Source organism: Asterias rubens, chromosome 21 (genome assembly GCF_902459465.1).
Source record: "Asterias rubens chromosome 21, eAstRub1.3, whole genome shotgun sequence".
NCBI lineage: Eukaryota > Metazoa > Echinodermata > Asteroidea > Forcipulatida > Asteriidae > Asterias > Asterias rubens.
In genome coordinates, this window is record NC_047082.1 from 3322248 (window position 1) to 3466426 (window position 144179).

General features: G+C 38.6%; 1 protein-coding gene and 1 long non-coding RNA gene across 3 annotated transcripts; both read left to right on the forward strand.

Annotated features, from left to right (window-relative positions):
• Positions 1–2266: 2266 nt before the first annotated feature.
• Positions 2267–92514, forward strand: LOC117304400. 2 transcript variants are annotated; one of them, XR_004520593.1, is made up of 11 exons: positions 2267–2316; positions 5037–5113; positions 34260–34379; positions 35839–35980; positions 41788–41956; positions 55266–55344; positions 59788–59869; positions 62580–62725; positions 63648–63684; positions 64162–64264; positions 92436–92514. It is a non-coding gene; the product is annotated as an uncharacterized LOC117304400 (long non-coding RNA). The 2 variants fall into 2 exon arrangements; XR_004520594.1 differs by having other exon boundaries at positions 35842–35980.
• A 2638-nt stretch (positions 92515–95152) lies between these two features.
• LOC117304399 (transcription factor SOX-4-like) lies at positions 95153–98191 on the forward strand. The gene has a single exon (XM_033788830.1). The coding sequence runs from the start codon at positions 95411–95413 to the stop codon at positions 96554–96556; it is 1146 nt and encodes a 381-aa protein (XP_033644721.1). The 5' UTR covers positions 95153–95410; the 3' UTR covers positions 96557–98191.
• The last annotated feature ends 45988 nt before the right edge of the window (positions 98192–144179 follow it).

Below are 144179 nucleotides of genomic sequence, written 5' to 3' on the forward strand. Positions count from 1 at the left end.
TTATTATCCTGTTCATTTCCCCTTTAGCGCATTTAATTTTATTTTATTGGTTAATAACACATAATGTAACTCACAACACAAATTGATCTTAGTATGATATCATTATGGTCATTCAATTCATTTCAAATCATTTAAACACTTTTTTGTCATAGATTAAAGATTTACAAAAGATAAGACAGCTACACAATAAAAACAGTTTAAAATCCAAACATAGAGCATTATCTATCGTCACAATAAAAAAAAAATTTTTTGTGTTGAATAAAGAATTGACTAAAGTGGGATAACTTCGGATTAACGTGCCGGCGCTCTACCAACTGAACTATCTAGCCCTATTTTGTCAATATCTTTGTTAAATATACACAAATAATTGCAAACAATGAAATGAAGGAGCTTTCAAAAGTGCACCCTTAGGTCTTAATATTATATGTCTATACAGAGAAGATGAGGTCGAAATATCAGTTTGATGTTGGAGTATAGGGGGAAAACCCACAACCACAGAGACTGAAATCCAAAATCAAGTTTGGTTCAAACTGGTCAAAAGAGGGCGCACGGGAAGAAACCACTTAGGCCCTTTTCTCTACTCTGGATTCGGCTCAGGCGAGCTTGGCCGCGCGGTTGTTTTGACAATTGCGCGTGCTTTGCGTATACGCGCCCAGGGTTTCAGACGAGAGAACGGAGCCTCAAGCCGAATCCAAAGCCGAAGCCGGGGTTTCGAAAGGGCATAAGCCAAGTTGAAATGCACATAGTTATTAAGTTAAACTAAACATATATGTTTAATATGTTTATCATCTAAGACAAAGATGGAAATAATCTACGGCCTGAATTTATTTTCGTCTCCATTCTGCGAAAATAATTACGAACGGTGAGGGGCGATTTACATGACTTTAAAAACATCTCGCTGTTCAAACGCATACTATTATACAAAGTACAAGTTCGACACCATTTTGAAAAAGAACTCTACATTTTTTGCAATCGTCTGGGTTTTTACCAAGAAACACAGCAGTCGGGAATGGGCGTTATGTGGTCTAAAAGTAGGTCAGCCCGATTATTCAAATTCTGAAATAATTGCCACTATGAGATGGATGCTAGTCTATTCTGAACCATTACACCCAATCACTGTGTCTTAGGACAGGATCCCAATCTGTATTAATTTGAAAACAAATATATCAAGTAATAAACCAGAGAGGAACGTGACTGGTAGAGTGCTGGTTCAAGTCACACTCCAGTAAATTTGCTTTTGTTCAAACCCAAACAATTTTGGAAAAAATAATAATAATAATAATATAGGCCTTTACATCTTATTCTTGCATGTCGGCTTTTATAATACCCTTTGTAGAATTGCCTATCATGAAGTGTTATCCCAACTTTTGTGTGTGTGGACACCAGGCCTAATAGACCCATTGTTTCATTTCACTTTCCATGCATAGACCATCCCTTCCCACCATGACCATATTTTCAAATTATTCTTCAATGCGCCAGTGTTATTTTTACAAAATGAGAAATTTGCTGTTGCAAACTGCTTAGGCCTTGGTCCTTTCTCTATGGGCCTATCGACCAAAAGGACCTCAGGTATAAATGCAACAAATTGATAATGGCCTGACGTCTCGACCCTAGCAGAGTCTTTCTTGTGAGGCACTTATTTGTACAAGTATTCCCCATGCAGGGCCAAACGAGCGACCTACCAGACAACAAACAATTCAAACACAATTGTACCGTAAAAAACAGAACGGCAGTAGGCATTACAAATACCATCCTTTTTTAAGGTACTGGTTATAACTCGTTTTTACAGTTTTCCAACTTCAAAAATCATAGAATATTCAAGTAGTTGAGTTTGATCATCGTTAAAGCGATATACCGCCCTCAACTTTGGGAAATACACAAAATAATAACATACACGGAAAGGTAGGTCCACACGGTATGCACTGGTGGAAAGGCAAGCATTTTGGTAATGTTCTTTATGTTTTTGTATTTAATTATCAGAAAACTGCAAAAATAAAGGGTAATAGCAACGCTTGGACTTGTATATAATCCTATTGAAAAAGTATCCTAGAGTTCCATTGTTTTGTATCAATTGTCAGCAGTGTCCGTACAATAATGACCGTTAGTATGCGTTCATTCACTGTACAAGTACTATTACCAGTAGAGGGCGTCATTTTGGACACCGTTAAATTTGACATCGCTACACGAGGGCGCTATATATAGCACCGTGAATGGTCGATTTTAATTGGTCTAGAATTCTGACGTCACACCTACTGCGGAAGTACATGTTGTACAGGTGTCTATTTAGCAGACGATAAGTAAATAACGAAAAAGAAGGTAGGTACTTTTGTTTTCTTTCTTAAATAACTTCAATTGTATTGCCTGCAAGTTACAATAAAAAGACAGTTTATCCGTTCCAAAAATTGTAAAGGCTTAATGGATGGTGTTTTGAATGGAATTTGTCATGCTCAACATGTGAAGAAAATGACGAGGGGAAAGTGAAGTTGAAACACAAATTCTTTTTTACAAGTTTAGGGTCGTCGTTGACAGTTGCACATGTCATGTGTGCATTATGTAAACTGTCGCAACCAGTTCTCTTCTGAAAAATGAAAAGAAAAAAGATAACTCTTGCCATGTTGTGTTGAGGTTTATTTGAGGGATAACTTTCCGTATGGCGCCACCACTTTTTCACTCATTTTTAGAAAAAGGGATATCTCATTGAGGTAAATTAGATACTACATTATTTCATATCGAATGAAAAAGTGGTGGCGCCATACGGAAACTTTTCCAATAAAAAAACCTTACTACCATGGGTTTGGCTGATACCTGAACCCTTACACGTAGGGCTTTTTCCACACCTCAGCTTAAGGCTCTCGCTCTGGGCTCCATTGAATACGGTCATGACGGTGCACAATGCACACTACTCAGATAGATGGGGCCCAACCAAGCACCAAGCCGGAGTCTTAACCCAATGCCCTGACCTTAGTTAGCCCAAGCTCATGGAGCCTTGACCAAAGCTGTAGCCTGAAGCGTGGTTCATACTTCCTTCCGAATGAGAAAGCGAAGCAAATTTTGACGTCTCAATTTGCAATGAATAATTTACAACAGTTGAACTGTGTTCAACTCCTGCGAAAGATTGGCTTCGAAAACAGCCATGTGACATCGAAAAAACATTCGTTCACAGGAAGTAAAAACCAGGCTTTATTCCAAGCTGGAGCCTTAGCCCAGGCCCAGTTTTGGAAAGGGCTGTGACCCAGACCAGTATGTAGTATGACCAGTCACTTAAAGTAAAGGAAAACTAAAACAAACATGTACTTACCTAGGTATAATCTTGTGCCACCTTGAGCAAGTTTAATCGATTTGACACTAGGTGGTTTTAGTACCATCCTTACATTTTTGCAATTTACGCCCAAGATAAAAAACTGTTAACAACAACTCTCCGATACAGTTTCTATCGGTCTTAGTTTGAATTACAATTCTGCAACAAAGTTGTGTCTCTTGTAAACATACTCCGCGCAAAAATATATCTCGGTGTCCATTGAATTTATGTGTACAAGCAAGATGCGACCGTGAAAGGACTGGCTGATTTATTGAGAGGTCGGAAATTAGAGTATGGACAATGAACAGTTTAATAACAGAAGTACGCTTTTTCTGCTTGGTCTTGGTCTTGTATTTTATTCACTATTAATTTACCAGCAACATTGGTGGCAATGAAGTTGAGCCTCATCAAACTCAAAGATATAGAGCACTATTTATTGTTGGAATGTGAAGTACTCTGGTATATATGTAGCCATTTTGGCAAGCAAATGCATTGCTGGCAATGGTCATTGTCTGCACTGATCTATTATTGCATCAAAAGAGTTGCTTGCATATTTCACATTTCATATTTTAAGCCTATTCCCCTCTAGTGCTTTGCACTTTTTAGTAATCTTTGAGCCTGATATACACAATGCAGTGTAAAGGACACACATGGCAATGTATGGAAGGTTGGTCCAAGTCTTAACAGTAGAGGGCGGTATACCATGTCACCATTAATATTCTCTATCAATGAAATCAACTTGGTTCTGATTGCTTCTTTCAAGCATAATGCTTAACAAGTTGGGGTTTTTTGCCCAAAGCTAAATTTTTAAAATAATTGTTCCAGATCTGGCTAAAATAGTTTTAAAGTTGTTTACAATATTTACTTTCAAACTAATTACAAGCAATTCAACTTCAGAGTTATTAAACAAAAAGTAAAGAAAAATCCTGAAACTTGCAAGCAAATCCCAAGGCAACCAGACTTTGTGAAATCTAGTCTTGTTCCTTTAAGTTACTGAAGCAGTTATTGTTACTGGGTAAAGGGAATCCAACAAATATGGTCGCACCATTATAAAAAAGCAAGACGTATGTTAAAAAGATAATTATTCGACTGGGAAACATTCAATTTAACACATAACCCAGCTGTGTGTCAATCAGCATGCTGTGGTACATGATTATGTCATTGAAAGTAGATAGCGATATGGTTTTACATTATTTACCGGTGTGAAACTATAAAGTACTTTCACCCGAAAACCAAGTGAATAATCGTTTTACTCAATAAGGACAGATGTTGCTCAAAATATTATTTGAAACAACATTTTTGTTGTTAGGGCAATTGCACACATAACAACAGAGAGTCCAGAGTGTTTATTTATCCCCTTGAATGATAATGTTGTTAAACGCTGTACAGCAATGTCTGTAGCTTTGGCTTGCAATGTTTTGAACTTTTTTTACTTTATATAAAATTCACAAAAATGTTCAGGATAAAACTAAAATGTCCTAGGTTGCACAGTAGATCTTTTAAAACGAAGATTGAACACCAAGTAGACAACATCTTGAAGACCTTTTTTCAGAATGCTGGAAGTCAGAATGCTGGAATTTGGGTCCAGAATGCTCCACAGTTGTGAACAAACTTGGATAAGGAAAACAAAACTCCTACTCCGAGTATAACGAATAGTACTGATCGTTTTTATAAGGTTCATTGTAGTACATTTTTGTAAGAATGTCTCATATTTTTTTAATGTTTAATTCAAATTTAGAATTTGCTGTCCTTGCTCATCTGTGTTGCATGACTCTTGTCGGTGTAGCTTTCAGTCTCGACTCGACTGGGATAAAGGTATGTTGTTTACATCCATTTGATCTGCCTTTAAAACGTTCATATCTGTATATAATTCAAGTAATCCACAATGGAAACAGTTTCCATTGTGGTTGATTACTTGATATTTGAAATAAAAAAGTTGCATCCCCTTAAGGTGATCGATCAATACTAAATGATCAGTTACCATTACATAGGTAAAAACGAAACTTTGTTATTTTCCCTGTTTTGCTGAAAATGTGGTTTCGATAGTACTTTTAAAGAGATAGATTTGAAATGATCAGTTACCATTACATAGGTAAAAACGAAACTTTGTTATTTTCCCTGTTTTGCTGAAAATGTGGTTTCGATAGTACTTTTAAAGAGATAGATTTGAAATATTTTCAAACCGAATATTAGATTTTTTGAGAGTCACATTATTTTTCATAAGGTTGAACTTCTTACTGAAATAAGATTCCTGAAGAGAAATGCCAACATAGTTGTTTTAACAAATAAAGAAGTAATAATACAACAGAAGACAAAATAAAGAAATACTAAAATCGATAAGAGCCCATGAATTTTGATTTGAAAATGAAAGCAAAAAACCAAAACCCACCAAAATCATCTCAAGGTTAAAATACAATAATAAAGTGATATACGCAGAGATAATTTCCATCGCCGCTTATTGTCATAAAAGCACAGCATTAATTAGTGCTTTCATGGTTCTTCAAAGCAAATTCACAAGGACTTGGGGTTTGACCATCCATATCCTTGTAATTTTTCATAATCCGGGTGTAATTATTGCGGAAAGAAATTAGATTCTCATTTATAGTATGCGCTTATTACATAGATGTTGTACAAAAATAACAATTTATGTGAAACTGTTACAAGGTGAATGATGTATTTGTCATGAGTACAGAAATTCAACATATTCAATTATTCAACAATTCATTACTAGAGTGTTTACCATCAGAGTGGAGAATGTCATATACACCATTCAAGGGCGAAACTATACGCATTCTCAATTCTAAAACCTCAAAAAGCACCTAGGCATACTCCATATTTATGAAACTTTACGCCCAAGTCTATGGAATCACTAAGGTGTTCACCTCGAGGGTCTGTGAGTGTTCTTGTGAGGTTTGTCGGCATCCAGTGTTGGAAGTAGAGGGAGTGTACTGCTACGGTTCAATAGGGGGCGGTGTTGCTGCTAACTGAGTAAGCATCACGCTGCGAATGAGTGAAAACATTATCATCGTTTGTCATGGGTGAATCCATTGTGGCTAGAGGGATGATAAGAGGATTTAGTGGTTGTCGCAGAGTGACCATGTTCTTTTGGAATGATATCTGGGGAAAATATTAGGCCTACAGTTCAGTCTCTGATTGGTGTGCTCACAGGTTAGTTGAACGATACTAGGAATCGAGTAGAGGTGAAGTAGCAGAAACATATGCTCTGAGCATCTCTTATATTCAGGCGTCAATGAGACGAGTGTATGACTGAGTGTAGTTTCAATACTGTACCGAGTATCGTTGTGATTATGTGAACATGCATCATGAGTGTTTGACACTCTCGCAACCTGTCAGTCTCCTAAAGGTGTATGATCGCCAACTTTGAAAACATCAGTCATTGAGCAGCAAACAGTGTTGATGCCTTAAATTCTCAGGTTCCTCAAAACATTTTCTGTACTGTACCAATCCCCCTCCCCAACCCCGCACCATAGCCCCCCCCCCCCAGCCAACAGCTACCAACCCTACCACTTACCATACTTTATGTGATGCTTTACGACCAAGCTTTTTAACACTTGTTTTTACAAAGGGAAACATTCTGTCCCAGCCCTGCCCCCCATCCCAAGCGCCCCTAGCCCCCAGGCCCTACTATTCTAAAGAAATTGGAAAAATTGCTGTCATTTAAAATGTTGACAAAATTGTTTGTACATAATTATACACCTGTCATGATTTATTACAGTTAGAGTATACTTCAGCTTTTGTATTGATATGTGGAAAGTGTGCGGACAATGCTTGTATAGGATCAAGGGAATTTTAAACAGCATTCAAAATGGGTGTCTGGCTGTTCCAATTAGTCCCAACAAGAATACTGAAGTGACCTTGCAGAATCTGAGTCTTCATTCTAAGTCGGCCTCCTGACCTCCTCTTAAAAAACATCTTAGGCCCTTTTCGAAACCACGGCTTCGGCTTTGAATTCGGCTTCAGGCTCCGTCCTCTCGGCTGAAGCCCTGAGTGCATACGCAAAGCATGTGCAATATTGTCAAAACAACCGCTAGCCTGAGCCAAATCCTAAGCCGATCAAGCCATGGTTTCAAAAAGAGCCTTAGAAAAACAACAGGAAGGAACTACCAATATGTGACAGTTAACACCATTATTGTAACATCCTTATCCTTCGAACAGACCCCCATTCTCCCCCAATGCACTGCAAAGATTACCTACAAAGTCAACTGTCAAATTACTCTTCATTATCCGAGTGTTCCAACTTGCCCTGTTTGCTTTCCCATAATTTCTTGTCTGTTGAGACAGGAGACAGTAGTATCGACAGTAGAACCTTAGAAGAAATCAAATGCTTCCTGGGTGTGACACTGGTCGTAGATTTCACTCAAAAGACCTGCGTAAGTTTTGAGAGTGGTGATTAGAACCAATGAGTAGAGCTTTCTCAGATAAAATCGTGTGTTCTAAGTTTTGCTGAAAATTTTTGTTTAATGTCTTGTGCATGTGCAATGTATCTTTAGTGGTTCGAAAAGAAGTGACAGAAGACCAACTAGTTGCAGTGTGTTCTAATAAATATATACTGTATTTTGAAATAGAATTTCTGGGTGGATAGTCTGCAAATTTTACTGGAAGATTTGAAAACAGCCTTCAACCAATCTCAACACAGCATGTCCTTGTTTAAGTTGACCTCTTGATTGAAATACCATTCTTTTAAAGTTTTTGCACATTATGTTGTGAATTGTTTTCTTTAAAAAGTGTCATAGAAAGCCAGCCTCCCTGAAAGTATATTGCTTAAACTCCCCTCTTGTTTTTGTGTGTGTGGGGGGGGGGGGGCCTTACTTGGCACTTGAAGCTGTAAACTTTGCATAGACCTTTGGTACAGAAGGACAGTTGATCATGTAGAAGCACATTTTGTTTTAATGAATGTGTCCATCAACGGAAAAGTCATACACAAAATCTGCCACTTCCTTGTTGTGTACTTCTTGAACCCTGCCCCTAGTTATTTTCCGGAACTTCCTCTTATTAACTCTTGTCAACCTATCCAAACTTTAGGCTTGTAAAGAAACACCAGTTTGTTTTGGCTTGTTGTGTCTGAATTAACTGTGAGCTTCACAAGCAGTTGCACATTGCACTTGACATTGACATCGTATATTGCGGAGAGCAATTCTATGTCACTATTGCTTTAAAAAATATTTTTTAATAGCTCTACCTTCACCTTTGATAAAACAATTGCAGTATGCCTGGAGAAAATAAAAATAAATAACTGTTTTTACGCATTAGGAAAGTTCCATGTTTCTTTGTTTATTACGCGCAGTGAACTCCAGATTCCAGAACAAATCTGCAGTGGTGAAGAAAAAGTTTAAAGAAGTTTATTTCAAAATCCTATATTAAAAGATAAACTGTATAAAATAAGGCAACGCCTGTGAATTAATGAAAAAGCTGGGCATTTGAAAAGTGTACTATTCCCATGTTAGTAATTAACAGAAAACCTCCATAAAAATTGAAACTTCCATTGTCCCCCCAAAGCACCAGGGGAAGATGGGAGGATATTATCCTACACAACTGTTAATGATTTTCCAGTGGTGGAGCAGAATGATTAACTAGTGGTGGCAAATAGACTCACTGATACACACCGAGGATGCTTCCAGAATTCCCTTAGGGCTGGAGGAGAATTGTCCCAGCTTAAGCTGTCTGCATCTACGATAAATAAATGATGAAGCAGGCTTTTAAGTTTAGTGATTGGGTCGTGTGCTCGCATCTCTCTCGCTCTCTCTGTCGTTACTGGCGACTACACGCAGGTGCCTTTTTGCCCTGATGATCGCCAATTATTAGGAAGGGCGACTAGGGTAGCTTGTCTGGTGGATTTCCCTCGTCTTCCAATTCCTTCTTCCCCACCAGGGCTGAGCTAAATCCACCCCCTGCTGGGATTAAATATAATTTATTTATTATTTTTGATTTTCGGGTTCTGGTAGCTGTCTTCCTACTCAGTACTTTTTTGAGGTAGAATTGATGAAGTTTAATGACAGTGGCAGTAATCTTTATGGTTTGAGCACTCAAGCAGTTAATATTAACATGGGTTGGATCATTTGGATGTTGAATGAAATATTTTTTCTCTCTTCTTATCAGAGATGTTCACTTTCATATTTTTATGGTATCAGTGGTCTGAATCTTAACTGAAAGTTTCCAAGCCTTGTTTTAAAGTTTAAAAATCTTGCCTATTTCTCTCCAAAAATTATAAACACAAAAGTCATCTTTGAAGTAAAGTATAACTAATAAAAAGTTGAAGGTTTATTTGTTTTTTATTTTTCCCAGATTGCTGGTTTTTGTGGTGGAAAGTGGAAACAGAAAATTATAGTAGACAAACTACTCATCATTGGCTCATTAAGGCTCATTAATTGTTGCATTAATTGGTGCATTAATAAACAATTATTTACATTTTGGGTTTTTCAGAAATTATTCAGAAATTAAAAACGGGTACTTATTATTTGAGGGTAAAGCTAATCAAAGAAAGTAATCCGAACCATCTCCCACTCCTAAATTGCCAACTACATAGGTGCTAACATTTTCTCACTCAACGGTCTATTTGTACAATGTTCCCCGCAGAATAATAAAGTGAGAGAAAAAAATGGTTATGTAGTGATATAGAAGTTTGCACAGTATTCAAATTGGCACGACAGATGGTCGAGTGTCGGCTAGGCCTAATCTCTCTAGGTCTATTTTGTATGTAGTGTGTGTGTGTAAGAGACTTCATTTGCATGAGAATAGGTGAGCGCTTGATGCGGGCAGATGGAGCGCTTGTGAATGGCTGGCTCGCTATGGTTGGCTAACATTGACATCAATGGACTTTGGTTCTTAGTGATTGATGGGCTCACGCAACCCTCAGTTTTGGCATACTGGGTTTGTGGACTCTTTACTGCCGCTATCGTAGATTGGACGACGCTGTGTGGCTAGCCACTCAGACTTGCCTCTACTTTTTCTTTTATAGCTTTTTTTAATTTGGGCGGTGAGGCTGCTGTATTGACTTAATCTATAAAAAAAAAAAAACGAACAAAAAAACAACGTTTGGGTTAATATTTTTGTGAATGAATTTATATGAATGAATAGAATATTTTGGGAGCTTAAGTAATAATGGTATGAGGATTTAAGTTGGCGGAAAGGTTGAAGGTTGTCTGCTAGTAGGGGGGGTTAGTAAAGGGTTAGAGAATTTAAATATCTGGGCTAAAATGTCTTGAGTTTACACAAAAGGAAAGAATTGTTTGGATTTTGAGACCTAATTTTGGTGTCTGCTTTCTTTAGCCCTATTAATTTTGAGATGAAATCAAAATCTCCATAAAATCTGATACATGTCAAGTTTGAAAAACTCCTTGAACACAAATTGTGTTTATTAAAAAATACATAACCAGATGTACATATGTGTTTTTTGGTTAATTTGTTGATGTTACACTTTCTGCAAAGTAGGCATGTTCAGGCCTACCACCTGCCAAACTGTGCAACATATACCCTTGTTTTGTGCCACTCTTTAAAACTTTGTTATGAAAAAAAACAAACTTGTAATAACAATCCTATAACTTTTTAGTTGAGTGGTGGTAGCTGGCTGGTAGCTTCCATACACAGTATACACAGTGTGTGCACATGATTGCAGCGTTGAAATCTTAGGATTGACTTATTGTTGCACATGTTGTAGACATCTGTTTTGTGGAAGCACTTGCTAGTACTTGCTGTCTCCTATAACCATAAATGTTTAATGCTGCCCAAATTGCCAAATGCCTGAGCCTAATAATGATTGGCCCAATATATTAAGTGATGAAAAGTGAGCCACCACCACTGGCTTGACCACACATGGCATAATTTGTTCACCAAGAAGAAAAAACAAAAAAGAAGAAGAAGAAAAAAACCTCACCGTGGATTTGAAATCATCTTTGTCTTGGTTTGATGGATTTATTTGTTGTGGAATAGAATCTTACGCTTGACCAGTTGTGGCTGATTTTGTTTTGATGTGTACTTTCCTTGTGTGTAATTGATTGAACCCAGGAGACAGGTGTACTGATCTGAATATGTTTGCTCATTGCATTATTTATTGGTTTAAATAACAGTCAAGCTTAAGAATAGAATTTAATTAAATGTGTACTGCAATTACTGCATGTAAAACAATTTCTTTATGGAAATGAGAAAAATTGATTTTTAAAAGCCCACAATACATCATAAAATGAAAAATAAAACTTGATAAATTTCATGATGGAGTGAACTAGAGCTCTTTATCAAAGCCAATTTTCATGATAGTTACAAACTTAATATCTTTATTGAGGAATTGTTTTAAGTAGTTACTTCATTATTTTGCAATGGAGTCCAGTGTTTGAACCCGATTGCAGGCCAATAGCCAGTGATTTTAGCCCCAGGCAAATAAACTCATAACCGGACAGGACCAGCAAACGTGTTTTTTTCAGTTGAATAGTCTTGTCTCGCTTGTGTAACATGTTTTTGTTAATAATATTAATAACGTCAAAAAATTGTGTTCAAATGTTGACTTAGAAACTGGTAACAGTAAACATCTTTCAATTCTGTCTAAAACAATCAAGATAAATCTTCTCTTAGTGTTTTCCCAAATAAAAACAGTTTAAATGTTTGTAAAAAGTTCTTTCTCGTTAAAATTCTAGTCTTGTAAAGTAAACTCTGGTTTTGAGCTGCAAGCCCAGTGGAATTTTACTCCAATTTGGAGTCATGGTGTCACTGTCAGTATTGTTGATGCATACATGTATGTAAATGATTATGAGTGGATATAGGATTGAAATGGCTTGGTTAGTTTACAATTTATACATTATACATAAGGAGAAAAGTCTGAAATTTAGGGAGACCCTATGTACTTCACTTTTGTGTCAATAGAGGGCAGTATAATTTCATGTAGGTTGACCTGAGGACCATGACAAGTTGAACCAAGTTCTTGAAAAGGATTCCATAGCAAAGTTTTCGGTTTATCCAAGATAAGACTTTGTTAAGAAGATGTTTCCAAGTGTGTACATGATACTTTCCCCAATTAATCAACAAGAAAGCATTCTATTTGTGCCATGTCCAACTTATACCATATCTGTGTGTAATCTGATGTGCTGAAGTACAAGTGTTTTATTCCTATATAGCAGAGATTACCTCAGATAAAAGATATGCATTTCAAACATTCAATTTCAGTCTCAATGTCAAAAGGCCTGTGTATCAAGCTAACAATCTTCATTGAATTCGGTTACATCGCATGTACAATTATACATATTATCACAAACACACACATCCCCACACCTGACACCAACTGCCCTCCAATATTCCAGCTAGCACCCCTTATTTTTGCTTTCATATATCCTTGTCCCCACCACTGCAGTCTTGACGTGTCACTTTTCATGATAATCCCCGGCGCTTGGGCCCTGATGAAACCCAACGCCAGCCAAGCGATACCAAATTTCAGAAACTCATCTCGCTAATGGAACGGACGGAATTCCCAGGCGACCATCGACGGCAGGCGGGCCGGTTCCGCGGCACACGACCGTCCTTTCAAATGCAAATCAGGCTCAAGCGGCAAAAAAACCCAGGCCTGGCATGATGTCCAAAGAATGGGTCTGTGTTGACAGAATTAAGAGAAGCATCAGAGGGATGTTAAAATACGTGACTATGCAGAAGGGATGAAGTTTGCTAACAATAGGCCCATAGAGGCATGTATAATGCCAGCATGCGGGCTGTTTTTTTATGAATGGAAGGTTTTTTTCTGGCTATATTTTTACAGTGGTATAGAACTCCTCGCGTGTATGGAAATATTGAATCAACGGATCTTTCGCTTGGTAGGACATTTGAATATTGCTCAACGCTCACAGGCTGCTGGGCAGCATAATTGATGGTTTCCCATTATACAAATTTGTGTGTAGGGGGCTTGTAGTTTTAGTTTGAACATTGTATGTTTATTCGGTGAAAAAAATATGAAGGAATGGGTTTGTTTTTCCTTGTTTGACTAAATTGTTCCTGAGTATTTTCAGTATTGATTCAGCTACAAACTAAGTGTTCATTGTTAAAATGTTGCACTTTATAGAATATTATATATAGGTCTATTGTAATCTTTGATGACCGAGTAGTTTGGTACCATTGAAATTTTACCTAATCAAATTTAAAATCCCCATTAAAATTTGTTTGATAAAAAAAGGTACACAAGAATATTAAAAACAGTGGAAATAGAAGAAACTTGTATTTTTGCAGGCAGTAATAATTCAAACAAATGTATAAAAAGTTAATTAAAAAAGGCTTTGTAAGAATGCCAGCATATTTGCCAAAATAATGGTTGATGGATGTTGTGAAATCAATATTAGATTAGACACAGGTGTTTTGCGCTGAAAATAACCTTTTGATAGCCCAGTCACCAATTAAAAAACAGTAATAAAAGTTCTGTAAATGAAAATGTTTAATTGATGTTCCAATATGCAAGCTTCTAAATAATGGTTTTAAAAAACTTATTGAAACCAAGACAGTTAAAAGAGCAACTATAAATATATTTATAGTTGCTCTTATTCTCCACACCATGCAAAGCTTCAAACACCATTTAAGACAGTTAAAGCCTAACTTTCCTTTTGAAGTTGTCTCGCCGTCTTTTTTCAAATTTGTAAACAATTTGGTACCTTTGTGTTTTGTATTTAAATGCAAAATGATTGTAGGTGGACAGCTTGGAGGCACAAGTTTGAGCAAATTTTGAGACTTTACCACTTACATGTACACTAGCGGAATCCTTAAAGGCAGTGGACACTTATTTGGTAATTACTCAAAATAATTATTGGCATAAAACCTTACTTGGTAACGAGTAATGGGGAGAGGTTGATGGTATAAAACATTGTGAGAAACAGCTCCCTCTGAAGTGACCTATTTTTGGAGAAAGAAGTAATTTTCCACGAATTTGATTTCGAGACCTCAAGTTTAGAACTTGAGGTCTCGAAATCAAGCATATGAAAGCACACAACTTCGTTTGACAAGGGTGTTTTTTTCTTTCATAGTTATCTCGCAACTCCGGCGACCGATCGCGCTCAAATTTTCACAGGTTTGTTATTTTATGCATATGTTGAGATACACCAAGTGAGAAGACTGGTCTTTGACAAATACCAATAGTGTCCACTGGCTTTAACGTTGCTTAAAGATAGGGTCATACTTAGTAATGACACTCAAAACACTGCGTAACTACCCGAAAGCCTCCTTGTTATAAAGATGGTGATGGTTGTAAGCATCCTGCAAAACTATTGCGTTTGAAATGTTGAGACTCGTACGTGTCACAACCTGGGTTCTTGTCAGAACTTCTCTCCAAGATGAGATTTAAATAATACATAGTTATTCCAAGTAAACATATTTAGTTCTCCACTTCAAATTAAGGTATTTTTGCTTATTGTATTCCTTTCTCAGTTTTAAACTTTAAGCTTCTAAACAAAATTTACAGAAACTGAAATTTGACTTTCAATTTTAATCCTCCTTTAATTATGAAAAACGTTCACTGAGCAAAATTATCAGCAAAATCATAATCCCAAACCGGCCAATTAAAAATTCTCCAGCCATAAACGATATCACCTTAAAATGAGGCATTATGCAGACTGTATACCCCCTCCGGGGAATATACCAGGCCTGCCCCCACAAAATAAAAGAACCATATTTTCAATATGTGGTTGCTAGGTGATATAGTAAAGCCAACATGTTGGTTGCAAGCTCCTTCCATTCATGGTCAGTTTTTGCACCTGGTGTCCGTATTTGGCAGTTAGGACCTGAGGGCACGCCAACAATGTAATTCCCCATTCATATCATAAGCACTCTATGGGTCCCCCCCTGTCGCTATTTTTCTTCTTGGGGACACAGGGCTGGTTTAATGAAGGAGCAAAGTCGTCAAGTCTGTTATTTTTTGGAGTGGGGCAGACTGGTGGAGTGTGCCGCTGAGATGGTTGCAGCGCTGTGATTGGACGGTTCTAAGGATGTATTTCAACCCGGGAGTTCATTTATGCGAGAATTAACGGGCGTCGGTTCTTTTCAAAATTGTTGTACAAGTGTGTGTAGTATGCCCCATTTTTGTTTGTTAGGCCGTGGGACAATTATTATTTTGTGCTGTTTGATTTAAAAATGTTCCCGAGATAGTATGAATGTCAGTCCTGGAAAAAAAAATCAAACTAACCACAGGGATAGAAAAAAAGGACTTTATCAAAACCACTTTCCTCTTGATGTTGATGTATTTCTTCTGGATTTGTCAGCAGTCCAACGCCAGAGGCAAACAACATGTTTTGCAATTTAATTTAAAAACTCCACATAAATCATTCCCAATAGTTGAATAATTTCCAATCCAGCTGCTTGCAGGTGTTAGCATGTACCAAGGGAAAGTAAATAATAATCCTCAATTTTTAAAAATCAAATTTTGTTGGATGATAAATGTTGCTTCTTTTCCCTTCAACATTACTAACTTGCAAATGAAAACTACTTCTCTGACTTTTGAATTTTAAAACTTCAATTCAATGAGCTGGACAGTAGAAACTGTTGTTTGAAAAAATACCATGTTACTTTTATAACCTGCATTTATTGTTCTTTTGACATGTTTCTTCGTAGCTTCGAATCATACAAATCTATCGGCAACTAATGTTAATAATCTATGTGTGTAAAAATGGGAATGATGGGAAAAGTCAACTTCTTTTTTTTTGTCACTTTTTGAATGCAGTAAAGATGAGTGCAATGTGTTTATGTACAAGTTGATCACATGCAAATTGAGAAAAAAAACATTTGATCCCTCATTCTATCGGATGATTTAAATGATATTAATCTTAATTTAGTTTCGTGATTTTGACCTCTATCATTATTATTATTATATATTTTTTTTTAAAAGATTTTGTGTGGAGTTTAATTCTTCAACAAAATTTGTCTACGAAATCGGAAGCTTTCATTGTCAACATGTTTTCAGGAGCAGATAGTAGTACTTAGGAGGGATGGATCACTGAGATTATATTTGTCATTTTATCTTGTTAATTGCTCATTTAATGAGCAATTTTGTGGATTTCTTGGTTTTAACAGTCAAAAATGTGTCACAGTTATTTATACAGAAATGTACAAATGATCTTAATAGTCCCATCAGTTCTCTTAATGCTTGATTTATCTGGCGACTCTACCTGATGCATTGTCTATCACTGACACTTGTCTGCACACCTCCGCAAACCGCTCACTAGTCAATCTTTGACGTGACAGCGTGTGAAGCTGAAACAAAAACCTATCCAATCAATTGATGAGATGATTAACCCAGCCAACAATTCAATTATCTCTCAACGTAGCTGACACAGACAATGTCGGTAACCGTCAAAGGCAAAGGCGATGTTATCTTGGGCTACCATGATATGACACCTGGATCCTCAGGCATACGCCAAGCGGCTAGATCCAGCCAATTTTTGCTTCGTTTGATTGACTTCAGAATATTAGAGAATCCAACAGGACGATTCAGACGGTAAAAGCACCAGGATATGGAGTAAGAGAAGCACATTATACGCTCCACTGGACAGAGGAAAAATTAGTGTGAGTAATTAGTGCATTTTTCAGATCTACGTGAACTTTTCCTTCGCCTGTGGTGGGAATTAGTTGACTTAATCGTGCACACGTACGGCACAGTCCAGCGGGCAGTCCAATGCTGTGAAAAGTATGGAGGAAGATTGGCAGAAAATTTGCTGAATTGGATTAAAAATTTTGGAAAAGCAATTTTCACTTGGTTTACACCTCACTTGGCTTTTCACAAATTGTATTGAATTACTGAGAGGATTGTGTAGTCTTCTTGTTTCGTTCTTTCGAGGGATTACGCGTCTTGTGCTGCCGATCTTTCTGGTAGATTGTCATACATTTTAATCTTTCGTCTAGCATCTCTAATCCCATGAACTTTCCAAAGGCTTAATTTTTGTCCGGAATTATTGCTTTTCTGTCAATTAATGGTCGCCAAGTGGTTGTAGTCCTCATTTCATTCTACATGGTTGAGTTTGTTTTGAGAGGTTAAAAGTTTTTAAAGTGCATCTTTTGTTGACATTGTTTGGAAAGAGTAAACCCAAAAAGTTAGAGCTGGTATTTTATTCAATGATCTTCGAGAAAGTTATGTTTGGATTTGATCTTATACCTTTTGTGTCTTGCAAGGTTAGACAAATGAGTGTAACTGAGAAAAGGGTGTGCACTGTTACACATTTTTTCTATGGAATAAGTCTATGTGCCTTGAAATATCAATATCAAAATAAAAATCAAATTTCAGTGCATGACTGCTGTATCTCCTGAAATGGCACTTACATGATTTGCCAAAATATTAGGCCTGTCACCTTAATAACAGCCTGGATATATTCAAAAAGCAATTGCGCTCCGAGATACAACGTATTAGTAAAATCGAGTTGCATTGTTTTTGCACTGATGTGCGGATGTATAAGTTGTTATTTCTGATTTGATTCAAACTGATTTTGCAAAGGTATCAAACAAACATTTTCTGAATGACCATTTCTGTGAGTAGGACTTATTATAAATTCAAAACCCATTGCCGGCTGTGAAAGAGTAAACCCAGTAAACCCAGTCCTTCAGTTAGTCCTTCAGGAATCAGATTATAGTTCAGTCTTGTGGTTGAAATGGTGACAGTCTTAGGCAATGAGCTGGTCTTCAATATGTGGTAATGACCTTGATTTGTGGCTGGCTGCTGCTAATGAACCCAGTCTTAAATACCTTTAACGATAGAAAAAAGAAAGAAAAAAACGGCAAAAATCATCTAAATGTGTGACTTTTCATTTATCCAATATAAAAATAAAAAAAAAGTTTATACATGTTCAAGGGCAATTCTTGGCTGTTCAATTTCTGTTAAAAACCTAACTTTGTTGCACGTGACAAAAAAAATCATCTTGACATTTAACAACATAAGAATAACTATAAATAGTAGACTTGCAGGTAAAACCATGTGTAATGATATCTTTTGAGGGAGTGTTGGCTCTGAAAAGAGCCGGTGAAAAGAGCCGGTGAAAAGAGCCGGTGTGGTCTTGACGTTTCGAACAGTATACTCTGCTCGTCTTCTCACACATTGTTGTGGCGGCAAGTCTACTATTTGTTCTTATTCTTTAGACCATTTTTTTGACAACATACTCGAGTATGAGTCTTGATGACAGTAGACTAGTATCCTTCAAAACATAAATTGGTTTCATGGCATAGTAAGTTGCATTTCATTTTTAGGGAACTAAACAATTATTGACTTTGCTGATGATATTGATTGCTTAATCAGTGTTAAAACAAAGCTAACAAGTGGTGCACACACAAAGAATGCATACATACTCACCTCTGCTTAGGCAGCCTAACCAATTACATTTAGTGCCTTAGTATACATTAACGTCTCCGCAGGAACTCGGCACTTTAACTCCATGAGAAGGCCATTGATTGTTCTCATTGATTATAACATTATCTTTCAAATCACAAGAAAATACAATTAAGACATGAGCGAGGCATCTCACTGTGCCGAGGATGGTTTGATGACTTGCTTTGGGAGATGTGAAAGGTCTTGGTCCAATTTAATAGAGCTGTTAGCAGATGATAATGCAGACAGGATAAAGACTCGGTGTAGCTGTGGTGGTTATCTGCAGATTTTCATCTCATATTTCTTCTGAATTTTTTTTTAATTATATAAATATAATATAACTTTCCATCACAAAGGAGTACATTTGATCTAAATTGAGATATATTGGATCTGTTTCAAATTTTCAAAATTTCCCAAATGTTATCATCAGTTTCTTTTGTAGTATCGATTGATATTTTTAAAAGATAGAAAAGAAAAATTGAAAAGCTGATGCAAACTCAGATCCTTAAAGCAGCAATGACCTCACGTTTTGACCCTAATATTGTTTACCCTTGATTGATAAAGAAACCTTGCCCATTGGCAGTGCTACTTTTTTTTTTATCTACCAGTAAAATGCACTGGTAGTTTTTAATCTGAACTCCTAGTCCTACTCTGTGTTCAGCTGGTTTTGTTACCACTGATGTCATCTCTGTTCAGTGCCCACATTTTTCATTTTAAAAGTTGCTCTTACATAACATACCAAACAGGTTATCCAAAAAATGTTTGCATTCAAAGATAATTCTGATCAAAACATGGTTTGAGTGGAAGAAAGGGTACCCTTCCAAAACTTTAACTTTGTAAAAAACCATTGATGCAACCATTTTATGACACGCCTCTTTGTCTTTTGTTTTCTCGTAACATTTAAGCCTAAGCCCTTTGGCCTAGATTAATTTTCAAAACTTTCATCATACGTTAAGTTAGTTGTTTTTTAAGTACTGATTAAATCAATTTTGGATCCAGGTTTTACCAAATAATGAACCATCCTCACAACATTGACTTCTCAACTTTGCTCATTATAACATTGAATAAAAAAGTACATACAGCTGCATTTTTTGTTACATATACAGCTCAATCAATATTGGCACTTTCCAAGCACACAAATTTGTACCCACTACAATTTTATGTTTGTTCCAATCAGTAGGTAGTTCATTCCATTATTCACACAGTATCATACTTCAGCCTGTTCTACTTACAGAATCTAAAACCCCATTCATATACAAATATGGTGCAAATGTAAACAATACCAGCAGAAACCAGAAGTACAACTGGAACCCTCAGATAATGATCACAAATGCTTACAAATATCCTGGATAATACCCATCTGAGAACTAGGTTAAAGGGAATTCAATTCTGAAGAACAAGGGCCAAGGGACTATAAAATTTTATTGTGCCATGGATGGGGGAAAATTAGCCAGATATGCCCAGCTTGGGGCCAATGACAGAGAGTGTTGTTTCCATAAAAAATGCACTTATTTGTTGACTGCGGCAATAAATCTATGGACATTTGCCTTGTTCTGTTTTGTTGTGTGTTGGAGGTCGGCTTGGCAAGGATTGAAGATTGCTTGTGCTCTCCCACCTGTTTCTAGTGGTTCCAAGATTCAACCACAATGTGGAAGCTTGAGAAAGATGCAGAGTGAAAATAAGTCTTGGTTTTAAACTTTTTTGAAACATGTAGTTATAACTGCGCTAGTATTTATTGGGAATTCCTGCTCATGTTTATTAAAGGATTTCAAAAGTAGGATTTAATGTAGGTAGTAAGTTAGAAGGTAGTACATCTGCCTTTTACAAAACATAATAGAACATGACAACCATGGTTTTAAATGGTTCTTATTTGGTGCTTTCAATGAACATAACACAGTGAAGAGTTCGAATTTTACAAAGTACAAAAACGATGTCTTTTATTTATCAATTTGCAACCTGCAACAATGATTTTGTAACAATGATCCTTTTTTCCCCCAAAAGAATTCAGGAAAATTACACAAACCGATGTGTATTTCAGGGATGTAATCATTTCATTAAAATACCACTGACATGAAAGTTCATCAAATTCAAACTCTATAAAAAGGTGAAGAAAACTTCCTTTTTGACAATAAACTTTCCTAAAGGTCAAAAACACCACAAGCTGTCAGCTATTAACTAACAGTTTAGTTTTTTTTAAGGTCCAATGCAGATACAAATGCCAACAAAATACTCTTTTGAATAATAAAAGTTCCTCCAAAGAGATAATTTAGTACTTTTCAATGCCTTGGTTTTAATTTAGTTAAATACTTATGAGTAGGTAATCCATTTGAAACCTCAGTAAGTGTGAAAACCTGAAAAGGAGTCTTAAAGAAGAGCAGTGTTACTTCCACCTGGAAGGAGAGAAAATTGAGTGCCCAAACCCTAAAAGCTGTCTTTTGGATGGGATATCAATACCCTGTTCATTATGTACGATAATGGAACATCCACAATATTACTCCATGTTTGGCTGTGTGAGAACACATCGTCATCTCCTTGCAAAGTCAATCTGTAGCCCTCCCTGGGGCCTCCGTTTGAGATGACATTACCACATTTTAGGAGCAGAACAAGAAAATGAGAAAAAGAGATGGCGGAGAGGAGACGAGAGCGGGAGAGGAGAGGAAAAAAAATATTGCCGCTAATACCGCATCTGTGCTTCATCCGGTTGTGAGATATTTTCCCCGCTGGCAACTGACAGAGTGTGAGTGCTGTGTGACAGTTTAGATCAATATCAACAGAATTTACAGATAGCGTCTTGCTGAGCGCTGACGATCGGGGGCTCCGCACAGCCCGAACAGAGAAAAAAAAATACTGACAAAATTGAAATTTTTCGGTTGCAATGCTGCTTTTAGCCAAGGCGCTGTTCTTCTGACACCCCTAGGGGACTGTGATTGTGTGTTCAGGTTTAGACATGGTGAGAACTTAAACTGGAAAAGAGCCTCGGGTGTGATAAAATATGGATGAATCTTGGGTATTGTTGGTTGGGGGTTTTATTCATGAATAATGCATGACTCTATGGCTAGTATTATTTTGTCACCCTGCGCAAAAGGGGGTGAGGAAAATGCGGACCCCCCTCCAGGGTCGCGGTGGAGGTTTCCTCAGCCGGATATTAACAACTGATTCTGTGTGTGTTGGTTTGTGCGCTGGGGTTGGATGATATGCACTGGCACGATCTGAAGGGAAGTATGATTTCTTAGATGCAGTGTCTGGAGATGTGTTGACACCACTCAGTACACGTTTGTACCGGCATTGGAAAAGTACAGGTCTCACTTGGGACTGGTAGTGTCCAATGGAACTTCTTTGTTACTAATTGAACACTTAACTCTCATGTATAATTTAACTTTTAAGTAGGGAATATTTAAATTGTTGCATCTCAGTTCCTATTGAAGGTATGGCTACATGATAAAGCCATAAGAAGGTAAAACAAATCTTCCCTTATGTTTGTAAAGCTGTATGATAAATGGAAAGGGATGTAACTGTGGTTTTGTTCCAGGTTGTTAGCATTTAAAACAAATAAATGAAAATTAGGTCGGTGCACCTCAGAACATGTTCACAAGCAAACCTGAGCTTTATAGCACTTTCCTTTGCCTTGGAAACAAGGATTATGGACCGAAATCCAAACACACTGATATGAAAAACAGTTTGTGGTTACTTTTCAGTTAAAAGTACAGTTTTAATTTTTTTGACCAAGGTGGTTTCTTTTATTTAACCGATTTTTTTCACAAATCAATAAACTATCAATTCCCATAATGTTGGAATATGCAAGGTTCATAAGTAAACTGTTGCCCTCGAAAGTTATGCAGAAAATTAATTGGCAGTCAGGATATCAGACCAAAATGAGATAAGGGGGCATAAGAGTGGAATGTACTTCGCGGACATTAGTTCAGATGTCTCTAGTGATTGTTTAAGATTCCATCAATAACTTACCATTTCCTTTCATCTTTTCTTGGCAAAGCTGAGCTTCTTCTGCACCGGTGTACATGAAAATTACATGTATTTAAAATTAATAACACCGCTGCTCTGCTAAAAAAATAAAGTCCGTCATCCTGATGGTACATTTGCTCAAGGAGCAGTAATCAGCTATCTCCGAAGAAGATAAATAGATCCTGTGCACTTAAATCCCCGGGAGATTCACCGGCTTCTTTCTCCCTGCGGGCAAACTTTGACTCAACTCTCAGTCGGGAAATCCTGAGAGTCTAAACACCCTACCGTTTCTATCAGCTCCGTGCCTGTTCGGCTAGAAGAACCCAATCTGGTTACCAGAACTGGATTTACGATAACCCAGTTTTCGGGCTTGATTTCGGGACATTTAACTGCCTCTCCAGGGTGCTAAACTAAGCAGGGAAGGACCGCTGACTTGCGGGGGTTTGTATGGACAGAGGAGGGGGGAAATTGGCAAGGATATGAAATGAAATTTGTGGTCCCGGTGGACCGGTAGATGTGGAGGTGCAAACGAGTTTGGCTATAAAGTGCACTCAGAGTTAGTGGTTTCTTTCCGTGACTATTCGGGTGAAGGGTGGAAAGTACTTACCTTCATGGGTTGATTGAACAATTGTTTTCACTTGATAGGAAATTGTATCAATTTGTAATCAATGTAATCAATGGTAACTCAATCATTAATGCGAAATGAGGAAGCGCTATGATCTGTGTCCAGTTCCATAGAGCTGCTTAAGCAGAAAAATATTGCTTTACAGGTTTCAGTTAAGCAATACATAACAGGACACCAGCCACAAATAGTATGTGTGACATGGTATTTTGGCTTGAAACCTTATTCTGGTAAGCGTAGTGTTATTTTGCTTAGCTTCTTTTTGTATGGGTCTTACGCTTGTGAGCAAGTGTGTAATCAATGGAGTATATTATTGGATAAATTTGAAAGAAAATGGATTTATATAAAACAAAAAAAAATTTCCAGCATAAGAATAATTTATTTGTTATCAATCAAGAAGCATTCATTTGGTTTCAGTCCAGTCTAATGTCACCAGCGACTTGTCACAGTGTATCATCATTCTTAAGACTTTAAGGGTCTTCACATTATAGATGGTGGAAGCAGCTGTTTGCTCATTATGCCCTGCTCCTCTTGTCAAATAAAGTGTGGTATACTTTGAGTAACAAGAAACTTTTGTTATAGGCCTACACAACAGGCTTTTTTACAAGCTAGTCTCCTTTTGTCTTTGTAATGTCCATAAAAATCAATAAAAAAAGAAAATCCATTTTTAAAAACAGATGTTCAATGATTGTACAACTAATTAGTCAGATAATTTAAGATATAAACCTCAGTTTATCTCACAACTGAAGCAGATCATAATTTAACTAATAGTGAAGTCATCATTGTCCGTACGCTGCAGTGATTACATATTTCAGAAATCTGTGTGGGGCCTGGGCAACATTCAATCTTTCCCTGCATGTAATTTCTACCGGTTCGCTGAAGCTTAAGCTTCTCTAAGGCCCCTGATATCTCTGGCATTAAACCACTGATTAGTACCGATTGCCTTAGAGATTAATCAAAACTTAATCCACTACATAAACAAGTACCCACTACCCTGTGCAACACCACTAATGACCTTAATCCTGCCCCCATGTCTTGAAAATTGGCTTTTGTGATTTCTCACAATTTCCAGAAATGATTGTCTGAGAGGATCAGTGGCTATAATTCGTTTGAATCTTGTTACACTGGGCTTATTGCTTGAGATGGTAGTCTGGCTTAGAACCATTTTAATTACGTCTGTGCTTTGTTACTTTGTGGTGAGACAGGACAGAATGGAATGAGCAAAGTAGGCTACCCATTCTCAGATGAATACTCTCTAGTGTACATTAGTACCGTAGACTGAACATTTATTGAACCATCTTATTTCCAAGATTATTTTATCAAAATAAATTTAAAAAGAAACAAAAATTGTTGAAAAAAAATTCTTGCAGAATTGTCCTTACTTTGGTACAATAGAAGTAAGTAATGGTTATCTGTCGTGGTAATTTTGGTTTTAGCTTTACACCGATGTGTGTTAGCACTGTATACTCAGTACTTTCCCGATTGAAAAAAATCACAGGCATGTTACTCAGATGGGATTCAAACCCACAACCCTTGCAATTCTAGAGCAGTGGTCTTACCAATTAGACCACCCAGGTTGTCCGATGGCTAGAGGAAGTTTGAATCCTATATGTTTTAGCAGCACCAATTTGTTTGTATATGTTGTGTCGTTAAATTAACTTTTATCTCCAAACTTACTTAAAACCTCAATTCTGATTGGTCGATCTATAGCAACAACAGGTGTGATATAAACCTATAATTGCACGGCCCAAATCACACCCTCCGATAGTGCACTGTTCTAACTCTGAGGTTTGCGCTATTGTTAAGCTATGCGCTAAGATTTCTTGAAGATATCGCTTGAGCTCATGGAATATGGAAAAATAATATAGCAGGAAAGATTTATCTGGAGGATGGTACAACTTTGTAATCAGCAAGCTTTCATATTGAATCTAATCAATTAAACATGCAAAATACAAATACTGAACTTATCTTAAAAGTAGATTCCTCTCAAGAAATGCAACACTCAAGATGTACCTGCAAAGTGAACTCTATCTATCCTAATATCTTGAAAAGCCTTTACTTTAGTCCTTGAAATGTTCCTTTATTATAATAATAACTCTTTCCTCATGATTTTGCTCAAGGCATATTCCACCAAAATTGAGAAAATGTGCGGTCAAAGATTCTTCCTCACTATCTTCAACAAAATGCTAATTTTTCCGGAGTGCGCTTGTCAGTTCATATTTACCGCTGTGTCTAAATGCAGCTTGCGGACACAAAAGCAAATGTAATTAGTACTGGATTGCTCCCGGGGTTCTAACAGTTGATGAAATATTCTTGATTTTTTTCGCCCCTATTTATGACTTCACCTGATCGGACAGAAAAAACGCATTTTCTGTTTTTTTGTGTGATTAGAAAGGCGAGGGGGAAAAGAGGGGGGGGGGGTGGGGATGTTTGTTGATAGATCCATGAAGCTTCTTTATTACTCCAAGAGTTGTCTTCTTTGCTTTACCCCTGTGGTGAAATACAGTATCAGCCAATAGATTTTTGTTTTCATCAGTGGAAATATTATTTTGAATATTCATGGCTGGACTAGTGCGTAATTGGCAATTTGGATGTTTGGGACCTTGCCAGATGAACTGAGGGGGACACTAGTTTGGCCCGGAGCAGATTCAGTCGGCGCTTAATGATGTTCCATTACGGAAAATTAAAAAACGGGGGAAGATAATCCCTTCAAAAAGTTGTGCAGTCGTGATGTTATTAGTTTTGGACCCTTGTGGATCTAATACTCATTGATGAAAAGTGACTTACAATCGGAGTAAAAATGGATTGGGAGAACGGGTGGTGTAAGGTTGCAGTCCCAGAGAGATACATAAGATTGAACTCTGTAAGATTTGGTCCGTATCTATATCTAGCCCAGATTACTCTCTGAAAAAAGTCTCATCAGTTATTTTCTCTTGTTGAAGAATTGAGTTCAATGCTGCTAAGCAAAAGAAAACAATATAAACTTTCCAAATAAAATTTAGAAAGAGGAAAACAAATTACAGGAATAATTTTAGTCACATTGCTATCAGAAAGAAAACAATTTTTGACCTTGTGTGAGCAAAATAATTAGCCATCCAGTTTTCCAAATTAATAGGGTAACCATTTAATTTTCTGACAATAAAACAAGCTGGTAATAAAATAGGCCCTAATAAAACTTTTTTCATGGACATAGTGTTCATAAAAATTGATGGATTGAAAGAAATGCTTGAAATTAAAAAAGTTAGTGTTTTTTGAAACCCCATTACAGAATCAACAGACAACAGTTCACTTGTGACTCAAGTTGGAACCAAGCTGTAAACCTGTCATAGAGCTCTTTCAGTATAAAAGGAGCTAAGCCACAACAAAATTATGCTTACCAGAATAAGGTTCCAGCCAAAATACAATTTTTTTTTGATATACCATCTCTGACTCAAGTATCTCGCTTAGTTTTGCTGAGCAAGACATTTTAAACAATATTTTCTGCTTAAGCAGCGCTATGAAATTGGTCCCTGGTGTCAGGAAACCAACTTCAGTGTAGTAATTAATTACTTGTTTTACTCGTTTGTCTGTTTATTTGGTTTAATGCTTAGTGTATAAATATAGCAAATTATTAAAAACAAATTAGTTAATTGATGTGGAACTGTTGGCTTTTCAAACTGATTCTGCTTTGCAAAACGTATATGTGGTTAGAAAATGGATTCTGCTTAGCAAAACATAATGTGCTTAGCACGCTTGTATTTTTAGAAGTTCTAAGCAGTTGGGCTGGAGGGGAATTAGAGTAGATGTAAGAGAGTTTCACTTTCTTCACTCTCTTGGATTGGGCTCAGCAAGAGCTATTTCTGGGGTTTTCTTTATGGAGTTGAGCAAAGTCTTACCCTGCCTCTCTCTTCTGGCCTCTCATCACCAGGCTCGCTGCGGTGGTCTAGTGGTTGAGACATCTTCTTGAGAATGCAGGGGTTATTGATTCAAATCCCATATGGCTTTTGTTTTCCTCCTTCAATGTTGAGTGTTATTCATCAATCATTGGTGTAAATGTAAGGGCGTCAACCAAAAGGATACACTTGCAATGATTTTTAGGCTGTCATTAAACTTGTATTGGTCTCATTTTGGTTAAGTTCCACATCCTTTTTTTGTATACTTTAACCATGGAGGTAGAAATAGAACCTTGTTCAACTGGGTTATATTATTATACAAGAATGGACACTGAAACCATTACAGTTTCATTTCTGTTCATAAATCTTGATTGAAAATAGAAATGTATTAACTATTCTGCATGATTAAAAGAAATGTTATCTTGTGATTTGTGATTTTGCTGAATACATGTTTATCATAGATTAGCCATCTTGTGTTTTTTGTTTAACTCCATGGAATTGAAATGAGGCCATATCCGAATTGGTGGCCACAGCTACAGCTACGGCTGTTGCTATACAGGTGTTATTAAGGCTAACCAATACTTGATGACGTGGAAATCTAGCAGTTGCCAAAGTTGTAGCAGCCATTTTGGACACGGCCTAAGTCTGGGAGTAGAAGTAGTCAGACCCCTTTATTTGATTACATCTAATGATGGTGGCCACAGCGTGGTAAATGTTTCTACACTGACATTTACTGTCGCATTGTCTCAGTTTGATTACATGGGTGACCACCAAGGCCAGATGATATAACCCAATCTAGGAAGCAAATTTGTCATTTAAGTGATAACACCTTTGCTGCTGCGGTTATTTATCCCGAATACCATCCCCTTCCTCCAACTTCCCTCCTGTCTTCTGTTCAACTCAGATTTTCTGCGGAAGAGCGTGTAATTACTATCTTCCACTTGTTGTAAACCAATACCCCCCTTGTATGACAGCCACGCCGGGGTCTTTCATAACTGAATTGATTTTTTTGTTGAAGATGGTAAGCGTGTAGTGTTGCCGAGAGAGAAAATGCCCCATAGGAGCGAAGTGTACATGTCCCTGCATTAATTGTCCGAGGAGCTAAAATGCTGGCAGCATTCATAGTGTCACTGGACTACCCTTCCGTGTTTTACCCCCCTGCACTGCTGTGCTAATAGGCTTTGCACAGTGAGCAGATTGGAGGTTACCAACCTATCCCCCTCTTCTTCGCTCCAATCTGTAGATCACAAGTATAGGGTATAATGTTGAGCTGTTTTCAGCTGATTATACAACTGCTGATACAAGTAACCGACCTTTGATAGGTCGGTCTCAAGTGCGAGAGATAATTTTCCAAGCGCTGCAACTCGCTGTCAAAATATTCTACTACCAGACTTATTGTTCATAAGAACACAAATTCTGTAATGGCGATCAATAAGTGGCGAACACTGAAACCCCTCACAAATTTCTGCTCTGCTATCAACTACTGACATAACTACACAAGTAGACACAGCTAGACAAGCTTTTTAAAAATTTTGCAGGGGAGGAGGTGGGATTTTTCTATCATTTAGGGTTGCCTGGGTAACGGGGCAGATCCATTGTATGCAGAGGACTCCAGTGCTGTTCAATAATGATTAATAGCAGAGAGAGTTGAGTAATTACGTGCTTTTGTCCCCCATCTGAGAGACAGCGCTGGGGTAATAATTGTGACTGCAGGGATGAGTGCAGGACTGTAGTTCAATTTCCTAAACGGATTATCAACGCGGAGGAAAAGTCCTTGATTACAAGGCGAAGATCGTGCCGGCAATGTTTGATTGGCTGGAGGCAGCGGGCTGGAGCCGTCCAAGCGTGCACACACAGTGTCATTTTAGGTCCCGATGTGTATTTGCAGGAATCATATAATAGAGAGGTTCGCTAGAAATGATAAGCATCAATATTGCAATTACCGGGGCGAGGGACGCAGAAGATGGTGAGAGAGTATGTGGGTACAGAGCTAGCCTTGCTAGAGCAAGTGTTATGATTGAGTCAAGCAGAAATGCATACATGATTTCTCAAATGGGGAAAATTGAACAGGGTGTTTTCTTGTGCGCTGGCATTGATTGGCTTAGATTGATAACCAACAAACTTAAGATTTTCTTGTTGAAAACTTAGACACAACTAAAATACCTTTACTAATCAACTGTGAATATGGCAATGTTTAATTGGACAGAGTTGTCTATTAAAAGAACCAAGATCTTGGATGCTTTTCAGGACAGGTTTATAGCAAAAAGTCAAAGTGAAACATTGATTTTGAGGCCAATATTTGGAACTTATTTAAGTTTTTGTTAAATTGTTGGTAGATGCAGTCATGGTTATCTATGATATTGTCTTTATAGATGGTGGTTTGTACAAAACAGGAAATGAAATGTCATCGTTTTACTGATGATTTGTAAAAAAATACACGCATGCAACCTTATTTTTAAACAGTGCTTATATTTACTGACATCTTATCATGGTGAGTGATTGCCTGGTCGGTTAACATGGCTGAGTTGAATTACTCTTAAAGTCTTTGAGGTACTGAGAGGTTGAACAAGAAAAAAGAGGGAAGACCAGAGGAGGAAAGGGGCAAATTGGATAAAAAACACGTCAAGGGAAAACTTTCAATCATGTGAAGCATCAGACTACATGTACAAAACACACATTGTCTTGTTTGTAATGCGATCGCTACGACCGTAGTGAACGTCTCGGTCTCCCGAAGTATCAATATTAGCATTGACGAGAAATGGGCCAGCGATGATGATGAAGCCTCATTTGTTTTCATTTGGGAAGACCCCATTGTGACAGGTTCTACAATTTCAATAAAGTGTGATTTACATACCCTCACTACATTATTATTGCCCAGTTGTGTACTGAATTTGGGCATTACATGTATTTCCCACCTTGTGTATTTCTTTTTTATCCTCAGTTAGCACTGACCATCTTCAAAACACCTTTAGGTCTCACAGTGTCATACTTTTAAGGCAGGATGAGAAACTTTAACTTGCCAAGTAAAACTTCTGTATAGTGGTGTGAACTCAAGCTCTGGTGTTTCTAATCAATAGAGTGTGGGTTCGAGTCCTAGTCGTTACACTTGTGTCCTTAAGCAATAAGACACTTAACCATTATTGCTGCATCCTTCGGGTCCGACGAAAAGCCGTGAGTCCCGTGTGTTGTGTAATGTATGTAAAAGAACCTAGTGCACTTATTGTAAAGACAAGCAGTTTGCCCCTGTTCCTGGTCTGATTATAGACAATGTGACGCTGTTTCTTTTGAGAATTTTTCAAAGTTTGCGAATTTTCATAAACTTTTGTGCGCGTCGGTCGGTGTGTATACGTGTGTTTACACACATATTACGCGCTGTTACTAATAGCTATGAATTGCGTTCCGCGTAATTTAAATTGGCGTGCATTAGCTTGCGCGCCCAACACGCGAAACCAGCCGGTGCTGTGTCTTTATCAACCGTTTAAACACCCCCATGTGACACGCTCTCCACTAATAGGATTAGCGAAACTGTCCAGGGTATTTATGAATAGTTTTCAAAACTTCAGTGTTCTAAAGTTATGGTTCAGTTTCACCCCAGCATATTATTAAGTAAACATCTCCAGTCACTTTTTTTCTCAGGCCACTGTTGTTGCTTTTTGTATTATTCTTATTTAAGAGAAGAAAGTTACCATTATGCTTCTCTTATGCTACCCTCTTAGACGCAGTTGCAAGTAATGCTTCGAAGGACACCTTTTAGTGGAAAATTTGATTTGATCTTTTCCCTCGCAAATTTGTTTGCATAGAGGCAAACATCTTTATAGCGAGAGTGTGCTCCCCGTTATGTCCTCGCTTAGGACCATCCAATGGGTTGCTTCTGACATTTTGCTTGGATAAATTAAGTAATTAGATTTGCCTTTGGGAAATGAGTGAATTAAGAGATGGCTCGATATTGCCTGAGATGACGGAGACTACAGAATCACGAAGGAGAAAGGGGAAGGTTAAGAATTGGTATGGAATAAGAGTGGGCTGGGAGAAAAGTCTTGGGTCAATATGATGTGCTTCTTTAGTTTGGTTTCTGAGGCTCTATTTTTGTGGAAGTGTCGTGGCCGAGCGGTTAAGAGCACCGAATTCAAACTCTGGTGTTTCTGATCAGCAGAGTGTGGGTTCGAATCCCCAGCCGTGACACCTGTGTCCTTAAGCAAGACACATAACCATTGCTTCGTCCTTCGGATGGGACGTAAAGCCGTTGGTCCCATGTGTTGTTTAAACGCATGTTAAAAGAACCCAGTGCACTTGTCGAAAAGAGAAGGGGTTCGCCCCGGTGTTCCTGGCTGGATTGGCAGCATATTGCGCCACAGCACCTTGTAAACCATTACATTGTGCTTAAGGATTAGGTCTTATATTATCTCAGAAATCGCCCCCACTCCTTGCAGTAATAATACCTGGCGCTTTGTATCCTTTGGCAAAAGGCGCGTTATAAATACGGTTATTATTATTATATTATTAGTATTATTTCTTAAGGACTGTTCATATCTTCAACATGCATTGCTAATTTTGAGTCTGAGGTAGATTTTTTCAAACATGCTATAGTTTGCAGAAACTGAATTTCAAACACTTGTATTTCACTGTAAACACAAACAATTGTGGTTTTGTTGCAGACCGGTGCTCTATTACATACAGCTATTCAGCAGAATATGTCAAGAATATTTGCAGAATCTAAGCGGAATATTTGGTTTGAAACCCATCTTTGCTAACCAATATTTTTAAATGCAAACTTCTCAAGCGATGTGGATTGTGCAAGAGGGTTTGTGTTGTAGAAAATTTGCAAAAATGAAATTTACCGAACTCTTTTTATTATTTTTATATTATTATTATTTTGTATCAGTTCTTTATTTCGTTAATCAATTAAATATTTTATTTTTATTCATTTACTTTTTTTTGAGATAGCTTACTTACTTATTTACTTATTTTGATTGGAGGAGGGGGGATATATAATGAAGAGATCAGCCATGACCCTTGTGTCCTTAAGCAAGACACTTAAATCATTGCTTCGTCCTTCGTAAAAGAACCCAGTGCACTTATCGAAAAGAGAAGGGGTTAGCCCCGGTGTTCCTGGCTGTGGCTGGTGTGTGCCCCGTAGCACCCTGTAAACCCTTATAAGGTGCTACCTAACTGGGTCTCAGAATTCATCTCTGCAATAACCTATCTTTCTGAAAGTTTGTATATGATACTCAGCGTTGAGTACCTTGTTTGGTAGATACATGCGCTATATAAGACTTTGATATTTTTTATTACTATTTAAATATTTATACTAAGGCTTTACACAATTAATATGTATCTCCTCCAAATTGTTGTCAGAAATTTCTGCCATTCTCCTATGAAAGTCAAACTCGACGATTGGTGTCTTTGGATGTTACTGATTGTTTCTTTTAGTTTAAGTGCATCTTCTTACGTGTGTGTAAATAACAAGAGTCCCAATGGACACATCCCAATAACAAACTTCTGTGGGAAGTAGGTCAATTACAAGTTTGCTTTTGTAGCGAGGTGAATTTCCCTCCTTTTCAGAGACTTTCATGGAAGTAGGACAAAATATTAAAGAATTGATTTTTCATTTTGACGATCTAAGCGAGGGCTGAGAAACAAGGTGTATGTTCCTCATAGAACTCTATTGATTTTCCTGCGTCTTGTTTCGTTGAGGCTGAATTGGAAGCATAAGGCTCATACAAATTCCTGATTTGATAACCTTGGCCAGTTCCTTTCATGCTTTATTGCACATTTAGCTCGCATTTTAGGGTCGACCATCATCATTGTTTTCTGTTTCCACTAGTTTGGAGAGTGACTCCAGGCTAAATTGCTATGGCTGTCTAGTTTTTATATTGCTTTTTGACTACTTTCACACACACACACACACACACACACAGATCTATACAGATACTTGTAGTGGATGTTAACCACAGACTCCCTTTTGTTTTTGTTTATTTCTGATGACAACTCAGGACAAATTATTCTCTATTGTGGTATAAAATTAAAATGTTATTGTATTTGGTTCGTATGAGGGAACACTCGGATACACACTTGTTTTGGATGGCAACCCAGGACTGGTTTGATCTAGTGTGATGTCCGTTGTGGACATGTTGCTCTATAATTATTTTCAATTTTTTTTTCCAGAAATCAATATAAACCACAAGGGAAACTGACTGGGCAAATTTACCCAGTCAGTTTCCCTTGTGATTTATATTGATATCTGAAACAAAAAGTCGCATCCCCTTAAGGTGATCCCTTAGCTGCCGCTTCCCAGGTTGTATCGTAATTTGGGTGTGATCCCTGGCTACACGGCAGTTAACGGTTGTATGGCTTCTGACTGGCACCCCCGAACAAAGATATTGACAAAATAGGGACACCGCCAATATAGGGCTAGATAGCTCAGTTGGTAGAGCGCCGGCACGTTAATCCGGAGGTCGTTGGTTCGAATCCCACTCTAGTCAATTCTTTATTCAACCCCAAAAATAACATAAAAACTCAATACAAGACTCAACAATATTCTTGGTAAGGGGGCTTCTAGAAGAAAGTACTTAAGATAATTAAGGGGAGCTGAGGGTAGGATATTCCACTTAAAAAAGAGGATTGAGGGAAACATGCACCTGACGAGGAGTTCACAAATTAAGATATACAGTCCATATTGTTTTTTGGACCTCTGCAGGGGTACTAAAGTCTGTCTAAACTTCATAATGTAAAGGTCTTAATGTCCTTAACTCTTTATTTCTACTATTATAGCAGCACTGGTAATGCTTGCTGTAATCCTATGTATCATGGTCTTTAGTGCTTATGTCAAAAGATTTTAAGTTGTCAACTTTCCTTCTTATTTTGTAAACTATCTTTCTCTATACATAAAGTTACCATTTTGCAGTGTTTTTATTTACTGGTGAATTACTTTTGGTAGACAGTCATATTTTTTAAAGTTTATTATTCCTGGAAGAAAAAGTAACAACTAAAATTAATTGACACCAGATTTCTGTTGACGTTTGATTCTGCTTAACCACCAAATACCATTTACAGGATTTTAATGACATGTTTCTGTTTCTGTGTTTGGGAAATTTCAAGAGTACTATTTAAAAGATAGCTTTTTGTTTAATTTCATAAATGAAGACATGTAACAAGATTTATTGTGATTCCATCTTTTGTTATCAACAGGACTGCTTGGCCATGTGCCTTGAGATGAGAAACAATCAAGGAGGAAACAGAAGAAGGAGACGCTGTGAAGATCTCAACAGAAAGCGATGCTAAAATGAGAAGTTGACCAAATAAAAACAGGTATAATGTATTCTCAAGTCTTACCAGTGCCCAATTTCATGGCTCTGCTTGTAAGCAAAGAACCGGCGCTTAAGGAAGCAGGGAATTCTGTTCTTACAACAAGCGTATGTCACAGGTAAGCGGCGAATTTTGGCTTCTGCGCATGCGTACTCTATGTTACTAGGCATTCTACGCTTACAAGGCTAGCACAAAAATTTCTGCGCAAGCAAGCACATAAGCGGGGAGTTGTGATCGTAAGCGCAGAATTTGGCGGTTAGCAGAGCCATGAAATTGGGCCCTGTACTCATTAATGTAAAAGCAACAAACTGTTTTAGCAACTCAGTTTGCTTACGGGGGTAAATTGATTTCTGGTGAGCAAATTGACAGAATTTTATTCAGGATGCCCAATGTTTTACTTGCGTTAGCATTTTGTTTTTCTTGGAAAAAAACAATCATACTATGAATCTTCGCAGGATTTTTGTCTAAGATGGGCTATGTTTAACAGACCTTTACAGAATCCCAAGCCCAAAACTATCGAAAAATGCTGGATACGAAATTGCTTTACAATTTATACATCTGATGTTGATGATTTTTCAAAAACCGTATCAGTTTGTGACACCCCATCCCATCTTGCAAAGAGTGAAGTTGCATTGAAAGTAAAGTATTTTAACACATTGTGAAATAAAACAGAGACATACTGCTCTCAAAATATCAAATAAAAGAGAATTTTATTCCAAAATACACAAATTCAGTTTTCCCAGAGTGTAATGAACCTTAATACTTAATGCTATTTTTCACAATTTCACAAGAATCGCTTGCAAATAAGTTATCTTTTAATAATGAAGAGATAGTCCCCATGGACTATGGATTCTCGTTGACTCATATTCCTTGTACTCTAGGTCCATTCATCTTCACAATCCATACATTACTCTTGTCATCTCTATCGGCTTTGCTTAATAATAACTCTTTGACCAGTCCAGCTGAAATACTACGTCAAATCCATACATTAACACGTCGTTCCCCTCGCCAAGCACATCCAAGTGTTACACGCTATGAGCTTGTTAAAGCGTGGAGTCGTTTCTTTGAGTGTTGCTCCATGGTTTGCGATACAGCGTTCTCTCCGTGTTTCGCACACACTGACGAGACCCAGGCAGCTACCATGATAGAATGGATGAATATCTCACCTACCTCAGTGATTAATCTAACAGGATCGTCAGCTCTTTGGGCTGTGCCACGCTGCACACAGGGGTGGAGGGATTTGTTATATTACGCCGTCCTCTCTGCAAGCTTAATGACAGAAAAATAATTACAATTGGTTAAAACGTTACCACCGCTTTTTACAAGTAAAATATGAGGTCTTACTATTTATAAGTGTTAACTCACAGAATAATATTTGTTGTTGATGACAAGCATCCCTCGTACTCCGAATCGGTCAATAATTTATGAATTAATTTACACCCTATTGTCTCATTCCAATCAGCAGGGCAATGATTACGGATGGCAACTGACCAAAATAAGCCAGGCGAGGGCGCCATCAAGGTTCTTGAGTCATTGGATCGGAATGTAGTCGGCATTATTGGATGATGTTCGTACAGGTGAATTCTCTAATTAACTGGAGAGAGGTAAGTGTTGGATCATAACACATCATTGAGATTGCTTGGTGCAATAACGGTCATGAATACAGCATTTTATTGCAGAGGGTGTCCAGGTGTCTGCCTGTAGATTAGAACAATGCAATTGTTGCATCAGTGGGTAATAAGGAATTCAGAATGTTGGTGCTAAACCATTCTGTATGAACAAAAAAAACGTAGACATAAATTTAAAAAAATTATTACAGTAATGCAACTTAGGAAATTGTGTTTCCTTAACCTCTTGAAAAAAAATTGTTAAATTGGCAGCTACAGCTACGGCTATGACTATTGCTAAAGGTGTTGCTACAAGGACATGCTATACTTTAACGCATGATGGAAATCTAGCCAAAGCCGCTGCTGTAGCCACCAATTTGGACTCGGCCTTAAAGACTACTGTCATGGAAGTAGAGGTGTGGTAACACTAAGTATCAGATGCCAAATTGGCCCTTAAATTAAACATGGAGTAATATACAAATCACAGGTTTCAGGGGAAACTAAAAGAAAAAAAGAAATTGAACATTAGAGTAACACAACTCCCAGGTTTCACAAAAACTGAATTGAAAAGAAGAAATAATGGTTTTTATCCTCATCAAAGAGACTGCTAACTTTCATAAATTGAACAATAACATCCATATAATTTGTTTGCAGAGAATAGTAAATTATATCACTTATTAGGCGGTCAAATCCAATTTCATACCTCAGTGATTCTAGCTGGCTACCAGCTCATTTGATATGGACACAACAGACACACATCTTGTATATATTAGGTAGATTAATTGCCTGTGCATTAAAACAAAGACTGGCACACAAGGGACTGGCACGGTTCTCTACCCTCTACCGGTCATTTTAATGAAGCTGATTGTGCTGTTGGTAATATTAATTGAGAGTGCGCCACCTTGCGTTATACACATAACACTGAGGATTTCAGAATCCGCATCTGATGCATCAACCAGGCACTTCCTGCCTGAAGTCACAACTGGGTTTATTTGCTTGTCAAATAGATGAGAGTAAGAGCTTCCAATTATTAAGAGCTTCCAATAAGAGTAAGAGCTTCCAATATTACTTCAATTAGGTTTATAAAGTCTTGTTTTGAGACATATCATCATGATGGCTGATGTTTGGATTGTCTTCAGTTTTAATGCCATTTGTCCAAAATGGCAACTTCGGGTACGGCTAGATCAGCACGTCTGCCAGTGTTGAAGAATAGGCAGACGCGCGCAATCTAGCCGTAGCTGTAGCCAAGTCGCCGGTTTGGATACGTCCTTACTCCAAGCAGTGCCTGATTTTTGGGTCATCATGTATTAAAACCATTGAATAATAATAGGGATGTTTGTTACTAAAAAGTCCAATTACTTGGAAATCAAAGACAAGTCCTCAGTTTTCTTGGTCGGAAAACATGTTTGGGCGAGTGTGTCATTGAAACTGAGGACTTTAACAAAAGAGATACAGGTGTGTTGACGCTCTGAGGGCGTCCTTGCTTCACTTTCATGTGCAAAACTAATGGGGATATCATTAAATAACTAATCATAAGAAACTCAAACTTCTCTATGAACTAGTGCAGGATTTGCCCTTAACTTGTTCAGGGTTTACAGGCAGTAGGACAAATAGCTTGTAATTTCTTTAGTCCGTCAACCTTTTCACTAGTCCATTAACCCTTTCACTAGTCCGGCAACCTTTTTACTAGTCCATCAACATTTTCACTTGTCCATCAGCTTTTTCACTAGTCCGTGAAACTTTTCACTAATCCATTTTCGTATTAAATAGGGATACTTTTCAACATTCGACTTGCCAGCCGGACCACAGAGAGTTCTGACTAATCCCCAGTGGTTTTTACTTGCAGACCACTGTTTAGGGAAAATACTATGTCACTGCTGGTACAGTTATTAACTTTATAACAAGGAAGCTTTCAACAACAAAATCTTTGAGATTTGTTTCTGATAATTTGTTCTGTTGATGGTGATGATATATATAACTGATCTGCAAACCACAAGATCAATTAAACCTTAAACCAATAAAACTTCCTGTCATTTTCACCAATAATAATTAATAATAACTTATGATAACAAATATTTCCCCCTTACATATAAAAAGTGCAAAACAAGTTTTATAATGTACAGAATTGAAGTAAAAGATAAAGAAACAAGACTGGTCCCATAGAGATACGTCTGTCCCGCCAACAGAGAACTAACAGTTACATATTTCACCAATCTTAGCATATAGTATACTTGAGACGTTTCTAATTGATGCCAAAATGTGTTATTTGGTTACTACATCTTCATCTCAAGAGTCGTATATAAAAATATGCAAATGGTCCATTCGGCCACTCATGGCTTGCGAATAGATATAATTTGTTAGGGTTAGTGTGCTAAAAACAACTCCACCCTCCACACACACTCCAACCTCTAAGACCATCTTCAAAATATCTGTACTTCCAATCCTTCAGACTCGTCTGATCGTGAGAAGCAGACTAAAAAATCAATAATATTAATATTTCTCATGGCTAAAAGAACTGGCTAGAAAAACAAGTGTTCAAAGACGCTCACTTGTACAGCTGTGGGAAGTCAGGCACATAATGTCAACCATATTTTCTGTTGTAGTAGCCGCTATAAAACAACAGAGTGTCGAGCCCATTTAGAAATATCTGGGCATGCCAGGGACTTCAAATATTGATTAGAAAGCCAGGGCAAGATGAAACCTTGGGATTTTTTATTGTTCAGATGAGGAAGTTACAATGCCCATCAGAGAGAAAGAGCGGGACTCAGAGAGAGAGAGAGAGAGCCCACAGATAATTAATTTTGAATTCATTCCCCTCTGAGTCGTAATTCTTAGTCTATTGTGAACATCATAAACATGCCAGGATCAGTATGGAGTTGTTTGATAGAAACTAGGTGCTTCAGTTGGCTGTATAATTGCCTGTACTCACTGGAGCGTAAGAGGGATTTATCTCAAAATACATGCAGTACGCCAAGCGGAACTGTGCTATTATTTGTCCAATTTGGGCAGGGGTTGGCTGCCATCTGGTTATTGCCATGGTAACTGGTAGGAACTGCCATACTTCCAACCCCATCTCCCCTCTGGCCACACCCATAAAGCATCGTGAGAATCTCACTCCAAACACGACGCCCGGAAAAATAATCAGGATATTTTGTTGTGGCTGAATGGGTTCAATAAGCCCTTCAATGGTCTCCAGTTGTTGGTTTTTTGATGGTACCCATCAGAATTTGTGGCGGTGTAATTTTATTCCCAGATCAATTATTCAACAGTAAAAGTGTGGTTTCCCCCCTTCGCACATCATTTCCATAACAAAGGACCGTGAACAATAACTTTGCAGCAGAGCCCTCGATTGGGAAATTGCTTATTTATATTGTCTTATCTTCCCACATTGAAGCTACAAAGGACACACTCATTAAATTGGCGTAATGAGTTGGAGAATTTGTGAATATCATTAGCATTAGGATTCCTGGTTTTAGTAATGATATGTTTATAGCTCATTACTGTAGTGGTAGAGTTAACAAAATTTAATGCACGTCAGTTTTCTTTTAAAAGGACATGAAACAGACAATGATATTGTCCATATTCACTGTTTGAGATGATCATTGCGTGTGAGCCAAACAGGTGTAAAATGTGTATGATAATTATCATCATATTTTAAATGTTTTCTTGTTTTTAACCAAGCTTAAAACAGGACCAAATTGAAGTATTAATTTTGCATATTTTTATTGACTTGTATTCTCAGTTATATTAATTCCATCAAATACACCATTCGTAAAGCCAATTAAACAATGGTTTGATACATCAAAGTTTTTATTTTGTATTTATTAAAAAAAAGTCAGATATTTTGACCATGATTGTATGCTAATCCGGGATTTAGCAAACCATTACGGCAAAAAAAGAAAAGAAAAAAAAGAAGATCATTCAAAGTCTGGCCCGTAACAGGATGTAAAAAGATTAAGAAGATTAAGGGTCACTTTCTTAATGAAAAAGAGCACATAAGGTTGACTCCCACAATCAACTTAAATCTCATAAAAGAAGTAGAACAAGTAAAGTGGTTTGAGGTTTGCCTGCAGTGCATGGCTGCTGGTTACATTGATGTTCAGATATAACCTCCCTGAGTAATCGTATCGTAATATCATATGCGTTACAGTATGCAGGATAGTGTACAATGATAATCAGCGTGTATCACTTGGGGCGGAAGGGAAGTGCGACACCTAGCGTCCGGCGCGTAGTCTGCTAATGAGCCTGGCACGAAGTCGTTCCCAACCATCAATAAATCATTACCGCAGTTTGATTGTCAACGGCCGTGCGCTGTCGCCAGTTTGCGGGATCGTTCACGCGTGCAGATGACAAACTCGATTCGTTGTGTCCCTGATTGCCCTCTGTGCCATTAAAGTGCTAAGTGATTCGCATACAGATTGCTTTGGCAAATGCTCCATTTTGGGTAATTTGGTTTTTCCCCCCTCCGTTTTTAATCTTTTGGTCACTTAAAAACCTTTCTTGTTGATTAATAATATATTACCTAGAGGTTTAAAGTGATCACAGCATATGATTCATATAACACAATTTGATTTATACAAGGATTCGTGGCAGCTTTGGGGTAATTTTTGTTATGCCAGCAGTGTTTTATGCATTCATCAGTCAGATAAACTCAGTGGTATCGCAAGAACAGCAATTAACTTCTCGGCTCCAATATTTCATCCAAATATGTTTTTGCATGCTACTCTCGTGGGAACTCTTTGTGTTATTAATGCCAATTTTAAAATTGTTACACTATGGGTAAAGTTAACCAGAAACATCTTTGATTAAGGTCACAGATTAATTTATTTGTGTCTGTTTTTGGTTTACTGCGCCTTGAACACCTAGTCGGGTGGATATGTGCGCATTACACAAGTCTTTGTTATTATTATTTGTTAAATACGGGATCTGTAACCTATTTAAAATTGTTAAATTTGAGAGCCCAATGATAGTGATGAAACTCATCCATTGCCAATCATCCTGAAAAAAATATTTCTGTCTAAAATATCACAATCAGGATATGGATATGGTACTGCTGCCCCAAAATAACAATTGCTTATTATTAAAAGTAGCATACCAATCTTTAAATTGGATTTGAGGCATTGCATGGTGAGATGTCAGTGTATATTTGGTTTGAGGTAACACCATGTGTACAGTATAGCTACTTGATGATAAGTAAATTATGTTCTTTTGAGAACCTTTCTTGCTATATATTCTACTACCGCTGAGTAGACTTTTTGAAAATTGGGGAGACTTATTAGTTTTAAAGTCCAAACATTTAGGTCTTGAATTTCAATAGAGTGGAGTATCTGGAGGAGATGAAGGGCCTTAACCAAAGAGGAAATGGCTTAGAGAATAATTTGAATGGAAATGAAAAGTGATCAGCAATGTATATGCTTACTTCAGAAAACAGTTTTTTTGAAGTGTGCAACCTGGGGTGTCTCGGAGTCCATTTTCTTTTTTTAAACGATGACATCATTGACAAAAAACAGATGTGTATTCCCTAACATCTCATAAATGAGTAATACAAGACAGTCGCAAAAAGAAAATGCATCTAGAATTTCACCGCAACTGTTTCAATAAATTGCAGTTAGCGCCAAGTCGGTTAATTCACAGGTCATTTTCAAATCACGGCTCTGATTAATATCTTAGTCATTTTCTTACAGCTACGCATGGCTGGGAGAACTGGCTCTCATCCTACCCCTTCCTCTTGCCGCAACATTCCTTATTGATTACTAAGCTGATTAAATATTTACTCCAGGGTCTTTATCATTATAATTCATCAGAAATCGCCATGACGATCAAGGAGCACCCTGGATGAGAGATCACATGACCCTCCATTCATCCACCCTGAATCAGATACTACACTCATCGCTCTTTTTTTTGTATTACCTGCATCGGCAACGAGTCAGAGACTCAGGAGGAGGGGAGTTAAGAAGGAGAAGAGAACAAAAAGTAGGTCACCATTGTCTTATTTATCTGAGTGAAGATGTTGCCATTTGTTGCCATGACGCATCACATAAGTGAAAATTACTCGTAAAGTGTGTCATCATTGTGCTTGATAAAGATAGTGTGTGGCCAAGCTGTCAGTGAAGGAAGACGTCTTGAGATCCTGAGCAAGAGAGGGAGGTAGACTGTGATAGATGAAGAGGGGGTTACGTTTTGTGACTAATTCCATCTGGGCATCTCTTACTCTACACTTCCTGAATCCATGTGTATGAATAGGATTTCACATGGGCCAATCTTTCAGCAAATATTTGCCCGTAATAGCTCTGTACCGTGCGGAAGAGGCACGTGCAGCAAAATCGTTATTGCGGCGGGAAGAACAATGATACGGGCGGCGGGGTAAGGGGCCTATTAAATGCGACGGCCACTCAATTCGACGGAGCATTGAACTATATACAAACGAAGGACGCATAGTTGGTGATTTTTACTTTAGCAGGACATTGCATACTGTAAACTGTGTTTATGTAGATAGGAGAGATATACAGAGGCTGAGGATGGGTAGGGTGCATTAATGGGGTTGTATTGATGGATCGGGACACAGTTATGAACCCTTAGATTCTCAGATGACATGGTAAAATCGGCTCAGCTCTACTCGGTTGATATTTATGATGAATGGGTAGCTATTTATGATGAATGGGTAGCTCTGGCTGTGTATGTCTGTACCATTTTGCTCTCTTGGTGTACAGGTGCCTTTAATTGGACAATATGGGATTGATATGATTGGTTTGTGATTCTCCGTTTATCAGGGATGTGATTTGTCCATTTTTAACCAGGAATTCTTTTTTTATAAATAAAAATAATAATAATAAAACAATACAATTAAAATAAATCACTTCTCATTAATTATTGTTTATTTATTGTTTTATTGTTTTAATTATTTTTTATAACTTAGATAAAATTCATAAGAAAAATAGGATAAAACTATTTGGAACACCCCAGATTGCAGAGTAGGGCTTTCAAAACCAAAGACTAATGTATGTAACCAGGCTTTGCATTTGGAAGCTTGCAAGCTTTCACACTTTGCGCTCCGAAGCTTTCTTGCTTTGCAATCATAGTTCAGGTGATTTTTTCAACAGCCTATCACATCTTGGAATATAGATATTATCTTTATATTTCTTACATGGCAAAACAAAATTACCTCAATGGTACTAAATTGAAGCAAGATTATCTAGCATAGAGTCTAGCTTTCTGTTTGCGGCTATTTAAAATATGTTCACTAAAGGTCTGTGATTTCTTGGAAATCAGGAGTTCGTCAATGGTAGTGCAGGAAATAATCTGAATCTGGGGAATGGAGGTTATTTCATTCTCTCGCACATAGATCAGCAAGAAATCATTGATAAATATTGAGCTTACATAGTGTACCTATTGGGCAATAAATTGTTTAATTTATGGTAAATTCAAAGCTTTTGCTTGAAATGTATTCAATACCAGTGTGAGTTGCTGACCATTGGAAAAGTGTTTAACAAACAATTAACAGGACATTTATTGAGCACCTTTTACCAGAGGATGCAAAGTGCTGGGAAAAAAAAGATAGAAGAGAGAAACAAGAGGCAGACAGGAGATCACTAGATTACATGCGAACAGATGAAAGAGAGCCTTTTTTGTATGAGGAGTGCGACCAGTTGAATTTCTTACAGGAGAAGGAATTTATTCAATTCCATTAATGCCTTTTTTCATTCAATTCAAGATGGAAGCATTTTGAACAAAAGGTTATTTTTGTGTGGTGATTTTTACCAACTTAACACCAACATGGGTTTCAAGGCTAATTTAATAATTGTGAAATTATATTGGTGGCTCACCATTAAACAACCTGGTCATCTCGCAAGATATAAATAGGGGTACCACAAAAGCACAGAGTACCTTTATACCTGGCCACCAGAAGTCACCTACTTTCGCTGAACTATTGAATTATAGCTGAGATCACACAATGAAGGAGCACTAGTTTGCCTTTGTACGTGTATACATGTAGCATTGCCAATTATGATTTAGTCAAATCAATACCTGCCGAGGGCCACTTTGAGTTGATCAATAATACATGCAGTCAATTTAGTTGCCTGCGTTTCCAAAAGATAAAAATGCGTAAATCATTCGGCAGGACACCTGTTCGAGGAGGGGGAACATTCTTGGGAAGCGTCAGAAATTTGCATTGCGTATTTTTGCAAAACAATCAGATTATGTTTATTTCTAATCATCGATCTTTTCAGGCCCTTGTATAACTCTTGAATATGAATTATGGAATGCCAATCTATCTTGAAACTGTCTTAAGATCTTGAACACATCCTTGATCTTCGGTATAAATTTCTCAAGTATTTAAGTATTGACTTCTCCTTACATAATTGCCAAACCTGAATCCCGTGCGTTTGTGAGGAGGGAGGAGATGGCAAAACTACTTACCTGTTCCCTCAAGCCCCCTCCTAATATAAACAATAAATACATCGTTTAGGATACAACCATTTGGTGGGGATGGGGAGGGGGGGGGGTGACATCCTGTTACCCCTGACCTCCCCTCTCTGCCTCAGCCACACATTCCAGTCCTATAGTAAATCCTTGATGCCTCAATTGAAACATGCCACTTTCTAATCCCGTTTATCTCTAATCTCAACCTATGGTTGCTCATTCCCATCTTATCCCTAATCCCCAATCTTTCCTCCATGTTCCCTATTATAAGACAACCTGGGCCCTATTTCTGCGCTTACATCAAGTTTTCAGGTGTTAGCAGGGAATTGTTGCTTGTGTGCATTTGTATTCCCTGCTGTAAGCATTCTTTATTTACAAAGTTGTGCAGAAATTTGACGCTTGCACAGTAAGCGGAGAATCATTAGTGCAGAATTTGGGGGAAAGCAGATCCAGGAAATTGGGCCCTGTACTGCTCTCCTTCCCTCTAACTTTGCCCTTTACCATTTTCATCTACCACCATCCTTAGTTCCACATCCCCAAATAAACCCAATAGGCTTTGCAAGTCTCACACATATTCAAATATTTTTGGTCCCACTTTGGGCCCACGCACATTGCTTTCACACATAGGAAACAAAGGCCCTTTTCGAAACCATTGCTTCGGCTTTGGATTCGGTCTCAGGCGCCGTCCCCTCGTCTGAAGCCCTGAGCGTGTACGCAAAGCTTGCGCAATTGTCAAAACAACCACGGGGCCAAGCTAGCCTGAGCAGAATCCAAAGCCGAAGCCGTGGTTTCAAAAAGGGCCTATGTTGGCACTTTAACAGGTCCCAATGTTTGAAATGAATACACGCGAGACTGACACAGTCTATTCCCCCAATTCCATTTTCAACCACCTCTAGATTCTCCTGACTCCATTTCTATCTTACTCTATTCATTACCTGTTTTTTTTTTCCATTTCTATCTCCTAATCACCAATTCCACATCCTTATTCCCCTCTTGCAATATAAATCTACACACACCTGTTAACCTGTACAGGTCAATTACATAATCAATTCATTACCGCACTTGTATATGGAAAAAACAAGAGCTGCCATGTTTCCCCATTTTTAATCAATGGAACGTAGACCGCTGTGGGTCTTTGCACCCAAGCCACATTGGATTTTACCAATGAGTGCTTTTTGTGCAGATGCATTCCAGTTTCATGGTCAGATTTAATTAGTTCGGGAATCTGTGCTAGGATGGATCTGAGGAAGGTTTACTGTTTAGCAAATAACTGAACGCTGGTTGGGGAATGAGAGAGTGAGGAGCCCAGTCTATAATTAGAGGTTTACACGTCTCTTACAGCACTCGGTCAATCTTGATTAATTCCTAAAATTTAATCAGCCATTAGCCTACCCCTTAAATCAATTGCGCTATTAAGCAATTTGCATAGCATAACGAGACTAATGCCCAGTCACTTGAAACAAAAGGATGAGGTGTTTAGTGATCGATTGTGAGTCACGAGCACGCTGTGTGATTGCGGCGGCGGCAACTTTACAAGCTGCTCCTGTTCCATGTTGAATCAGACGTGCGTATACAATCAGGACACGATGCTGAGGACACTACACTGCGTAATCTTGTGGTGGTATATTGCGCTGGTTATTGTAATGACTACACTACACTCATTAAGTTCATGTGACCTCATGTCTGCAGGCACTCCAGTGTCTTGTCCTGCAATTTGGTTTTTGGGAAACCGTTCCCAAATGACGCATGGTGAATTGCATGACTCCGTGGCGTAGCTTACAGCCGGTATACAAACGGATGAGCACAGTACACTCAAGTTCAAATGATCTTGTGGCGACAACAATGTTGTGTGTACCTCATTTCTCAATTTGGTTTGGGAAACCCTTCCCACTATGACGCATAGTGAATTGTGAAGCCTTGTTCAGCTATGCTGGAACCTCAGCCGTTGGATCACATTAGCCATAGATACAATGGAAACTGTGCGAGGAAGTTTATTTGATGTATGGAATTCAGGTTTCATGATATGAGATATCATTTTCACAGACATTATATGCAGCACTTCTCTGAAAACAATTCTATAAATAGATAGCTGGATTTCATGAAATTTAATTTGAGTTTCAATGGCCACGAGCTCATTTTGTCCAGGTTGCTCTACCTATAAAATCCATTTAATGGATTCTCTAAATTTGATGGCAAATTAAATGTTTTTCACTCAATCCCCCTCTCCCATAATTTTATTCTGTTTCTATAATTATGCCTGTCATTAAATCCATGTTATGGAGATTGCTTGGAATCCTTCTGCTAGTTAGCCTCATTGTTTGTGATGCCTGCTCATGTATGCATTGTCTTTATCCTTGAACATTCAAGAGAAATTGTGACTTAAGCTCATAATTTGTTGCTATTTTATCATTACGATTTAATCTGGTTTGTAAGCCATCTTAGCTGCAGATTGTCATTTTCTTTTGAGAATTATCCACGAGATTACTTTTGCAGGCTTATTAGCTTTGAAGCCTGAGCTGATAAAAATACTTCTTGCTATTGTTAGTGTTTAGTTACTATAAATATTGTATGAAGGATATTGCACTTTTTGATACTTTTGAATTCAAGGTACTTTTGATACATTCGTGGAATTTTTGCGTATTGATTGAACATATCTCATGTCAAAGTACAGTTTGACCCATATCTACAGGCACGCAAGAATTTCATCTAATTTAAACCGTTTCTTATTACCAACGTGTGGTTCCTCCACTGCTCCATTTAACCGAGTGAAAGGGAAGCTAAGCTAAGATGCCATTTTATAATTTCCAGCAGATTTTTTTCAATTTCCCCTATTTAATGCTCCACTGTGAAGGAGTGAAACACTACACAATACGCACTCTATACTGTAAAAGCAATTTGGAGGTAGAGGGTGTAGGTGCAACTAACTGTAAACAATATAACCTTGCGTTCTCTAGAGAGCTGAGTCGATTGAGTCACTAGCAGTGGTGCGTGCTTAACCCTCATTTCAAAGAAAAAGCATTTCTCCATTGGTTCATCCCAATAGCTAATTGACCCACTAGACCCAGAGGCTAACTCTGATGCCTCAAATTTACTTCTAAGTTACTCGGCAGAAATTTGCACTACATGTTCGTCAACACGTTCATTCCGAGAAAACATTGAGAAGCATGAATGCACTTGATTCTTGTGAGGGTTTTCTTGTGGAAATTCAAAATAACAAGTTACATTGTCTCAAGTCGTGTTCATGCCTGATACTTCATTCTTGTAAGGGCAAGGTACTTGAAGTTGAGCGCACCACGAGGGAAACAAGTTATACACTTTAAAATGTCAAATAAATTTTATGTATTAGTTTACAAGTATAATATTTGCACAAATAAAACAGGTGGTCAATCTTAAATATCTAACTAAACATTCAACAACTTAATCTATAAAATGGCTCAAATTTATTTAACAGAAGACAGATTCCTAGGTCAGTTTTAGAATTCAATTGACACTGTATAATGTATATATAGATGAATCTTTACCCCTTCATCAATCATGTCAGTACATATTCTATTAATATGCAAATTAAAATGCATACTTGATTAGTTAGAATATGACGGATGTCTAATCAAGTTTCTTGATGAGTTTTGGGTCTGGGATTCTTCCATTGAAATAGTTGTACAATACAGGCTTCAACCAGATGGTAATCCTCAGGTGTTTTGTGTTATTTAATATATCTAATCATAAATGAAATTGTGGTATTCTCTAAAGTACCCTCAGCGCTGTTCTCCAAAGGTCCCAAAGGAGGACATGAATAGAAAACGGGAAGAAATTATTCAGTTATGAGTTTTACATTCAGGAGGAGGAACGGAGATGTCTTGAAACCCAGAAACAGTGACATGAATTGGTTTGAAGTATGTCTTTGAATTTGTAGTTGGGGTATTTCTTGGCTGTTTCAGGCATGGAATTGCCATTTTGTTAAGGGCATTTCCATTGGAAAATTTTAAAGTCTATGGGGGAACTTTTGAAGGGGCACCAAGGCCAAGACAAGGGCAACAGATGCCATGGCCTCTGTGGTCTCCAGGTAATTCCAGGCCTACTATTTCTTGTTTTTCTAATATTCAAATTAATGTGTTTTAATGACTAGAGCCATCCCACCCCACTATGAAAAACACAAATAAAGGACAATTTGTAGCAATAGCAATCCCTAAAACTGTAGCCAGTATGGGGAGGGCTCATGCCGTCCTTTATCTCTTTCATGCATTTCTTGTCATCTATATCCGATGTGCGTCTTGACTACAACTCATTACCATTGGCAAACTGAGATTTCTAACATACGTAAGTCTATGAGGTGTTTCTGTTTGTCTCTGTCTTGCTAACCACTTTTCTGACCAACAGGCCACTTAACTGACTAATAATTGATCAGAGTTTATTCTTATCTATTTATTTAAGTATCAAGCATTAGCCATCGTTGGTCCTTTGAGTTGGTCTTTCCCTGTATGGATGGCATGACAGAAATTGCGGGGATACAGTAAGCGCAGCAAAGGATGGCACAAGGTTTGGCCAAGTCTTTCCTCGGGCTTCCTTGGGCCTCCCCTGGAGGGGGAGAGGGTGAGCGTTATGTAGTACTTTGTGTAATATAATGAACGCGTTGTGAGTTTAGGAGTAGTAGTGAAATGGCATACTGCATTTGATCTTGACATTTAATTACTCATATGGCATCATGATGCAAATGAATCATGATGCGTAAAGGTATACACATCTTAAAGGTGTGTCATACTGTGTAATCTATCGCATTTTAAATATTAAGAAAATGATTTGATGATTCCTTGATGTAGACCACGTTGTCGTTACACGCAGAAGCTCCGATTTACTGTGAATGAGTAAGGAATGGTGTACTCATATTCTGAGTGATGTCATCATCGGGCAGAATGACAAATGAGTTGACATCATGTTTAGATTTGGACAGCACGTCACTGCGGCTAGTGCGTCATATACCTGTGGCTGTTGTCTTTAAGTGTGGCATGAAATTAGTCTGATGAGTAAACGTACCGAATAATTACTCTGGAAAATGTTTCAATGTTCTTGAGGTTTAGCTCTATGTGTCACGCTTGGCCAATGAACTCAAGGAGATGGTCAAGCTAAAACTGGTGATAGAAAAAGTAGCTAAGTGCAACAAAATTGTGCTTACCAGAATGCGGTTACCAGCCAAACTACCATGTGAATTGTACAATTTGTGACTGATACCCCACTCATTTCTGCTTAGCAGAAAATTGTTCAGCAATATTTTCTGCTTAACAGTTTTATGAAATTGGCCCCTGGACTCGAACCAACACTCTGCTGGTCAGAAACAGATAGCTTGAGTCCAGTGCGCTTGTCCACTCAGCCACACCACACCACAAATAGGAACACTTGCATGAGGAGAATATTTGTGTTTGGTTCATTCACCCAGCCCAGCACCCTCATCATTAAAATAAACCAGTAAAACTTAATTCATAAACAAAAATAAGCAAACTTCATTTATAAGTATAGGAAATAAAGAAAGAAGATTGTGCAAAAAGTGCATGAAGGGTTCAGTCTACAGTTTGCTTGGTCAACTTGTTTAAGTTGTACATTTACTTTTGAAGGATGTACCTTCCTGTGTCATAGACAGATAAATTTTTTCATATTGCATTCGTTATGCATTATTCTTCTAGTTCTGAATACTTCCTTCCTGGGAACCATGCTGGGAACCATGTCATTCGGGGAAATTTATGTAGGGCTTGGAAAGTCCCTGATGTTATATATGAACTATTGTAAAGAGTTTTTTTTTTTTTTTTTTTAATTCATTTTTTAAGTATGATTTCATGCATTTCTGGAAACTTTCCCAGAATTTTTCTGTTTTGTGAGAATCCCAGAGGACGTTGCTGTTTGGTTAGAATTTCCATCATACATGTAGATACATTGATATTCAACGAAATTGAGTATCTATTTGAAAGTCCCTGGTGTTTTAGGCCTGTCTGAACAATTCTAAAGATGGGTTTGTTCTCATTGTCTTTTTCTACATTCCATCAATACTCCCACTGTTGTGTACATTTTTTGCAGTCCCCTTTTCCTGTGAAACCTTGGAATTCAAAGAAGTAGTGCTCCATTCTGCAAAGTTTCATCTATAGCGTTTATATATTTGTTTGGTTTAAATATTATCACTCTCTTAATGAAGAAACCTGATCCTTGCTGTCAGCGTCTTTTTGTGTTTAACAGTTGTTTTGACAATTTGTTTTCTGTGAAATTCCCTTCAAAGCCTTTAAACTTATAGATCAAATTCTAAAAGGTCCATTAAGAATGATTGTTATTTAAGTGTTTGTAGGCAGATAAGTGTTTGCCAAAAATGTTTTAATAGTAGAGATGAACGATATATTTGGTTACGTCATGTAGAAAAGGGTTACATTTACATGTAGTTAGCATGCATTGTGGTAGAGAATGAACATGCTGCTGCAGGGCAAATGTACCATCCAGATCAACTGATCAAATTCCCCCATTCTAAATGTGAACTCAGCAGTACACATTATGAACTAAATGACTATATTATGGACTTCAAAGCACTCTCATTGATGGCACCGTTTATGGCTTTAATGCCTTTATAAAAGTAGAAATTATTGCTCTTGTTAGAAAAAGAAAAAAAAACTCAAAACAGATTGGTGGTCTTCAATAGTATGGTTTGGAATCATCTTTTTTAACTGTCACTGTCATTTGTGAGATCTATAAGTTTTCATCAACCTATCTGTATTGATTAAAGACCCTCTATCGTAAAGGTTTGACACATTGATGAGCTAATGCATCCTTTCAAATATTGAGAACAATTTATCATGATAAACGTACGCTCCCAACTTGCATAATTGATACATTTCCAGTAGCTACTTTTCTTGAGAGCCCTTTAGCTTATGGTGAAAACAGGTGCAAGTGATCGCCAAGATTATTCAATTTCAAAAACGGCACATCTAAAGTTGTACCCCCACAGCAAACATCAACAAGAACTGGACACAAATGAGACATTTTTTTCCAGGTATGTTTCCCGGCTCGCGGGCACTGACGACAAACCACCTAGGGTAGGAAAGCCAATGAGTTACTCACTATTCAGGGGCTGTCCTTATAATATTGATAGCAGTGAAGGTGTGCTAGTGAATTTTTTTGAAGAGGTCTATTCTCGAACCTGGGGGAAAAAGGATACAAACACTCAGTGAAGCAATTATTGAGTTTTTCAGTTTTTTTTCTTTTTTTTTGCTTGCCGGTGCTTGTTGTTAGTTGCACAAGGCCCGAATCTGAATCCTAGGCCGATAGAAACAAGAGACAGTTGTAATTATGTTATGGAATGTTTCATGGTATACGGCAGGTCGTGTATCACATGACATCTTGACCGAAGCGGCTGCGCTTGCTAATGCCCCTAAGCACCATGGCGGTAAATACTGTATGACGAGTCATTAAGCGTTGCAAAAGAGAGGTGTAATGTATTGCCGGCGACCGGCGGTATCATCCCGTCAGTGTGGAGTGGCGTATTGCATACGTAATTGCCCAGTTTTTGTTTCAGAAGAAAACAGCACCCTCTCCAGAGTGGTGAGGAAAAAACTATGAAGTGTTTTATTGGATGGGTCCGTAGCATCCACTATTCTTGACTGCTCCATCTAGATTTACACTTGTTTAAGCAGGTTCCTCAAAGCCTGACTCCGAGGGTGCCTTTTGTCTGTTATTTTACGTCAAGGGTAATCATGTCAGTGTATTTAATCAACATACAAGTCGTCATGTCAATGAACTCCATCTTTTAGTGTATTTATTTTCAGTGATTGGCTAAGTACGAGTATAGAGAGCTCCGTTACAGTATTCATTCCATTCAAGGAGGCCTCTCCATCCGGATGCAAGTTGTTGCAGCAATTCTTGGTCATTATTGTATGCATTAATAACACTACATGCGTATTGGTTTCCAGCGGTGAAAACTTATCCCGTAACAGGGGTGTGGTCAAAAAAATGAGAGACAGCGGTAACTGAGAATGCAAGCGTTCCTCTACAAGAAACTTAAGCCCTATTCACATAACAGCGAGTCAACTGGGGTCCCTTGCTTAATATTAGCATGGTTGTAAATTGAAGCAATATTTGATTTTACAAGGGACAATACACAAGTTTTTGTCCTTTCACACGAGGTACTTTTTCTCAAATTTTACAACCATGCTACAATTTAGCAAGGGAAAACTTGCTTAAATTGCTCGTGTGTGAAAGAGGCTTTGGGATGTGGCTGCTTCTTCAATTTTCGAGTCCATCATCCACTCTTCAATGTTTGGGCAGGATTGGGCACATCTCACAGCCTTCTCGTTTGCTGCCATATGGGCCCAATTTCATGGCTCTGCTTACTGTAAGCAGGGAATTCCACGCTGACCTCAAGCGTATTTCACTGGTTAGCAGGGAGTTTTTGCTTGTGCATGTCAAACTCCACGTTACTAGGCATTCTTCTCTAATACACAGCTAGTGAAGAAATTTGGCGCTTGCACAGTTAGCAGAGAATGATTATCATCAGCGCAGAATTCGGCGGTAAGCAGAGCCATAAAATTGGGCCCAAGTCTACAAGGCAGCACTCAAGGGCTGGGCATCGTTGAAGGTTTGGCATAGATTGGGCGATGTGACACAATTGTAATTGGTGTTATCATCTATTTGTCTTGCATCATCCCACCTCTGTACATAGCCTATTGAGGGATTTTCATGTTCTCCAGTCCTGCCTATGTCCAGGGTAGCTGTGCTTTAGCTGGGAGGGGCATCTTCTGAAAACTGCCCTTATGTACTTAAAAGTTAAAGTGATCCCTCTCCTGGAACTTTCGAGGTTGTATTGTAAACTTGGTTGTGATCCTGCATGTGACTTCTTACTCTGGCCTCGAACAAATATATTGAGAAAATAGGGAGACCTCTAACTTTATGCTAGATGGTAGAGCTCAGTTGGTAGAGCACCGGCATGTTAAACTGGAGGTTGCAGGTTCATGTCCTGTTAGATTTGTCTTTATTCAGCATCAATTTACTTGAATTGCGGTTAGTTTACAGAGAGTTGTGTTTGAAGTTATGTGGTCAGTCAGTCAACAGGCACACAGCAGGCATTGACCATTGCACATACCACATTGGTTGTAGAGCAGTTTGCAGCAGCTTGTATTTTTTTCCACGCAAATTATTTGAGCAAATTTGCCAGCTTGTTGAAGGAAACCTGCTCTCGGTAAAATTTCCCTAAAAGTTTGTTGATTTTGTCTTTGATGGGAAATGCGCACAAGTTTGTAATTGAAAAGTGTCACTAGCACAACTGCTCAAATGTGTGGTTTTCAAATCAATTTCTTTCAGCAGTAACGGTCTATAATGTATATTGTCATGAGAGTGTTTAAAAATACCCAATCCTGACCATCTTGTCAATTAAGGGTGGACTCCTAGACTCCTAGACTCGAGGTGCGGGATGGGGGACTGGATTATACTGTGCTAGCAAACATTCTGGTAGAGCTGAGGTTATTTACTTTAAGAGAAGAGCCAAGCTCAAGTTTCTGCTAGCTGAGCGATGAATCATACTCAGAGAGGTTTTTACTGGCAGTTGAGGGATTGTGCTGGGGTTATCAAGGGGGGTTTAGTGGTGAAACAACAACCAGAGGAAGAGAGAGAGAGAGGGGGGGACTCGGTGGTTTAAGATTAATTGTCAATCCAGGCTGGGATGCACACATCAGGGGCAGCTGAAAGCTAATAAAATATTAAATGGTTTTGTAGGCTTAGGAGTCTTTTTCCAGGAATCAGTCAAGTGAAGGAGACTATTGGCGGTTATCAAAATTTAATAAATTGAGTGTTATTAATTCTTCATGTCCGTACAACCAAAGTGGTCTCATTACAATGTGTATAATGCTACATTACTGCAAGTGAAATTGTAACAGGTTTTGCTGTATGGTTGGAGAAAATGATACCTTGTTGGCATAATGTGCAGCATACTGACACCCTATTCTTTTCACCATTTTGAGAGTGAAAATGTACCAAAAGGAATCGACTCCCAAAATGGAGGAAATGGTATGCACATTGTGCAGGGTGCTTAACGTGTTGTGCGAGGGTTTAATAGGCTATATCTGTTCAACACAACCATTGGGTTTGTACTGTGCTTTTTTCTTTAACTTATCCTTGCGGAAAAAGACAGTGGACTATGCTATCAATGGTTGGGGTGGTGGACCCTGGTTCGAATCACGCCGGGGGGCACTACGTTGATTGGGTTTCCAGTTTTACCTGACTGCATGTGTTTGGCATAGTTCCACCTCTAGGATCCCAGTTCGAATCAAGCCTGGGCACTGTCTGGGTTTTCAGTCCTTGCCTGACTGCATGGGTTTCCCTTGGAAGCATTCTCTGAGGTTTTCCTCCCACATCTTAAACTAAAACATCTTCTCCCCACTGGGTTCTTGGCTAGTAGGCCCTACAGGTATGCTTTTCTGAGAGTCCTTCACAACCAGAGTAAATGAAATGACATTCAACCAAATTGAGGCAAAATCCTTTCAGAATGAAACTCAGAACCCAGGTGTAGAAACTTTGTGCACCTGTTGATAGCTTAATTGGAATCAATAGTTAAAATAGTAATTGGCTAATTAGTGAAACTAATGGTTTAATTGACAATGTGAAGTGCACATTCGTGCTGTATGTAGTAGTGGTAATGATCAATTTTTGAGTACTAATGGTCTTAACGGAAAGTGCCAACGGCTTGATGACTGGCAGGTGGTGCTCGTTGAACACAATTCTATTAAAATTGTGATAAATAGTGCCAAGTGGATGAGCAATTTAATCATGTTAATATTGTTTAATTGAAAAATAGGAATTGATTGTTTTTGTTATTATTTTTGTTCTTCTTTCTCTTATGCAGGAACTTTGGTGGTATAAATGATGGGCCTTTGATGTGAGTGGAGGAAGGGAACTCTTCTGTGAACTTCAAATGACATTTGGTAAATTTCCACAAAATCCTCCCCCCCCCCCCCCCAGATTTTTGATTAAGAATAATTGAGTTTTATTTTCATCAACAAGAATTTGTTTTGAGAGAAGTACATTTAATTGGTTTAAAGGCAGTGGACATTATTGGTAGTAACTCAAAATAATTATCAGCATAAAACCTTTCTTGGTGACGAGTAATGGGGAGAGTTTGATGGTATAAAACATTGTGAGAAACGGCTCCCTCTGAAGTGCCATAGTTTTCGAGAAAGAAGTAATTTTCAACGAATTTGATTTCAAGACCTCAGATTTAGAACATGAGGTCTCGAAATCAACCATCTAAACGCACACAACTTTGTGTGACAAGGGTGTTTTCTTCTTTCATTATTATCTCGCAACTTTGATGACCGATTGATCTCAAATTTTCACAGGTTAGTTATTTTATGCATATGTTGAGATACACCAACTGTGAAGGCTAGTCTTTGACAATTACCAATAGTGTCCACTGCCTTTAATACATAAACCTTCATCATGTGCCTTTATCTTTGTCTGGTTCTATGTACTCAATACAGATTCTTTTAATCTTACCAAAAAGGGATCTGTTTATTCCCCAATGTTAGCTTCAGTTTGGCTTAATTTAAGTTGAAATAAAAGTCATTTGAGACGTTTACCCGAAGATAATGGTGTATGATGCATGTTGTTGTACTTTTCTTAATTCTGTTTAAAGCAAAATTTAAAGGGAAGGTACAGCAATGATGCATTTCTGAATGATTTAGTCATGTGTCAATATCAAAAATCAATAATTCATTCCTCACTTTTTATTTATTTTATATTCAATGTCTGTTTTACATTTGAGTATAAAACAACAGAACAAAAAATGTAATTCTTTAAAATAAATCTGTCTTGTGTTTGATTCAATGGCCACATTTACAAATTAACAAACCACACCTGAATTGGAAGTTCGCACAAAATATGCTCACAATGTTAAATTTATTCACTATATAAGCACATGCCCTACCTTCCCTTTAAATGTTATTAATTGTTGTTGTTCTTATTATAACACTAATTATGTTAACTCACCGTTACATTTTTCCATTTGTTAGTTTTACCTTTTTGAGTTTTACATATTCAAAGTTTCTTCTATGGATCATTTTCAAAAGTTGTTAATAATGTTTATGTAGGACATGAAAGGCTGAGAAACATTGGCTTGTGTTTGTGAATCTTTCACCCTGACATATTTAAACTAACACACATTTCATGTAGTTAACCTGGGGCTTCTTACCTAACTTCGACTAAAGGCCCGTTCACACAGGCCTTGATAGCGAGAACGTTCTGTTAAAATGCACGCCCTCGATTGGTTGAATAAGCCTGGGTGTATTCTGCGTGGAGCAATTCAACCAATATAGAATGCGTTCTCTTTGCGTCGTTATCGTTTTTGTTATCCCTGCAGTGTGACTCGGCCTTAAGGCTTTGTCTCCAACTCCAGCACTGTCCAGCTCTAGACTTTTGTCTGATGTTGGAACACAGTGTAAAATGTTCACTGCAATAAAATGTGCGACATAGCCCAAGCCTGTGCCAGAGCCCAAGCCGGTGCCAGAGCCCAAGCCGGTGCCAGAGCCCAAGCCGGTGCCAGATAGCTGGTGCTGGAGCCCAAGCCGGTGCCAGAGCCCAAGCCGGTGCCAGAGCCCAAGCCAGAGCCCAAGCCGGTGCCAGAGCCCAAGCCGGTGCCAGAGCCCAAGCCGGTGCCAGATAGCTGGTGCCAGATAGCTGGTGCTGGAGCCCAAGCCGGTGCCAGAGCCCAAGCCGGTGCCAGAGCCCAAGCCGGTGCCAGATAGCTGGTGCCAGATAGCTGGTGCTGGAGCCCAAGCCGGTGCCGGAGCTCAAGCCAAAGCCAGAGCCCAAGACAAAGCCAGAGCCCAAACCACAGCCCAAACCACAGCCCTAGCCAAAGCCAGAGCCAAAGACACAGCCGAGGTTTGGAAAATGTCCCAAATGTTTGACAGAATCATGCATTCAGGTTAAAAGTTGCAGGCCTGTACAGTGTACGCTTCATTTTTAACAGGATAAGGGCACCAGGGCACCCTATGAAGAAATTGTACATTTGTACTGGAGCACTTTTTCAAGGGCACTAAGGCAATGACCAGGGGGCATGGACACAATCGCCTTTGTTGCCTCCGTGAAGTATTATCCCTCTTCTTGGATGATGACTACTGAAACAAAATGATTCCAATAGACATGCTAGGCCTTAGCACTGTATGATAATTAAGGTATACTTATTAAGATACATTTCAATTCCAAGAAAATGAAATGGTTTCATCTTCCTGAACAGTTTCAAATTCTAAGCAGCGGCTTATTCATCCAAAAATGTTCAAAATTTCCCAGTTGAATTCCTAATTGTTACTATTTTCCCAGATGAATTGTTGAAATATTAATCTTGCTACATTCAAACCAGTGCATTTTACTGGATTTACATTACAATAAACCACTTTTGACCAGACTAGTGTTGCATTTTTGTTTTGTTTCATATGTTAATATTTATTGGTCTTGGTTTGTCATTTCACTTTCCTTCTTTGTGGGAATCATTTCCCACGTTAAAATGGTAGGTAAATTTTCAATATTATTGGTGATGGCCCATCATAAAAAATAAACCTTGAAAGTTTAATGTCAATATTTCCTCGCATTACTGGGACACTGATGGAAAGTTTTACCTGAGTTAGCTTAAATAAACTTGTGGTTACTTTTAATCAAAGGAATGAATTCATCCAAAAGCAGTGATTTTCTTCTTAAATCAAACACCTCAAATCACTTTGGGTTTACAAGTTCACAACAGACAATTAGGACACAATTCCATTCTCCGAGAACTGTCTCTGCAATGTTAACAATTCACATTTGCTTCCAGCTTTTGGGCTCTGACGTAGTGAAACAGGAACCTAAACTCAATATTTCTTTTGACAGCCTATTGTACTTTTTTTAAAAACAATAAGAGTTTGGAGTCTGGTCATATATGGAAAGTGAAAATGACAAACCTTGGCTTGCAATAGTATACCTCCTTGTTTGTTTTACACCCCTTGGTGCATTTGCTTTTTAAAACAGTGTTTATTGCAGCATTTAGTTTTGCTAAAAAAGTATATTTGGTTTGCAGTCATGATAATTCTGCCTTCAGTTTAGATCTTGTTTGGGGGAGGGGGGGGGGGGGTGTAAGACACCAAATGAAATATACATGTATAATATAGAAATGTAAAGTAGAAGGATTCGGGTTGCACCAAACTCACCCTCCCTTAAAATGCTTTAATCGCCCCCTTTTTGGAGTTGGTCTTACATACTTGCTTAGCACAGAATACAACTAAGTCCCCATACCTAACTTGTCACCAGCTAAAATGTCATGCTTTATGCTAAATCACTAACCTTTGTTTACCAACATTAATTTGTTCAGGGTGATTTTATGGTTAGTCATGTTAATATTGAACACACAAGCAATCTGGATTTTTAAATGACGCTTACGAACTAAAGAGTTGAAAAGTGTATAGCAACCCATTTCGATCTTGACAAAAAAGGCTATCAATAACAAATTTGAAAACCCCATGCCTAAATCAGGTACTTTTTGAAAACAGTGAAATGACATAACAATATAAAGTTATGTAGTCTCAACAGTTCTATATATTGAGGAATGCTAACCTTATGTTCCTAAACTAGTGTTAGTTAATATCTTTTCTTGTCCATCAACTTGATGAGCAATCCAGTTTTGTGTTTTGGCATTTAGCGCCTAAATATAACCTCTAAAGTGAGTTCTGGCAGTTCAGACAAGAGTCAATATTATAACATCTCAGAATTATTTCAAAATATCCAGTCTTTCAGAAGAAGATTTGTTATAAAAGTTTGAACTGTGACACCCCACTTTGACTACCAATTAAGATTGATTAGCAATACAGATCAATCCCCGGGGCCTAAAAATTAGCTAAGCGCAACAATATTTTGCTTATCAGATTCAGGGTACCAGTCAAAACAGCATTCGTCATATACGATTTGTGACTGGTACCCTGCTCATTTGTGCTTAGCAGAAAGTTGTTAAGCAATATTTTCTGCTGAATCAGCTCTATGTAATTAAGCCCAGATTGTTGATACCTGTGTTCAATGTAGTATGATTAACCAAAGAGCTACCCTTTATTTCTGCCTAGCAGCTTCATGAAATTGACCCCTGTTTATAAATCATTGCCAGTTTTCCACATGGCCATAAACATCATTCAAATTGTTATTTATTATACTAATATTAAACTGTGGTTTATTACTTAATATTAAACTGTGCGAGTCAATTTAATGTTAACTGCACGAATTCATAAGCTAACGCTAATAAAAGCTATAAAGTTTTAAACTGTTATGATCTCTGTCTGTGAATTATTATGTCTACTAATAGTCTAGTACTTGATGTAGAAAATGTGTTGATGTAATTTTGTCTTGTGTAGATAATGTATGTGAGGTACGAGAGAAACCATTGGAATGATTCAACCTAAGGAAATCCTTAAAGTGTTCACAAAATATAAAAAGGTAAGAGCTGAATATTAGGGAGAAACATTTTTACCATGCTCTGAAATAATTTTCCTTTTCTGGATCCATTTAAATTGAACGATACATGATAAAATTATGCTTTGGAATCAGATAGTGGTGTATGTTTAGCAAAGGGGTGGAGTCCGAATTTCAATTTAGCTTTCACTTTAAAAATGGACATTCAAAAGGAACACATCCAGCTAAAACTGTTGCACTCACTTGAACATTTGCAAGAAAATCCATGCAGGTTAAAGCCATGTCCAATTTGGTGTCTTAGGCTACGGCTGGATTATTGCATCATCATGCGATGAACGCCCTTAGCAACAGTCAGAGCTGTAGCCATAGCCACCAGTTTGAGTACGTTCTCACTCCCATAAAGCCTTGTAGAGCTGCTTACTAACTATCAAAGTTTCTAGCACAACAAAGTTGAGCAGTAAATTATCTGTTGCTATATTTCTCGTTTATTTGCATGTCTTGCACCTTGCATCTGAAAATCTTGTTGGAGAATAGCTACATTTGTCATGCCTGTTTGCCATGTGTATGCAGTAAACCCTAGCTACTTGTACATCCAAACTTAGCATTTTCCTAGCCATTCAACCATGGCAGACAAAACAAAATCATGCTCTAGTGACTCAAGCTAAATGACTGTAACAGATTTACCACAGGATGACTTTGAGAATTTCCCTACTCAATCACTGACACGGTGTAATCAAGCGATTTCTTGACTTGTGCCTCGACTCCCTCCTCGGCCAAATTGAGTCCGAGTTTAACGGACCTATGGCTGGACTGACAACATGTGCAGTTCATTACAGACGAGACGTAATTCCCACTTTGAGTAAAATCATTATAGTCTTGTTGAATAGCTGTCAGTGGTGGAAGGGGGGGGGGGGGGCATGGCAGCCCCCAATCAGAATCCTTGCCCTCCCCTAGAAATAGCCCCCCCCCTCCCCTAGACTTGTGGACAAGTCGTTAATGGTCCTACACGGTGAGATAGTCGAGTTGTCACAGCTCTCGCGCGGACTGCTGGAGTGGAAGTCGGGCAGCGCGCAGTAGTCGCACAACCAGCAGTTCGCGGGGAGAGCACCGCTGCAACTCGACTATCTCACCGCGTGGGACCATAAACGGCTTGTCCACAAGTCTACCCCTCCCCCACAATCATGTTTGGATACACTGCTGAATAGTTTTAAAATAAGAGTACAATCTGGGAAACAAAATCATGACACTCTTGTTGAATATAGGGGGCAAACGTTTAAAAAGAGCAAAATAGTGATTGTTAAATTTAGCAGTTTACTTCAAACAAACCTGAAATACATTTCCTAAATGTTTCATATTTTTGAGGCCTCTTCTACAATATGAACGTAAAAATGTTTTTTTTTGCAAATACCCTTTTCATTCTATACAACAAAATTCGGGCTAATTTTAAAGAGTTTTTTCAAAAAACAGTATCTATGAATCATTTGATGATACAGTGCCCAAATGGCCTAAGAGGACATAATCAGGAAATTGTTCGTACTTTGAAAGAGCTGCGCACCACAACAACAATATTTTGATTGCGGCTCATTTGATTTGTAATGCAAATGGCAAATTTTAATGCACCGGAATTGTGATCTATTTCAACTTCAATGTTTGTTTTGCAAAAAAAAAGGAAGAAGTAAATTCCTGGCAGGGCAAATCTATTAGATTCTATTAGAGTCGCCCCTTCTGGAATGTTTTTCAAATGTTAAACCTGGAACTGATGTTGTTTAAATTTTTAATGATTAACTGGATTTAACCTCAAATTCACCCGCTGTGGATGAGGGCTTCTTTGCCTTAGTGGAAGAAATTGATTTCAGCTCTGAAAATTATACTGGAAATATATAAACAGTTGAATTGATTAAGATATAGTGTTTCATAAATCATTATTGGGTGATCAAACATGACACAAATAGTCAGAACACTTGCATAATGGTCAAATTCCACGTGGAAAACTAAATATTTATTCTAGAGACAAGATCTATGAAAACTAGTTTAAATGGGTTGATGGATTGGCTGGGAGAACTGTTAGGGGAACAGATAGAAAGTGCATCTCTAAGGGGGAAAAACATACCATAAAACAACACAATCGCACTGATGTTGAGATACAAAATCCAGACGAGTAATTTTTTTGACGATTCAAGCTTCTGATGGTTTTGTATCTGTAATATTTAAAAGATAAGAAAATATAATTAACTATGCAAACTGCTTTTCAACCAAAAAGACCTATGGTTTAAATGCAACCATAGTTAATGGCATGCAGTTCGACCTATCAGAGTCTTTCCTCGTTGGCTAAAATTTAAAAACGTTGTTGTTTTTCTGTGAACAACCTGTTTTACTAGTGAGGGAAAAACGCCCCAAAATGATGAACTGAACGCATTTGATTTCATTCAACTCATCAGCCAGTTAACATGACAGGTCAATAGACTTACTAACATACAAATATTCATCAAAACCTACCCTCCCAAAAAACAAGTTGGAACAAAAATAAAATGCATTTCAACATGGAGCATCTTTTCACCAGCAGACCTCTGACATGAGACTGTACAATCATGAACTTGTTCAGTTGACTCTCTGCGACAGGTGTACAGTGCACAAGACACCAAACCATTTGAACTTTTCACCATGACCCCTGGCATATTATTTCCTCAGCTGTGTATAACTCCCGAAAATAACGTTTTATACTTGCACTCGACAGGTGTTTTCCTCTTGTAACTGTACAGTAGTCTGGATTTCACCTTTATGGGACAACTGGTTTTAAATCTCATCCCCCCTCTCTTCCACAAAGAGAAACTGGGTTGTGAAAGCTGACACAGTTCCAGGAACTTTTTATCAAAAGCCCAGGTATGTACCTTGATTTTTTTTTGACTGGCTGGTATCCTGACTGCTGGAGTGTGAAACTATTATTGATAACATTCAAGAACAAAAGAAATGTTCATCTCACTGAGACGAAATATGTTTTGTGGCTTGTTTTGCTCATTTCTCAGGGGCTGCAGTTCCTCGGTGTACGGTATTTCGGGGGAGGCTTTCTACTGTCATTGTCTTCAGGCCCTGTAGGTTTGTTGTGAATCTGTGGACATTTTGAAAAAGTACCTTGTGTTTATCGTTTGTGTTATTGCTTTTTACTTGCCATCTTTTGTTTAAACTTTTACTGCAATTTTAGAATGTTTAATGTATAGTATATATAACGTGTATTTTTTATGAGCTAGGTCTGGGAGAGCACATCTTTTTTGATGACAGTTTTTGGACTTTTGCCCTTCCCTGGACGGCCTGTGCTTGTTTTATTGTTTTTTTTTCTTTTTTTTCTTTTTTCGAAGAATTAAAATAAATAAAATAAATAAAAATAAACAAAAGAAACTGATAAGGAAGCAAGCCCAGTATGTTCAATGCTCAAAATTTGGAAATGATGCCCCCAATGTAAGGGCTTGTAAACGTCGTGGAATCTTCTTATTTGTTAGATTGATAGACATTGTCGGGACCAAATATATGGTGGGAGGAAGTAATGTCTCATATGTAGCATTTGTTAACGTTCCCCATAGAGCATTGATGGCCAGTGCATGCTAAGTTCACACACCACTGTAAGTGTAAGAAAATTTTCATAGGAAAAGACTTGTAAGAGGCTTGTTTATTGGGACTGAGTGGAACTGGGACTGAGTGAGGATGGTAAACATAGTAGGAGGGATGTGGTCCGATAATGAAGGATGGTTTTGTTTTTGTAAAAAGAGCAGTGTGCAGAAGACTTACTGTTATTATTTTTTGTATACAGATAAATGTGCAGCAGGCCATGCCCTTGCCCGAGGAAGGTAAGCCTTTTGTAAATAGTATGGATAATTTATAACCCTGGAAACTCAATGAGCCCCAGTTTACACTCACAAAACCTTGGTATTTAGGAAATAAGAAATCAGATGGCGCAATCATGAATATGACTAAGGATGTGTCTGCATTGGTGGCTTTGACTACGTCTGTTGCTAAGGAAATTGCTAGCTATTGGCATTCTATGCTTCAATGCATGTTCTCATGGTGATCAAGCCATAAATGCAGCAGCCGCTAATTTGGACAAGGCCTTGCTCATTGTTTGAGATGTGTACAACCAGTGGAGCCCAAGGTAATATGAGCCTTAGATCAGTAGATTGACGTCATCTACAAGGTCTTAATGCATTTAAACTCCTACTATTTAGCGATATTGACACCTAGCCATCCAATCCGCATCAATGATTGTTTCAGGCAATTTTTGTACTGAATGTCTAATTTATTACCATTTCTGCTTAATTGATTAACAGAATTTATGGAGAAAGTTGATGAGGTAATAGGTCACTGTCACAGTGCCTAATAAAGTGCATCGAGGCCAGACGGATGAATTTTCTGGGATGGACTTCAAATCAAGTAAGTCTGAAGTGTAATTTTTAGGCTAAGTGCCCAACCAGAACCCACTGTCCAATGTCCTTGGATGTATAGAAAGAAAGAAAATTATCATAGTGAGAAAAGTGGGCATTAGGAAACACCTAGTTAATTAAACCAACTGTGGCGTGTGCCAACTGGCCATGTGCACCACACACAACCTCTGGTGTTTTTCATCAGAAGAGTGTGGGTTCGAGCCCTGGTCTTGGCACCTGTGTCCTGAAGCAAGACACTGCTTCGTCAATTCGGACTGGACGTAAAGCTGTAGGTCCTGTGTGTTGTGTAATACAGGTTAAAAAAAAACACAGTTCACTTACCGTTTGCCTTGGTGTCGGCTGGTATTGTGCCACAGCACCTTGTAAACCGCTACATGGTGCTATGTAATTTTAATATAACTCCACATACCGTATAGAAAATATAATGAGTGTTTTGAGACGCCATCGAGCAGGCGCTATATATTATAAGAGCTGGGTAATTTGATTGTTATTATAAAAGCAAAAACCTTTTTAATAGCACTGATGGAACAGGTCAAAGGTCAAATTAGTAAAAAAAAATTGCAATTCAGACAAATTTATTAGTGAGACATTGTAAATGCAAATCAAAGTAGTGATTGGAAACAGTGTGCTATGAAGCTCATAAAATTTCATTCACTCTAAACAGCTGTTTAATGTACAAGATACCATTGTACCATTATTTTGTTGGTGCCTAATAATGCAAACATGGAACATTTTATGGAAAAAAGTACCCCTTTAGTAAGTGGGGAAGAAAAACATAATTGGTTCTATGCCATTATTAATCTAAGTACTTCAGCAGTGTTGGACAACTGAAATCACAACCACCATCGATTCAAAATCCTTCTACACTCGTTTACCTTTCACACCTTGGTGTATCGCCCCCAAGCCAAAACAAACAATTCCAGAACTTTTTATTGTCCAAAATGCATTTCCTTTTTTTCTTGAGGGGGAAATAGGGGGGGGGTATGGGTTGAAAAGCCACAGAATGAGGACGCTGCCTGCCTAACTGCATGGTTGGACACCCCGCACCATTCAGGTGAGGTGCACTTCCGAACAATGAGTCCAATCATAGAAGCTCAATATGAAGAAAAAAAAGGAGCGAGGGCCGAAGAGCTGCTTTCGGGCTGAGTGCAGTCCCGTAACACAATCCCAGCACGCGAGTCTTCAATACACAGCCCTCAGGATATGAAAACCGAGCCAACGATTATTGCTAGTGGAGTTTCTTCTGCTATTGACCCAATTTGGGGCTAGTGTTACCCCAAAACGGATCAGGAGGGGAACTTTCGCCAGGCAAAAATTGCAGCAGCTTAGTTGTTTTTCCCGTTAGGGGAGAAGCACCCCCTTATTACTCTGTTAAGGGGAGCCCAAGCCAGAGTGGGGAAACATTAATACAAGGTTTCATTTCTCCAACGGTTTGATTTGCGTTGGGTGTCATTATGCTGGTGCGCCTTTTAGGAATCCCCCGAGACCCTCATGAATATTCAGGAGAGTGGTTGTGGTGGGCTCGTGGGATTACTTGAGTCGTATCTTATGAGATGCTGTCAATTTTGAGATGTTATAGCGCAGGTTTTTTTTCCTGCCCTTATTTTGCCTGGGAGTAAAGCGGCAGCTGCAGTGGGGAGTTAATTTGCTGCGCCATGAAAATCGTCTTGCTTACCACACTTTAATCCAACAAAATTACACCTTTTTAACTTTGATTTTTCTTTTTAAATCAATTACATTAAGGCCTACTGATTATTTGGTAAACAAAGATACAACTAAAAAAATTCAATATGAAATTGGTTGTTGCACACTTTAAGGGAAGTGTACCCTAAATTAAACATTATTTGTTGTAAACTCCAAAACATCATAAGCCTGTTGGTTATTTTGACTTCAATGCGGTCAATTAATTAGCCCTCAGATTAAATGTACTTAAAAGCCTCTTACTTTATGTTCAGTCAGTTTTGATCGTTAATAAAATGAAAGTAATAACTAGTTTCACATTTATACCATAAGTCCTTTTAACTGGCAACTGGTAGCAGTTGGCAACTGCTAACTCTGTTATCTCAAGAGAAAAAAATCAGAGTAATTTTCTCAAGCAGTTTATGTTGTTCTTAGAAAACAAGACATACAGATTGATTTCAAAGCATCCACCTGCAGCAAGCATATGTAGCATAGACCTCTAATTAGTAACAGGGCCCAATTTAATAAAGCCTGTAAGACAGAATATTATTGCTTAGCAGAAACAGATTACCAGCCCAATTTACTTTAAGTTTGCATTGTTGTAGCTGGTGCTCGACTCAATTTTTACTTAGCAAAATACATTTTGAGAAAATAGAATTGTCTGTTTTGCAAAGGTCTTACCAACCAAAAGGACCTATCGTATAAATGCAAAAACATTAGTCAATGGCCTGCAGTTTCTACCCTATAGTATCAGAGAGTCTTTCTCGAAGGCTAAACAAATTTTGTCAAGCATTATTTTCTGCTTAACAGCGTTATAAAAATGGGCCCTGCACTACCCTGCTATTCTTAGAGCAAGACATAAACCATGGTTTCAAATCAGCCACCTACACTGTACAGCAAGCGGAGAGGGTTCAACCCCTTCCTAGGGAGCCCATACCTGTCCCCCTCAGTGCCCCAAAGACCAACCCCCCTCGAGGAACTCCTACCTGTCCCCATCAGTACCTCAGAGACCAACCCCCTCCCGAGGAACCCGTACCTGTCCCCCATAGTGCCCCAGAGACATGTCTGGGCACGTGCCTCAAACAGGTGGCTGACCCCACAAGTCGATACTGACAGTCAATGAAAATCAAGTACAAACACGCTGCCATCAAACAAGGACCCCTTTACTTCTAAACAAGGTCAAAAAGCTTGCCACAAGATTCTTGAACTTCCAAGTTTATTGAAACTTTTGTTGAAGCCTGGCCACGTTTCTGCGGGTTCAAGCCCTCCGGGTAGTTATGCCGGTGCCTTTTCAATGAACTTTTTTGAATATTATTGCAGCGTCCAAAGTTCGTTAGCAGCCGCTTTTAAAGAAACTTCCGAGCGAGCCCGACGAGGCCAAGTGAATAATGGGTCGTTTGCCGGGGGTAAAGACCCGAACCTGAGTGCCTAACCACACCGGGTACCCTACGCGATAGTCTTATCACCATTCTTCATCTCACTTCAATTTTATTTTCCCCCTTTTTAAAAAGTTCATATGAAACGTGAATTAATTCTAATTTAGATGTCCAAGCGTTTAAGCCTAACCTAAAGGGTAATTATACCTTTATAATCCCAGTGATATGCCAAGCTTTCTACTAAATTATTCAAGTAGGAAACGTTCTAGTCCGCTTAATTCATTTCGGTAAAAGTGTGTTTATTGGATCTACGTTTTTTTTCTTCATTTTGTAAGAAGTGCCCAAGGGGGCCAGGCCATTCTTGGGCAGAAATCGCACTTCGGGAGTTTGTGTTCTTTCGCCTTGATCTATTTTGTTGCTGATTTCCAAAGGTTCAATTGTATATCTTTTTTTTCTCTCCCCCTTTATTTTTTATATTCCCGCGGTGTTTGAGGTCCGCTTACAATTCCCGATCATAATAAATCTACCACCGGCTTTTTTGTATTATATATCTTCAGGACTTGGGTATTGTGACCGTCACATTAGAGTGTTGTGGCGTGGAAAATTTGGGCGGTTTTGAGCATTACTCGACATGAGCAATTATTATGCCCCGTGGTTGTGACGCGCTATTTGCTAAAAAAAGTACCGATGATTTTGTTCCCTACTTTGCACTGCAATAACATTAGAAATAATCTACACCCAGCTAAGCATTTTTGAACTTGTTTTCAAGCCACGTTCGAGCAGTGTGCAGTGGTTGTGTTTTTGAAAGATTGTGTAAATGTAAATTTGGAAGCCGATGGAAAATGAGAGTCATCTGAAACTTCGTTTAATTGCGAGTTGGTTCCCTACCACAAAGCTATGTATTTTTACGTGATGCCATGTTAGGAATGTTGCATCCAAACTTGAAATGAAAATGTTTGTTTTCTCTCTACCAATTCTCTTCCAAATGCCATCATGCAACAAGTTATCGCCACATTTCACCGTACAACCTCGGTTTGATGAACACTATAGTTTATGTTGAAAAGAAGCAAGTGGGAATACCATGTCCATTAAAGGAACACGTTGCCTTGGATCGGACGAGTTGGTCTATAAAAAGCCTTTGTAACCGTTTTTAATAAAATGCATATGGTTGGAAAGATGTTTTAAAAGTAAAATACAATGATCCACACAAACTTGCCTCGAAAATGCGTGGTTTTCCTTTTACTGTGCGAACTAACACGGTCGGCCATTTATGGGAGTCGAAAATTTGACTCCCATAAATGGCCGACCGTGTTAGTCGACGAGGTATAAGGAAAACCGTGCAATTTCGAGGCATGTTTGTGTGAATCATTGTATTCTACTTGTACAACATCTTTCTACTCATATGCAATTTATAACAAACGGTTACAAACGCTTTTCAAAGACCAACTCGACCGATCCAAGGCAACGTGTTCCTTTAATGTATAACTTTAAGTCCCTTAATTATTTGTATGCAGTTGTCTGATCGGAACAACGGCAAGGTAGCGAGATGTTTGTTGACAATGCTACTATTTTCGTCGTAGTCCATTTCCGCGTGCGCGATCATCAGATGTAATTCTCAAACGGGACCATGTTATTTTCCCGTACAGCCTCGTTTTGGTTGCATTGATTTGAAAATCTGAAATACAATATGGTGCCGTTATGATCATGTCTGTTCTAACACAGCCTCACAGATGGTCTTAGAAACACCTTGGACGTAAACCATAAAGAAGATACCCAAAGGCCGCAGTAAATACAGACCTACAGGCCAATTAAAGGAACACGTTGCCTTGGATCGGTCGAGTTGGTCTTTGAAAAGCATTTGTAACCGTTTTTTTTTTGTAAAATGCATATGATTAGAAATAAATTTTAAAAGTAGAATTTAATGGTCCACACAAGTATCACTCGAAATCGCGTGGTTTTCCTTTTACCTCGTCGACAAACACGGTCGGCTCGGCAATGGCCGACCGTGTTAGTTCGCAAAGTAAAAGGAAAACCACGCAATTCCGAGGCAAATGTGTGTGGATCATTGTACATGTATTCTACTTTTAAAACATCTTTCTAACCATATGCATTTTATCACAAACAGTTACAAACGCTTTTCAAAGAACAGCTCGACCGATCCAAGGCAAAGTGGTAAAGGTTAAACCCAAATTCAGTTTTATACCGACGTCCAGTTAAATAGTAAGCAGGTGTGATCAACTTTGATAATTTCACAATGTTTGTACCTAGCCATCTATCTTTCTCGGCCCCGTCCAAAGTTCAAAATCGACCCAACAGTAGTGCGTTTTATGACCGCTTTAAGAAAATATATGACAGGAATTGGAGAATAAAGACAGAAATAATTAAGAAACCACCAGTTCCATTCCCGAAGTGGAAGGGTTGCACGACCGCTGGCAGATTGGGTGATCATGTTTGCATTATACTTTTAACAGAAATATGCGATTATGCCGCACGCGTGCGACAGAGATGAAATTGCTGATAAGCGAAGCGAGACTGTTCCATTTTGTGGACTGTACCAACTCGAAATTTCGGAGGGGCTTAATAATATTATGTTTAGACCGCTGCAGTGTACACTCCAAACAGTATTGTACTGGGAAATACATTAACAGATAAATGCTTATTAAAGCATGTTTCTGTTGCTATGCATGTTCTTGCAATATAGTACAATCAATAATGAACCGGATGTGTGTTTCCATGGACTTTGATTGGTTGATATTATTGATACATATTCGCATGGTGTCTGAGAGGTTGACAATGCAAGGAGTAATATAGTAACATACTGATTATCTGAACATGATATAATAATGTCCATATTCACTGATAACATTTCTGAGAAGTATCAATGTTTGAAGGAAATGCCTGTTATTTATTTACAGTATTAACAGTTATTGAGCGGTTTGTCTAATACTGACATTATCGCCTCAGGTTTTCTCCTTGGCATTTTTGTACGTTTGGTGAAACATTTGTAATGGAAAATCATTAACTAGGCCTACAGTTAAAGTTTTTACTTCTTCACATTCTTAATACATAAGGTGCATTATCAAAATGCAGCCAACGTTCGCCTTGTTTTCGTATTCACTCACAGGATGTCTTACAATTTAATTTATTCGTGAACAATGTCAAACCAAAACCGTTAATTTTCAAAGCAGTTTAAACATTGTACAATTTGAAATGGTAAAGGTATCGTTGAAACATGCATGGAGGGACAAATTTGAACGCAGTTTGACCAGTTTGGATAATAGTATACCAAAAGGCAAAAATTTCTACATTTATTTGCGAATATTAACAAACCAAACCGTTTGTTTAAACAAAAATTACAATTGCATTCGTTGTCACTGAAAGGGAAAACGCAGTTTGACCACTTGGATAATTACCAAAAGTGACAAATCTGATAATATTTTATTTGAAAAATTATTAAACCAACCGTTATTTAAAGTGTTTGACCATTTAGATCATTACCTGAAGTGCAAATCTGTATTTATTTGCAAATGTTATCAAACCAAACCATTTATTTAAAACAAAATTACCACTACATGCGTGTTTGCTGAAATTGATCATTACCAAAAGTGAAAATCTCTAATTTGCAAATATCAAACCAGCCGTTTATTTCAAACAAAATGACCACTACATGCGTTGCTGCTAACAAGTGCAGTAGAGTACCCACTTTGATATCTAAAACCATGGAGGAAGGGAATTTTCCCTCCATGCTCAAATACAAAGTACTATTTTGCATGCATGTTTCCACCCGTAGTTCACATGTTGACAAGGCTGATCGTTTATTGAACAAGAAGTCATTTCGATTTGTTGGAGCTAGGTTCGCCGTCTCCAGTGCATCACGCCGTATTAACGATGCACAATTCCGAAGTTGTCGGGACCACAACATGCGACACACGAAGCGAAACCAAACGAAAATATTGTGAAGGGGTCCAACTGATCCACTGTCGGATCCTTTATGTCAATAACCACCGGGCCGTAAGATACAAACAAGCCACCGAACAAAGCCTAACTGCAGCTTCGCTAGACCCAAATGAATGACATTTTATATTATAAACGCACACACAATATACACTGAATGAATGCAGACCTGGTTTTTGTTTTGCTTTATATTAAAAAACGGATATTTCGCAATTCTACATTTTGACCTTGAGTGAATTTGAACAAAATTATTCTTAAGAGGTTGGGATATTATTTCTGATCTAGACAATGTCTGGAGGTTACACGACTAAGTGGAAAGAGAGGTCATGAGTTTTTACAGAATTTTGCAATCTGCACAGCTTTTTTTTTTTTTTTTTTGAATCTCAGAAACACCTGAAACAGTTCTACACAATAATATCAGGCAATCTAGTAAGTCAACATTTGTAATTAACCCTCTGTAATGACACACGTCTTGTGCAAATATGTCCAATTTATTGTTCACGGGTTGTACCCGTTTCACAGTTTGGAGACCACTTCAACAGGGTGGTCCCAGCGAGTCCGAAGCCCCTTTCAGTCAGTCATCGCGGGGCACCGTTTTCCAAACCGGAGTAAACATTCATTGTTAGCCGCACGCGACCCACTATTGACCCGCCCAGAGTTCTGTTGTTTCACGCTTTGTGGGAGCCTCCAGTCAGGACTGGGTTTTGTCTTCTTTCAAAAGGCCAATATTGATTGGTTGCTATGGTGATGTTATGAAAACATCCCCGTAACAATCAGCGGAAAGAGATTAGACGCGCGTGGACGTAATCTTTGCGGCAAACACCCCATGCATGGGTTACATCACAAATACTACATCCATACAATCTTACCCCAGCTAACAACCAGCCTCATTTTGTTTGCCTCTTATCTCCCTTAGCCATAATAATCTTAATGATGCCTTCTTTTGTTCTCTTCTTTACAACCCTTTTAACATTTTCCCGAATGTTGTTTCGACCCGCACCTTTGTGGGGTTCCCGTTCGCGTGCCACGGCTTAACAAAAAAGTCCGAACATTATTATTTATACGGTCTGATCCCTACAGACTTATTATTGCCGGGTAGAATCGACCCCGATGCGAACATCTGCCACGCATGGAGACTGGCGCCGTGGGATTCTAGGCGAGCACTGATTGGCTAACGGCACGCGTTCAACTTGGCGGATGCATTGTGGGACTGAAGAGTGACGAGGGTAAATGGAGGTGGCTGGTTCCATAGCTCCGGTAGCAGATACAGTGGAACGGCGATATTAAGCTATGACATTGATTAGTATGGGAAACATATGAAAGTTTGCTTGATAACTTATTGCCACATTCTTGTGATTAACATACATTATGATATAACCAGATTTTTTTGCCCTTCATAATAACAAGAATGTTATGATATTATGGTAACGATGGTAAGGTTTGGGGTAACAACATGAAATGATAATCTCTAATTTAGTTGATGTGGAATAGATCCGTTCGTTTCAACTCTCCTTACTATATCGTGTTTCCACCATGCAAAGTGGTAAATCCCACTTATTATGGCAATGGTTCCTGTTTGAAGATTATGCTTAAGTGGATCGAGGGGAAGCAAGACAGTTCTCAAATCAAAAGAACAAAATCTACCTGGCAAGTATAGATAGGGCCTACACATATGGTGTTACCGCAAACCTATTATATATTGATACCTCACCATGCGATGCCTCAAATCCCAGATATAGCAAACTTGACCAGATTTCTTTTAGCCCTTATCATTAATTACATAAAGGTTTATGATCCTGGTTGACGATAACAATACTTCATAATTGATAATTATGAAGTATACGCACTGCGTTTTGGTTGCTCTTTGGCTGCTGTTTTCACCTTTACCAACCCCCCCCCGCCCCCCACCAAAAAAGATAAAATAAAAAATATGAACACCTTATTGAGCAAGCCATTATCAAAGTGTCCAGCTAGCTTTTGATACATTTATGCAAACTTACGTACCCAGTACGATCAAAATTAACAACGTCATCGAAATTAATATTGTGTTTATAGATCCCGTTACATGATGTGATGTATTTATAATAATGTTGCTACCATTTCCAACCTTTCAGTTATCCTAAATATTTAAATCGTTCAACCATTTTATACTTAAACACCCAGCAGGGTGGATATGTGCGCATTACAAGTCTTATTATTATTATTATTATTAAATAGAGAGGATGACAAAAAAAATGCGAGCTTCTGAAGTGATGAAAATGTAACTAAATCTTGTTTTTACTTCATAAAGTTCTTTTAAAACATTGTTTTGATTTCATCGAGAGAGGGCAGTACACTTCGATACAACTGTATGGAGAGAGGCAATTCAAACGATTTTGCTGTTAGCATCCCAACGTTAAGACAGCATCTCTCACGCAGTTTATTTGTTTTAATGGAGTAAAAATGGAAATCTGGTAATTTTTCTTTGAACAATCATAACAAGGTCTTGTAATTATGGAGTAGAGTTGCAATTTAATTTGGATTTTACTCTACACCGATGTGTGTTAGCAATGTACATCCTGGTTCTTTGTTTTTTTTACACAGAACTCGGGTTAAGTTCTTACTCGTTTAATACTGATTCCCTTCGGAGAAATGATTAACTCTGTTGTAGGTATAAACTTAAATTTCTGATCGATAAAAAAACAACCTGCCTAGAGATTATCTACACCGCAAGTCAATCGTGTATCGATCCTTAATGCCTCAAACCTTTTCGTTTGACCACAGACTCCCACTTCTTGAAAAGTAATACCTGACAATGAAAGTTGATAACGGTTAGAAAGGGGACATTATTGTGCTTGGCACCACATTGGCTACACAGTAAAATTACAATGGTTTACAATTTAAACCATGCTAGTTTTATACCATAAACAACATTGCATAAAGTGCTGAAAAGTTTCTCGGCAAGCATTAAGTAACAAACTTTTACAAAATGTATTTTCTTTGTAAAAAAGGCTTGACATTAGGTGGGTACCAGGTGTATATACGGTGATTTGCTAACTGACAACTATAATTAACATTGTACCGATATCTTGGTGAATATAAAGTTGAGGTAAAGATGTAACTGCCAACACCACTTTTATCTAGAGTTACCTACAGAGAGACTCCCATTCTGTTACAAATGATGTTGCCAACGATTTGCAAAAGGGACACTATTGTGCTTACCAAAGTAGCCCTATATGCAGTTATCAAGTTGCGACTTAATGTTGCTTTCGCTTTACTCCATAGTTACATGTACTTCACATTGTTTTCCAGATGGAAAATAAATGTAGAACTGAATTGTACTGAACCTGTTTGCGTATGTAACGGGTTTCATGAATGGACACACCTCTAAATCACGTGTGTTTTAGCCATGTGAAGCCAACCTCTGACGAGATTTGATGATTGTTGAGTGTTGTTACCCATTCACAGAACATGCAATGTAATCATGTTCAGTTGTGAACTTTGAGTAGTATGTTTTGGTAAAAACCCAACATTATTAGTGATAATGGTATACTCCTTTGCTGTATAGCCGGAGATCGGTACAATCCCCAAACCCACAAGTTGAAAAGGGGGGAACTCTTAGATTGTTTGCTTTTCTTCCAACCGCCTTCCTGCATGATTGCAATTACTGAAGAAAACTAACTCAAGAATAGTGTAGAAAAACACAGCCAGAGGCCCTTGGGTTCTATAATGAAACCCAAAGCTCGGGCGATTTTCCTGCATGATCTGAGCCAAAAGCCCGGCTTTTCCGATGTATTGTTAACTCTTCCCCCCTTTTACGGTGCCTTGTTGTTGGGGGTTTGCGGGGTTTGAGAGCCGGAGGGGATTTGCCAAGCCCTGATTTGAATAAGAATAAACACCATCCATAGACGTTCGCGTGCCGGCCACGTGCCCATTCGAGTAGGCTCGGTTGGAATGTATTGATTTTTTTCGCACCTCCGGGCCAAAATTCAAAATCTTAAGATACAACCTTTGACAGAAAGCTTTTTTTCATTTTTAGGCATGTTCATTCGTCATACTATAGAGAGGCATAGGTGAGATATTTGATTCAACCGTGCGATTGTATTATTAACAATAAGTATAATACCGCAGATTTGTAGGGCTAAAATACTGGGATGAATTGAACCATTAACTAAATCACAACCCTCCAAAAAAAAAAAAAAAAAAAAAAAAAAAAAAAAAAAAACCTATACAAGAGGCTAAATTTTGTAAGGCTGAGGCCTAATGGCTGTCTCCGTTTTCATAAACCACAGCTGATAAAATACTGGTGTCAGAAAGATTTTAAAATATACAAAGTTCGACGACTAAAGACAAAAAATATCTCCCCAATGTTACAGTATTAAAGCTGACTTGGTTAGAAAGAGGTACATCTTCTAATGCTCAGATAATTTAAACTTTCTCAATGAAATAATGTGGTGAATGGTCCGATCGAACCAGTTCGGGTCATCTATATAGTTTCAAATGAGTTCTGATGTAAGAAACATAATTACCCAAAAACGCGAAGAGATTTTCTTTTAATGTCAGGCAATAAATTACAACGGAAACTGACTGTAAATTTGAATGTATTTCCCTCCTTATATCCCCTTAACATATTGGTAATACACAATCTAACAATAAAGCATTTTGGACAATTTGGAAGTACTTGGTCCCCTTTTCCCGTTAATGCTTTTCTTTTAATATCAACATTGATTCTGGTTAACGAGGACTGGAATGTACTTTTTTATCCTCAATGGTGTACCAAATAATGTTTCATGATTATGTCGATCTAACAGTAACAATGAAGCGTTTTTACCGAATCGGAAAGTAGCCATTGACATATATTTTGAATTACTCTTCAGATGCTCAGGTCAAATAAATAAAAGCAAATTATTTTGCTGTAAACCTTGCTTCAGCGATGACGTGAATGGTACAATTTTAGCTTACAAAAACACAATTTCCGGATGTAAAACCTTTTACGGAGACCTGGATTCTATGAAACCACTTTCCCGTTCTATTATTTTTGTTTCATTGTTCGTAATGCACAATTTATGCTGACCTTGCACCGGAATCTCTCTATGCATTATCGGCAGTGCAGTCTGAGATCCAACTGATCGCAATTAGTACATCACGAATAAGCTTGAATGCATTTTCCTGCGAATGAAATGGTCGCTTAAACCCACACTGAACGATTGAATGATTCCTTGTAGAAGGTGATTATGGTTTAGTAACATCTGAAAGCTCCACTCATTACATCACAGGGTAATCAAGTAAAAAACACTAAAATGTACTAAAATGTACTTAAAGTATAGCTCATCAATTAATCATATGTGTACATTACGAAATTGCGTCTGATGGGCTCAAATCAGTAAACCTTCAATGAACATCAGTGGCCAATTTTGTAGAACTGCTTAACCAGAGGATTAAGGCCTATGCTTAGCAATTTCCTGCTTAGCAAATAAACAGGATACCAGTTACTTGTTGTACACGTGAAGTTGTATTTGAGCAGGATTTTTTTTCCTGCTAAGCATAGTTTTGGTGTGGTTGGTTCTTTTAACTGACCTCGTTAAACTAAAAGTGGATAGCATCAACAAGCAAAATAAAAACACGAGTAATAAACAGAGTTTGTTTATACAAGCAATGATCCAACTGTTTGTAAATGGATGGGTGATGAAGACGCATGCTGTTGTGCAATAAACAACCCACCAGATGCTTAGTGATGAATAAATTTACAACTTTCCTTTATATTTATTATCGTACACTAATGTTGTAAATATTCAGTTTAAATACTGCCATTTGGATTAACTAAACACCCGGGAACATGATTGACTAGTTACAGCTGTTATATGAAAAACAAAGATGCGACGTAAGAAAACAGAAAAAATAAGAGGACTAATCTGCATTTGAAAATAATTTATCCCTGATTTCAGTGCAGTTGTTTTCCTGGCAATATAATCAGCCGGATGTAACATGTACCGTAAATGGTTGAAAAGTCTGTTTCCTCCATGGTTTAATTAAAGTTATCATTCTCACTGCCTTTCTTGTCAAAATGGCAGTGTGCTGAAATTAATTACATACTGGGCCTTATGATCAGCTACTTCTGTAGTGGTCATTTAGGTAAATATTTGTGGTGATATCATACCTGAAAAAATTGAGAAGATTTTTTTAAATTATAGTTTGAAATGAACCGGTATTGTGAACAGCGGCTTTTCACGGCTACGGCTGCATCGCTGCGTTACGTCGAAGATAGGACGCCCTGAGCAATACCCTTAGAAACAGTTCATAAAGCCGTAACCACAACCGTCAATTCGAATATGGCTTTAATTCGGTTGTAGTTCGACCCCATGCAAGATATTTAAAAAAGGAATTATGCAGAGAGTCTGAGGAAGATGCTTTTGATAAACGTGCTAGGGATGAGTTGCATGTACTTTTATTTTGGTAAACATTTTGGACATAGTTATTCCGATTAGGAAAAGAGCATGGTCATTTTGTACCGAGTAAACTATCCGGGGTGGATTTCACAAAGAGTTAGGACTAGTCCTAACTTAGGACTAGTCCTAGGAGATATACAAATTGCACTGATACAGTCCTAAGTTAGGACGAGTAACTGGTCCTAACTCTAGATAAGACTAGTCCTAACTCTTTGTGAAATCCACCCCTGTACTGCTTATGATATAGATCTTTGCACAAGACACAAAATCGCGATGCTAAAGCAAAAACTATAAATTTCTAACATTTGAAGTTAAGGCATATTGTGAATGCAGTCTCTCTGGCGAAGGAAGCTAAGCATGGAATGGCACTTGTGAAAGTACAAAGCAAATAACATTTATGAAGTCCTAATTCCTTTACCTTTGTAATTAAGGTTTACCTTTGACATTTTTATGCAGGTACCCATAAAAAGTTTCCTGATAATAGTAACAGTGCACAGGGCAACTGCTGCGCTACAGGCTAACCAATTACTACAATAGTAAGCCCCCCCCCTTTCCAAATAAGTTTCTTGTGTCAGACAGCTGTATGTCACGTGACGGCTAGCCCCCATTGTTAGGGCACCAGGGGAGCACCTGTTGCCGATTCTGTGCCGATCTTTGTTTACCTTTATGCATGAGGTTTTACCGATTGAACTTTTCCTCAAAGGACTTTGGAAAGTATTGATTGTGTGGCCAGTGTATTCAAGGTAAGCTGTCCTGCACGCTCTAGTGGATACGCGTGGCAGGAGCACGGTTATTTTATGTTTTTTTGACAATATCTGACCGGTCACACTTCATTGGGCAGCCGGGTTTACCGGCTTTAAACGGAACTAATAAGGGATTGTAAGCTTTTTCTTTTCACAACAACAATCATACAATCAAGATATTTTGATTGATATATATGTGTTTTTTAATTTGAAGCAGACCGTATAAGACTATACAATTTTTTGATTCCCCTATACAATGTTTATGCATGGACGAAGCATCCATGAGTTTCTATATTTTTAACATTGCTGTATTAATACGAAACGGAAACGATCAAGGATTTTATCAATAAAATATATAGTAAGGTTAGCGGTAACCCCATGTAATGACAATCTTTAATTGGGTTGGATTGGTTCTGAAAAGAACCGTTGGTTTCAACTCGACGTTTCGATCAATATCATTTTTTTATTTTGTCGTGTTATACCAGCAAACCGTAACCAAAACACATTTGAAGCCGCGTTTTACAATTGGCAGTTTTAAAGAAAAAAAATGGTTTAAGAAAGACCGCGAACTTCAATGCAAATACATGACAGTTGAAGCTGATTTGTGAGCAGTTAGTATTGGGGAAATAGCTCTGTTTGGAGTTACTTGATTTCGGAAAAAGAAAGATAAATATTTAAAAACTGTATTCGCCTGTCTTGTGATACCCAACCCTTCCCATATCGTTCAACCGCCGTTGGTGCATGATGCGACGGAGTGCGTTTTGAAGCCAGCCTTGCATCCTCTGGCGTAGAGCTACAGTATCCATCAAAATCCTTCATTTATGGTCAACTTTCCTAGTCATATTAGCAGTGGTGGATATAAAAAGGTGGTGACAGCGAGATCTTGTTCGGTCACAATGTGTCAAGTTCAATCAAAGGTTAACCCAACCAATGGTTTAGAATGTGGCCATTTTACTCTTCATTATAATCGCTAATGAGAATCTCTCCAATTAAGCAGTTTTGAGACTCGCGTGCCTCATTATGCACTTCAGTGGCGCCAGGGTGCCACTTGTTGACCCCTCCTTTTAGAATAATTCACCCAATTCCCCCTTACAACCTAATCTCTATGTTATAACCCTACCACTGAGACCAAACTCATGTCATTGCGCGTGATGACAAAGGTGTTGATTACAGACGGATTAAAACTAACGCCAATAGAACACTCTTAAACAATTTGGTTCATCATTAATTAGGATAATGCATGACGTGGTCTTCGAGAGCAACAAATGACAGCAAAATCAAGCTTATGTGTTCTCGTATAGGATATCTGAGATTTTTTAACTTGACACCTTTGCACCCAAGTTTGCACCCAAGTTTGCACCCAGACATTGAGCCAAGGTCAAAATGTAGGCCTATTTAACCATAGTTTGTGGAACCACAATAAAAAAATTCAATTTTTGAAACATTGGTATTGGTTCACATGTGGTCATTGAAAAAACTGACGGAACATGGAACTCGAAAGCTTATTGGTTCAACTTCTGTTTGAGAGGGTCAACAATTATAAAAATTATAAAAATCTATCATTTCGCTATCTCAGAGCATGTTGTATGAAGACTTGATGTACACTTGCCTTTTGTGGGGATGAAAATAACAATTTTTAATGGAAGGTGAACAAGTCAAAACACTTTCCCCGACTCGTCACCTGTCGCTGTATCTGCAAACAAGCGTGCGTCCCAAACTTCCGTCTTTATGAAACATTGATTAGGGTCAATACCGGGTCTTTCATTAGTTGTTCCAGTTTGATAAACACCGCACCGTAACCTTTAAGATTACCTAGAACGTGTACTGGATTTAGCTGTTTAAACATGTGCGAATTCTGACGTGGGTAACCTTTAAGCACAATAGGGTTTAACAGTGAAAAGGATGGCCTATAAAATAAGAAGCCCTACGGCGTATTTTTAAATAACATTTTTTAAAGGCAATGCCTGAAAATAACACAATGATCCATCATTAATTTGTGTTGGATCACATGTTTGCTATTCAGTTTTTACACAGAAAGTGGACTTATAAAAATGATTCTAGCTTTTCCCTTGTAGCATCGCTTATTTGATGTTTATTGTATTATTAATTTATTATTTTATTTCAAGATCCTTACACAGGATTATCATCACAACGGCTGTTTTAAATGTGTCTTAAAATGAGAATAAGGAAATATAACCTACAAACATACGCATAGTCAGAGTAAACATATTTTACACATTTTTTAAAAGAAAAACAACAAGATGATTAAAATAAACTTAACAATTGATTTTTATTATTCATATTTTTATTCCATGTATTTGTATGGATAGAGTTATTATGTGAGGCTATGAAGTGGAACATTTCTATGCAAAAGCCAACCTAAAAGTGAAGAGGATAGACTTGGGTTCAAGTCACTTAGCTGTATGGGTTCTGTTTTTACATTATGTATTGAACACATTGTAACTTTACAGTTTTCTGATTGAGAAGCAGTGTATCCAATTTCATTACAATACTTAATAAGACGTACTCAACCTGATTATTGTCATTGCTCATAACAGAAATAGTGTCACGCACGAGATGCATTTGAAAGGTTTTGATGGTTTTGTTATAATTAGCTTTTGCAAACTGATTACCAACCAAAATGACCTATGGTAAAAATGCAAGACAATAGTTAATGGCCTGACGTTTCGACATTAGCAGAATCTTTCTCGCAATATTATATTAATGTGGTCTTTAAAAAATATTAAGTAAATTCTTAACCTCTAGTCCAGAACTCCTCTAACTCTAAACATACAGTTTGCTTTAAAGCCATTGGATACTTTCGGAACATAATTTTTTTTAAGTTCACAGATTTACAAATAACTGCCAGGGTTTACAGAAGGTAATAGTGAAAGACTTCTCTTGAAATATTATTCCATGAAGTGCTTTACTTTTTGAGAAAACATTAAAACAATATCAATTCTCGATATCGAGAATTACGGATTTATTTTAAACACATGTCATGACACAGCGAAACGTGCGGAAACAAGGGTGGGTTTTCCCGTTATTTTCTTCCGACTCCGATGATCAATTGAGCCAAAAGTTTCACAGGTTTGTTATTTTATATATAAGTTGTGATACACGAAGTGTGGGTCTTGGACAATACTGTTAACCGAAAGTGTCCAATGGCTTTAATAGATTCGATTTTTCGGTCAGGCTCAGTATAGTTTGGGATCGATCATGACTGTGAGCGTCCTCTTTTTCATTTCCTGTGTACAAAAAGTAGCGTTAATCCTCAAGCCTGCCGTCCTAGGCAGAGCATCTTAAGTTGAGTCTTCAAACATAGAGTTTTCTTCTGGGGTGAAAGATGTGCCGTAGTATGACTCTTGACTTGACTTGACCGTATGTCAAGCCTGCTTTTTAGTCATCTATGTACGCTAATAAATGTTGATGATTTGTAGATAAGGTTCGTCATACGGTTCCCCCCCAAAAAAAAATTAACAATATCTTATTTTGGCAAAACTGAAAACCAAAATTTAAAAAAACAAACATTGTAATTTGTTCTTGCGTAGGTCTATGTTCAATTTTGTTGGGAATACATTTGGGGATTTGAAATAAACTTCGTCTAATCATAAGATTTTGTCCTGAAAGTCACCCATTGAATTAACAAGGAATCAGGAATCTGAAAAACAAATTTGTTTTAAAATAATTCAGCTGTGTTAAAAATGTATCAGTTGATTAGCATGATGAACGTATTAATACTGTGAAATCTGATCGCATAATTTAATACCAATCGTTGGAAACAATTAGTTTCCCCAACCGGCGATCGTTCTACGATTTGATTTCTTTTGAGTTTTATCGCCAGTTTCGCGTTCTTTTCATATTCAGATGTTTAATGTATTAAATGAAAACCATTCTTCGCTCTGACCTCGACGTCACACAACAAACTATTGACTGCAACACGGCTGAACGTGAACATGACCCGGCACTCACCTCTTACTCCCCCGGGCGAGAAGGCCCATAGATCGGCAGGCCCTTGACCAGTATACGCCTCAAAATAATCACGGTTGGTCTGCCTAACAGTGTAGTTTCTTCGAATGCTCGACCTTCGAGACTGTCACATGTTATTTTGTCATAATCACTTGCACTATTACGGGTTTGTAAAATAATAACTGCCACTGTGCTTTGAATAATGTATCAGTGTCGAGTCGTCTTGCAAAGGAGCAAGGTTACGGAACCATTGTTAATGCGAAAAACATGTAAAATAACATATAGTAGGTTCAACTGCAGGTGAGCAGCTGTCACTAAAGACGCAGATCGGAATTAATTTAGACTTGGGGTAGAATTTCACTTGCTTAAAGACAACGTATGATTTGGTATTATCGGGCCAAATACTGCTAAGTTTCAAGCTGAAAAATTCCTGATTATAAAGTTATATACAAGTTATAATCCTGTAGAGAAATATTATGTCAGTAACAGGTTTAAAAGTTCTGAAACACTTTTAAAAGTCGAGAATCCGGCATTGGAGACGCAAAATGTCGCTGTTTTTTAACGATTAATTCAGTCATAATTCACACGTGCTCACAAAATCCCTGTCAGACAAAACTGACCGATTTTTATGTTTTCACCAGGACCAACAATTTGGTGAAGTTTAATCTTAGTTTAGGATAAACTTAAGTTTACTCCTCGCGAAACGTGTGGTTTACCACACCTTTAAAACTGCTGTTTCTTGAATATAGATTAAAAACAATTATGGCATAGTTAGACGCCAGTAAAATAACAGTGGTAAGCTTTACAAGTTACAACAGGCGGTTTATTATCAAGTAAAGTTCCGCACAACATTTCCATGTTTAATTAATCAGCTATCTCAATGGCTGCCAAACAATTTCACTTCGATGAAAAACCCATCAGTGAAAGATTAAGATTTCAAATTAATTTCCAAGGGAAACGAATCCCAGATCACATACAGTTTTAAGACTGTGTTTAATTCGTTGTCAATGTGTTGTCTCAACCACAGTCAGGACACAGTATCGTCCAGTTCAACGTGTATGGAATGCAATAGTCAGGTTTTTACGACAGAAGTGTTTATTATTAGTGGGCTTTCCTCAGGTGTTGTCTATGATCCCATTTCTTTAATCTGTCCAGTTTGAAACATTGTGAGGTGCACCCCACAATGTAAAAGTACCCCACAAGTGCAGTTCATACCTGCAAAAATCACCCCACAATGTATATCTTGTAAGCACTGATGTTTGGAAGTCAGGGTTGAGCTGTTGCCAAACACGGTGTATGTCTTTTTAAACTGCAATATAGCTCGCTCGTGACATACTATGTTTTACTTATCACTATATGGAACATTTCAAGTTCCATAGTTTTCCTTCCGGCTCGAATTGTCATACAGAAAAGCTTTTGGGAATATCTAAAAGAAAGTAACAAACAACTCTTAAAACAATTTTCGATGACATTCAATAAAAAACAGACTTTTGAAATATCTGTCCCTTTGCAACCATTTCTACACCGACCTTAGTGTGTCGTTATGTTGTCCATGACTCTAAAGATCGTGTATTTCCAGCATATTATTGTCAAGATTGGATGATAAACATTGACAATGACACAGACCTTCATATCTGTGTTTGTCAGCGTTTCCGTGAGAAAATACTGTGTCAATATGAATCCAAGTTTCGGTTTTTATAGCAGAGGAATTCTACACTATGAGATCTAAAACATCGAATCAATGCAATAATAACAAACGAAGACAAACAATATGTTAAAACCAAGCAACGTTCAAAAGATTGACGGACACACATAAATGTCCTGCACTATATGTAATTATACTGTAAAGTCTTCTGAAAGTGATGACGGATGGTGGGGTAATTTTTTTCTGATAGTGGCATACGAGAAGCTATTACGATATTTTTGTGATGGTATCCCAAACATTTGAACCTTTTAGGCGGGCACACTGTACCGGGGTGTGGGAGCATATGCAGTGTGTGAACAGTAGAAACTTAGGGGTGTGGGAACATGGTGTGGCACATTATGCAACAGGGGTGTGGGAGCATATATGGGTGTTGAACATTGTGCAACAGAGGTGTTTGAACACAGTGGTGAGGTAACATTATGCAAAAGGGGGTGGGAACATATGGGTGTGTGACCCTGTCAACTACTGTAATGTATGAAAACATAAAGCTTTTGTTTTGCAACACTGTCTACGACATGCTCTCCAAATCATGATAAGGCACACACAGTTATGAAACAATGAGGTTCGAGGGCTATGTTTCCTATCGATAATGTAATCCTGCTGACTTTCTTGTTTAATTGTACTGGATTTCACATCTGAGAGTAACCCCCATATCGAGTTTCGCTGAGAACACATGCGACATTGATTGGAATCGAACCCAGTATCTTCCGAGTTCAGGACCAGGTTTCCCAATAACTTTACAACTGACCTTGTTTATTTATTTGATTGCTTGATTAATTTCCAATTGGATTGACAACATGTGTTTGAATCAATGGTTATTTTGCGAATGTATCGATAGTTTTTGCACACTATTATAACCGACAGGTGTTGTGATGGCGCTATATACTTAAATACCATGACTACTACCAATCTAAACTTGAAAAGAGGAACTTTTCCGGGTATTTTGTTGTCCCAATTTCTGTCAATGAACTTTAACATTATTGTTCCTCAATAAACACACATTGAGAGACCTTCCGAAAACTAACAGGGCGTATTGTGGCCACGTGGGTGCAATTATATCTCTTTCCATACAGCGCCCGGGGACCCCCAAGTCCAAGATAATGTCAAGTAAGATTAATCTGATAGGGTTTTAATAAACCTTTGTTTGTAATGTGATAAACTTATTTTTTTAGGGTGATGTGGCACGCGAAAAGAAAACAACTTTAGAAAGGTTTCGGCGTCGGGCGCAATAGGGGAACCACCAGAATTATACCTATTTTTCAATCTGGGACTGTCCCAAGTTTCTGTCGGTTTGACCTCTTGTAAAAATACACTTCTGCAGTAGTTACGTCCAAGAACCTTGAATGGCTGTACCGAATGTACCGACCGTTATCATGGTGCCACCATCTTGGTCATGTTCCCTATATCCAGTAACAGTAGTTGATGCTAATATCATTGTACAAAAGGCACCAGACTATTTACCCTTGCAGCCTCGGTTTGATTACATAGAGTTGCAAGGGAGAAAACAAAGTACCCCATGTTTTGCAAGGACAATGAATGTAGTTTTGCTAACTCTGCAGATTTCTTATCTCAACATAAAGGCCTATAAAAAATATAAAGGCTTTGTGGCAAACTCACATTCCAGTTTCAATCATTACAATGTAGGCCTATTTTTCTAAGCTTTCCCGTCATCCCATTTCCCACACTCATTAGCAATAATAATTACTTGTAGAGGCTCTTACAACTATCAAAGTTTGATAAATCCTTCACTGTTCACCCTTCATGGTTCACACATATTCTGCAGATTTATGCCATGTCTATCTACCAAGCATTATCCTTGCCAGGACTAGTTACCCAGTGACGAGTTCTATTTTTGGGTGCGTCATTAAAATTCTCCGTGGCCAATCAGCGCACTGAGCTCCATGGGTTGCCGGGGACAGAATGGCCCGGCGCGTGGCGGTTTATCTCGCCACACGTGCCACGCGTACGACGGTCTTTTAAAAACTGCAACTGGGATACGTAACCATTGAACTGTTTGTCTCCCTTTACCAAATAATAGCAGGATTAGAGAAGCCCAAGTCGTACTTTCCAAAGAGTGCCCAACTAATACCGTACCGCTCAAACAATCCTGCGAAGCCCCTTACCTCTTGTTCAAAGGGAACAATGTTTAATAAGGCTTGTTTTCTCACCACACAAACCCTAAAACGAAATCGTCTCGTTCCTCTGATTATGACCGGGGCAGCTGGCGGGGTGCGGAGTTGACGGCACCACCATAAATCCCTTCCCCAAATTTAGACAAGATTTCCGGTCTTTCATCAAGCTTTGCTTTTGCTAACAACAGACCCTTTACTCTTTACGAGTGTATTGATAATAAAAATCGAGAAAACAAGAACGCTGAAAGTTGAAGACAATAACACAATTTGGTAAGACCTGTTAGTAGACATAGAATAAGAGTGGGTGGTGGTCGAGGGGGGGGGGGGGGTCATGATGATATGAGTTCCGGAACTTATCATCGATTTTCTATAAATGATCGAATTGCCAAGTGGCCTTGGGGGTTCATGCCCCCCATGATTCGAAACCCAGCAGAAAATCCAAATCGATCTGACCAACAATGTTGCATTTAAAAAAGAAAACGAAAGCCACATTGTCATTATTGTAAATATCTAAGCTATTTTATTTGTCTGTTTTATTTTGAAGATTCTAAGGACGTCAATGATTTGGCGAAGGTGGTTTGATGGGGGTGGGTTCCAAAAGGTGAGGGGGCGTTTGGGGATAAGAACAGGTGCTAACATGCTAGGGATTAATATTACCAATTGGCCGATTGCATCCTGTTTCAACCTTATCAATAATATTGATCTGCTCTGTAGACGTCCTATATACCACTGATAACAAAGTAGAATGGTTTAAAAGAGAATGATTAAAAGCCGCATAATCGACTCCTATTTATAGCTGAACTTTATAGTCCAGCACAAGCGCCAGGTTCTAAAACTATCTCCACGGAAAATAAATAGAAACAGCGTGCTTACTATTGTGTACAAACAATAACTGGAGTGGAGAATAATAGAAATGCACATTTTGGTGAATTAATTTCTGTTAATTGGGCGATAACATTTTGCTTGGGGTTCTTTTTTGGTTTCTGTGTGCAAATTACACATGCACAGATGTTCACTGCACACTTTTGTAGTGGCCTCCACACACGAAAACTTATCAAGGTAAACATGCTGTTCAAGTTACCGTACGACACCCCTCTGGATCACCACAGCTCCCTGTGCACCAGGTAGCTGACCAAAGTATACCCTTTCACCACGCACCACCTGTGACTAGTATTCATGCTAACTTTTGCTAAGCAGAAAATTGTTGAGCATTATTTGTTGTTCTATGGCATTTGCAGCTCTATGACATTGTGATCTGAATACATAGAAGTAAGCTACTTCAGGTAAGCAAGACTATGTATAATATGTCTTGTATGAAAATAACTCCACCAGCGTGTTGTTGTCAAGGCTAGGCGACCCCATAGGTTCCCAAGGAGATATTCACATCTAATGTTATTGTGAAAAACAAGTTCTCACAATTAAATGAAAATTATTTTGATGACAACATAAAACTTTATTTGAAAAATCGTGACGGTGGAATTCTCCCCAAATAACAAACAAAAATGTGCATAATTGGTTCCCGAGTTGAAAGCACTTCATTTTATTCCACTACAAAAATAAATTGAAGGATTTAGCCGCTGTAATCCAGTCTATATGAACACAGTGTGAGCCTCAACTCTCAAAGCCTTGCCAATATTTCATGATTAGTCTTGTTTTAAAATTATACGAGCCGTGCCAGATGTGATATGGTACCCGTAATTGTCATAACCTTCACCCTAAGGGTTGCCCGTGGAGGAGTACCCGTAGATGTGACACCTGCCCACACGAGTGGCCAATGGGTATCATGACCTGTTTTACTGTTGGTGAAAATGAAGTGGTTGGTTTCCATGTCAACAGAGAAACACGAAGCTTTAAAAAAGAACCAAGCCTAGATATCCAATGACCTTATTCTCACCAATTTATGGAAACAAGAATCGTCGGATTGCATCCCATTTTGGTAATTTTGTAAAGCACGACTATATTTGAAACATTCAATACAGTGGTTTTAAATTTCACTGATTTTTTTGTTGATAATTGACATTACTTTGGGTTTATTGTCGTCTCGGGTGCTTTTTATCGCAGAAGAAATAACTTTTTACTCAAAAGCATTAAGAATCAAGCATAATGCCGCTGACGTTGGTAACAAGTTCAAAAGGACTTGACCACAAAACATCATCACTGATTGCAACTTCATTCTGAGGTTGTCTTTAATGTAATTTATCATGCAGTAGGCTTAATCACGTATTATGACTTAACTGTATTTACAGTTATGTAACAGAGCAGTGTAATTATGTTAGTCTGAGAGCAGTGGGGCCTACGCATAATCAGTAATGTTTGCAATGTGAAAATAACATTGATAGCGTCACTTTTGTCTGACATTAGGGTATATCTCAATATTATCCATTCGAATACGTGTACACAAGTAACACGTCGACAGAAAAATAAATCCATATTATATCAAAATGCATCACAGAGAGGATGAAAGTGCGGCAGTTAACAAAAACAGCAACAACTTAAGGTGTCCAATTGGTGGTTTTATGCAACCGTTTTAATTTGAAAATGAAGCACGTGTTCATGTCCATTTCCACTGTTCACTTTTTTCTGGAATGAATCTTCTTAATTTCTATATACAAAGATGAGTTCAGGTAAAGTTCGAACTCTTTTTGGTCTGAAATAATTACTGCGGGTCTACTTTGCAAGAATAGAGTGGCAAGCATGCATTAACAACCAAACGTTGACGTCTAGGCCTGGCCATGCTGATGGCCAGTGGATGTCAAAATTCTATGTTTTTACCACAGACAATAAATTACTGAATTGAATTGTAGTGAATTGAATTATGAAACAAATGTTGTGAAGAGAGCAACGAATCTAAAATTCTATATGATTTTATAATTATTTTCTTTTAAAGGGTAACCAGATATATATGAACAATTATTCTTTATCCCCGATGCAAAAATAACAATCTACTGAATCTTAAATTGCTTTAAGAAACCCCACTTGTTCAATACACAATAAATTATGATTTCTCGTCCCGGAGAGCTCTGCATTTTATTCTCATGATGATGCACAGCAGTTTCTTGCTGTCAACGAGATTCAACTGAAATCTTTGAGTTTTGAGGATTGAGGCTTTGCATGGTGATATGACCGTATCTTTCTGCATGATGGTAACAAGAGTCACTGAAAAATAGTTGGCTTGTAGTCCTGTAGATACCTGTGTATAGAAGATGATGAAGAATGTACGCCACGTAAAAAAACACTTTTATTGAGTTGCGGGGCCTAAAAATTAGCCATATTTTGTTCGCACTTTTGTCCTCTTAGATGCGTGCACTTGCAATAAGTGTAAATCACTTTTATGGAGGTGCGGGCTCCAAAAAAGAGCCATTTGCTCGCACTTTTTTTGTTCTCTATATTTGTCACCAACATATGCCTACTTTAAGAGTTATCAGTTTATCTTGGTGTGGAAAACCTACTGTCTAATATCTTGACGCATGCATTTAGCAACGAAAGCTATAAAGTGTAAATCAGTACAGGATTTATACAAACTTACTTATAGTGAGTTTTACTTGCAATGACTTAGTTTTGATTTCGAGGGGGGAAAATGGTTCCATTCATATGCAAATTAATAGTGAAACCAATAATAAAAGGTTGCAGACTGTGTCCCAATTTTAATACCAGTGCAATTGTGAAGGTAGGGTCACTTGACCTTAAAATAAACTAAATGGGTAAGTGTTACCTACTCGCGCCCAAACCCTGTCCCAAGCCAGGCGCACGTTCCATACCGGCACAGCTTTCAAGGTAAGGGGCTTGCTTGCTATTGTCACCTCTGCCAGATTTATGCTATCCACTGTCTATACACAGTATTGTTCAACAGACCCATCTTCATTTTTGAAGCAATTATTTACCCCCAAAAACAAGGTTAAATCCATAAATGTTTGATTGGCACACGTTGTTCTGACAAGACTGTTATTTTTGTTGGCATTCGTGCACACGCAAACAGGTGTATGGGGGTCACCATTGGCTCTCCTGAGTGTTAAAACATAACAATATGCGTGTGTCATCACCATTGTGAGATGAAACATTTTCATTTCAATTTCACAATGGTTTTATTTCTTTTCATTTTGTTTATATATAAACCTGGACAAGATTTAGATTGAATTCATTCAAGGTTGAATTTAAGTTGTTGGAGTGTTTTGTATGCAAAGTAACTCTTGTTTTGGTAACATTTGAATCGAATCACATGGAACCGAACAGGTGTCCATATTGATTGACATTATTATTTAAAAAACTTTTTTTTTCTCTTGAAACAAATAACAAAATATCAAACTGGAGATCGCAGATTAAATTCACTTAAGGTAATACCGAGTTCGGTGCCCAATTTCAAAGAGATGCTTAAGTAGGAAATGTTGCTTAACATGTTTTTGCTTAGTAGAAACGAGCAAGATACCAGTCACACTTTACCAGTCACACTTTGTACATGTTATTTTCTCCATAAAGTGGTTTTTTTTTAGGGCACATTTTCATTAGAACAAGGAAGGCACTACACTTCAGTGATTTCAGTCTGAAAACTTACACTTTTGATAGAAGTGTTCTGAGAATTGTTTACATTGACAATAAAAGTTCAGGAAGTTGTCCCGAAACGCCCAGTTTCTTCAGTTCTACTGAGAAGGCATTTGCCAAATAAAAATGGGTAATAACGTCACAAAATTCTAATCATGAATATATACCACATTATTGTTGTAAGCGAGTGTGTTTAGAACAAAGATGGAAATGAGTTTGCTGGTTGAAAAAGGAATGGTATCATTGAATCAGAGTAATAAATGATTGTCTCCAGTTATAGGAAACTATCATGTAGGTTTCCTGGACCGAGCGAACAGTTCGTCAGTTGAATACTGTTTATTAAATTGAAATATACATACCCGAAACTGGCTCTTCCTACATACCCGAAACTGGGTCTTCCTAAAATTACAATATTAGTGTAGTACGGTACGTGCTACCTGCCTGTTTCATACACATTATCTGTAAAATCAATCAGTTGTGTATTTTGACCTCTTACGCCCAGGGGGAATAACATATAATGATCATGATGAAATCGTCTTGTCTAATATTTATGAAGGCCTACAGGTTATTCGAAAGAAACGTTTGATGATTTTTAAAGCTACGCCTGAGATTTAGTAGTATCCAAAAGGGGCGATTTGCAGTGAGCCCTGATTTTATGAGAATACTTTATTCCAGAATAGGTATAAATAAATGTTTCAGGGTATGATGAGCTGTGGTCACCCATCCGGTTTTCGACAAAAAACACAAGTATGGTGCTTCTCCAGAAGACGATCAGAGCATACTGATCGAAACGTCGAGTTAATCCAACGGTTCTTTTCAGAACCACCCCAACTCATTTAGAGATTGTTATTACATGGTGTTACCGCAAACTTTTCTAAATCTTACTTCCACCATGCAAAGTTTCAAATCCTACTTATGGTGCTGATGTTGAATTGCGAGCGTGGATCGTGCATCCACAGCGACAGTGTTCTATTTATTGGGTCAGTTATGTGAATGTTGGGTTTTGATCGCGTGTGGTTTATCAAGATTAACAATACAGAGTTGTCCTGTGTTATTTGAGCTTTTCCTGCCAGTGTTTTCATTACTTAGTTTTGATTCTAACATCTCTTTATAGTTAATATTATAATATTTTGTAATATTTATACTCTACTCTTGTGGAGTCTTGTCACCACAAGGCTGAAAGAGCTTATATTTACTGAACCCTTGGAATAAGTTAGCAGTGATATGCTAAAATCTGAAATGCCACGTAATGTGAATCATTGTGATATTCTGGCCGTGAACAAATGCTACCTTGAGTGTCTCTTTCTTATTTCTTGAAGTTAATGGAAATATTCCCTAAGATCCTCTCCTTCATAAATGTATTTATATCCACCGTTAAAGTCTTTTTGAAGGATATCCATAAAACTTACAGATTTGACCGGAAACGTTTTACAAGTCTAGTTTTTAATCCTATTTGGATGAAAATGAATCCATTTTGAATGAAAATGAACGTATGTTTTTCCAAACGTTTAACTATTACTTGATTGGTATTTACAGGTTGGTTTGGGGTTCCTTGCATGTTCAGAAAGTAACTTGTTCAGTAAGCAAACGGTATTTATATTTAAATTTGTTTAAAAACTATTAATTGATTGATTTTACAGGTTGATTTGGGGATCCTTGCATGTTGAGAAAGTAAAGAACTTGATCGGTTAGCAAACGTCAGACGGACATAAATTCAAGGAATGGGTAAGTGGGCTTTTATTAAATTCAAACTCACAGTTATGTCCATACTTTATAATACCAATAAACAAAGCTCTTTTACAATGCAGAGAATATGAAACTTTGCTTTTGAAACTTTGAAGGTAAACCGGGTGAGGGTGTATGGTGTACCAATGGAACAGCCGCTCAATGGTTTCTCCTGGCACTGTGACCCCGCCATTAAACCCAAAATGTCAACCCACATGCCAATCACGCACCCCATTCAGGCCCGCCACGTGCCGCCTGGACCAAGCCACGCCTACGTACGCGACCGGTTCAGCTGTTAATAATTCATGAGGTACTCGCGAAGAGGGCTATTGTACCAAACCGTGGCACGCGACCTTAGCTAGGAAGAAGGAAACTGAGGGGGAAAAAACACCGAAAATGAAATGGTGCATGTGCTGCTTTTTAAAGAAAGTTTTTCACTTTCTGTACTCGTTTTTTTCTTCAGGAATAAGTTTTCCTGGTTGAGTTTAATAGAGTAACTGCTGTGATAGAAGATAACAGGTTTAAAAATAAAACAAATAACGTATTTTTAATTAGGACTGGAATAAACTATGTAATAGTAAACATGCGGGTAAAACCATGTAATCGTTCTCTTCTGAGGGATTGTTGGCTCTGAATAGAGCCGGTTTGGTCGGTCTCGACGTTTCGAACAGTATACTCTGCTCGTCTTTAGGAGAAAGCGTATTAGGACTGGTTTGATTTTAACGTGGCTGTGCCCAACTGTTAGATATAGTGTGTTTATATGCACCAGTGTGATATGAGGGAAGTTGTAGAGAGCATGTTTATCCCTCCACGTTGATAGATCGCAAGGGCCAGACTTCATCAGTTTATGTGACATGTTTGATGTGGTGAGAATCACCCATGAGATAGACCGGTTAAATGAAGGATGGATCCCACTATAGGTTAGAAAGCATCATTTGGATGTGATTCCTGTCCGCTACTCATAAGCAGAGATCTCTGGGTCGTAATCATCCCCTGGAATTCGAGCCTGCGGCCCGTCAGGGCGTGATGGAAATTCGAAATGAAATAACCCCAACCGTAACTTCATAAATATTAATACTAGGGCCTACACCGTCTTAAGTTTAACTTCCAAAGGCTGTTTGATTTCCACTCCCAAATCAGGGGGAAAATTGAAAAGTTTTGTCTGAGTAAATTACAATCTTAAGCATAACTGACATGTTAATCGTGCAATAATGTTCAGCTTAGAACACCCGTTGGGAAAACGTGTGGGGAATTATCCGCATATACATAGACTGTACTGGTGGTGAAAATATCGGTGTGTATATCAGAGAAGTGGATATATAATGAAAGACCATAAGGGTGGATTTTGATTCTACGACCACTGGTTTCACTTCTTTGTTAATATTAAGTCTTTGAATGTTTAATACTGTGAATTTGGTTCGTGATCCCGTATCTTTGCCAACGTTTTATATTAAAAAGAAACCATCTTTCCACGAGTTGTGTATGCTTCAAACTTCAAAGGTTTTGTGAAGCGAAGATTTTCTAAAAGTCGATGTAAATTTCCAGCAGACTGCCCTGTAAGTTGTTCAATTTTGTTGCTGTGTGAAATCATTGAATGTACAATGTACGTTATGGATACCCTGCCCCACGAATGTTCTTCTTTACCAGAGTCGTGACTTAGACCACTCTATGCTTAGACATTGTACATGGAATTTTGTAAGTTGCCGAAACTGAACTGAGCTGAGCCGAACAGCAGTTCTAATGCTAGGATGATCCGATGGCTTATTTGGTGATTTTTCAAGCCATGTGTTTTTCCCTAGACTGATATCTTATAAGGTAACAAACTACCTTGATAGAGTTGTTTGTGTGCAAGCATTTCAGGTCCTGACCCTTTAGCCCTGACCCCAAGCAAAGGGGGACCATGGAATGCCCTGGCCGACCCGTCAGTGTGCTATTGCGCCGCCTGGCGTCGGGCCCTCACCACGCCACCTGCGCCAGACACTCTAACGTTTTATGGCCCCTCAAATTTTAGAGCTCTGCTGGTGGAATAAAAGTTTATACCCGCAAGGGGGCAGTGAAGTTCGATGGGTTCCTCTGAAGGTAGTGGGTTTTCTTGTAGGTGAGGGAAAGGGGTGTGGTAATGAGAGTTTTCTTTAGAAATGCTTGGTCAACGATAATTCGTAACTTGTTGGTTCGTTGATAGATTTGGAATAAATAAAGTCTTTTTTTCAGAACTTGATTTAAACAGGTTTCGTTTTGAGTAAAGTGATTAGAAGTGAATGTTGAAAGACAGTTGGACTGGTCAAAATACATTGGAATGGTTTTTGGAATTGTATAATAGGAACATAAAGTATAGCAGTATTGTAAAAGGCATACTGTACAAAATGTACATGTGCACGTACACATGCATGTACTGTACATGTCAGCACACATGTATACAACAATAACGTGAAGCGTCTGCTCGAACACAACACATGTACGTACATTCCATGACCCAGCGTGAGTCACCGATATTGCTTCTATATTATAATAATGATCCCTTAGGCTCCGCCCACTGACCTTTTGCAGTGGCGGAAAGCATGGCATGTGTTTGTGCACAGATTGCGTTTTCTCAATGGTGATTGGTGGTGACCACTGCACGTCGGTGTTTCGGATAAATACAACAGCCAATTTGGTACATATTCACTTTGACTCAAGATAAAAATATCAGTAACTTCTGTGATGCATAGCTCCGTAAACCACGCTCCATGCGGGGCAACTATTTGAAATCAGTGAACGCATATTACATGAACTGATAACTTCTTCTCACCTGTGGTCGCAGAATTGGAAATTTGTTACCTTCATTCCTGTACCGTTATTACCTCTCAGTCAACCTTAGTCTCGTTTAATACCGAAGACGGATACAACAACCATGGTACCTCAGACACAGAGTCTTAGCCTGAGTAGCGGGCAGTCCAGCGGACCGAGTTCGCCGGAGAGTGCATCGGGGAGCAACATGAGTATGGCAGGCATCGAGATCGGTGTCGAACTCCAGCAGTCAACGCTCGACATAGCCGAGGACATTTGCCAGACAAACTGGAAGGCAAACAACGGACATATCAAACGACCCATGAATGCTTTCATGGTGTGGTCGCAGATAGAGAGAAGAAAAATCATGGAAACTTCACCGGAGATGCACAACGCTGAGATTTCCAAGCGGTTAGGTCGCCGGTGGAAAACACTCAACGAAACCCAGAAGCATCCGTTCGTCGAAGAAGCTGAGCGGCTACGACTCCTCCATATGCAAGAGTACCCTGACTACAAGTACCGTCCCAGAAAGAAAGCCAAGCCAACTACCAAACAGGAGAACCCAACCCGCAACGGTGGAATCTCAAAACACAAGCACAGCTCCAAGAATAAGAACAAATCCTCCTCACGCCATCATCACAACAAGGCTGATCGAGTCCCTAAACTTAAACTCACCATCGATAAGAAATTCCGGGAGAGTATCAAAGCAAGTAAAGCCATTGATCTGGGCTCAACGCAACTTACTCCGCCAGCTAAAGTTCCTTCCAGCCCCACCGGTTCAACGCCGGACTCGCCGGTTGATGGCAGGAGTATGTACGAGGACTATGTTGATGTTTGCAGCAAACCGCAGCAAGCTGAAGTTCAACATCAACAACAGCAGATCACGTCAGTTATGATCAAACAACATCACCATCATCTTCAGCAGCAGCAACAACTGCAACAACAGCAGCAATCGCAGCAGCAAGCGTCCACTGTGCCCGTCATTAATAACAACAGTACTCAATCCACAGACTTGAATATCGCACAGACCAACAGCCAACTCGCCGGATTGACGGAGGAATTTTTCACCTCAACATGGCCCAATTTTGACTTTGGTTCCCTTCAGGACCTGGGGTCCTTAGCGGATGATTTGAGCCCGTTGGACTCTTGCAGCAGTAACGGGTCACATTTCGAGTTTCCAGACTACATGACACCAGAGGTGAGTGAGATGATTCAAGGAGATTGGTTGGACACAAGTTTTGCTTCCCTCATCTCAGCGTGTACGAACTAAAAAAACATCTGAACAAAACTCTTACCCCAGCCTTAAATAACCAGCTGCCTCACCGTTAAAGCTAGCCAAACTTTGGTACGTGCCCAGTCGTTTCTGTTTTCATTTATTCCACGAAAATAGAAAAGCTGGTGGGATATTGCCCCAGTCGTGTTCTGTAGACTCTTTTTCTTATCACCTTAGCCCAGACACGTAGAGCACTGTACTGAGCCAAACTAAACTGACCGGTAACCCTCTCGCTAGGGGACCCGACCCCCAAGTCACATCGCTGAGACAACGCGAGGACTTTGGCACCGTATAACCGTTGTGTGTGCCGATTGTAGTTGTCATTTATCCTTGAACTCAATCAAAACGGAGTATTTTTGTGTTCCATTTTTTGTATACCATTTTTAAAAACAAAAAACCACAGGCGTGTTAATGTTTTTATTATTTTATAGATGATACTTTTACTAGTATTATTCTAACTGCCTTTTTGATTTTACACTGCAGTATTGTGTTTTTTGTTCTACTGCTAATTCATAACATTTTGTGAATCACTACCCATAGTCAAACTCGGTACCAGTAATGACCATTGCCAGACGACGTCTGCCTTTTTTCACAATTTTGACACTTTTCAATGTGTCATATTATTATTTGTTAAAAGCTGTACATTTTTATCTTAATTTTATTGAAATTATTATTTATGCAACATTTTGTATAATACGTTCAAAATAGTTAATATACCTCTTTATGTTCAAATTGTGTACAGTTAGAAGCCAGAGTTTTATTTACTTACTTTGCTCCTGATGAATTTTTGTCGCCCATGGTTCGAAATGTTGAAAAAAGATCTTTCTGCACTTTTTAACAAATTATTTACGGATGCAAATACCTTGAAATTCAAAAATTGAAACAAAAATGAATTATGCAGATATTTTCAATATTGTGTCAAAAGCTTTTTGAAGAAATGAAAAACACAACAGGACAACTGAGTTTTTACGACATCGATGACAAATACATACAAAATATGTGACAAGAAAAAAATGTGACTGAGAACGAAACTTGAAAATAAAAAAATGAAAAGTAACTGTAGAGGAGCAATTATGTATATTTGTACTATTGTAGATTTTCCTCGCTAATTTTAATATACTATTTTGTGTCTATTTTGTACATTCAAATTATCTTCCGTAGACTCTATCTATTGTTTATAAATGTTTAAAGAAAATGTATGTCTTCTAATGGCCGCATGTATTTATATACATTGGAATATTGTTTTTCCATGCTGCAATCACATACAGTCAAAAACCGCTCAGTGTTTGAAATCGTGAACGCTCAAAATTTAAATGCGACAGTGTTAGAACTTGTGGTTTTACTTGTTTTTCTCTCCTTTTTCGCATAAAAGCTAGTAAGGTAGCCATTTTGGTGTAACATTTCTTAATTTTCATACGAAAAGAACCAACAATTTTTGTGACAATTTAAAAAAAAAAAAACATTCGAGAACATTTTTATATTTCCAGACATTGTAATGATATTTTGTAAATATATTTTGAGTAGATTTGTTTGATTTGATACTACTTTGGTACGCATAACTTATACTTAATGAACGAGTGGGTGAAGTAACTTAATAATATTTGAAAACCTGTGAAAAGGTTGAACAAGAAATATGTGTGTTCTGAATTTCTGAATGTCTTTTCCCCTTCACGATTCGATCCTTTTTCTTTCATCTGAATATGATGAAACTGTCCTTATCGCTCATTCAATGGTTCTTTACAGTCTGTTTTTTTTCATTTGAAAATCTTATTTCTGTTTGAAATTGTATAGCTCAATTTCAATGAAGGTTGGCTTGTACATAAGGTTCCCTTGTGTTATACGATGCATTGTTGAGTATATAGCTATACACTGTACGTTCAATAACGTGTGTGTTGACTTCAAAACCAGACTTTAAGTTCCATTGAACGCACGTGGTAACGACTTGTCCCAACACAACCCAAACATGTTCAAATGGGTACAGTTTTCACACCCATGACCCGGCGACCTCCCGCAAGGCGTTCTTTGCCTTTGTGAATGAGGCCCCTAATAGGGTAAGAAGAGGTCAGAATCTTTTACCCACTTTGTCACCCATGTAAGCGTCTTGTGTAGATAACAATGTGCCTGTTGAATCTATACGACTATTGTCGACTGTTCAACACTAGTTGGCGTTGGTCCAAGCCGTTGAAATGAAATGCCCCTGGAAAAAACATCTTTTGGCGTTTTATGTTGCTTTTGCTGCCGGGGAAGGTTACGAAAGTATTTACCTGTCCTTATTTTGTCAAGGAGGGCCTTGAAGAATTAAGCCGCGACCCTCGACACTTCTTCTCTTGTTGCGACTAGTAATGGGATTGCGTCAAAACTTACTGCAATTTTTAGCCGCTGAAACATTTTCATAGAACCAACACAGCGGTATTTAAAACACGTAGAGCATCGTGCAGGTTATGTATTTTTCTTACTGGGTGAACTGGAGTGGGAGACTGAGAGCCAATTTGAAAGTCAGTGTGACGCTAGTTAGGGAACGGTTAAGTTTGAAAAGTGGTTACATGTGCTGGGGCTTCGTGGGCATTAGGGTTTTATTTTTAGCTGGCATTCATGGGGGTTTTGACGCTCATATCTTCCTGTGGACCAATTTTGAGACTTATGCAACCCAGTCGCTACTCTCTTTTATACAACCGTCTCGTCTTACAAGCCGATTTTTTAGATTCCAAGAAGATCACTCTTCAAAACTTTTTCATATTTCCCCTCATCGACCTTACTCTTACAATGTAGTATTGTTCACCAAACACATTCTATATCTACCCACGCCTTTTTGCTATCCAGATGTGTGATTTTGGGTATTTATAGCTGACTAAATGTGGAGTTCCGATTTGATTATAGCTGGACACAATTCCTCACTTCCTGTGCCGATGTGAGCACCCACCATCAAAAAACTAAACATGATGCCGTAACAAATACAGAATGTGAGGGTCAGGGTACTCCCTTTGGGGTGGGGGGGGGGGGGGGGTACCCCTCTCACGCACAACACGTAAGCTCCTTGCTTACTTAAGATTTGTGGAAAAATCCAAGTGTCGAGAAAACTTTCTTCAATTGTATCATAAGCCGCGAGAACTCGGGAGTGGACTTTATTTATTTATTTATATATATATATTTTTTTTTTTGGGGGGTGGGTATTATTTGACCCTTTACCCCTATTTTTTTGATTTTTTTTTACCTCGGGGGGGGGGGGGATTGATTTAGGATGGTGATAGTAACAACGGCATACAAGTTTTGGGATGGGGAAAGCAATTTTACAACTGGAAAATATTTTGCGTGAGTGTTTCGAGAATATGTTTGGTTTGCATTATCACGGTGTAATATTTAGACAGGATAGGATGTGATACGTTTCGATTCTCCCTGTGGTGGAAAGATACCTGTCTGTCTGGACGTGTGTCTTGATTTACAGCCCGAACATCCTCAAGTCTGACCTCAAACAGTTTCTCGGTATTAAAGGCACTGAGCACTACTGGTAATTATTCAAAATAATTGATAGCTTAAAAACTTACAATGGAGAGCTGTTGATAGTTAAACAAAAAGGCAATGTGAGAAACGGCTCCCTCTGAAGTAACGCAGTTTTTGAGAAAGAGGAATTTCTCATTCAAAATATCAAGAGAATTCAGCTGAAGCCTCTTATTATGCATCTGAAAGCAACAAGAGTGTTTTTCTGTCATTAGTCTGTTGCACATCTGATAACTTAAATTGAGCCCAAATTTTCACAGGTTTGTTATTTTATGCATATGTTGAGACTTGTGTTGAGATACACCTATTGAGAATACTGGTCTTACCAAAGGTATCAAGTGACTTTAAACCACGGTGATGTAGCCGTGCATCAGCGATCCATCCCAGGGTCTTATAGCTCCATCTGTCCGCCAAGGCCAGCCGCTGGATCAGCCCCTCTCTGTCTCGCCGATGTCGTTAAGGTCATCACCGTCTTCCTACTTTCCCGTCAACCTTGCCATATTGTAATGGGGTTTTAACTGAGAAAGCGGGGTTCGTGTTTTACACATGTTTTTCTTAAATCTTTAAAGGCACTGGACACGTTTGGTAGTTGTCAACAGTATTATCAATCTCACTTGGTGTAGTCCAACATATGCATCAAAAATAAAAAAATCTGTGAACATTTTTGCTCACTTTGGTCATCGAATTTACAAGAAAATAATGACAGAAAAAACATCCTTGTTACTCACGGTGTGCTTTCAGATGCAGAATGAAAGGCTTCAATTAAAGCTAACGACAATTTTTATTAATTCCAAATAGTGTCCAGTACCCTTAAAGCATAGAGCGGTGTATGAACGCTCAAAACAAATCAAATAAAAACACTAAGTTTGCGCTGGAGCATGGACTCCTTGGTTTTTCATCCTTGAGGAAGGGGGAGGGGGGCGTTGTGGATTTACGGATCTTGGAGTTTATGCATGCAGGGATTTCAAGATAAGTGCCGATGTTTTCAGTGCCTGATCTGTCCTTAAATACTTACCATAAATCTAATCCTACTATTTGGAGATGCTGCACGATTTAATTATAAAGAATGTTGATGTCTCTACGTTGTAATGACCTGGCGCAGCTGGTCTTCGGACGGGTCTCTGGCTAATGAAGGGGTGGGTTCGATGTGGCTGAAAGGGGGAGGGGTCATTGGGTCAGGATGCTAGAAAAGGGACCAGAGCCAATATTGCATTAACCCTGTAAGCACAGAAATTTGCTAAGCCGAACCAGCCGAAATTTCATAAAGTTAACATTGTTGCGACTGGTACCCGACTCATTTCCCGCTTAGCACAGAAATTTTATAAGCAGTATTTTCTGCTAATCAGGTCTATGAAATTGGGCCCTTCTGAAATTTGGATTTGAATGAACACGAACCAAAGGGGGCTCGGCAAATTCTAATTGATCTAGTATAGTGGTAGTGGGGGACCCATGCCCCACTGAGTTGCTCACCCCTTGTTAGGCTCAATTGTCCATCTCTGCACCCCTTTTATATACCGGACAATATGTTAAAACGGCAATTTAGACACTGTCTGGTCAGGAAATTGTCTTCTCTGTATGGATACTACATGTATTCGTATAATGAACCGGAGCCAGACGAACTGTTCGTAATGCGTTGGTTTACTCTCTGTAGTTACTTAAGTTAATTGCGTACTCATGGATGGACAGTGTTTAAATATACACGTTTATTATGTACACTTAATTATAAAAGGACTGTCAATAAAAACGCATCCGCTTGAGGGCGATGTTCGGGATAACAATCTATATTTTTTTTTTAAATGGAGCTTTTTAAAAGATTTTCAAATAATTACATCCTTAAATTAATATAGGCTTCCCAGTTTTACATTTGGACTGTTTTACGGCTGATTGTTAAGAGTCTTACAATCTATTTTTTTTATTGAGCTTTTTCAAGAGTAACATTACAAATAATTATTACATCTTTTAAATAATATACTCAGTTTAACCTTTGGTTTGTTTTACGGCTGATTGTTAAGCGTGTATTTTTGAACAGAAGAATCTAAATGTATTCAGTTTGACTCACTGGAACTCTTTTTACCAGTCAATACTATTACTATTACCCAAATAACACCAAAGTTCACAACGGTACGGACATGCATGCTGTACGGTGTAACAACCTCGACCCCCTGGCTCGACCTGTGGAACACAAACTCTATGATCAACAACCGCGGGCCACTCATCACATTCCCCTGGCACTAGTCACGCTTAGGTTAAAAAGACAAAGATTATTTTAAATACTTTCAGTCCTAAAGTTCACCGATACTAAAGTTCATACCACCAATCCTACGTGTCAAGTCAAGAAAATAGCAAATGAGGGCCTCCGAAATTAGCGTTGCTTTATTACCCGTTTTGATTTTACCAATCGACCCCGAGGCGAATTGAGCTTCACAATTGAGTAAGTTTGCTGTCGTGTACATTTAGGCCTTGTGGTGTGCAAACCGTAGGATGAAAATTAATTTACTCTTACAAAAGTTGATGTAAATCTCCTTTAAAGGCAGTGGACACTATTGGCAGTTACTCAAAATAATTATTGGCATAAAACCTTTCTTTGTGACGAGTAATGGGGAGAGGTTGATGGTATAAAACATTGTGAGAAACGGCTCCCTCTGAAGTGTCATAGTTTTAGAGAAAGAAGTAATAATCCACGAATTTGATTTCGAGACCTCAAGTTTAGAGCCTCGATGATTTCAGGCCTGACTTTTGCCCCTACTCTTTGTAGCGAGCGGGGAGGGGGTGGGGGGTGGGTGGGACTTACTTAAGGAAACTTATTGATTGTAGGTCCGGTAAACAACCAAGTTTTTAGGTAGTTCAACTGAATCTGTCAAATATATGTCAACATCCTATTAACCATTATGGTGTGTACTGATGCAAAGACCCATTTGTTCTCGTGATAATTACCCAAATCAGTATATCAACTGAGTGACCTAGATGGCTGATGTGACAAAAAGAAAAAATGGTAAACCAAACATTTGTGTTGTCACCTAATAATAACATAATTATTATACCATACTTTCCACGCAGTTAATTTCAGCCCCGATGTATGTTTATTAACAACGATGTCTCCAAAGAAGCTCACAGTGTATTCAAAGGTTGGAATACACAATGTGTAAACATACATTGGAAATATTATTTATATAATAGGCCTTATATGTTGGTCTTTGATTGAAGAAAATAGGGTAAGTGTATATCTTGTACTCAGCTGTTTTTATTTCCTTTCATATTGCAATTAATATTTACATTCTTCCGTAAATAAATGACTGAGAAGTTTGTTTCATAAATTTATGATTAATTCCATCCACTGTGCGGAAAATTTAGAAACGCAACTGTTATTAAAACTGTATGTAATGTATGGAGTATATCCTCCTCTCATATCCTCTTCAAGGTTAGATCTTGACTATTTTGAATTCCTTGAGTTCGTGAGATGTGGCCTCGTGAGAGGTCTAATATTTCCCACACATAAATCACTACAGTCTGAAAAGTGATATGGGTAGGTACTAGACTTTCCAGCATTACCGAAGGACGGTTTTGGTTCACTGGTGTGAATGGACCAACAGTGATAGAAACCATCGAGCTAGGACTAGCTCTATGTAGAAACTATTTAGATCCTGCCAGTAACTCTTAAAGGCAGTGGACACTATTGGGTAACTAGTCAAAATAATTATTAGCATAAAACCTTTCTTGGTAAGAGTATTGGGGAAAGTAATGGGGAGAGGTTGGTAGTATAAAATGGTGTGGGAATTGGCTCTCTCTGAAATGACAGTTTTCGAGAAAGAAGACATTTTTCACGAATTTGATTTCGAGACCTCAAATGTAGAATTTGAGGTCACGAAATCAAGCATTTGAGTGCACACAACTTTGTGTGACAAGGGTGTTTTTTTTTCATTAGTATCTCGCAACTTCGACGACCAATTATCTCGCAACTTCGACGACCAATTGAGCTCAAATTTTCACAGGTTTGTTATTTCATGCATATGTTGGGATACACTAAGTGAGGAGACTGGTCTTTGACAATTACCAAAGGTGTCCAGTATATTTAATCAATACACGCCTCGACCTGTTGTAAATATAACTTTCCCTTGCTGTCCATGCACCCATTTCCCCCCATACCCCCCTACAGAATCGGTACTGCGAATTACCCACAAGTCTCCCAGGGCAGTTATCGATATTTCCCCCGTAGTGGATCCCTTATAATCACGGTCAGTTGGATGATAATGGGACAGTTTGTAACTCTAGCCGATATGAAAGCTGTTACTGGTAAATCATATTGGATCGATGATAGTAAACCCTTTCCCTCAAACCGTGACTTCGCGTAACCCATTAACCTCTGAACCAAAGACAAGATCCAGGAAAGAGATTATTTGAGAATATGTGAGCAGCTCTTTCCATCACGTATACCAAAAACCAAGAAAACAAGCTCACTGACTTTAACTGAGATGGTGAATTTGCATCGGGGAGTTCTGCGAAAAAAATCATAGGCATATTACGCGGGTGGGATTTGAACCCAGCAAAGGTCCCACCCGAGTATATGCCAGATGATTTGTTTTCACAGAACTCTCTTGAAAGTACTGAGTATACAGTGCTAATACACATCGGTGTAAGGGTAAAACAAAATTAATATAGCTCACCGACGTTGGCAGGTTATCGAGGGTTTGAGAAAATGTTTTTATTTTGGGAAAATTTGTCTGAAATGCCATGGTTTTTATTGGGGGGGGGGGGGGGGTCATGTACATTCACATGTAGGCCTGCATGATAAATGCTGTACGACGTTTGAAATTAACAGTATCACATGTTCTTTCATGCAGATGTTGACTGGCTCGTTCCAGTTGATAGAAATTAATTTTGCGAGAAAGTACCCACTTGTGTGCAATAATTGTTCTCTGTTTAACACACTGACTCACTGTTCCACCTAACAATTACCTCATACAAAGTGAAATCATTGGTCACCAAGTGCATGCGGTTTTGCGTAAAGCATGGAATCGGTGGTCTTTTGAACTTTTCACCTTCAGTGTGGTCTGTGCAAGGTGATAATCCCAGTCATTGGTCCCGAGCTGTCAGTGAAACCATGGAGCTATGGTGGTGGTTTTTATACACACCTCCCTCACAAATTAGGCAATACATTTTTGCGAAATCAAATCTATGAGTAGACTTGTTGCCCTCCGGTATACCATGACCGAGTATTGGGCCGATACAGGCCATCTGAGCAGTCATCACGCGTAATCCCGTATGGTATGCGAGAGTACAATATCTTAGAGGTCAAACACGGTTTACAGTGTCAACAAATTGATGATGGGGTTAAAATGAAACAAACAAGCTAATCAACGGAACAACATGCCACACAGCTCTAGAGAAAACAAGGCTGTAAAACTACATGAGATGTAGACACTAGGACCATCTAGAACCAAGAAGCAAACAGCGTTATCAAATAATTACCATGGCACAGTGTTGCATAACTGTTCTTGGGAGAATTTGACAACTTTTTTCAGTTTCAGTCAGCTTTTGAAAATGATTTAGACAATCAATGCGGTAAACTTTTTGAAAAACTGTTGCTCATAATCACCTGCATGAAGCTTTACTTTTCTTAACTTTTCTTAACTACTTCGCCAACAGTTTGTTTATGTCTGCAATGAAAACAAATTCATTTTAGCGTTTTAAATCTGCTCTAAAAAGTATCACCAGACAGGGAATAGATTTGGTACCCGCTTACGCCCCTTCCCTGTAACCGCTTACGCCCCTTCCCTGTAACCGCTTACGCCCCTTCCCTGTAAGTGGGTACGCCCCTTCCCTGTAACCGCGAGTTTGAAAAACGATATCCCAACCTGTTCAACCCAAGTTTGAATGTTTCTTTCTGCACGTTTTTTTTTAAGAATTGTACAACTGTGAACAAGTGAGTTTGAAAAACGATATCTAAACTGTGTAACTTGTAGCTTGTTTCTGTGGGCACTTTTTTTTGAAGTAGTAGACTTGTGTACAAGTGGATTCTATTTTGGAAGTGAGAGGGGCTTTTCTCGTTTCCGCCCCCCTCCCTGTAAAACCTTTTAACCCGATGAGTCAGCTGGATATCATTGAGATCAGTGGGGATATCTAGTCCTCAATCAGTTGTCATTTTGTTGCTTCGAGCCATGTGTAGAACCCGTGAGGATATTAAATGTTATCCAAGGAGGGGTTGGGTTGGCACCCTTGTGGAAACATGAGTGCTTGTCTAGTGCCCATGTCTGTATGAGGGGTTGGGTTGGTACGTTACCCTTGTGGAAACGTGAGTTGGGGTACTTATCTAGTGCCGATGATCTGACGGAGGGTTGGGTTGGCACCCTTGTGGAAACATGAGTTGGGTGCTTGTCTGATGGGTTGGCACCCTTGTGGAAAAGTGAGCTGGGTGCAATTGTCTAGTGGCGATGTCTGTCTGAGGGGTTGGATTGGTACGTAACCCTTCTGGAAACATGAGTTGGGGTACTTGTCTAGTGCCGATTAGGGGTTGGGTTGGCACCATTGTGGAAACACGAGTTGGGGTGCTTGTCTAGTTCCGATTAGGGGTTGGGTTGGCACCATTGTGGAAACACGAGTTGGGGTGCTTGTCTAGTGCCGATTAGGGGTTGGGTTGGCACCATTGTGGAAACACGAGTTGTGGTGCTTGTCTAGTGCCGATGACGAGGGGTGACGAGGGGTTGGGTTGGTACCCTTTGAGACAAATTAGTGTGTGCTTGTCTTATCGGGTTGGCACCCTTGTCTAGTACGTGCCGATGACGAGGGGTTGGGTTGGCACCCTTGTGGAAACATGGGGTACTTGTCTAGTGCCGACGAGGGGTTGGGTTCAGTACCCTTTTGGAAACATGAGTTGGGTGCTTCTCTGATTGGGTTGGCACCCTTGTGGTGAAACATGAGTTGGGTGCTTGCCTAACTCGACGTTTCGAGTATATGCTCTAATCGTCTTCACAAGTATAAAATAAGGTGTCCTTTCAGTACCAGTCAGTTGTTGGTTTTAAAACTGTTGGACTTTTTATTTTGATAGATATGATTTCATACAGCATTTGTATATTAACGTGCTTGATAAATTGACGTTGGTTCTCTGTGGATGACGTTGGTCTAACTCCACGTTTCGACTCTTACTCCACATGATGGTTGTATACAACTAAGGCCATATAATGGACACCACTTCACCCCTTTAAACGCTGTTGATTATTCAACCGTACTTCGCATTATGATGTATGCCTATATCTCAACGAATACGTAGCGCTATAACTTCAATCAGTGTGACTATTTAATGTAAATATGATTGTCAGCCGCAGATAATAATTTCATAGAAGAATCATGTGTGGTCAACTAACAAGCAGTTAGCGGGGTAGCATCTTCCCGCTCTGTGCTCGTTTGTCCCGTGTGCTGTCTTTCATGGTCGAGGAACTATCAATCTGTTAGGGGCATCATTTTCTTGGAATGTCCATAAAGATGTTTTTATTACAACACAAGGATTAGAGGGACAGTTTCCGATGACTCTTTCCGTTGGCCTTGCTCTATACATGCTCTATATATACTCAATGGTTCCAGATCCAGAGAGGTCCTCGCGGTCACGCAACAAATAGACCAACAAACCCGCAAAGTTGGGCCTATTTTTAGTTGACCAGAATGGGTCGAAGTGTTTCCGGTGTTATTTTGCCCCGATGTAATCGCTGGTAGATGAGTTGTCATGATGGATTACTGTTTACCTGTGTTTATGGTTTAACCTCACCGGTTTAACCTCCCGGCCGATGACCACGGGTTATGGTTTTGTTCTTTACTCTCAAACAACACATTTCCACGAGAAAACAGCTTTCTAACACCCATATTGTCATGTTCGAAAGTGCCATCTAAAAAGTACCAAGGAGGAAGACAATTATAGTACCAACATATTTTATTTTAAAGGCACTGGGCACTACTGTTAATTACTCAAGATAATTGTTAGCATAAACACTTCCTTGGTAACAAGCAATGGAGAGTTGTTGATAGTTATAAAAACATTTTGAGAAATATTGAGTCCATAGGTTGGGGATACACCAAGTGAGATTACTTGTCCTTGGCAATTACCAAAGATGTCCAGTGCCTTTAAATGAAATTCAGGGTTAACTTAAACCCTCTTGTTAAGAGTGGAAGCGAAACTATACACTCCCTGACAATAAATAAAAAAGTGAAATGCAATTTCCGCATTTAGATTTCATACTGAACATCCGTTTCGAGTTTCTGAAAAAAGGGTAATGGAATGCAGTGGTAAAGAGCTCTGGTTGAGCACAGCCGGTTCGAAGTGATAAGGCTGGGTTATTTTGTCGGACATTTTGAATTAGTTCAGGGTCTTCTTAACAACCTGGGGGTATTGGTGACTTCCTCAATATCATATCATTTGGAAAGTACGGGTGCAGGGTGAGTTGAGTGGCAGGGTCATTCGACTCGGTAACGGTTTAGAGAGAGACAAATGATGGAAACGTATTTTGAATTTCACGTAGCTGGAGCATGCCTAGACTTGACTCGAGTCCAAATCCCGTGCCATCCCCGAAAACTACTGTGTTGTGATGCTCTGCATTCCAAAACCTGTTCCGCATGCGGACCACATTTTGACGGCGAGCGCGCACTGTACTGTATGCTACGGGTTGTTTCATAGTAAGTTGAGGTAATAGCTTTGGGACCTCTCACACGAGAATGGGACTTGAATCAAGTCTAGGGCATGCCAAAGTTCCGGTTCCAATACAAACCCTGACTTGTTAACAGTGTGACATTAAAAACGACCCGATTTGAACTCCCTTCCTTTTTTGAATAGTCCATGTAACTTCTGTGACTTGTTGAGATAGAGAGGGAAAAAATGGTGGAAGTGTATTTTGAATTTCACTTTGCACTTGCTAAAGTTCCGGTCCCAATACAGTCCTGACTCGTTTACAGTGTAACATTAAAAAACGAATCAATTTAAACTCCCTGTCCTTTTTGAATAGTCCATATATCTTCTGTGACGGTTTAGATAAAAATAAAAATGGTGGAAACGTATTTTGAATTTCACATGACCGGCGTGCTAAAGTTCCGGTTCCAATACAGTCTAACCACGGAGGAAAGAAAACAGCCGCCATAGAGTGTGACATTAAAAACGACTCAATTTAAACTCACTGCCCTTTTTGAACAGTCACTGGTTCAACAGTCACTGGATCTTCTGATGATCCATGAATAGTAGACTGAAAGGGGCCTTGAAGTTTCCTCCATGGGACGTGGCCGGGATTCTGCACTGTCCAACCCCTGCCAATCACCGATTAAGTGGTCTAGCTCCCAAACTGTCGGCTATACAAAACCTTTAGAACCCTCACAACACAAGAACGTGTGTAGTTAATTCCACGGTGTGGTCGAAAACAATAGCAGGTGGATTGCCGTAACTCCATGTTTTACTTCCCTTCAAAGGACCCCCACAAAAGCACTACCTGTAAACATCCACACGTTGGACTTCTATGTTTGAGAGGGTCTTCTTTCATAGACAGTCCCCACCCCCAGGCCAGGACAGAGGGGGGCATTCAAAACTGACCTCCTAAGTTAGACTTTAATGCAAGGGTGCTAAAATCCCTGGTCCGGTTTTAGGGCATCAGAATGCCCTTAATCACGAGTTGTTTTGGATTTACAATCAGTGATGTCACTGGGTGTCAACATTGGTTTAGAACCATTTACCTTCCAATCGAGGTTGCCTTACCCTGTGCATTTATAATACCCATTATCGTATCTTTCATAATATCTAGTCTATGAACACAATTCCTAAGGGAAGTTGAACCTAACTTGGTTTGTGTTTGTGTATGGATAATTGGAAATGAGACAGTCCCCCTTTCAAGGATGGTTTAAATGAATATCCATCGAGAATTTGGTGCTGAGCCAAGTACTTATCCTTGGATGAAAGGGGACAATTTTGATCAAGAAGAAGTTGTTCTCGTTTGCGCTTGTTAATATATTGAGTTGAAGAGCTTTTATAAGAGCATGGCTTTAAATAAAGCAAGCAAGTATTGGTTAAAAATAACCTGCAGTTGCATCTTGGATGTTGGTGCCTTTTTTACAATTTCCTTGATTGGATGCAAATCCAGGTTTTCTTTTATTGAATAATATTTCATCTGGTAAAATTTCCTTAAAGATCTTGGATCCAGAGCTAAATTTTCCTGAAAAATCTTGGACCCAGAGCCAAGTATAATTTATGCAAAGTTAACAAGCGTTTTGTTGATTTCTAAAACCAATCTCAGAATTGGTCAAGTTTATTTGAACCCCCCTGGTCGCCAAAGCCGAAAGTGACCTCGCTGGCAACAAACTTTATGTTTGACAACGATTTAGTGATAAGAAAGGTGTTTATTGGCTTGCCATGTGTGATAACCGGATTAAGCTTTCATGGTCTTTTCGCTAAGCAAAGTGAAATGCCCTTTTCTAAAGTTCAAAACATGTTGCAATTAGCATGGTTTTTAGTCTTGCTTGCTTATGACACAGTTTGAATTAGTTGTAACAACAACAACCTCTTTTTGATTGTACCTACTCTCGCAGAATTGACTTCCTTCTTGTTATAGGTGCTGTCACTGACTTTATTTGAGTATGATTTTCTACAATAAAAGCCCCAGCTGCAAAGTCCACATTGGTGAATTTGGTTGGGCCATGGAGCAAGGGCAAAGGAGGTCACCAAAGCTCTGAACTTCTGATGCTTAAAGTTAACACTTCCACACTTCTGAAGAGCGGTAGAAAAACCGAGATCGAGATCAACTATTTCGTTACAACTGTCTACTGTACACAGAATGACACCAGACTAATTGCCATTACGGCCGTCCAAAGTTGCTGGCTACAGCTACGGCTACGAATGATGCTTCTATTCTAAGGACATACCTCAATGTATGACGATGCAGAAATCTAGCCATAGCCGAAGTTGCCAAGTCGGACACGGCTTATCTAGCTTAGGCTTAAACACTTGTGTGACCAACCGGGCCTTTTTTATATTGACAATATCATAGTCTTATAATCACAATCTGGGCAGCGAAAGCGCACATCACGAATGGATTTTGCAGCCCACCCTCTCTAGGCCAGCCACTGCTTTTTAGAGAGTAACAACCATTCAAGATTCAAAATTCAATATATAGGCCTCAATGCACCTCAAATATTGTTCAAAGTTTATGTCTGCACCATAGCCATAACTTCAAGTTGGAATACTCGTCAATTAATCAACAGGATGAAAACCAAACGATAAGCCATCTCTCATCAACCAGAGAGAGAATACTTGTACACTGAGTCCCTTCATTCAGATCCAATGCGACCCGCCCCCATCACCCCACGTTTCCTTCGCGTCTTGTTTCTTCCATCCATTCCTGTGTCATTGACTAAACGTGAAGTTTATCTGACGGTTCCCTCCAACAACTTCCGTAATGTGATCATATAGGGAAATCAGAAGGGAAACTATTACCACGCGCTCCCCGATGTAGTCTGGTCTGGTATAGGGAGAGTCAAGTACAATTACAGTACACCACAATATTTGATGTGAAAGTTATTATGACAAGTTTTAAACATTGCTTTATATCATACGTTTTAATTAAAGGTATTCTACAGGATTAAGAATACAAACAATATAGTTCTTATTTTTAAGTTCATACTATAGAACTTATTTTTCTGTGAAATATTTCCCACTGAAATGAAGTCGAATTCGAGAAAATTGTGTCTGAACATTCTGTATTATTTATATTAAAAATGGATGTGAGAAAAATATAATGATGCAATTGCAAAGTTGAAGGTCGGTTGAGATGTTTGAATAAAAAATTCCGCACGTTTGATCGAGCAAGGTCAAAGTTAACACAAATGTAATGTTTTTGTGGCATGTCACAATGACATCTAATCCCAAACAAATAGGGAATAATTTTGTTATGAAAATGGAATTCGTGCACCTGCAGAACATGGCTTCATTAAAACCAGCTTCAAAGGGCTGCAGGAATTGGACACACGGCATCAAACTTACTGTCTGTCCTTCAAGGTTGGATTCTTTTGTGCCGATGAAGCAATTTGTAAATGAGATATGGACGGTAAATCGCAGTTTTCTTATGTTCCATTGAAATTGAAGTTCCTTTTGCCATTGCCGATGTTCATAAAACTCCCTGAAAGGGATCCATTTAGTGAAATTGTGCTGTGCGGCTCATACAATCTGCACTATTGTGCGTTTTAGCTGTCAATGTGTAAAGTGCAATATAGGCCCTTTTTGAAACGACTGGATTTGGCTTTGGATTCGGCTTAGGCTAGCTTGGCCCCGCGGTTGTTTTGACAATTGCGCGTGCTTTGCGAATACGCGCCCAGGGTTTCAGACGAGAGAACGAAGCCTCAAGCCGAATCCAAAGCCGGTGCCGTTGTTATATTACCGTTGACGTGCCAAGTCTTCGCATACAGTGATAGTTTACTGTAGCACGATTATATCTCAAAGTTTAAGACACCAATCCCTATGATTTTTATGATTTTCAGTTTCATATTATAAGAATCGGCAAGTGAAGATCGGCAAATGCATCAACATGTAACAACAAATAAGACTTAACAATGCATTATTTAACGCGAACACACAACTTATAGAAGTTTGTTTTATATTTACTCACTTTAACGACTCAGTGAAATAAACAGGAAACCCTAAACTGACCCTTTATTCCATAATTGAATACCAGCTTTGTAAATAAACACAAACTTTAATTCATAGTTCTTCATCCGAAAATGTGAGCTTTCCTTTGCGTTGAGGCGCCGTCTTTCACAGGTAGATTTGTGAAAAATCCCTCATCCATGCAAGCGCACGGCACACATAAAGAACTTAAAAGTGAAGTTAAGGTTAAATTGCCGACTGTAAACTGAAATATGCATCAGCTGGCATGCAATACAATTAAATAAAAGGAGTGTGTTTACATGGCCACCATAACACACTTTTATCACAGGTATTCTTGTTTTTGAAATAACTTAATTGTACAAACGGTTTCCTGTCCAGTCAGTGAGTCACCAGTGGTTTTGGATGTTTTCCTGGCCCCACGTGGTCCGGGGTGGCTGACTGTCAGCATGCCGGACGGGTTGGGTTCACCGTCTCGCCGTCTTGCTGGCTGTCTGTGTCCGGCAAGGCAAGGCATCATGCTAGTAGCTTCACAGGTCCAGCTCTAGGTGAAAGATCACAACATAATTGAAATCAATGTACCCTCAATAGTGTTGGAAGTGTGATTGCAATAGCGTAATTATAGAACACTAAACAAACCTTGTAATGTAGGCCTAAACTCAATATCGTCGTCTCGTCGTCTTGCTGCTGTCTGTGTCCGACAGTAGTAGTAGCTTCATGGGTCCAGCTCTAGGTGAAAAATCACAGCGTAGTTTCAACTAATGTACCCTGAATTAGAAGTGTTTTTGCAATGGTGTAATTATAGAACACTGATGTACAGATAGTAAGATCCAGTTGTGAACTCATGTATGCAGAAACTATACACTCTAAAAACTCCCGGGTCAGAATTGACCCGGATTTGGTTCCCAGGGGGCCAGACCCATTTTTGGGTCAATTCGACCCGGAATCCGTGTCAATTTGTCCAGGAATCCAGTCTAAATCCCCGCTTTTAACCAAATTTCTTGTCACAATGACACGGATTCCGGGTCACATTGACACGGATTCCGGGTTAAACTGACGCAGAAATGGGTCTGGCCCCCTGGGACCCAAATCCGGGTCAATTTTGACCTGGGTTTCTTTAGGGTGTAGACAGACCTTATGTTTGTCCATAGAGCAATGAACTGTCCCTTGCTCTACTATGGTGTGTCTAAACTGTATATGAATGGTTCCTCTCACCGCAATGGGAAAAGTTGACGAAACACATATTTCTCCTCCACAGTTTAATGAAATTTTGCCCAAACAGGCATGATATTCTTCTTACTTTAGGCCTAGTATGTTTTCTGAATCGTTTTGCCCTTTGAAAATCGGGAAAATGTTGTTAAAAACCATGAACAGTCTACCAGAGCTTATACAGCCATGTGTACATGTTGGCCAGTCAGCCTCTATAATTATACACAATATAATGTCCCTACATTTTTTTTCCTCGGACCAACATCATGCCTGACCGTATAGTGGATTTCATCATTGTACATGTTAATGAAGTGAATATGCGGTTCGTACCGAACTTGGTAGCTGTTATTTACCAAACGGTAACCGTAAACTCATGTCTTCACTCTATACCAATAATCGCAAATGTTATGTCATGACCGTCGAGCTACTATGGCCTTAGAGAAATTACTCTTGAGAGAGCCGTTCAAATACAATCATGCTGTACACACATAACCAGGGCAAGAATGTGATCTTATTACAAATGATTCGGACGGTAGAGCACATTTAAAACAGGTGTAAAATGTCCATACCACTTAGGAAAGTTAAGTGCAATTCTCTACCTATAGACAGGTGTTTGGAGGATCTAGTCATCACAGGTATTCAGCACCCATCAATTATATTCATTCATAAATTTAGTTCCAACACACCTGCTTTTTTGTTTGCATGTTCAACTCTTACCGGTGCAAAAAATGTGTGTCAACATGTATTTACTTTGGTTTGGAGCGTGATAGGAGCGTACATCCGGTTCTGCGTAACGATGGATCGTGCACTCCGTGTGTTGGCATGGTATGTGGTGTGTAGCAACACCACGTGTAGAACAGTGCCACACCCACTCACGAAACACGTGCGTAGTGTGGGCTCACGGTTTGATTGTAGTTACGGTCTGGTGCATTGCAATTTAGGTCAAGCATGGAGGAAGATTCTCCCACCCCATCTCCATGCTACATCGGTGAATGTTTGGTGAAGCTCCAGTGGTTAAAACAACTGAAGTTCAGGGCCCAATTTCATAAAGTTGTTGAGCAGAAAGCTGTTAAGCAGAAAATACTGCTTGTCAATTTTTTGCTAAGCAAACATTTTGTGGGCCACCAGCCACAACAATGCAAACTTTATGTAATTATGGCTGGTTACCTGTTCCTGCTTAGCTAGAAATATTATTCTGTGCTTAGCGAGTTTAGGCGCTTACTTACAGTCTTATGACATTGGGCTCTGGTGTTTTTTTCAGAGGGATTCTGTGTTGCTGTGTTGAATGTTATCATGAATCATGGTTGAATGTTATCATGAACATAAATTGAGTGTTGATTATTAATCATAAAAGCAAGTACGTGAGGATTGGTAGTGGTCCATCTGAGCCTTACTCTATGATCTGAGCTGGCAATCATTCCCACCTTGCGACCTTCGGGGTCCATCCATTGTGCACCCGTCTGGCCGTCTACAGATAGCTGTTTGATCTTCCCCCACCCAAGGACAGCGTACCAGTTTGCCCTTTTTTGAATTAGAGAAAAAACGTTTTCCAAATGAAGGGATATCCCGATTACACAATGCGGAGTGCCAATTAATGTCCAAACGAGGTATCTGCTGAGTAGTTATAGGGCTTACGGGTTCACCAAGTACTATCTAATTATAATCTTCAAACACCTGTTTTTTGTTGCTAACTGTATAAGGGATGTGCATGTTCAGACAGGTTCGGGGGAGGGAGAACTTTCATCAATCCAAGGTTAGGGATATGCCACATCGCACCCCCTTTGGTTTATTATGTTGTGCCTTGCACGTGCGGTTGTACAAGACTATCCGTAGAGACCCTTTCTTCCCAAGTGATATACGAGATGAGCTGTCGGAAATGCTGTCTGGCTTCGCGTCAGTCTAATTCGTCTCAAGAATCAAACCAGCATCTTTACTTTCGATCACTCTCTTTCTTTCTGCAAGTCGTTTGTTTTCCATGTACTGTGTGAGACAATAGATGAATTGTCGTCTTCAAGGGAGCGTCTTGGATAGCCAAGTCTTCTAAAGGCACTGCACAGTGTTGGTATAGCTTAAATAACCTACTTGGTAACGATCAATATTATGGAATGCTGTTGATTATAAAACATTATGGGAAACGGCTCCCTCTGAAGTAACGTAGTTTTTGAGAAAGAAGTAATTTCTCACTCAAATATGAGACTTCAGACCTGAAGCTTTTTTTAGGCATATGAAAGCACACACTATTGTGCAACAAGGGTGTTTTTTCTTTCAATTTCATTATTCTTTTGCAACTTTGGTGAGAATACTGGTCTTTGACAACTACAAAAGGTGTCCAGTGCCTTCAAGGACACAGACACACAGTTCTCATTTTTGTATGACTGACTTTGAAAGCAAAACCACTTGTACACATTTGTGGGCGTTATCAGCAGTGATACAGATGTATGGTGTGGTGTAATCATAGTTTTTTTGTTTATGGCGTAATTATAGTCAAAATCTGACCTTTTTGTCATACAATCGCAATATAATTGGTCACGTATGCTTCACCCCATGCAAAGGGGAGTTGTATTAAGCCTGAAGGTTTATACAATTTGAAAATCTCTTTCAGTAACGCCTTAAAGGCAGTGGAAACTATTGGTAATTTCTCAAAATAATTATTATCATAAAACCTTAATTGGTGACAAGTAATTAGGAGCTGTTGATAGTATAACACATTGTGAGAAACGGCTCCCTCTGAAGTAACGTAGTTTTCGAGAAAGAAGTAATTTTCCACGAATTTAATTTCGAGACTTTAGATTTAGAATTGAGGTCTCGATATTGTTTGAAAGTATACAATTTGGAAAATTTAATCAGTAACGCCTTAATTTCTACAATGGTCTTGTAATAGTGTGTGAACAAAAGTGTGTGAAGCATTATAGAAGGATCTATCTCATCTATCTTCATTGAAGCTGAATATAAACTTATATAAGTCAAACAAATTACCATCTTTTACCATACTTCCAGTTCTACAGCTAGCATGAGAATATTCTTCCAATGTAGGCTGTGTTCCCTTCTTTCAAGACACTGTTTGGAAAAAATAATATTTAAAATTCCCAATCACTACCCACTAGAAGGATAAAGGCCGGTTTATAGTCGGTCGCGCGATGGTCGCGCGACGGAAGACTTGCGCGCAATCCTAAGACTGAGGCCTAAAAAACATGTCTTTTTATGATCACGCGTCAAGATTTCCGACGCCCGACCATCGCCCGACCGACTATAACTCGGCCTTTAACCCTCTTGCTAACAAATACACATTTTCTTAGGAGCCACAACTAACAAGTGCACCTCAGGTGGCGTCAGTAAGAGCAAAATAAGGAAGGTGAAAGTTTGACCTTTTGGTTAATTCCATATGTACACCTAATATTTAAGACCACAGCCATAGGCGAAACCTTTTGATATCTGTATTGTTTTTCATTTTAATCACGACTCCTGCAGCCGAGGGGACCACTTCGACGATGCCCCAGGGCAGGAGCACCGAGGAGCCAACCACGGGAGTTCGAGCAAAGCCCGTGAACTATTCAGGGTGCTGTATATACATACAGGCAGGCATACAGGCAAGTTGTTTTTGTATCTTAGAAAGTCATTTTTTTTCTCGACTTGTGTTGTTTTTCATCATACCGGTGAACTTCATCTCATTTTTAGTACAGTCGTGTATGTTCCCCCTCATGCGACTTCACTGGTGTAGTGACGTATCACGTACGTGTGACCCTTTCGACGATCACGCCCGAACGTGCGTTCCTCGAACACTATGTGCATTCTTTCGCAGAGTTGTTAAATTGTTGCTAAAAATATGTGTATCAGACATGTCATTTAATCCAACAATACAATGATAGGATTATGCAATAGGTATATATGACTTCAAACGCGTAGGTTGGTTTCAATATTTTGACCTTTACCTCGTTCTTAGAGCAACAATCAAGCTTTGACGTAAATGACAGAATACTAAATGAGATAGGGTCGGGTGGTTTGTTCCTCTAACACAAGCCACCAATTATGGCGAGAGTCTTAAAGGCAGTGGACACTATTGGTAATTACTCAAAATAATTATCATCATAAAACCTTAATTGGTGACGAGTAATGGAGAGAGGTTGATGGTATAAAACATTGTGAGAAACGGCTCCCAGTCCCTCTGAAGTGAACATTTTTTTGAGAAAGAAGTAATTTTCCACGAATTTGATTTCGAGACCTCAAGTTTAGAACTTGAGGTCTCGAAATCAAGCATCTAAACGCACACAACTTCGTGTGACAAGGGTGTTTCTTTTTCTTTCACTTTTATCTCGCAACTTCTACGACCGATGAGCTCAAATTTTCACAGGTTTGTTATTTTATGCATATGTTGAGATACACCAAGTGTGAAGACTAGTCTTTGACAATTACCAATAGTGGCCACTGTCTTTAAGTCGGACTGATGCGTATCTATATTCAGTTGTCCTATGGATGATACGGAAGAGGCATGTTGAATAAAGTATCTCCAGGACGCTGCCTCATAATTGGCACTCCAGCTAATGCTGGCCACTAGAGGGCGCTTTTATCACTGGGGTTTCGTTGTAGGCTACGTAGATTTCCGTCATTTTGTGATTCTTAAAGTCTTGCTATCAATCACTGGATTCACTTTCAGTAACTCTGATCACACTACTCCATATACTCCTCCCTTAGAGATGACTTTGAAGCATCTTAATTCAACTATAGAAATTTGAAAACAGTCGACCTTCAGGCTTCTTTCTAAGTACATCCTTCTAAGTACATCCTTGGCCGCATTGCAGCATTGTCGTTTGACGTATTTATTGATAAATGTGGACTATTTGCGCAAATAATTGAACTAAAAATAAAAAGAAAGCCTTGGGTTGTCCGGCATTGCCAAGGCAACAGAAACCGCAGCAGGTGATGATGTGAAATTTGACTGATGTGACGTCCATGATAAGTTGTAAATTTGGTCAACTGAGAACACTTATAGTATTTAGGCCAGGCTAGTTGATAGTAATGTCAGATTTAAGATTGAGTTCTGGGCCCAATATAGGGCCTACTCTCCGTCACAACCAGCCACAGTTGAAAAATAAAACCCATGTTAAGTAGAATTTGAAACTTTGCATATACGATATAGTAAGGTTTGCGGTAACACCATGCAATGATAGTCTATAAATGAGTTGGTTGGGTTTTGAAAAGAACCGTTGGTTTCAACTCACGTTTCGATCAGTATGCTCTGATCGTCTTCATGGAGAAGAAAGCCTATGTTGTGATTCAAGACACACTGAAGGGGTATTTTTGGGAGTCAAGACATTATGGTAAGTTAGATAGCTTGGAAGTAAAAAAAAAAAAAAAATTCTTTTAGAGCAAATTGGTCAATGTATAGGAAATGCACGTCTGGCAAGCATATTCTGGTGGGTGGGGGGGGGGCGGGGCGGCATGAGCACTCCCAAAATATTGAGCTAGATCAGCTTGCAAAACAAGGTGAAACCATGGAGCTGAACCTAGTTGGCAATTTATCATAGTCCCAGGTATCATGAATGGCCATTGCCAGACATTTTCAGTGGTGAGGGTGGCCGGTATTCAGAGCCCCAAATCTTTTTCTTTCGAGAAACCAGGAACAGTTCTGCAGGCTAGTCATTGATCAGTTGAATGCCGAAATGGATCGAGAGTACCTCCCGTACATGTAACTACAAACTAAACATTGTTGCCGATTAACGGAATAAAACCTCATTTGTTTCAATAAGTATCTTCATCGTCTGTAGTTTCCACTAAATACACCATCTAACCAACCTTTGAAAATGACTTTGCCTTACCGATAGGTAGTTAAAGTTAAAGGCAGTGGACACTATTGGTAATTACTCAAAATGTTATTATTATCATAAAACCTTTTTTGATATACGAATAATGGGGAGAGGTTGATAGTATAAAACATTGTGAGAAACAGCTCCCTCTGAAATGACGTAGTTTTCGAGAAAGAAGTAATTTTCAACGAATTTGATTTCGAGACCTCATATTTAGAATTTGAGGTCTCGAAATCAAGCATCTGAAAGCACACAACTTTGTTTGGCAAGGGTGTTTTTTCTTTCATTATTATCTCGCAACTTCAACGACCAATTGAACTCAAAATTTCACAGGTTTGTTATTTTATGCGTATATGGTGAGATACACCAAGTGAGAAGACTGGTCTTTGACTTGTCAAGGTATACCAATGGTGTCCAGTGTCTTTAAAATTCATGATGTTTAAATCTGGCTGTAAACTTATCCTTCTGTACACGTGGTTTCTTTTGGATCGCTTTACCAAACCATGTGGCACTTCTCATGAACTCTAAGAAAGTAAATGGTGTAAACCATAAAGAGATGTGGAAGTTTACATCATTCTTTCGTATGCATGTTGTGTAATGTAGATGTTCAATAGTGTAGGGTTAACCATGTGAACTAAACAGAGCTCAAAACATTCTCTAGTCTCAATACGAAAATGATCCGTAGTTTAAACTAGGCGACCAGGGCCCGGTTTCACCATAAACGAAATTGCTAACTGACAACTATTTGCTTAATAGAAACAGTTTACCAGCGGAACTTGCGTGGGTTGGATTCTATTATCAAGCTGATCATGTTGTTTGCTGTGCCCAATTTCGTAGAGCTGCTTAGCACAAAAAGTATCTAAGCACAACAAAATTATGCTTACCAGAATAAGGTAACCAGCCTAACTACCATGCCACGAACAACTTGTGACTGGCATACCATTTCTGCTTAGCCATCCCAACTGTTAGGCAATGTTTTCTGCTTAAGCAGCTGGATGAAATTGGGCCCTGCTTATAGACGATGTGACCTGTGACATCACATGTTTACAAAAGAGCCACAGAGCCTGGACTTCCTGCAGGCACGATTTGTACACAGCCTAATGGAAGAAAACATAAAATGTTGTATTTCATGGAGATTGCACTGTCTAGTTCTTATCAACTTTTGATATGATGAAAGGGGCACATCTCAAAACTTGTCCAGCTTTTACTTTCATAACTGTTGGATTTTTGTTGAAGTTATGACACAAAATGTCAACTTTCACATATGACCAGTGCAGTATCTTGCCTGCCAGAAAGACCAAAGAATGTACAAGGACGCACTTATTGTAAACAAAGTTCACATGGTCTATAGAAAGTTAACTTTAGTAAGTAATTTTTTCCGTTGAGTGAAGTTAAGGCAGTGTCAGAAGTTGAGAGGTATCTGTGTACTGGCATCCCGCTCATATCTGCTTAGCACATCACAATGTTTTCTGCTTATCAGCTCTGTGAAATTGGGCCCTGCTTGGAAAGTAAACTTTATAGAAAGTAATATTTCCGTTGAGTGAAGTTGATGAAGGGTCAGAAGTTGAGAAGTATTAGAATGTTACTGTGTATACCTGGTATCAATCTCAGCCGGGGTCTATACAATGTTAGCTCTCTATGTCAGCGTCTGACCTAAATCCCATGACACCGTCACCCCGGAGTCATGATGTGGGTGAACCATAGTGGGTGAATACGGGGGCAAATGGGCAATGGACTCGCACCGTGAATTCTCCGAATCAAACTGAGAACCCGCAGTCACGAACAGTTTATCTTGGCTGGAAATACATTTCCTTGAAACTCAACTTGAGGCATAAAGTCTCCCTGTGAGTGGATGGAATGTCGAATTATAGAGTTGGAGTAAAACTAATAATAGGCCTACTTCAGAAGTTGACGTTTGCCTGAGAAACTCCCTTATGGTTTACGGAAAAAAGTTTTGTTTATTCGCCAACAGAATTCTACCTCCATGCTTACAGCATATTTAGGATACAATGATACCATCATACTTATAGCTACACTGTCATTTATTATGAGCGGAATGTTAAACTATATAGTTCATACTTTCAGAAGTTGAAACTTGTCTAAGAAGTTGAAACTTGTCTAAGAAGATACACCTTTATGATTCACGAAATAAGGTGTTGTTCATTCACCAAACAGCATAATGGATTATTTGGGATACATACTACCATCATAGCTACACTATCCTGTGAGTGGAATGTCAATCTATAGAGTTGGAATGATACTTTCGTAAGTTGAAACTCACTGAGAAGTCCCTTTATGATTTACGATATAAAGTTTATGCATTTGCTAACAGCATTGGATTATTTTGATACCATTTATAACTGCACCATCAAGTGTTATTGCCCTAGCTTAATTTTGATACTGAATTGGCCATAAATAATTAAGAGCAAACACCTTGTGAAGTGAGCTGAGCTATGTCCTTGGTCGGTCTGGGGATATAAGCTGCGACACGTCTCTTTCAGCACCTTATCTTGCCGTGACCTCCACATGTATCCATCGGGAATGCACACGCGTTAACAATGACAGGTTTTGTATTCACTCAAGTTCAAAGCTTGACCCCGTGTAATAATGTCGAGGTCAAGTCCTAATCCTGGTGCACCGGTTTCCTTATAGAATGAGAAGGAGGTGATGTGAACCAGTTTTTCTGCAGTCATATTTGTACAGGTCAATCTTAATCGACCGATGCACATGGGCTGTCAATCACTTACCTATCATCGTCCCAAATAGTACAGTTGTTTGCTTTTTACGGTATGTTTTTACTATTATCTTGTCTATCATTTCTCTAATAAACCTTTATGGAGGACAGCCAACCAGCAAAATATAAAGCTATTGTCAGTTTCGTCAAGTTAAAGAAAACAACACTTGAAAACAATGCAGAAGGTATGGAGGTACTGTAGGCTAAATTTGTAATTAAACCTGTGTCAAAATCAAGTTTCAGTTTATATACGGCTGTGGTTTTGGTATGTTTTTTTTATATATCATATTCTCAATGCTCTTGTTAAGCCAAACGAGAAGAGAGAAAACAATTAAGATGTTTCGGTTTTAGATGTGGGAAGAAAACCCAAGACAATTGTTCTAGGGGAAACCCACGCAGTCAAATGGGGACTGAAAACCAAATCCACATTGTGCACCCGGTGGGATTCGAACCGGGGTCCCAGAGGTGGATGGCAAGACACCACTACGCCAACCTGACCGAGTTTCGTCTGTGGCTGTTGGCTTGAGCGACGGCTGTCCCCTGTTGGCTTGAGTTTGGCTGTGGCTGTTGGCTTGAGTTTCCTCTGTGCTGTTGGCTTGAGTGGCGGCTGTCCCCTGTTGGCTTGAGTTTGGCTGTGGCTGTTGGCTTGAGTTACGGCTGTGCTGTTGGCTTGAGTGGCGGCTGTCCCCTGTTGGCTTGAGTGGCGGCTGTGGCTGTTGGCCTGAGTTTGGCTGTGCTGTTGGCTTGAGTTTGGCTGTGGCTGTTGGCTTGAGTTACGGCTGGGCTGTTTGCTTGAGTGGCGGCTGTCTCCTGTTGGTTTGAGTGGCGGCTGTGGCTGTTGGCTTGAGTTTGGCAGTGGCTGTTGGCTTGAGTTACGGCTGTGCTGTTGGCTTGAGTTACGGCTGTGACTGATGACAGCAGTGACATCGTTATAGTGTTCGAGACATGTTCACTGGCAAATCTGTCAATTCGGTTGCGGAATCTTTCCTGATGATGCAGTAATCGTCATGCAATTGGTAGATCTTGTAGGTCAATAACTAGTGAATGTAAATGGGTTATAAATGGGAAAAACGTACATTCCAATAGCATCTCGATGTTTTCACATGCTGCTGTAAGTGATCTTTGAAAATAACCTGGAAAATGTTGACACGCAAAGCTAAATGTATAAGAATTAGCGCTTCTTGTTGAACCCTTGGATAAGTACTCATGTAGTATCACAAATCTCAAGATTATAACATCCTTTATTACAAATCTCAAGATTATAACATCCTTTAATACAAATCTTAAGAGTATAACATTTTTCATTTTTGTCAATCACCACTTATGTATCATTACTTAAAACTGTATGAATTGCAATACGTGGGCAGTGAGTGATGAAATATTAGATAACGCTATACATGGTGTGATAAACCTGTTGTTATTATGTGTCAATGAATGATATGTGGATGATAGTTAACAATATTTATCAATCAAGCAAATAATGTAAGACTCATGATGGAGGCCACATCCTGCAAGGTGCAGTTGTGTGGTTTGTTATGCATAGATATCAGTTTATCTATATTTATAAATATTGAGTTACGTCTGTGGCTGGTGTGGAGGTCTCGAAATCAAGCATCAGAAAGCACACACCTTCGTGTGACAAGGGTGTTTTTTCTTTCATTATTGTCTTGCAAATTCGACGACCAATTGAGCTCAAATTTTCACAGGTTTGTTATTTTATGCATATGTTGAGATAATGAATGAGAAGACTGGTCTTTGACAAATACCGATAGTGTCCAGTGTCTTTAAATCCATTGAACTTATTATAAAATAACAAACCTGTGAAAATTTAGGCTCAATCGGTCATCGGAGTCGGGAGAAAATAACGGGAAAGCCCAATCTTGTTTCCGCACGTTTCGCCGTGTCATGACGTGTTTTAAATACATCCGTAATTCTCGATAACGAGAATTGATAATTGTTTTAATGTTTTCTCAAAAGGTAAAGCATGTCATGGAATAATATTTCAAGAGAAGTCTTTCACCATTACCTTCTGTGAACCCTGTAAGTTATTTGTAAATCTGTGAACTTTTTTTGTCTGTTCCGAAAGTGTATAATGGCCTTAAGACCATGTGAGGAAATGTCGATGAGATGGCGCGACAAGAGGAAAGTACGTCATACTTTTCGGTGCATTGGAACTTTCTTGTGAATCTCAGATTTCCAGTATAGTACCTCGTACGTCAGTGCTGCTCCTCTCAATATTAGGGACTTTTCGTGTTCGGCGACGGATGGTACTGCGACGGTTGTTCAGCTAAACGTTGTCGTTTTCAGCACAACGAAGATTCATCCCAAGTACTGTCGTAGAAATTGAGGGACGACCGTCCTCAAAGCCGACGCATGCGCAGATGACGCCAAATGTCATCTTTACCGTCGCAGAACCATCCGTCGTTACTTGCCTCCCGGCGCGCCAAACCATGGGTTTATCCCGTGATCTTCTCGTACTCCTCCTATGTTCTTACCATAAGTATAACTTTCTCTGTAAACCAACTCTTTGGGGATTGCATAAGTTCTTGTACAACTCTAAATACACATCCTGACCATAAGAACGTCATCATATAGGTTCAGTCGTTATCAGAGCTATCAATACACGAAGTTGAACGCTTTAGATCTTAATCTAGTGTGTAATACTTCCGAATGCAATAGATTTTGATCACTTCTGATGATATCGATGCTCGTTGATTTCCGACATTCCTTTTAGGCTCGATCAACGTAAGTCCATATACGTAGAAGAGATTGTTTGATCAAGAACAGGTTCCAAGTTTGATTCCTTTTCTAATTATTTGGGAGGTAAATTTGTTGATTGAAATCAGCATATTCGATTCAATCAAGCATCTGCCTTTTATAGAAAGAGGTTTATCGATACAGATTAAACTCTAGGAATAGTTTTGAATGTCAAACTTAATGTAACGCTGCTTCCCCCAATGTACAATGTACATTATATGACATCAAGAAAGTTTTTTTGTATGCAGTTATTGCCTTTAACTCCATGTGTAGTCAGTTTTCGGGAGTTTGCAGTTTTATTTAATTGTTGTCTGTGCCTTGAGCACCATACGCACTTGAGCACCATATGTAATATTACCTGTATACAATTAACTATACATGTATTGTAACAGGTGTCTATTCTATATGTAGGAACGAATTTTATTAGGAAGCCACTTTAGGCCACCTTCTCCCCCCCCCCAGCTTTAGCTTACGCCTTACCATCCCTTTGCTTTTTTACGCTTCGAACACAACATTTTAATTTATTGAACCAAAATACCTTGATATGCTGGTTTGTTGTGCTAAGTTAAGAAATGCGAAACACTCTTTGCTCGTAGAGGGTTTACATTATACTAATAGGATTATTGCAATTATGTTTAGTACAAGTTTTAGAATGTGGTTAGTTCCAGTCTCATTAGAGGCATCATAGATGCGATATTCAAACCATTTAGATGGGTTCCAATTCTACAGGCAAATATTGTACTTCCACCCACCCATTTCAAAGAAATATATACCTTTATAGAAAAAAGCCAATTCAATAAAAAATGTGTACTTTGGAATTATGTCAGACAGCCAGCGTAGAAACCCCGCTATATCGGATGTGTATTTATACAGTTAGCGGTCTTTGAACCACGTGTGCAAACATTGGCGTTGTTATTGTAAATAGACGTACATTTTACAACGGGAAAGCTCATTTCCAGCGATTCCAAAAAAACCGCATCTAGCGGTTAAATTAATTACTCATCTAAACGGGGTCATGAACGCAAAACTATGTAAATGATAAGATTATTTATGTCAGTGGGCATAACTTATTAAGTATAACCTACTTTCGTATTGATGAGTAAGATTTGAAAGGTCAGCTGGAAGCAACTCAATGAAGACAGATGATTCCATAAATCCTTCTTAATTAAATTTTCTCTAGGAATTTCAAGCTGCTGTGGAGACATTGATGATTATATTTATTTGTTGGATAGATAAATTGTTTATTGAACTATGATTAAGTATAAAAGATTTGATTTTAAATCTAAAGATGGATTGGTCCCTGTAACTATAATCCGTCTAGAAGACACTGCTCTAGAATTGCAAAACTTGTGGGTATCCGGTTCGAATCCCACCCGAGTCATATATGATTGTGATGTGATTCACAGAGCTCGGGAAAGTACTGAATATAACAGTGCTAACACACATCGGTGTACTGTATATGGGTAAGCAAACAAAAATCCTTCTTTTAAGTCACTCCCATTAAAGGCAGTGGACACTATTGGTAATTACTCATAATAATTATTGGCATAAAACCTTACTTGGTGACGAGTAATGGGGAGAGGTTGATGGTATCAAACATTGTGAGAAACGGCTCCCTCTGAAGTGCCATAGTTTTAGAGAAAGACGTAAGTTTCCACGAATTTGATTTCGAGACCTCAGATTTAGAACTTGAGGTCTCGAAATCAACCATCTTAACGCCCACAACTTCGTGTGACAAGGGTGTTTTTTCCTTTCATTATTATCTCGCAAGTTCGATGGCCGATTGAGCTAAAATTTTCACAGGTTTGTTATTTTATGCTTATGTTGAGATACACCAACTGTGAAAGCTAGTCTTTGACAATTACCAACAGTGTCCACTGCCTTTAAGAGTGTAGTTTGGTAGTTGATTGAAATAAATGTTTTCTACAGAAAACCAATGATGTAATTTCAAATTTTACGTTGGCTCATCACCCACTGTATACAAGTCTACGAAATTTAGCCTCTACACAATTTGAGAAGGTTCGTCGTGCAATAACCTTGCTACTTGATTTATCGTAAGATGATGGATTAGGTAGTTGGGTATTGAGGTCAAACTGGACTTCTGGATATTGCCTTTTTAATGACTTCAAGCAAATAATAAATATTAGCTAGCGTTAATGACAAAATATTCCCCGTCGTTGAAATACAAACAGTTTCCCAAATAGTTTATATTTACAGTTTATAAATGTATGTCGCGATATGACAGAAGCCCAAGATTCTAATGTACAAACTTTGAATGTTGAAGGCAAACTTAATGTTCGAAAGAGTTATTTTTGTCGTTGAGAAATGTATGAAAGGGAAAACGATCTTGTCAAGCACTGTACTAAAACAATCGACTATAGATTAGATTAGATAAGATGATTGATTGATTGATTGAATTTATTCGGATAAAAATACAGCAAGAACATACTCAAAATACAAACATGTACATAACAACAGGAGAAAAGACAAAAAAACAAGATAGAAATACTGCAGAAAATTATCCAAGGATAGCCCAAAAAAGCCAATAACTTAGACTTATTTCCATTGGGGTCCTTACAAAAAACAGACGAACCTAGTCAAGGGCAAAAAGATGATTCAAGGAAAAACAAAGCAAGAGAACACAAGAAAAATAAATAGAATAGGAAAAACAAATATTTCAAATTAAAAATTAAGTTAAATAAGATAAGATTAAATTTGGTTTATTGCTATTTATATACAAGTGTATACAACTGAAATTACTTTGGCTCGTGCCTAAAAATACAACATTGAAGGAAATAAATAAAAAATGTAAAATGACACTCGCCTACAAATCAATGATAAAGATAAGTGTCAAAAGCTTTCAAAAGGGTGAACTCTTCACTATATAGAACGTGAAAGTTATGTTTCTGTGGCAATTGTTACCAACTTGGAAAGCTTTTCACTCTTTGCAAATATTGTTGGAATTGAAGATTAAACTGCAAGCATCCCGTACAAAAAATTGTTTATTTTAATATAAAAGCCAACAAGAGGCTATACACAAAGTCTTTTAGATAGGCATTTCCTCAACAGAGATGTTATTTCTTCTCTAAATGTTTTGTCAACTATTTTGTACTTCGCTGGAATCAGGAGCTGTATGAAAACATCCTTGGCAGATTACAACTTAATTATACTGTTGAAAATTGAGGAAACAACTTAACAAGCGAAGTTAATTTGTCCGTGTTCAGTTGAAATTAATCATCAGCTGGTACATTTCAAAGCAGATATTTCAGATGGGAATAAACAAGGATACTTGGTGCCTTTATTATTTGTCATTAAACTAAAGGATGACAACCCACCCCAACAATAATTCACTTAATTATCAAATGGTGAACACACCCTATGAAGGAAGTATTATGCTTTGCCATGTCGGACAATTCATTAGACAAATTAACGGAAGATAATTATTGTCTGTGTGAAAGATAACTTCATTTTGCCGTGCACTCTCAGTTGAGGAAATAGTGATCACACATTCGGAAACTGCAACTTCCCCTTTAAAGGTACATACTCATTAAGACTCAATCAACGAGCACGTACTGCCAATTAAAGGTGTAGGGATACCTGTCGCTTTCAACATTTCGAACCACGGGCGGGTCACTGGCCAGGAAATTAAACTGACAGGTTTTATAGAAAGCATGAACCGATAGTAAATGTACCTTGTATCGTTATTCATTTCTAGATATCGGTTTCTGAATGATTGTAAACATCTTCCATTTGGTTGTACCTGAGTCACTTTCCAATCTAGACAAGTCCAATTTTGTATCTGGAATCCCACACCACTAAGTGTTTACTTCAAACAGCCTCTCCGATTCAATTCAATTCAATATTACATTTCTTTCATTTGAGAAAAACTAATTAAGATTTGAAGCTTCGTGTATAAGAACCGATCACTCTAGAAACAGGCAAGTATTGTCTGTTGGAGTTTTTGTTCTAAGAAGAAAACAGAGGTGAGATGCTCTCAAGTGTCTAGATTCTGTTCGTCTTCAAAACCTTTTTACTATTTAGAGAAACTGCCAACACTTTCCCCTGTTCTTCGGTGCGTCCCAGAGGATTGTATGGAACACAATCTTTGTTTTTTTAGTTCCTATGGTATACTTCGTTATACCATGCAAAGCTTGAAATCTTACTGAAAGTTTGGTCTGTCGTTAACAAGACAATAACAACCTATTGTTGTCTGTTTACGCCCGAACAAATACCAACCAATGCCATTGAACTTTGAAGTAAAATGAACCTAGACAACACCTTTGTATTAGACAAACGGGTCGGTTAAAGGGGTTGTTATCGAGCACCGTATCCAACCTTTATTCATTATTGGTGATGACCCTATTCAATGAACAATTTAAAAACCATTTGTTGTGTGGTGATGTGCAAGTTATTATATGGTGAAACTGTTTTTCAGTGGGATTGTATTTGTGTGGACTTACTTTTAGTTTGGGTTTATTGGAGCGTGTTTTCAGGTCCTTGAACTGCTGTTTTGTTGCCACTAGCAGGGCTGGAAATGGGTTGTACACGAATATCCAAAATCCTCTTGGTAAAATCATGGAGATGGTAAAATAGAGATAGTTGGCATAATATGCTCTTTTTTATATACTTCTGAACTTGTTTTTATTTTCTTCAACCCACCCTCTTCAGTTTATTATCTTAGGGAATACTGCAGTAGACTTTTGAACGCTAAAAACAATGACCAATATTATGTATCAGTAGTAATTTTCTCTCAACGGTTGAAGATCCCTCATCTCACTACCACGCCTCTTCTCCCTGGCTGGCACCCATCAACAAACCCAAAACAAGCCACACGCCAAGTGCCCGCACAGCAATATCGATCCCTAATCCCTTGCTTTGATGTTAGAGAATAATCAATGACTCTTGTTCACATCGATATATCTTTATATCATATCATAGAGAAGTCCTTTCTCTATGATCATAATATTCACTTTTACTTGATAAACGAAGAACCGCTTATAGCACCCATTTAAATCAAAACGTGATACATAGGCCTATACAATATTTCACTGTTATTTGCATATCTCTCATTGAGCTGTTACACTTTGGAATTCCAGAGGGTGCTTTCTTGTAAACATTATGAGTCACTTCGTTCGTACAACGGTTGTTTGTTGTTGTTGCGCTAAGCATAATAATGTTATGACGTAATGCAAAACAACATGACTGGAGTGAGCGGGTGAGTATACCATGAGCTAAAGAATTCCAAACATCCGATTGCTATAAAATATTTGGTTCGCTAATGAAAGGTGTAATCGAATACAAGAAGACAGTCAATTAAAGTCAATAATGACCCGTGGCCGCAATATGACCTGGTGTGACACAGTGGAGTTCGTGTATATAGGTCAGAGCTATTGACAGTCAAGTGTGTTTGAAGAGGGTTTCAACCCCCTTATTGAAAGGCACTGGACACCTTTGGTATTGGCAATGACGAGTATTCTCACTTGGTGTATCCCAACATGCATAAAATACCAATGTGATTGTACTTCATGGATCATCGAAGTTGCAAGAGAATAATGAAAGAAAAAAGCCTTGCTGCACAAATTGTGTGCTTTCAGATGCCTTAAAAAGACTTCATTTGAGTGAGACATTTACCTCTTTCTTAAAAACTACGTTACTTCAGAGAGACATGTTTCTCCCAATGGTTTATACTATCAACAGCTCCCCGTTGCTCGTTACCAAATAAGTTTTATGCTAACTATTGTTTTGAGTAACCAATAGTGTATGTGCCTTTATGCAACCTTGCTGCAACCAAGATGACACAAGACGGCATTTCACTCCGTGGGATGTATTCTCATTTCATAAACCCGGAAGTGGATTGACAATATTCTTTAATCTGTAATGTGATTCATTGACACATACTTAGTCATGGAGCTTAAAACGAAGGCACGATTGAAGATAAAACCACTGTTATGCAGGTATCCGTATACCTTGAAGATAAGCTGGATTTGTCTGCGTTTCACCTCGGCAAAAGGTCCGTACTACTTCTTGATGTGTACCGGTGCCTAAATCCTTCATCGATTTACATTTGTATGGTGGATACAAAGTATCAACTTGACCCTAAATCCCCTTTTCACACGAGATCAATTTAACAAGGGCCCATTGCTTAATTTTAGCGTTGTTGTGAAAATTTATCAGAAGCACCTTACTTACAGTGAAAGGACAAATACTGACCATAAATGATGGCAGACTTGAGAAGATTTCACTAAAAGGGACTTAGGACAGTGTTTCACTGTTTCACACGAAGTGCAATGTATACAATTTCACAATCGTGCTCAAATTAAGCAAGGAATCCCTGCTATAAATTGCTGTCGTGTGAAAAGGGCTTAGAACAAAGCAGATTAAACAGTTGCTGGTGTTATCATGTTTGAAGCATTTTTAAATTACACTGTGTACAATCGAAGCGCGTGGAAATACCAAGTGTTTTTATTGATTTTGTGAAGCCGACCTATGATTGGTATCGAATATCTAACATGGCTGATCATCAAACACTACAAAATCGATTCCCTTTTTCTTGATTCATTCTGTGTGTAGTCGACCATGATTGGTGTCAACTATCCACTGAGGCTGATCCTCAAATCCTTTACAATCGATTCCATGGTTTTTGGTTGATTTTGTCCATTCAAACATTAAATAGCTAATTGTCAAATCCTCCAAAACCAATTCCCTGAATTCATCTGATTTGTTTGGACTGGAGCCGTCATCAATGTATTAAAATCCTCAATCTATTTTCTTGATGATGCCACACCTTTAAAGGGACAACAACCTCTGGTTAATGAGTCTCCATGATTGTCACACCTGACCGTGTCCTGTAATGAGGTCATGTTAATGGACGAGCAATTGACACACTGACATCTCTGACCCTATGTCAAATTAGAATCTTTAATACAATCAAACACATTGACCCAATACAGAATATGAACAAGATAAATTTGCTTCTTCTGAATACATCTGGAGCTTCTTCTTATATTAAAGGCACTGCAGCCGATTTCACGAAACGCTAGGATTAATCCTATCTCGAGTTAGGAGGAGTCCTAACCCGTCCCAACTTAAGGCCCTGTCACACCATGGCGTATCGCCTGAACGTAAGCCAGCCAAAGTATGCGAAATATCGAAAATACGTTGGTGTACGATGACATAAGTTTGGGGTAAGTTGGGGATACGTCGTTTACGTTAAGAGCACGCTGTGATACGCTGTTAAAATTTCGAACACGTCGAGCCCGCGAATTTTTTTTGAGCATGTGTATAAACTCCCGTAACGTATATGGATACGAAACTTAACTCCTCCAAAGTCCTAAGATTAATCCTAAGGTAGGAATAGTTTGGTGAAAACGACGGATGGACAACTTTGGTAGTTTTCAAAGACAAGTATTCTCACTAGGTGTATCCCAACATAATATACATAAAATAACACATCTGTGAATTTTTTTTCTCAATTGGTCAATGAAGTTGCTAGAGAATAGTGAAAGAAATAGTGCTTTCAGATGCCTAAGAGTGAGAAATTACCCCTTTCTCTCAAACTACGTTTTTACTTCAGAAGGAGCCGTTTCTCACAATGTTTTAGCCTCCAAAAGTTTGTATGCTAACAATTATTTGGAGTAATTGCCAATAGAGTCCAGTGCTTTTAAAGGCAGTGGACACTATTGGTAATTACTCAAAATAATTATTAGCATAAAACCTTACTTGGTAGCGAGTAATCGGGAGAGGTTGGTAGTATAAAACATTGTGAGAAACGGCTCCCTCTGAAGTGGAGTAGTTTTCGAGAAAGAAGTAATTTTCCACGAATTTGATTTCGAGACCTCTTGTTTAGAATTTGAGGTCTCGAAATCAACCATCTAAACGCACACAACGTGACAAGGGTGTTTTTTTCTTTCATAGTTATCTTGCAACTCCGATGACCAATCGAGCTCAAATTTTCACAGGTTTGTTATTTTATGCATATGTTGAGGTACACCAAGTGAGAAGACTTGTCTTTGACATTTACCAATAGTGTCCATGGCTTTAACAAGCGGTGCTACTGTTGACTAACAAAACAGTTTTACCTACATTTTTGTTGTGTACGCGACTGAATACAGGTCACGGTGACATATCACATTCCTACAGGATGATACTTCTATTATAAACAGTCCTTGGAGATCATAATATTTAGTTCACATACACCTTGATCAATGAGTCGAATTGTGTATGTGGCATCCCCCATGTGACAGACATGGCATAAACCAGCTGTGTAAAGGCACTGGGGTGGATTTCACAAAGGTAGTCCTAACTTAGGACTAGTCCTAGGCAATGCTAATAGATAGGACTAGTCTTAGTCCTAACTTAGGACTAGTCCTAGGCAATGCTAATAGATAGGACTAGTCTATCTATTAGCATTGCCTAGGACTAGTCCTAAGTTAAGGCAATGCTAATAGATAGGACTAGTCTATCTATTAGCATTGCCTAGGACTAGTCCTAAGTTAGGACTACCTTTGTGAAATCCACCCCTGGGCACTATTGGTAATTACTCCAAATAATTGTTGGTAACGAGCAATAGAGAGAGCTGTTGATGGTATAAAACATTTCGAGATACGGCTCCCTCTGTAGTAAAGTAGTTTTTGAGAAAGAGGTAATTTCTAACTCAAATATGAATCAAAGACTTCAGCCCAAGTATTTTATTATGCACATGAAAGCACACAAAGTAATGCAATTAAGGGTGTGTTTTCCGTTCGTTATTGTCTTGCATGATTCGATGACCAATTGAGCAAAATTGTTCACTTGTTGATGCATATATTGGGATACACCAAGTGAGAATACTGGTCTTTGACAGTTATCAAAGGTGTCCAGTGCCTTTAACTAATGAACTTCTGAACTGTTGAGACTATGACGCGTGTTAACAAACTTGATGGGTGCAGTTCTCGTGCTATAAACAGTTCTGTTGGTAACTTATACCATTCTCTCGTGTTACAATTGGATCACTCTCGTTAGTAAACTGAATATGATCGATTCTAGTTGTGGAAAAAATGGATTGTGTATTTGCCATATGGCCTTTTTGAGTGGAATTGGAACACACATAGTCATGGAAAAAGAAGAGATTGAAGTAATAGCCAACTCCCTATTAGGTGTGTTTCTTGGGGACCAAGACGTTGAAATAGCTAGGCGAGTACGTAGCTAGCCTCAGTGTAACTACCCCGAACGAAAAAAAGCAGATATACAATATTATTTTTACCCGTTATACACCGATGTGTGTTTGGCACTTTACTTTCCCGAGTTCTGTGAACTAATTACAGGCATTATTCCTCGGGTGTGATTCGAACCCACCACAACCTTTGCAATTCTAGAGAAGTGTCATACCAACTATTATAACGGATATACAATGATTAATAATTGGTTATTGGTAAAAATGAAATCATGTAGTTTCTAAGACCACGTAAGCCTCTGTCCTGCAGTGTCGTAAGGTCGACACCTTAGCCCAATCATAAAGCTCGAAACGTTTGTTGACAAGCAACTTGTGAAAATGACTTTTGACTTTACCGCTGATTTTCGCTAATCAAGGCAATTCTAGCAATATTTTTCCCAGATGAGTTCTGAAATTGGGTACTGGAATGGTTTAGGAAATGGTTGAACGTAGCACAGCCATATTATATTATTTTAATCTACTTCTGTAAGCACATCACCGCTATGCCTCAAACAAACCAAAGCTTTGCCTTTCATAGTAGCAGTACCAAAATGGATAAGTTTGTAAACTGATTTTGATTTGTAATATACGTAGCTTCTCCGTCTTGCCATGCTAAGTGCCCAGGGATATCATCTTTTAAATGATGTGTGTTGTAATCATCGAATCTGTCTGTGAATGAAAACCCATACCTTACGGGCTGAAATAATTGTCCAGATTGTATGTAGGCTGACGTCCTGCAAGAGATGTTGAAAATTGTTTGATGATATTGACAGGCGTTTTATATAAATAAATAATTGTAATTCATGCCGGAACGACCTTATCGTACCTGTCATAAATCAGGTACATTGGCCTTACTGTACACTTGACATGGAATTGACTGAGGAAAAAGTGCATGAGCCGGCCATTAAAGTGGCAATTTGTTGACTTTATTGGCCCCGTTTTATTGCAATTTATGTTCCATGTATTTATGGACAATTTGCCACTTTGGCACATTCCTTGTTCGTGCTTTGGACCATTCTCCATGTTGTTTAATGCTACGAATGGCTGTAAATGTCGCCTCTTCAGGATTTATTAAGCGGTAACTGATGTAGATTTATATTTTGCTTGCCATGAATTCAGGGTGTGTAACTTAACGGTCTTTATCATAACATAACAGAACATCGAGCAGAGTGTCACACCCTTTACACTCGAGGGTCAGTGATGGCCGATTTTCTTCGATTTTTCCAAAAGGTTCCCGTGGCCACAATAAGGTCGAGTTTGATTTGTACTTCAATAATGGTCAACAAGTTATTATTATACTCAAAAGATGGACCCACTTTGATCTTGCAAATCTTTCCAGGACTGTGAAGGGGGTAACCTTGTTTCAGACCCAGGAGTTAGTTAGGCAACGTGCCCCTTGTGGCAGTTGATTTGGGTCGACAGCCCTAGTCGTAAGAGTATCCCTCACATTGAAGTCGCCGTCCGACCTTGTAATAGGCGATCTCGCATAAAACAAAAAAAACAAAACAAAAAAGACAGATACATTGGAATGCCACTTTTATCGATGTCCTTTCCCACATTCCTTCAGTTTTATCTTCAATTTTTCAAGTTGACTTCCCTTAACATTTTCTTACATTCCCACGTGGCTCTGTGGTATATTGATGATCAATATTTCACGTCCCCCAAAACTGCCTCGATTTTTCACGGTAGTGTCTCAAGTGAAATCTAAGTAGACTGCATGCGTCTTGAAGAAGTTGTCCATAGAAAGATACGTCATTGGTTTCTGATAGTGTTTATGATATAGGCCTACCAAGGGCGGTACAGAATCAATGAATGTAGGTATAGGTGATTTGAGAAATTAATTGCAAATTGGAATTTGTTTGCCAGTTTGTACACATAAAAAGAAAGAGAAAACTTGTGATTTTTTTAGAAATTAAAAGAAAATTACAAATCTGAATGGCCTCTAAACACTGCGTACACAATGTATAGTGATGTTAATATCAGATAACACACCCGTTTTGATAAGTTTACCAGTACCAAATAACTGTCTGTCAAATTCTTGCATGTGACAGTAAAGACGGAAGATGCCTCAAGTTTATTATAAGTTAACCTTGGCGTTGAAAATATTTCCTTCATTTTTAGATCATTATAACTAAGCCATCTACGTGGGCTACACACATTATAGTGTATGCTTTTCGTTATTGACGTCAACTCCAATTGCACACGCGGTGAAAGAAGCCAACCGCTCCCCACGGACGATAGGTAGCAATTTACTTAGTTTTGTTCACCTCGGGTTGTAAACTTACCTTTTCCGGTGCTTCAAGAAATGGACACACGGGACCCACATGGTTTCACCATATAGCAAGGAATCTATAAATGGTTTCATAGGGGAGATTGATTTAAAGTCAATGTATTGAACGACTATTTGTCGTGTTTCAACTCTGTTTTTGTCATTTTGCCAGTCTACCCAAAAAGCTATAGTTTACATTGTGAAGATCAATTTGGTAAGAACAGGAAGAAAGCATTTCAAATTAATTTGGTGAAAACAAATACCAGTGGCTGGCAGTGCCAGAATTAACGGAAGGGTGGTAACCATAGATGTCAATTTGCCAATGTGCACAGTGTGCTAATCTTAGTAATGTGTGCCCATGTGTCACTGTGCCACTGGTGTCAAAGCGCCACTGTGCCAATGTGTGTCACTGTCAAAGTGCCAATGTATGCCAATTAGTGTGCCACTGTGCCACTGTACCACTGTGTCACTGTCAACGTGCCACCGTGCCAATATGTGTCACTGTCAAAGTATCACTGTGTCAATGCTTATTATCAAAGTGCCACTGTGCCAATGTGTGCCAATGTGTGCCAATGTGCCACAATTGCACATCGGCAAGTGCCAATATGTCACTGTGAGTGCCACTGTGCCAATGTGTGTCACTGTAAAAGTGCCACTGTGCCAATATGTGTCACTTTTAGAGTGTCACTGTGCCAATGTGTGTCACTGTGCCAATGTGTGCCCTTTTGTGCCACAGTGCATGTGTAGTTCGATACAGTCGGCAGTATGAACTAGAAAACAGAAATTGGAGAGGATAATTGTACTTTTTCAACGAAATAAATCAGCCTTCATATGTCACTTTGTATTGTAGTCTCCTTCAATACACGTGTCGACAATTCAATCATTATGCGGATGAAAAGTTATTAGCCTAAAGTAAAAAACCGTATGCATAAAAAGAGGTGGGCGGGGTCATTGTACGCCGGTTTCTTTCACTCAGTAACAACATAGTCTAACAACCAACGCAGCGACAGGAAGTGCCATCGGAAGTTCGATTTTGCAACTTCCCTTTTAACCGTACATGCCCCTTCGAACAGGAAGAATAGAAAGTTGAAAAGTGAAATGCATGTGATTCAAAGTCAGTGTCACTACACGACAGGGGGCCATGACAAATTACAAAATACTTAGGTATTCTTTATACGCGATTAGTGTGCGTTTAGTCAGGCAGGACTTTCATAATGTACAGTAATCTGTTTCATTAGAATGCGTGGAGAGAAAGTTCACCATAACATCCCACGTAGATCAAATGAGCCATACCCCCTTCCTGGCTGAGCTATTATACGCATTGGATTCCCATTGACCCACATATACTACCCACATAAAGCCTGCTTTCTTGGATTCATAAACACAGTTATGATCACAATTGTATTGGAGAAATGAGGCTTTTCCCTTTATAATTGAGGGTATGACACTAAACTTGGAGATCAAACTTTCTTAGAATAATGTCTATAGAATAAAGGTATTGTGAAATAAGAGCTTGTTTTTTAACTGTCCGTTTTAGTTTTCATATTATTCACTCCAATAACGTTCATTCCAGTTCAATAACTTAGTTCTGAAACACAGTTCACTTCAAATACACTTTATTGTATCTTGATTATATTATTGATAAAGTATCGGTAAATCAGTGTTATCTGATCGATGTGATTCTGATTAATAATTGATCCGACCAATACTTCCATTCTTTGTCTGATTGTAATCAATTGGTTATGAAAACAAGATGAGTGCAAAATGAGAGCAGTCTATAGTTGAACTGAACTCCAAATTAAAAACAATATTTTCATAAATAGTTTTAAGTGTTTTATTTTGAAGTGCCATTACTACAGTGATATTGAACTGTTTTTAGTATCTCCAGCCTGTAAAGGTTCAATTAGTGGGGGTAGACGAGTCATTGCGAATGATGACCCCTTCCTGTCCGATTGCCTACTTTTTTAAATGAAACCCAGAGCGTTGATATGAAACTCATGGCCACATTAAAGTAGGAATCGTGTAAGTGAAATAATGATTGGAGGAGGAGATGCAACGAATCTTCAAGTGACAGCATGATCGTTTTACCATGAGAAGAAGAGTGGACTAGAATGGTTCTCCATCATCGTAGACAAGTTCCCATTTGAATACGTTTATCCTTCTAAGGAAGTCTTTGTTAGACCAGTAACACGACGTATACACGTTGTAATTGCCCAATAAGCCAAACGTGTAAAATGTTAAGAGAGATGATACAAGAGTTTTCAAACTACTACAAACGAAAGCAAGCCCATCAGGCAGGACACCCCCATGGGGGCGTCCCGAAGGGGTTGAGGATAGGGAATGCCGATTCGTAATATATGATTCAGTCTACCCTCTCGCAACCTTCCTCACGATACGCCCCCTTCCAAGAAAACATCGAACAAACGAACAAACACTTACCCCCCTCCCCCATCTCCACTCCACCCCTCCTCAAAAAATAAAAATAAAAAGTATTATTAGAAGAGAAGGGGTGGCTTGTATTAGTAAGTGGAAGCCTCTCTTCCCCAGTATAACCCATGGTATAACTGATGTTTGTCAATGGTTTGTGCCTTAAAAGCCTCGTTAATAATAATATGAATACTCCACACACAGCCTGAGAGCATCTGGGTGTTTCATTGAAGATGCTCAATTTGATATATATTACCGCGGTCTTCTTATTAATCAAGACGACGTGCATTAGGGAAAGGAGGTCATTCATCAAGACCCCGAAACCCTCAAAGATCACAAGAGGAAAACATCTCATTGGATCATCAGATTTTTAAAAGGGGTTTGCTTTACTATTAATTATCTCAACAAATGTTGGGGTGAGTATTTATCATCTTAAAGCTTCTCTTAAATGGACCCTAATTGGCTAAATGGAATAGGCTGCTTGATTTGTTATCGTTTTCGTGACATGTACTCTTCGATTTGAAAATTTAAATGGATCACATGTTTCTTAATCATGGACAAACAGTTAACCTTTAATTTTGTGAGGTTCTTTTCTTGAATATTTTTTTTTTTATTAAACTTTAGGAATAATTTGATACAAAAATAGATGTCCCTTTTATGAGTTTCGTAAAACAAATTCTTGTTTGCCCAATGGTTCTTATACTCCTTCAATAGAAATGGTGAAGAACCACGAACTCCGACTAATATGCTATAAGCAAGAAAACAAATTCTTACCAGCAAAAAAATATAATGTCATTTAAAATGTTCATGATTTCCCAGTTATTGTTTTTGTTTTGCCTGTAAATTAAAGAAGCTGTGTTTTTTTGGCCTTGGATGCATTCTCACTTATGCACAAAGGTCTACCCCGTAATCACTAGGCGACACAACTCTATTAACTGTCCCCATTAGACTTCATGTGAACCCTACGACCTAGCGACTAAGCTGACCCATCTTAATAGACAATACCTTGATAAAATAGATGCGGGTCATCTTTCACTGTATCTTAATTGAAATGATTAAGATGTACTGAGTCCAATGGAGAATGTTGACAGTGCTATCTTCATATAACGCAGTATTGATATCTCTGATCATTGGTATCGACCTCCGTGTAAAATTTCAACCGAGATAAACCTGGTGTAAACACAGTATTTGCATGTTACTTTTTCTTCATTCACTTCTGTCTTACAAACAAAGTACATGATTGCCAATTATAAAGAATTGAATAGTTGAATTCTGGATCTGACTATAAAGTTTAAACCGGATCCAGTACTTATCTGCAACTCAAACCGTGTAGTCTAGAGAGTTTGTTAACGGTAGGCCTATACATACAAATATTATTATTATTACTACAAGGTACGAATGAGAGCAAAACCCATGACACAATCTATTTTTGTTGTTGTGTGTGCACTGCTTTAACATCACCACCTAATTTGATAACTTTTGTACATCAGTGGTGTCATGAAAATTAAACCTAGATTATTGGAAGGATTTACATAATATGATTCCTTTAAAAAGTATTGCCTTTATATTGAACAGCAGTTGACAATGCATTGAATGTAATGTACCTGTAAACCTTGGTCAAGCACAGAGGGCCTGTTAAGTGACGGCTTCCAACCTGTTATATGAACCACCCCAGACTTGTTGATACATGTTCGCCTGGTTGTTGTCTGAGCCGTTCAGACGTTAAATTCCTCTCGGTTGTGAATGTTGTCATACAATCTCAAATGGCAAATCCGGTCTTTTCTGTAGCTTTTTAGGCTTTCTACTGATCTGTAGTCTGACCCTAAGCCATCAGTCGCCGGATCTTCCCCCATACAACAATCCCCGCTAATCGGGGCGTGAAAACAGATCTTGGGGGCAATAGAGGGTCCCCTTCTTGTGTCAGAAAGGGGCGTGTCTGCCAATGTTGGGGTCTCGGTGTCACAAAGGATTATCTAGGGGCAATAGCTAAAAATGGTCCCCCTCTATAAAGTGGGGGCTTTTACCTGGAAGGAGGTGTACTGTCTGGTTGTGTAGGGGTCTCTCAGACCGGTGTGTTAAACGGGTGGATTATCTCAGACAGTCTGTTATTGCTTGAGTGAAACAGATCCCTCAAGGTGTGCCTTTCTGGTGAATTGAAGCACATTGAGATATAATTATGAATAATGGCGAGTCTACTTTGTGCAGGGTTTTTATGGATATCCATAATTCACCATATCCACTCCTGGTCAATAACTCCAGAACTATAGAACAAAAATCCTTACAAATATTTTGATTTTTTTTGTTTTAGTTTTATGCATCTTTTGAGATGATTCCTGTACTGTTCTGTAAGTATTTTTCGAGTTAGAAAAGTTGTTATGAGAACATCAAAAAGTTGTCCATGCACGATTTGTTCCTTGATATGCGATCCAATGCATCCACTATCGACTCGTGTATCTGAAAGTAAACATTTGCCCAAAGTCAGTTTCCCATTTTCCTTTTACGATAAATAGATCACGAATAAAAATTAAACATCTGGAGTTCCAACATGTACATAATGCTTCGGTTAACACATTGGGTGACATATACCAAGGTTGAAATCAAACTGCGAATATTAAACGTGAACTGTTTCTTAAAGCCATGGTTGTTGTAGAAAGCGCCACCGACGAACAAAAATTAACATCACGGCCACCTCTTGTTTGCAGTTCATCATATCCACCAACAAAACTAGAAAACAAGAATGTTTGCCTTGAAAGGTAGTGATATAACCAAGCTCTAGGCGTCAGAAACGCCACATGACATCGTCAGGTTCTTTTTGATACTCCGTCTTGCGTCAACAATTTGCTCAAAACCACCCCGCCCCTGGCCCTTGAGTGAACCCACCTATAATAATACCCTATATGAATGTCTAGCAAGGCGAAGGATACATCACCCCTCAACAGGTATCCAGGTGTAACAGTGCCTCAATCCGGAGACTATAACTTGCATTATTATGACCTCCGTCGACGCTGTCATAAACACGCTCATACAAAATAACATTTTAAAAGAGTGCAAAGGATGACCCACTTTACTTTCAAAGTCCTATAGCTTGCCATTGTTTTGCCATTGAAAGTTACAATATAGGGTTTAACAGACTTTTGATTAGTGTAAGTTTGTATTGACTTATTGCGACGTTCTTCTGTGACTTGGTTTACATAAATTTAAAGTGTTCTTAGGGAGGGGCAATGATAATTGGTATGCTGAATCTCATTTAAGGAAGTTGGGATGGTTCTCTTTACGTATGGCGTCAATCAAAGGCTCTCCTCATTTCTTATGTTTTGCATTATTATTATTACAATAAAACACTTTCCTCTGGTGTAAAACAATCCGGCTTAAAAATGTGATCACAATTTAAATTTGCATTTACCACAACAGGATGGGTGCTCTTCAGTCCAAACTGAACAATATGTCTATGTTTAAAGACACAGGACACCGTTGGTAATTGCCAAAGACTAGTCTTCTCAAGTGTATCTCAACATATGCATAAAATAACAAACCTGTGAAAATGGGAGCTCAATCGGTCGTCGAAGTTGCGAGATAATAATGGGAAGAAAAAAAAACACCCTTGTCACACGAAGTCGTGTGCTTTCAGATGCTTGATTTGGAGACCTCAAATTCTAAATCTGAGGTCTCGAAATCAAATTCGTGGATAGTACTTCTTTCTCAAAAACTACGTTACTTCAGAGGGAGCCGTTTCTCACAATGTTTTATACCATTAACAGCTCCCCATCACTCGTTACCAAGTAAGGTTTTATGCTAACACTTATTTTGAGTAAGTACCAATAGTGTCCACTGCCTTCAACTTCAAATGTAATCGCAATTTCCAGTTTGCATTTATTACTTATCAAAGTAAATCCTGTACTAGTTGTTTTAATGTATGATATAGTTTTGGAACCAACAGTATGATACCGTGGCGACGTAGTTGGTACCATGGCAAAGTTAATAATTCGAACTTGAAATGAGCAACAGTTGATTGTTCCCTTGAACCACATTCATAACGACCCTGACATTAGCACAACACTAATCCGCTTTTAGAACACAGCGTGTGTTTGTGTGACCTCGTCAACATCGGTTCCACGCCCGGAGAAGTTTGTCAAATAACCTTAACCTTATTCCAACCCAATTATTATTATTTAAATTAAGGGAATATGCAAATGAACTTCGCGGTTATAAATCAATAGAGATGAGACGCCACCTTTGATAGATTGAAAGATGTTGAAAAAAAGAGGTCAACGCACAGAAGTAATGTTTAGCCCTTTTTAAATTGCACACCCCCTACACAATTATGGAACTTATGTAGGCTACTTTTCCTATTAATACAACAGCAATACTAGTGCAACTGATGTTCCTTAAAAAATGAATGTACCAGTACACCTCTAGTAACATCATCCCTTTATGTTGTGTCTTAAAAACCAGAACATTTGAATGAATGTTTTCCCATAATCTTACGCTGAGCCATCTATAAATCGTAAGCGATCCCAGATACATCAAATTGGTTTAGTTTGTTGAAGCGCAGTACCGGACATAGAAATGTGTTTTGATTGATATAGAAATATTGACTTCCGTGACATTTACGGTTCTCGCACCACGACCTCTCTGATTAATTGATAAACCGTCGGATACTGTTTATAAAACCATAGAGCTTTCTCTATGATAAAACGTACACCACTCTAACAATGCGCAGCCATGTTAAATTATTGTCAAAATGTCAACTCGGCATGACATTTATCCGACTCTCCACCAAACCGTGAAATTGCATGAATAAAACAGGCAATAAAAAATCTCCCCGTGTTGTTCAGGAGTCGATTGTTCTACGTCAATTGTTCAGTTTGAGGTTAAGCGAAGCAGGTGGACCACATTTCCACACTACAGGTGCACGCAATCGCAAAGTGTGACGGGAGGGGGCACTATTGGGCCCGGTGAGTCTCAAAACCACAAGTTCAAAACTGGCTAAAAGTTCGGATAAAAGACTTTGCGGTTTGTACTTGGACAGTATTTGAACTCGGCCAATTAGAATAGACTTGTTAACTTTTATCCTTTTCAGCAATTCATGAAATATGGAATTTGTAAATAATAATTCAAAAAT

Bases quoted from the DNA above. Each gene is read 5' to 3' on its own strand.
- LOC117304399 (XM_033788830.1), top strand. From the start codon at position 95,411: ATGGTACCTCAGACACAGAGTCTTAGCCTGAGTAGCGGGCAGTCCAGC.